Genomic DNA, 137622 nt, shown 5'->3' on the forward strand with positions numbered 1-137622 from the left:
CACATCCCGGCCATTCCCCCTCCCTCCTTGCAGCCCACTGGGAGAAAGGCGCCTTGAGGCACAACCATCACCTTATTCCTTCTCCACAGCCTCTGGAGAAGGTTTGTCTGGCCTCCCAAAGCCCCCCCAGCCCCCACAGCAGCACCACCTCACAGTCCCCGACGCCAGCATCCCTCCCCACCACGGGCAGCCCCACCAGGCTGGTCGCTGCCGGAGATTTCTTTCCACCCTCTGCCTCCTGGCGAGCTCGGCGCTGCGAGCTGGAGGCCGGCTTGACATCTCAATCCGGAGATTAGGACAGAGACTGGTCACTTCCCAGTTCTGGCGAACACCCTTCAAATAATTTGATTAATCATCTTAGCCCCACTCGGCGCAGTTGGCATCCTCCAGAATCAAAGCCTCTCCCGAAACGCTGTGTCGAAAAACCGTAAAGCTGCTGTAAAGGTTCAACCAAGCATGGACCGAAGCAGAAGCCGGCGCTCCAGAGGCTGTGCGCCGGGTTGGCTAAATACTCCCTCTAAATATCTCTACAGCTAGCAGTCAGAGACATATGAGATGTGTAACAAATTGCACAGGGACCGCTTTCCTTCTCTCACTGTTAGGAGGAGATGTTCTTTTTTTTTTTTTCCCTCCTGCATTTCTATTTATCACCACGCAAAAAAAAAAAAAAAAAAAAAAAAAAAAAAAAAGAAACCTGCCAGAATGGTTTTATATTTTCACTTGGAACAACAACATTTGGACGGCCCCAAGGATAGCAATTGCCGTAATCATGAAAAAGTAATACTTTGCGCTTCTGTAGTCCCTTTCATCCAAGCATCTCGCAGTACTTTGCAAACGTTGGCCCCGGTCCTGCGGGGGCCCGCGCACATGGATCATCCTGCACAGGAATGGATTCCGCTGGGCTCAGCAAATGAGGAGCGGGGGCTCCGCGGGGCTCCGGAGTCGCTCACCTCCGCGCTCGCCCCGTCAGCTGCTCCAGCAGCGCTCGCGAGAGCATCCCGAGGTATTTGTTGATATTTAAGTCTGAACTCCTGGAGTCAAGGGACTGTTTCCCTTTTCCAGATCTGTCTGGTTTGTCATCCCCATGCAAGCCCTACAACAGGAAAACCTGGAAAGCAAAAGACAGACAAACCCAAAGTACTTTCTTTCCAGCGTGGTGTTTTTTCATGGGCTCGTGTCTCTTCGGAGTCATGCTTCAGGATTTCTGCATTTATTATCACCAGAAGAGAGCAATTCCCGCACTCCAATACCTACAAAAGAATAAACCCAGCTGATCTCAAACTGCTCAGGGAAAACTATGGCAGGGAGAGCCATTTGCCAAAATCTGCAGCAGTGAAAAGAGCAAGCCTCAAATGTCCTTGTTCCCAGTGCCTCCCCCCGCCAGCAAGACAACCATGGTCCAAACAGTTGAGGGTTTGGTTGGAGTTTCTGCTGCCAGTGTTTTCTTCCTTAAAATCAAAAACGTTTTCTTTCCTGCGGTACCCGAATGTCCCAAAGCCCCACCAGGGATGCGAGGCCAAGACCCGCCACGGGCAGCATCCCTCCTCCACCCACTCATGGCAAACAGCACCAATGTTCAAGGTGAATCTCAAGACGCAGACCTCTTACAGGGCTCCTGGGGGTCATCCCCCACCAAATGGAGACCTTTTGTGTCTCCCCTTTGGCCTTGGGCTCGACACCTCCACGGAGGACATGCCATCACTAACAGTGAGGCAACAGAAGACAATCAGCGTCCCCTGCTATCGCTACGAGAGCGGTTTCCTTCAAGCACGAAGAGGAGGCCCCTTCCTCTCTGCACCCCAAGTCTGGTGTTGTGGGGTCACCAGGTTGATCACGAGTGTAGGGACAACGGTGGTTTGCAAAAAAGAGCCACCAAAAAAGAGCCCTGGACAAGCCATTGGCAGCGCATCGCCGGGACAGCTCGGCTGAGAAGGAAGCATGGTCCTGCAGAGGCACCCGGACGTCATCTGGTGCTTCGCTGGACAACTCAAAGGTGTTTATGGCCACCCTGGCAAGCGCGGCCTGAGGTGACCAGCTACCAAGCAGGGCTGATGGCTCTTCAGGGCTGTTTTCAGAGAGTCACAGAATGATTGGGGTTGGAAGGGCCCTCTGGAGATCACCCAGTCCAACCCCCTGCCAGGGCAGGGTCACCCAGAGCAGGTGGCACAGGAACGCGTCCAGGCGGGGTTGGAATGTCTCCAGAGACGGAGACTCCCCCACCTGCTCTTGGGGGGCACTTCCAGCAAACGATAGGGCCTCTCTGTGCCCCAGCTCCTCCCTCTGCGAGGAAGGACGCGTTCGACGCGCTTGGAGGCGTACGGCTGAGCAGCGCCGCAGCCTGCGGTTAAAACGCAGCAGGATTTCAAACCGCCCTTTTAACCTCTCTTACCTCCGCGCTATCTTCCAGCGAGATGAAGCTCTCCTGTCCGCCCAGCCCAGCGTCTTCGTCCCAGCCTTGCCAGCCCCAGCCTTGCCTCCCCTGACCCCCTCTCCCCCCAGCACACCCGTGCAGGCACTCGCGGGCGGCCGGAGCGCCCTTGGCACTGGAGGGGAGCGAGATGCGAAGGAAGAACATTAGGTGGAATGAGAGATAGCAAAAAGCACAGGCATATCAGACGTCTCCAGGCAAGATAACACGATAAATAATCAATCAATCCCTACAAAATCCTTAAGTGCTTGATGTATCCTCCTGCAAATTGAATCACTTCTCCTACCAGGAAGTTCTCTCTTGTAAATAAATGAGAGCAGAAATGGCCCATATTGAAAAATAATGTTGTTAAAACCACTGATTAAGTTTTACACAAGCATATGAGAGCAAACTAAAAGGTTTTAGCTTTTTAATTTAAGAAATGAGGAATATGATATAATTTCAATTTGTGATGAGATAAGATGTTCTCGATATTGTGGCTTCAATTGGATTATATCCTAATGTACTTTTATAAAGTGTCAGGCTAGCTGCAGATTAAGGTATGTGTGTAATATTCTTTATTAACAATTTAATGGACTTGCTTTCACTCTATCCATCTTAATCAGTGTTTCCAGTCCACCTGGGAGATCTAGTTAGTGCAGAACCTGAAACTCCAACCTGATGAAAGAGGGAACTCAGTGATCCGTCAGTGTCAAAAACAAGAGGGAAGCACTGATAAAAGACCGTCGAGGATCATCTTTAACCTCCTGTCATCAGCACCACTCCAAGAGCTCTCAACAACCGCTCCTGGAGTCACTCAATGAGACATATGCCCTCCTCGGATCTGCGTTCTTCCCCTGCCAGAATATCAAAGGGGCTTTTGGCAACAGGCAGGACTTCCTGGATCACAAAACGCGGTTGCCTCGTCTCGAGGGACCCGCTCCTATAATCCTATTTTACAGTCAAACGCCAGCGCGAGAGCAGCCTGGTTGTGTGGACTCTCCAGCGCCCGTCCATAGTCTCCGCTCTGGCGCTTAGACACTTCCATCTCATTTCCCTCTGAAATTTATTCATGACTAGTTTGTATCTGCGTGTTCCGGTATCAACATTGGCCTTTAGCTTCACTAGCTCCTCTCCCTCCCTCCTGTTTATCTGCCTGTGCGATCACATCTCCTCTCAGCCCTCATTTTGTCAGGCTAAACCAGCTGTGCTTGTTCAGTTGCCTCTCACGAAGGCACTTTCCAACACCTTCCCCACTCTAATGACCCGTCTCTCCACCTCTTCCAGCTTCCCAGGCCCTACACAGCCCTCAGAGTCCCACCCTGCTTCTCGTGCAAAGGCTTTTCCGTCTCTCCTGGAAATGCCGTCTCTCCAGGTGGCTCCAAGCACCCTTTGATTTAAGCAGCCGCCCGTCCCGGACGGCTCCTGCCGTCCAAGCACCCGCCTCTCCCATCCTTGGACCCCCCAGGAGGGCTAAGTCCTTCACCCCAACCAAGGCCTTTTGTCCTGCAGGTCTTGGTGAGAAATCGGTGGTTTCACACACATGCCAACCCACCGCGGGGCGAGCGGGATGGCTCCTGACACCCTGCACGACATCTCCCCGCGGAGCCGGTTCCCCGCCTCCCCCTTCCCCTGCACGCACCGCGGCTTGGGGCGCGAAACCAGGAGCAGCAGCCTTGTAAATAATGGCCAATCAGGAAATAAATAAATAAGTAAGTAAAATAATGCATATACATCTCATCTCCTTTAATTCCCTTGCAATGCGATGATTCTGCAAGGGTGGGTCGGTCGTAGCTGCAGGTGCTCCCGGACGGGGGAGGAGCGCAAAAATGAAGTTGTTTGCGGCTTTTGATTCCATCCCTGGAATTATTTACAGCTGCAGGCAATATTAAACTATGTAGAGCAAGTGTCCTCATTTACATGCTAATTCATTTATACCCTCTGGATTGATTTCTCCAATTCATTTTCAGCCCACTAACTCTTCTGATATGAATTATATTATCACCTCCAGAACGGCAGCAGGGAAATGTGACGAAGCCACCCCAGCTCTTCTGATCTCTAATTGCCCTGGCTGTTCAGAGCCGGCGTGGCCAGCTGCAGCTTCGCCTCCCGGCTACCGGCACCCAGCTCCCGGAGAAGAACCGGTGGCGCGGCTCGGGGAGCCCATCGTCCCACCTCCGTCACTGGGTCCCGTTCTGGGGAAGACCCGACACCTTAAGCTTGCTGCCTTTGGAAATCATTCCCTCTTTCTGCCCCGGAGGAGGAACCACCTCATTTCAGAGAGCAAAAGCAACGTCCGTCTGGGTTCTGCAGGGGGAAGTCCTGGAGCCGTAAGGAAATTGAATTAATCCTCAACTTCCCAAGGGCCTTTCTGAGGCTTCTCAGCTTTTCACAGCAGCCTCACACCGTACCTGGGCAGACGGGACACATCCCCAGTTCTCCCTGCCTCGGGAATGAGGTACCCACCGGTGGAAAGACACAGTGCCCGGGGGATGGAGAAGAGCAGGGAAGTCTGTCCGGAGGAAGCAGCAGCTGGAAGCAGTAGGACTTTTCTCCCACTGCTGGATGAAGGAGGTTTAGGTATCCTTTTCCAGGAGGTGTATCCAAACGCATTGTCCCACCTCTCTGGAAGACCTGTCTGAGGTTCTGCCAAGGTAACAGCGGAGAACGGAACCATCTCCTGCCCTGACTCTACCTAAGCAGAAGGGTGAGTCTCCAGGACACCAGCTGGACACAAAGGAGGGGAGCGAAGCGTAACGAGGTGGATTTCATCAGCCAAAAGTCTCATCGACTAACCATGACACCAGTTTTAGTCCTGGACCAAATTTCACTCAGAATTTTAGCCAGATTTTACTCAGAAAGCCCATTAAAGCCCGACCCCTCTGCAGAGCAGGCCTTTCACTATTATCTATTATTCCTCATGATGTTTCAACAGCTGATTTCTCATTTTTTACAAATATCTTTTTTTTTTTTTTTTTTTTTTTTAAACTACCATGGACAAAATAAAGAAACATCAGAGTCTATAACTCTGTGTTCCAGGACTGTTTGCCCCTTGATCTGTGGCATGGGCTGATGTCCCTTTAGCAGAGGACATCTCTTTCCCTCTGACTCGGCATTTTGGCATTGGCTCTGTCGCTGGTTAAGAGTGAATTCAAAGGAAGGGATTGGGATGTTCTCACTCTGCGGAGCATTTGCCCGTCCTCCCTCCCTGCAGCCAGATTCGGGTGCATCAGTCCTGTAGTAGGGGCAAATCCACCTCCTTGAGCTTGAGTGAGTTGCGGTGGACACCTCTGCATCCAGAGACCATATCGGTGCTTCGCAGGCACTGGTTAATCAAGGTGCAAACCCAACTCTGTTACCCGTTTGAGTTGGCTGAGGGGCCCGTCAAGAAGGAAAAGCTCAGACAAACAAAATGTCCAAGTCTGGACCACTGTGGCTCAGGCTGGCCAGAAGCTTCCCCCTCCCTTTGGCCCGAAGAGGCGTTCAGCACAGAAATCCGACTTGTGGGATGGACACCCCACACCGTGGTACATACAGACACGTCCAAATCCGATAAACGCACACGGCATTTGGTATTTTAAAGTCTTCTAGAAGCTTTTCTACAGCCTAACTCCTCCCTTGCTCTCATCCCAGCATCTCGTTTGAACAGCACGCAGCCGGGCAGACGTCCCAGAGGGATCAAAAGGTCCCGGACAGTTGGAAGTTAAACGAGACCTCCAAAATCCTGGGTGAAGTGAAAGCTATAGGGAAATTAAGCCATTTTTTTCTGGCTGGCAGGGAAAGGACGGCTCTTTGCTCCTGATTTACACCGTCTGAAACAATTAACTTGTGAAAGCCGAGATACCGTTCCCCCTGGCATCCAGTGTTTATTATGCTTCAGACCATTTCAAATGAGCACTTGAAAAGGAGAGGGAGCCCCTCTGCCTCCTGATCACTTGAGGGAGGGAGAAAGTTGTCCTAAATGGAACAACAGACTGTCCCTTCTTAATGCCACTTCAAAGCTCCTCGGACAGGAAAATTGATAATTGCGTCAAGTACAGTTTTTCTAAACTTCATCATTTAGCGCTGAAAACTGGGCTATTGAATTCATATAGTTCTTTGATCAAGACCAGTTAATTAAGTTATTCCCTTGATATGACTCTTATCACTTTAGTGCCAGACCTACATCACACTTACGCAATTCCCATACCGGCTTTGATATGCATCGTATAAGCCTCCCAGACCATAATCGCTGCGTTTCTATAGATTCGCGGCTACCTTACCAGTTTCACCCATAAGGACGGGCTATAGGTCAGCTATTAAAAGAGCGATTGTGCAGCCCAGAAGGTTCCTGGACAAATTGTAACCAGGGAAATTACATACGGACTGAAACTAGACCCGTGATTTCTTCCAGAAGTTGGAATTCCAGTTACAAACTCTCCGTGCCTCCCCAGTCTATTTTTTGAAATATATCCAGCAATACCGATAAAAACTATGCAGCTAAGTATTTATTTTAACCCCCATCAGCGAGACAATGAAACCTGATCTGTTCTATCGCAACAACGTCACACTTGCAGTAAGAAAAGACAATAAAACTGAGTGCCAATTCTGAAATACGGCACACCCGTCACTGCACTAAGTCTCAGGCATCTCCGTTTAAGCAGGTTTTCCCTGATTTCTCCCATCCACTCCCCTCCCACACCCCCTAGATCACCTTCTGCCCTGGCCACCCCTCGCTAAGGCTGTCCCATGGCCTCCCCTGGCCACAGCCAGTGGTTTCCCTGCCCCGCGCAGCTTTCGGTGACTCCTGTCATTCCTTCCCACCTTCTGACCCTTCATCTTCTCAGCCCTCCTCCAGCCGCCCCTCTGTTTCTGACCAACCATCCAGGGGCTCGTTCAGCAAATCCTCCTCCTCCACACTTCTGCTTTCCACAGGAGAGTGACAAGCTCCAATTTAGGTCTCCACAGTTTTCCTCGGGCTTATCCCCTTAAACCGGATTAGCTAACGTCTTAATGCCAGTGACACCAGTCACAGCTCACCATCTGATCCTGCCTTTCAGGATTTGCTGCATCTATGCACTTTCCATTGCTAAACTAGATCCTGTGATCTTCCCTTCCAAGGCCTCCAGCTCCCTGTCTCCATCATCCCGGATGGCTAGTTTCGCTCTTCACATCTAGGAGATGCCCAGATCTCCTCCTCCGCTCCTCACCTGACTCCTCCAGGGTCTGAACCCTTCCAGCTCCCTGGCAGCCTTTGCGCTTTCCCTGGTTTGATACCTACAAGTTTCTCTTCCAGACCGTCTCCTTCACTTTGAGGCACAGCCCCCCTGGAAAACTCACGACACCCCTTCCTTGGGCCTCCTTTTTCTTCAGTGTCAGGTACAAAATCTTGAGGCAAACAATTCAAGGCCTCGTTTCCACTCATCTGACCCGACCCGTTCCCATATTGACCCTGCTTGTGGTTCTCCACCCCACCAGTTTGGCAAGGCCCAGCCTCAACACCCCCGTCCTCTGGGTTTGTCTACTCTTCCCATCTCACAGCTTCCTTCCCCACCTCCTCTTACACACAAAGCAGCCCACGTGGTGACTCCTCTTGCTTCTTTTAAAGCCCCTTTACAGACCTGCGTCCTTCCCGAGCTTATCCCAAGCCTTCCCAAGACATCGCGAGGTGGAGACGCCGCTGCTGTAGCACTCTCCATTAGGCACCGCCCAAGCAGTTGCATCAGGAAGTCATTTTCCTCCCACCTCCATCCCTTTGCCCCAAACCAGCTCATAAACACCTTGGGGTCAAAACAGCACTTCATCAAACTGTCTGTCCCCATCGCCTCTGCGTTCCTGACTTTTAGCCGGTCTCCTGCTCTCCAGGTGGAGGTGAGGGACTCTCCATAGCCCAGGAAAATGAGTATTACAGGGCAAGGACCAGCACGCAGCTCCTGAGGAGGTTCTGTACCTGGCACCCACTCGCGACCAAGGGGAAGAGATGGTGTGAGCTGCAACTTTCCACCATGGTCCTTCCTTGCTGGGATGCAATGGGAGCAGCGTGGAGGAAAGGCAGGCAATGGTGGCTCTTGGCCCGCTCACTCCCATCCCACCTCTGGGCGCTCCCCAGCATCCCCACCACGGCTCGGTCTGGTCCCCATCTCTTCGCTAAAAAAAAAAAAAAAAAAAAGTCCCATTCTCTTCATCGATGAGGCTCTCCCTCCCCGCACACCTTCCCGTTGTGCCCTCCTAAAATAAAACCCCAACCAAGAAGAGTCACCAGCTGGAGTTTAATTTCAGACTCCAAGGCGTATCTGGAGCCAATTTGCAATGCGCTTACTCCGAAAATCGCCCTCCCCTGTGACGCTTGACAGCTCCAGACCACAGTCCTGCTCTCAGCTCCGAAGGAAAAATGTTTTAATTTGTCACAAACCAATTATAGCGTCTCATCTATCCCTGAATTACTCATCTTGGCTACAGTCTAGGACAAAGGGCCCCTCTGAGAGGAGATTAGACATGGATATTAACAAGAGAAAAAGTGTCCACTGTCTCACCTTGCTGGGGACGCGGCTTCCAACGAGACAGGAAAAGGAAACCCCTCCTGACTGACAGCCGGAGGGAGGGCTCCCGTCCCACAGCAAATCCCTCGTTTCACGCGGAAGAATGGTCACGACAAACTCCGTATTCAAATAATATTCATGCATGGCAGATAACAGAGTCACGGCTGGCAGAGCTGCAACGTGAATATAAATAACCTTCGCTCCCTTGGTTGCTACCGCAGCCACTGCGCCGGAGCTGGGCGAAGGGGCGGCGAGGGGTGTGGGTGCTCCACAGGGGGCAACTGCCTCGTCCGAGCTCCACATGCCACCCCTCTAACGAAGCCCTTTTCCCTTTCCCTGCATGAGGCTGGAAGGGCCTCCCATGGGCTCCCAGCTAAGAGGTCCTCTCCGGCCACCTCCTCCCACCCCAGCTGCCAGGCAGGTTTGCTGCTCTCACAGGGCGCACCAGCATCCCTCTGAGTCCTTGCTTTGGACCAAACCCAGCTCCCCAGGCCCCAAGTCCCTCCATCCTTCCCTTCCCACCCCTGCGCTGGCCTCGGGCATCACCCTTCAGCCTGACAGCCAAGGGCTGTGGTGTCACCTTCCATGCTGAGACACAGCCTTGAGGATGCTTTTGATCCGTCCCGTCTCCTGCGCGGCTCAGGTATCGATTCATCCAGCTGGGAATGGGAGGTGACGCTCAGAAGCAGCACCCAAAGCTCTCAGAGGCAAGAGGCTCTTTGCACTTACAGTCCCAACCGCGACGAGCCCCGGACACTTATCTCAGCAGTAAGGACAGAAAGCTGGAGGCAGCACCGGCCTCTCAGTCAGCTGGAGGAACTGGATGGGTTCCTGCTTCATCTCAAGTTGACTCAAGGCATCCGAGGGCAGCCACGGCGCTCCCTTCCTCCCCGTGCCTGCTGCAGATCAGCTTCTTCCTTGGATGAAGAGGGAGACGATGAAAGCCAATTTCCCTTTGTGCTCATGGCGAATAATTTGGAGAATTCCCCTTGTTTACTCAGAACTGTTAATGATGCGTCAGAAATTACCTCCGAGATTGTAATTAAAGAAAACAGCAGAAGAGAGAGAGAGACAGACACACGCACACTGCCTGATCACAGCTTCATCTGCAAGTCTCGACGTGCTGGAGCCGACACCAGCCTCCCCGTCACCCCGAGCCTGCAGAAGGACCCCCGAGAGCATCCCAAAGGGCAGAGACTCAGGGATGCAGCTCCCATAAAGTCCCTCGCACTTGTTTTCAGCTACAAAGAAAGCAGCAGCAGCACTCCAGGTATCCAGGAGTTGGTGAGGCCACGAACCCGACCAGAGGCTGTCAGGAAATGAGCGGGAAGCTCAGCCCCCTTAAAACCTTTTTGGAGGTGGAGCGGCTGACCTGGGAGAGCAATTAAGCTCTCAGTCATCACCGAAACGCAGACACCCACATGCACACAGCAACGTATCGGTCAACTCCCTGCGAGCCTGATCTTGGGGCTCGGCCTCTGATGGGGCTGGAGCACAGACAGTCCTCTCCCGCAGAGAACGGAGAGGAGTTTGATTCCTGCTGGGTTACAGGAGGGTGCCTGTAATTGCCTAATTACCCCGGGGTGACCGCTGTGGAGAGGCAGCCGGGAGCTGGTTTCCCAACGCCTCCCTCCCCGCTCGGTCCCAAGGCCAAATCCTCCTGCTTTGCCTCCTGGAGCACTTCCACGGGGCGAGCAAAGCTGGTGCACCGGGAGAGCAAACGGGGGGTCAGGCGGGGGAATCGGCTCAGCCGAAAGCAGCCAGCTGGAAAAAAGCCCTTCCCTTCCTCCACCTTAGCCAGCGGCTTACTTCGTCTAGGGTTTGTTTCAAGCTGTGGATTAGGAGAGTGGTGGAAATGCAAATCCTTTGAGTCCCAAATTCAAGACGGAGGATGGAGGAACAAGCTGGGTTGTCCTCACCTTCACAACCGGCGGCTGACTGGGTGCGCGGGAGCTGCGGGGCTGGGCAGGCTTGGTACAGACCCTGGCCATGACCGGAGAGCCCTCCATCAGGACAGAAAAGAGTTTGTGTCTCTGGGCAGGGTGCCTTTGGATCAACTACTCCATTATTTATCTGCTCCTCTTTGGTGTAGAAATAATTGAGGTCAGTCTTGAAGGCAGCCTCACACCAGCCCATGACCTGCTCCCGGTGGCACAGCGAGGAAGGCTGGGCCCTCCCTCCACTCCCATTCTCAAGATTTCTCTGCCTAGAGATCATTTAAATCTTTTAAACCCACATAGCACTTCCAGGTGAGCCTCATATCTCCTAGACCATGGTCACCATCTCCAACAGACTCCAGATGGGAGAAGCAGCTGAGTTTTCCCTTCAAAGCCTCTTCTTTGGAGGCAGGTAAGCACGTAGCTAGCCGGTGTAATGACTGCCTGCTTTCTGGCAGCAGCTGGCCCTCTCATGAAAGCAAACCCTACAGAGGCCAAACCCTACGCTCATCACCAATGCAGGGCCCCAGGGGGTGTAGTTTAAGCACCTTGTGATCACTTTCCTGCCTAGACCCATCTCCTGCCTGCCCTTCAGGTTGGGCAAAGGTTAAACTGCCCCGTGTCTCCCGGAGAGGGAAGGACTGGATGAGTTCGGACGATGCTGCCACCCCCAAATCCATACAAATTAAACCTCGAGAATGGAGAATCTGAGCCTGAAAAGATGAAAGCCCAGCAATAACGACAGCCTGGGATAGCGATAGGAGAGGGACCCTCTCATTAGGACCGACTCATTTCTCCCCTTCATCAGAGGAGGTTTCAGCTCCGTCCCTCTTGGCTGGCAGCCCACGCTGGCAGGTTTCATTATGGGGATTTGCTGCTGATGCCCAGATCTGGGAGAGGGGCTGTCCTCCCTCCCCTCATCCCTACACACCACCCCAGGAAAGAAAGAGCTTCCCGACAAGCAGACCGGGATGGCAAGGCACAGCCCACCAGCCCCTGTGCTCAGCGTGTCCCCCCAACCCAGGTCATCTTCCCCTCTGGGCGAACTCAGGTGAGCATGGAGCAAAGAGCGCGGTGACAGCACTTCCATCAGTGTTTTAACCCAAGGAAACCACAGTTCAGTCATTTGGGTCATCAATGCCATGGAACATGCTCTGCCTCTCGTCTTCTCCCCCAGACTGCTGGCTAGGCTGGGGTCCCACAAGGCTTGGGGACGCGTGCGATGCTAAAGCAGCAAGGGGGAAAATGGACTTAGCCGAGAGGTTTGACATGTCAATGAAATCACTGAGAAATCCCTTGGTGCTGCTGCACTCCCGGGACCTGCAGTTGGTCTGCAAGCTCTGGGCAGGGGAGCCTCTCCACCACAGCTACGCCAAGCTCCTGCTACCGCTCCCAGCTCCAGAGGAGGATCCTCAGTGCTCAGTGACCAGGGCAGCCCACACCTCAGTAACCCACACCCAAACTCGCGCTGGGACTCTCGAGATTTGCTCCAGCAACTCTTTATTGGACAAAAGCATATGCAGGTACAGGGTGACCCACCACATGTCTACACATGGCACACACTGTGGGCACCAGGAACCCCCTCGGGCACTTGGTACCTCACCCAGCACACCCCTGCGGTGCCCGGGGCGGGCTGCCTGGGACAGAGAGTCCCACTGCCACCTCGTGGGTAAGGGATGCATCGCCTCCACTTTGCCACCGGGCACAGCGGGCAGCGAACCTCCTCCCTGCAAAATTCCAGGTCCTGCTGGAGAGCAGGACCCAAGAAACCCCAACGTACCTGGCTTGGAGGAGGAAGAAGGGAAGGGCAGGGAACCCCACACATACCAGAGTTAGAGACATGAATTATTCCGATCTTTCCCTGCCCATCTTCATCCTTGCTCCCCAAGTTGAGTGGGAAGAGAGGATGCTGCCACACAGTGCAGGGGTCTGGCTCCAGTCACTGTGGACTGAGGGAAGAGTGGAAAGACCCACTGCCAACAGCCCAGGACCTGCTCAAACTCTCCTGGTCCCACCAAGGTGAACCACAGCACCCCTTGAGGGCGCTGGCTGTCCAGGGACAAAGCCTCAGGAGATGAAATGCTGGTTCCACACGGAAGACTAGTGGGTGAGGCAAACCCATTAATTCCCTTCTGCTCCCAGTTAGCACCAGGTTGTTAAAAAGAAGACTTCTGTTTGTCTTCGGCAGGATGGGCAATGAAAACCCTGCTTCACTGTGCAGTCAGAGAGAGAAGGAAGCTACAAATCTCCCCCACAGAGGGAATGAAGCAGTAAGCAACCTCTCATGGCTTTGAGAAACCAGCCTACAGCACCTCCCAAAAGGAGGTCTGGAAACAGAGCACTATTGCTGAAACCTCTCTGGGTCTAGGACATCCCACCCCATAGATACAGAGGTGGTTCTGCTCCCTGCCTCCCCTCGGCTGGGGCCTGCAGCTCCAGTTTGCACTGGCATAATAAGGGGGAGACCCTCAATTGCTCTTGCCCCATAGCACCTCCCTCTCTGTGTCTGATCCTGGCCAAAGAGCCACAGCGCACGCAGAGGGGGAGGAAGGGAGGGAGAAAGGCTCTTTCGCAGACCAGCACAGCGTCCTTGGTGCAGCCCTGGCTGACATGAGTGGGGCACTGTGGGGTGACACGCAGTGCCATGCTCCTGCATTCAGGATGGTAATCACCCGAGCAGTGGATGGGCAAATTGAGCTCTGTCCTCCTGAGCTGCCGAAGAGGCTGAAGCCAGCTCTGAGCTAGGTCCAAAGAAGAAAAACAATCTCAAAAGTCCATCTTCTGGGAAAGGCATCCTTGGGCCCCACACCAGGGCCAGAGGGGATTCAAACCGTCCATCTGGTCCGCAAACCTGCAGGCTGCATGTCAGGGAGCAGAGAAGCCTCATCACAGTCCTGCATGACTCCAGAAAAGCAGCAGTGAGGAATGAACATCCCTTTGATGACCCTCTCTGGGCCGCTGGGCAAAGGAACATCACTCCGGAGCTTTACTCTTATTTTTCTGCTTCCATATTTTGGACAAGCGGAACTTGTTCTTCTTCTTGTCTGTCTCCTGGCTCTCGAGAGATCCATCTGCAGGAGAGGGAGCAGACACAGAGCAGGTTGAGACCCACAGCCCCAGTGCCACCCAGTGCTGCTCCGTAAGAGTAGAAAGGGCCCTTACCCAACCTCTGGATCATGTCTGCCAACATCTGGTCCTCCTCTTGCTCTCTGTAATGGAACAGCATGGCATTAGAAAACTGCCACGTTTCATGACAAGGTGGTAGACATGAAAAACCCTGCAAAGACTACTGTTGTTCCCATTGTCAAAATGACCAACCTCCACAGCACACCCTAAGAAGAGTGCAGGAAAAAACCCAACCAGTTAGAGGAGTCCCAGACATGAGCAAATTGCATCTGGTTTCTTTGAAATCAAGGCTCTGTGCAGGGATTTCCAGACCGTGGCAGTCCAGCACTGCGGCAGGGAGGCCGCTGCCCCAGCTGGCCTATGAATCATCTGAACTCACTGAGTGGTGAAACACCACCGCACCCGAGGAGATGAATAAAGGTTAAGACATCAGCAGCCTGGGGTGCTGCAGAGGTGCTCACTGCAGTCAGGGACAAACGCACTGCTGTCTCCTTGGGCCTGGGCAAGGCCAGAGCCAAAAGCCTGAGCATTACTAGAATCCTCAAGCTGGAGTCTGTACCCTGAGGTCAAGAAACGGAGGCTGCTCTCAGCAACAGGAGGCACAAATCCAGCTACTTGACACAGCAGTCTTCCTTTGAACTTGGGGCAGGATCCACCTCTCGGCTACAGTTGTTCTTTCAGCTGCTGCAGCAGACAAACATTCCTGGCTTCATGTTCCCAGAGTCCTCCTGCAGCTCCCATGCTGCCTCCATCCTCCCCAGCTCCAGCCTCTCCCTCTCTTTCCCAGCCTTATACATTTTCACAGCCCTTGTCCTCACAGCAGCATTAGCTTGAGAGAGCACTGAACATGGCTGCGGTCCTGATCTCAGTTTCTAACAGCTGCCAAGGAAGCAATGGCAGCAGCATTTAGGACAAGATGGTTGGTGACAGGTCACCACCCACCTCTCATGGAGCAGAAGTCTGGATTACAGCCATTCATCCACCCCTACAGCCTGGGCAGCAGAGGAAATCATCCCCAGTGTTGGCTCATCTCCCACCATCTGAAGGCCCTCACCTGAGTCTGTCCTCATCCAGGCACTCCACGATGCTATTCCGATCATTGACCGTGTTTAGGTACGAGTCCAGCAGCTCCTTCTCTCGCTCCTTCTCCCTGTGTGTCTTCAGTTCCTCTGCACAAGACAAGAGAAGCCCATCTCACAGCTATAGGTAAGTACCTCCCCGCTGTGGCTGCTGCCTCCACCCTGCTGCAGCAAGTCCCTCTCACAGACCCAAATTTTATCATCCTCATGCTCAGGGGCACATCTTACATCCCCTCAGAAAGCACAGGTGGGTTGGATGCTTCAGGGTGTCTGCACCTGACAGCTCGACAGCACAGTCGGGAGACACCCTGCAGTGAAACTGCAATCCCTGGCAGTGTCATTCAGCTCTGAAGGACATCCCAGGGCTGGCACGCAGAGCGGAGGGCTCCACACAGCCAGGGGCCAGTAGGACTCTCAGCGCAGCTGGTCCTTACCTGGCTTGCTCATGAGATGTCGCAGCTCCATCTCAATGTTCCACTGCTGCTCCTCCAGTTTCTGCTGCTTCATCCTGGAAGGAACCACAGAAGTGATGAGTTACTGCCTCTCCCTGCCCCAGGGATGGACACTTCTCATGTTGTGCTAAAGCCTCTTCTCTACACTGCTGACCACATGGGTGCTGGCGAGTCAAGGGCAATCTTCCTCCATCACATTTGTAAGGTTTCCCTCCCCACAAACTCATCACAGACCCCGGGTGCCCATCAGTGCTCAAAGGCCCATCAGCTAATACCTCAGGATACTGGCAGTTCTCCCAGAGACGTCCTCAAGCCCTCCCTCATCCTACCAATTGGCATGTTATTTTTTGGGCTGCCACATTCCCTGTCCTTCCCTGCTTACCGCTCACAGGTGAAGCGCATAAGCAGAAGGGTGAATTTCTGGTTGTACTTACTTATACATCAGCTCCGATTCCTGTCTGAGCAGCAGCTGTTTCTCATAGATCAGTTTGAACCAATCCACCATGAGGGCATCCTCAGACTCGTCTGCAAAGGAGACAAAGGGCAAGACCCCTTCAGAAGCTGCATCGGTTCAGTCTCCCTGGCTTAAACACACAACCACTTGAGGGAGAGCCTAGGTTAACTTATATGAGCCACAGGCAACCTCACATGAAAACAGCTCATCTTTGGTACCCCTGGGTACAAGGGAAAGGGTGCAGATCACTCCCTGCAGGTCGAAGGAAGATGCTCACAGATACCCTACCACAGGGTACCCAACTCATCTTCTGTGTGGCCGGCCCAACTCTGCCATTCTGAATGAACTCACTGAGCCCTGCCAAATTGGAGCCAGCCACGACGGCCAGTCTGGCTTTGGATCCAAAAGCCAGATCAATAGCAGCTTTCCACTCCCCAAACTCCCTGATCTTCAGCCAAATAAACACAAGACCTTGCTCAAACAATATGTTAGGAAATAGCCAGAGAGGGTTCAAAATTCCCAGGGCTTTATCTTGCTATACCAGGTACCTTTGGCAACCTGGTGTCTCACATGTAGCATGAGCTCCTAGAAACGGAGCCAATAATGCCCAGGGGTAGGACATGAGCCTGACACCTTCCCACCATAACATAGCTGGCCCATGGTCTTCTTTACCTCCCTCGCAACCACGCAGCTGCTTCTCCAGATCCACTCCTTTCAATTCCAGCTCAAACAGCTGCTTCTCGATGTCACGCACCTTCTCCTGGATTTCCTCCTCGGAGAGGTAGTCTGGGTGCAGCTAGGAAAACACAATTAGGAACAAATACAGCTTTAGTGCCCTCAGACTGCCTGCTGAGGTCACAGCCCTAATGGAGATGGGAAATGACATGAGGAGCCCAACTGCAGAACCATGTTCTGGAAGGGCCAAGGCAGCAGAGATGCAGAGCTGGCTGCTCCCAACAGAGCAGCGGCCACTGCAGTGTTACAGCGCTGATACATCGGCTGAGTGATAACATCTACCCACACTCATTAATCCACAGACATTCCTCCTCCTTTGTTGGGGAAGGCTACATCTACCAGAATTTTCTTTGTCACTGCCTTAATCCAGCCTCTATCATCCCCCTGCATGGAGATAACCGCAGTCTCTCCACCTTCTCTCTGCCCCACAGCCTTTCACCCTTTTCCCAGGGAGTCAAATAAACCCTCCCAATAAGACAAACTGAGATATTTCTGGGTAAGCACTCCAGTAGCACACCCAGCAACCCCAGCCTGCTCCTTTACACCAGGTTTCCAGCCATACCTTGGTTGGGGACACTGCTTCGGGGCTCTGGATGCTTTCCGGAACAGAGGGTTTAACTAGAAGGGAGAAAAAAAAAAACAAAATCAACACAATAAACTTTAAATATTTTTGTGGTGTGGGACAGTGCCTACACCACCAGAGAGCACAACAGGTCCCTGCCACCCAACAGAGAGCAATGACGACAGGCGTGTATCGGCATGCCTGACTGAGGGGAGAGATGTGTCTGCAGGGCACAGGCAGTCACCTAACTCAGGTGTGACGTGGGAGCTTGCACATGAGAATATTGACTTCCATGTTCATTTATTAGCTTGTTAAAACTCAAAGACACCTATTGTGGCAAAAGCCACCCCTTATTAAGCTTCCAAAGGATAGAACAGAAATACTGGGCTACTGTCACAGGAAACACCAAGATATACTTCAAAATGCCCCTCCAAGTGCTCTTGTACAAAGAAGCATCAGTAAATACTGATGAACAAAAGATGGTCTAGGGGACCTCAGCATAAGCCTCAGGAAACCAAGGTTCAATTCCTTCCACAAAACACTTCCTAGGTGAGAAGTCCCTTAAGCCCCACTACACAGTGTTATTTAAGCCCTGGACACCTATTAAAAATCAATCCTTAAGCAACGTGTGTTTGTTCCACTGTGCCTCAGCTTCCTCTGCCCAACTGTGCTGCAAGGATAACTACAGAAGAGTGTGAGGTATTCGGATACCCGAGGGGCCGGGCTGGATAATTACCACAGAGAGAGAACAGAGGCGTACGTGGATGATGTGATAGGAAGGAAAACTCTAGTATCAAAAGAGCAGGGCTGTAAAGGAGGCAGCAGCGGTGCAGGCTCAGCACACACAAGGAGAAAGACGGGACAGACTAGGGGAGCTCCCTGAGAGTCTCTGGCAATTGGTGCTGACTGGAGGCAGAGCTCAAGGACAGCTCTCCAGTCACCCAGTCCCTGCTCTATTGCGTTTCCCAGGAAGAGTGCAAAAGGAGAAGATGCTGGATGTGGCAAGCGGCTGTGTTGTCCCTGCACCGCTGGCCTCCATCAGGTTACCATTCCCTCTGGATGCTGCTCTGTTGGCCTGTACGCCACCTGCGACTCGCACGTCTCTCAAAGGTTCCTCCAAGAAGGACCTGGCCTGCCATGGGCAGCCTGCTGCCGCCGTCCGAGCAACACCTCCCTCTCCCACCTCAGCCCTGCACCTCCAGGACCCTTCTGGCTGATCTCTGCAGCTTCTCCAACCAAGGCAGAAAGCTGCACCACTGATCGTGAGGAGGCCAAGGTCACTGGAGGGGAACAGCTAGTAAAACGATGCTCTCCTGACCAGCTCAGGGTGCGATATCCCCTGATAGCCTCAAGTTCTGTCTTGCCAGACACAAGATGGGTTGGGCTGCTTGCCTGCAAACTGGAAGTAGTACAGTCAGAGCCTCCTTTCTCAACAGAAAACACTACTTATACCAAAGAAAACTAACGACCTACAGAAATGCTCACCATCCATATTGCCCCACGCAACACATGGAGCACTAAGGGCAGGAACAGTAGCTGACTCTTCACAGTAGCTCTCTGAGTGCTGAAGTAAAGACCTATACAGAGGAGCAACAAGTCTCTCCTTAACCCACAGGCTGCCAAGCGACAGCGCCGAGAGAACAGCCTTTCAGATGGCAGACTTGCACAGACGTGGAAAACGGGGACAGACTGCTGGGAAAGTTTCCCGCAGCGGGCACTCCCCAACGGCAATCATTAAACTTTAGAAAGACGGATATAAAACCAGCCTCCCTTATCTTAACAGCACACTTCCTGGGAAAGATGTAATGCTGAACCTTGTGGCTGAGTCTGAGGAAAAGGGAGATGGAAAGTTTTGGGAAAATTATGTCAGTCTTTAAAATAGACAATGCAATTGGAGGTTGGATGCTTCGTAGCTGTCAGAGGCGCAGGCTGAGGACAATGCTGAAACCAGCTAACAACTACTACAGCATGAGGCCACCGAGCCATTGAGACCCATCCTGCTTGCTCCGAGACAAATATCAGGGTCAGGGCTGAGCCCTGCCGTGAGGACATTCTAGTCCAGACACGTAAGACAGTGCCAGGTGGGGTAAGGAAAGGGGAGAACAAACAAGTCACGCAAAGAGGACAGCAGCAAATATCAGGTTAGTTCCAGAAAATTTCTAGCCCAATAAGAACTTAATCTGGCTACTGCCATAAAAGACAATGAAAAATATTTCTATAAATACATTAGCAACAAAAGGAGGACTAAGGAAAATCTCCATCCTTTATCAGAGGGCAGGGGGAAACACAGTGACAAAGGATGAGGAAAAGGCTGAGGTACCTAATGCCTTCTTTGTTTCAGTTTTTAACAGTAAGACCGATTGTTCTCTGGGTACCCAGCCCCCTCACTTGGATGACAGGGATGGGGAGCAGAACAAAGCCCCCATAACCCAAGGGGAAATGGTTAGTGACCTACTACACCACTGAGACACACACGTCCATGGGGCCGGATGGATCCATCCAAAGGTACTGAGCTGGCGGAGGTGCTCACCACGCCAGTTTCCATCATTTCTCAGCAGTCCTGGCTAAGCGGGGAGGTCCCGGTTGACTGGAAGATAGTAAATGTGATGCCCATCTACAACAAGGGCCGGAAGGAGGATCTGAGGAATTACAGGCCTGTCAGTCTGGCCTCGGTGCCTGGGAAGGTCATGGAGCACATCATCTTGAGTGCCATCATGCAGCACCTACAGGACAACCAGGCGATCAGGCCCGATCAGCATGGGTTTATGAAAAGCAGGTCCTGCTGGACTTATCTGATCTCCTTCTGTGATAAGATGACCCGCTTAGTGGACAAGAGAAAGGCTGTGGATGTTGTCTACCTAGACTTTAGTAAAGCCTTTGACACCGTTTCCCACAGCATTCTCCTGGAGAAACTGGTTGCTCATGGCTTGGATGGGCGTACACTTCGCTGGCTAAAAAAACCTGGCTGTAAGGCCAGGCCCAGAGAGTTGTGGTGAATGGAGTTAAATCCAGTTGGTGGCCGGTCACAAGTGGGGTTCCCCAGGGCTTAATATCAGGGCCAGTTCTGTTTAATATCTTTGTCAACAAACTGGATGAGGGGATCAAGTGCATCCTCAGTATGTTTGCAGATGACACCACGCTGGGCGGGAGTGTTGATCTGCTTGAGGGTAGGAAGGCTCTGCAGAGGGATGTGGACAGGCTGGATCGATGGGCCGAGGCAAATGGTTTGAGGTTCAACAAGGCCAAGTGTCGGGTCCTGCATTTGGGTCATAACAGTGCTACAGGCTTGGGGCAGAGTGGCTGGAAAGCTGCCCTGTGGAAAAGGACCCGGGGGTTGTTGGTCGACAGGTGGCTGAATATGAGCCAGCACAGCGTGCCCAGGTGGCCAAGGCGGCCAACAGCATCCTGCCCTGTATCAGAAACAGTGTGGCCAGCAGGACTAGGGAAGTGATGATCCCCTTGTACTCGGCACTGGTGAGGCTGCACCTCGAATACTATGTTGAGTTTTGGGCCCCTCATGACAAGAAAGACAATGAGGTGCTGGAGTGAGTCCAGAGAAGGGCAATGAAGGTTGTGAGGGGTCTGGAGCACAAGTCTTGTGAGGAGCAGCTGAGAGAACTGGGGTGGTCTAGCCTGGAGAAAAGAAGGATGAGGGGAGACCTTATCACTCTCTACAGCTCCCTGAAAAGAGGGTGTAGCGAGGTGGGTGTTGGTCTTTTCTCCCAAGGAAAAAGCAACAGGACAAGACGAAACAGCCTCAAGTCGCACCAGGAGAGGCTTGTATTGGATATTAGGAAAAATTTCTTCACCAAAAGGGTTATCGAGCATTGGAACAAGCTGCCCAGGGAAGTGTTTGAGTCACCATCCCTAGAGGTATTTAAAATTGTGTAGACATGGTGCTGAGGGACATGGGTTAGTGGTGGACTTGGCAGTGCCAGGTTTATGGTTGGACTCAATGACCTTAAAGGTCTTTTCCAACCGACATGATTCTATCAGTCTATGATTTGCATTGTGGTGGGATATGTAGGAGAAAGGACAACTGGGTGTAGGAGGAGAGGTACACAGTAAAGCTGTGGTTGAACATACAGGAACAAACTGGATTAAGGGTAGGGACAAACTGGTCAGAACATCTTTTGAAAGTACAAGAAGCAGCAGCCTTGGCTGCTGCTACTGTGTGTCCTGCCAGCTGGAGTCTCTGGCTGACAGTTCTCTGCATTCCTTTCATTTCCCAAAGCCACTCAACTAGAGAGGAAGAGAGACATCAACTAGATCCCAATTCCCTTCGAATTAGGAGATGGTCCTCTTCATAGCTTTGAGTCTAAAGAATGACAGGGCAGCGACCCTGAAAAATCCCTATTTTAATTTATTCCCTTCCCAGCAAATTCTCTGGTCCAGCTGGTTCCTGCTTAGGCCAAGCTGGCTAATTAAAATTAATGACACAGATTTTTCCCCAATGACAACAGCCACAGGCTTAGCCACAGAAAACTCAGGGACACATCTCCCATATTGACCACTCAGTCTGTCCCCTGACAGTGCAGAGGAGAGAGTGCCTTTTAGCAGGCAGAAGACACCTTACATGTGGTAGTGCTTTTCTTCAACTGGTCGCCCTCTTCCTCCTTCTTCGCAGAGCTCCCAGAGTCTTCCCAGCCTTGCTTTGAATTCTGACAGCTCCTGATAAGATCTGAGCTGGGGATCAACCTCTTCTTCATGAATCCACCAGATGAAGCTGGATTAAGAAGCACAGACAGGTTTTGGGTAAGAAATTTCAACCTTCATCTCATAAAAATCCCTTTATTGCCCAGCATCTCTGGCACTCACCCCTAGCCTCTTTCATTTCTAGTCCTAGTTCTCCTCTCTTGATGATAGCAAGGGGCACAAGCCCAAAGGAAACAGGGGAAAAACCACCGATTACAAAGCCAGAGTACAAGAGAAGGGCAGAGGAGAAGAATAAAAGGTTGGGAACCATCACCAAGATTTCTCACAATTTCACATTTATGCAAGAGAGGGTAAGCAAAATCTTGCTAGCTGTCTTGCAGAAGAAGGGCACCCTGTGAAGACCGAGTCCCTCTCCTGGGGGAAGGATGGCTCTCCAAATAAAGGCACCACAGGGCCAAAGCAGGTGCAGAAAGCAAGAATCCCTGAAAGCAAGACACAATCTCCACCAACGTGTTCCTCACGTGTGCCTTGCAGCACTAATGCCTGTCCCTTGCCTGACTAGCAGAATGGAGGCAAAGCTTATATCCTTCATACCGGAGTCCTGCTTTGCTGATGGGACAACTAACGGACTTGGCTTTGTCTCCTTGTGTGCTGGGCTCCCTGTTCCCACCTGGGAGTTATCAGTAGGTTTCTTAGAGCCACCTTGGTCTCTGCAAAGAAGAAAGACAAAGGTAGGAAACCATTCTTCTTGCAGAATGGTCCACAGGAAGAGTTCTGGACATCCGGGGCTGGATCTGGGATAGTCACACTTTTCTAATCAAGAGTCCCACAATTTGAAATATGTTTTCCCTCCCCAGAGATGAAAGCCTTTGCCTTTTCCATCAAATTGTCAAACACAGAAGCATTAAAACACAGGAGCTCTTCCCTCCTACGTGTACACAGACCTGCAGCAACAAATGCAGCTGCAGACACGAACATCCCCATTCACTTGTCACAGAGACCCACCAGCTCCAAGACACTCACTTGTTGGCCACAGGCTTCAACAGAGATCTCCACTCTGCTGGGCTCTCAGACTTGTCTTCACCAACGTTCTTGCTTCCTAAAGGAAGGGACATACCAAGATAACATCAGATCCAATAAAAAGAAACAAGCGAGATCTGTGTCTCAGGAGGATCTTAGGAGATAAGCCATGCACTGGGGTAGATACTGTGACGTTATTGCAGCAAACCAGCACCAGTTCAACAAGTTTAACACAGACAAATTCACATACAATAGATAGCAAATAACCTTGGTGGCATTTTAACCCTTTTGGATCAAACGCTTTAAACCTTATGCAGCTACAGAAACATAGCCACTGTGTGTAAATGAACGGGCATGTTCAACAGCAACGTAACACAACCAGCTCAGACCTCAGAGACCAAAGGATGGGGCAGGAAGTGTGGGAGAGAAAAAACCCACAAGCTCACAGCAAACTGCAGACAGATACTAATTCCGGCCCCCAAAAAAGACAGGCCATCTGGAAGTGGTTGAGATACTGGGTACCCCCAGAACATCATCCCTCAGCCCACTGGTCAGTCATTGTGGTGGTAGCTCGGTTCAAAACAGGCAAGGAGGCTGGGTGAGCCCCAGCTGCAATCACAAAAATCATCCTGAAGTTCTGGCAAGGTCTGGAAAAGTCTGCCTAAGCCTCTGAAATCTACCATGATCCCAACGTTTGATGACAGCTAGTACAACTTCAAATACCCGGATATCCTCAGAGAAGAAAAACTCGCCATGCTTGAAGAGAGCAGTTACACAGGGACAAATGGAGGTGTGTTGAGCCCCAGAATGCAGAAAACCCTTAAGTGGTGGTACAGACAGAAAGTGTTTGAGTCACTGACACATGCAGTGCACTGGTCCAAGAGAAAAGCATAAAGTTGGCATGCTGTGTCCAGGCAGAGCTTCATGTGAATCCGTCATGCTCACCTTTGATGCCTTTCGACTCTGGCTTGTTCACAGAGTCAACAGGTTTGCTGGCAGCCTGGCTCTTGGGCAGAGGGTCTGTGATCTTCTCCTGTTTCAGTGCTGTGTACCCTGGTTTGCTGGACTGTGCTTTCGGAGCTGGACTCTGCCACTGAGGACTGCTGGGAGAAAACTTGCCACTGCAAAAAAGAACAACCTAGTGAGTCTTTTTGAAAGGACAGACGTTTTTATTGGCCTCTGTTCCAAAGACTTGGATGAGTCCCTCTACATGTCTTTAAATCTCATCCACAAAAGCAGTCAGGAAAAAGGGAAGAAAGATGCAGGGCGTTCTCCAAGTTATCCCAAGGATTATCTTGGGAGTAAAGAGGGAAAGAAATAGCAGTTACCTGCTGGATGCTGAGGAGCCAGTGGAAGTGGGTCCTCCTGGCCTGTTTGGAGAGGTGTTTGATCCAGCCAGAGCCTGTATAATGTGGTTACGTGCCTGATCCTTCTCAGCATTCACTGGACTGACCTCAGTAGTGCTTCTGGCAGAGGGAGTTTTACCAGGGCCATGAGAAGAAGGGACTTGTTTTTTAGTGTCAGAGGTTTTATTGGTGGAAGACTCCACCGACCGAAAAAAATTTTCTCGGGCTTGCTGTGTTTTTGTTGTGGAGGTTGTCCAAAGAGGCCCTGAGGGGGTACCTTCATGGTGATCTGTTTTATTTCCCAACGGGGTACCTTTGCAGTCATTTGGTTTATTTACGGGTGAAGAGGACCACGGAGTATTTACACTTTTGAAGCCAGAACTTCCAGAAGATGAAACAGATGGCTTGGTTGAATTAGCAAGGCCTTCCTGGCTGGGTTTCTTCAACACCTGCTCCGGTTTCTTGGGTTCTGCTGTTTTCTGGAATGCCCTGGCAGCGGTAGGGGCTGGGGTGCGCTCCGGTTTGCTCCCCGAACTGCGGAGACCAGAGATCTGGACATTGTCTGGCTGCTGGTGGCTGGTACAGATGAACGTACCGGGCTCAGGCCCAGCTTTGTAGCTTCCAGGAAGAAGCACGTTCCAACACTGCCTGCACCTGTGGATAAGAAGGTCTCAGAAAACATCCTCCAGAGCACTGGGAGGCCATTGACACGCAGCTGAGAGTGCAGGCACAGTTCCACTGTCAGCACAGGGAGGGTGAAGGTACCACACTGGCAGTGAGCAGACCCTGTGTGCACATTCCTCAGGCACCAAAACGGGAGCTGCTGATAGCATGGCCTGAAGTAGGAAAGGCGTGGGTGAAAACAGACCTGCGCAAAGAGTTTCCCCTATGCACAGGTCAAGAGCAGGCCCAGGTTGCCTCCACTCGGACAAAAACGTCCTCCATCACCTTGAGTGCCTCACATCACCCTCCCTCCAGTCCCAAGGGAACCAGGCTGCCCCTCTGCAACTCACAGGCCTGCGCCCCCGTTTTGAAGAGCTGTACCTGAAGCAGTTCCTGTGATAGAGCTTCCCATCCACCAAGTAGCGCTGCACCAGGTGCACGTGGTTCCCGCAGATCCCACAGCTGCTGCTTGGAATGTTCCCGCTCTCCGCCAGGACCCCTTTCTGTGGGGAAACACAGTGGGTGAGCAGGCAGCACTGTGGCCCCGCGTACAGCTGTGAGTCTCCCAGGCAGGCGAGAGTTTGACACGCACAGCCAGTTGGCTGGGACAGAGAAGTGATATCCAGAAAATCCCTGCTCCCAATAACCCCGTGTTCATGAGAAGTGGAACAGCCCTCGGGAGGATAGAGTAAGGGGGACCACAAAGCCAGAGGACCAGGGGGTTTTGTCCATCTGTGGGAAACTAAAGTGCAAAGGTCTCCGATTTGAATTAGCTGGGAAAGGTCCTCACCCTTTTGAGAGAGGAGCTTCCTTTCTTCCACCCCGTTTTTGTCTCTACTCTGCTTTGAAACTGTTTCCAAGAATTTAATCAATGTTTTCTAGCAAAAATAATACCTTCTGTTAAAAATCTCCATCCCCAAGATCTAGGAACAGCACAGCCATGTCCCGTTCACCACTAGATAAATCCCATCTGACTGATGGCTTTCCAGTGACTCCCACCTGAACCTGTGCAGTAACCAGACCTTGGGATTAAGTCCTCCATAGTGAGCAGAAAATTTAGAGACTATGTCCTTACCACTAGGAGCCTTGAACTGGCAAAATACCCTCTAGCTCACTGAACAGATTTAAGGTTGAAAGAACACCCCAAAACACATTTCTTACCGTGGTGACTGGGGAGGCTTCTTTTGGCTTAGCTCTGGCAGGTGGGTGGGCAGGAGGCAGTTTTGGTGGCACTGGCTTAGGAGGCTCTGAAACAGCTTTCTTCCCAAGAGGCTGCTCCTGAGGTTCAGAGGAAGGACGCTTGATTCCAGCCATGCCTCCAACTGGAAGAAAGGAAGAAGGGAAGATTTTAAGGTCACATAAGGAAAGCCCATGAGCTTAGGAGTCATTTACAATATAAGAAGATCCAGAGGTGCCTGGCAGATAACATGCAAAGCATCCAAGGGGACACAGGCTTCCTTCACAAGCTGTTCTGTAGTGACGTGAGAGGCAAGAGGTGCCAAGTGAATTTTACCAACATACGCTGGAATCATCTGGTAGCTGAAACTGCTGATTTTCTTTTCATCTCAGGGACTTCCATGGAGGGGAATGAAAAAAATGGAAAAATACAAAACTTCGTCAGTCAGTGAACAAGACCTGAGGTTTGTACCTGGCCCACAGTTTGGCTAGAACTGATCACTGCTGAAACAGGCACTGCTGTCAGGTGTTACAGCTAAGGAACTAAAGCACGAAGGGTTTGCTTCATTCAAGTTGCCGTGCTCCAGACTTCCTACACACCCTGGACCTTCACTGCTGTGGGTGTCCACCCCACATCCCAGCTGGGGACTCTCATGGAGCAAACAGGCTTGTCAGATGCAGAAATGACCACTAAAAATGCGTAATTCTACAACAGAGACTTGGAGGTGCCATGGTGGTGATGATGCAGAAACCAACAGCCTCAAGAAGCCTGCAAATGCCCAATCCTTTTCTTTCCAGATGAAAGAGAAACCCTCTAAATTCACAACAAGCGGAGAAAAGAGAATCCTAAACACACTCCAATCAAGCAAGGAATGAGAAGTGCAGGAGGCTTCCCTGGGAAATAAGGCTTCCTGCACAGTTTTTACAGACAAGACCCCCCATCTGTCTCACGGGCACATTATTTTTGCGCAACTTCCTATTCTGAATGTCTCTGTGTTCCTTGTGGGATATTTGAGCCACATCTTCACTTTACGAGCAACAAATTAAATGACCACCCATCTGAAAAGAGATTATACCCTTCTTGGTAAATACAGAGGGAGCCTGGGCAGGGTGTAGGGAGCAGACAGGAAGCCCAGTTCCCAGCAGTTTTCTCTCAATAAAGCTAAGTATCCAAATAAACACCCTCTTAAACACACTCTTTTACCGCAGCGACCGGTGGACTGGTTACAGCTGACGCAGCAAACGGTTTAGGCTCGGGTTGCCCCCTTGCTTCCCACTTGCGCCATTTATCGAGTTCTCAAAGCCCAGCACAAAGATGGGTGGCTTCGGCTCTGCTCTTCCGTAAACGCCTGACCTCAATAAAATCTTGGCCGCTCGCCCTCTCTGGCCTTCTGCGTCCTGCTTATTTCATGGTCCTGCTGGAGCCCGTTCGAAGGGCACGACTATGGTATTGGGAGTCCGCTTGGTGTCAGAGGGCACATTCTTGGCTGGGCTCATTTTCAGACATGCACATTCACCCCAGCAACAGGAATGCAACCAGAGCATTTTGTGGGACACTAGAGAGTATAAAAATGTGCTGTGCTTGATGACAGGGTAGGCAAGATGCTGGGGGGAGGGGGGTAAAGACCCCAAACTGACCCAGATTCCCACCACTTGGCACAAACACGATGGAATTTGTTTGACTCCAATCAGCAGGGTTTTAAAACAAGAAACAAAAAATGAAGAGGGGGGAGGGAAGAGGCTGTGGAGGGAGAGAAAAAAGCATGCTTAAATGTGTAAAGAGGTGGAGAAGGGGGAAGAGTTTAGACATTAAAGGCAGCTCTCAGAGTGAACTGTGCTTTCTTTTCAAGATGTAGGACATTTTCAATTCATATCTGTCTTCTCCATCTAGATTCACCTTAACTAGTTAAGTCATTCATGTCCCACTTTCTAAAGTTTCCTCTGGAGGAACCTGTGAAATTGGTTTATCGTATTATTTCATTTTGTACGAGCTTAAAGCCAAATATAAACCAAGTCTACAAGAATGCTCCTGTGAGCCCAGATAAACTCTCCAGTACGTGAATATAATGCCTTGGCAGCTCTGTGGCCTCTTTTATGTTTGAAAGAATTGCTATCGCAATTATGTCAGTTAAGGGGGTCATATTCTCCTACTTCCTTCTATCAGTACTGCTGTGCTGTGCAAGCCCTACCACGGATGCTCTTACACTGGCACAGCCTCACAGACAAGCTCAGCCTTGTTAGACTCCGTGTTCTCACCAGCCCTCTGGCGTGGCAAGGACTGGAGCAGGGACAGAGGTGCTCGAGAAAGGAAAACTGTGGTGAGGACCACAAAGCACAGAGAGTGCTCCTGTCTGGCTGAACCATAGGAAATTTTAGATTGTGTACTAAATTTTAAGGCACTGGTTTTCAAGACAAGGCATGGCCCTGTGCCTTTACAAAAACACTGGTGATACTGTAGGCCAGTGTGTAAACAGTTCAGATGCTCCATTAAAATAGATCTGGTACCAAAAGGCCTCTGTGCAGTCTATTTTGCTTTTCTAAGCTTGTTAGGGGGCAAGGGAAAGCACAAAATTGAGTCCCGATCGTTCCCACCCCTGCAGGGAATATGGTACTTACTAGGAGACCGTCCATGGAAGTAGTTATAGTACTGGGAAACATAGGTGAGGATGCTCAGCCTGTCTGGTACCCTCAGCGCAACCATATCCTCTGCATCCAGCAAGGCTGGGATCCCCAGCTCCTCCTCCGCCACTCGAAATGCCTAGAGAAGGAAGGAAAAAAAATAAATAAACAGGGGTCTTGTCCAGCCCAGGCTGCAGAGCTGCTTCTCATCAGAAGTAAGAAACTTTACTGCAAACAGCCCCACTCAAATAATAACTCTACTGGGGAACAGCTGCACCAGTTTAACTCCTACATCATACGGCCGTTACAGGAACCAACGGAGTCATGGCTTCCAGCCACGGCGTTGAGAAATTCAGGCAGGGAGCCAAAAATCTGGCCTGGCAAGCTGGCCGTAGCTCACTGCACGGGAACTCACCTGGGCTTCCCCATCTCTTCCTCCAGCCTGACTCTATCTGGATATGCACAGCTGCGGAGAGCAAGGCCTGGCAGAAGGGGATGCATCAGTCCAGGCTGGCAAACTCGTTTCCAGGCTTCCAGCCCAACCTGGAGCGCGCCCCAATTAACGGTGCGCCGGTAGGTGTTTGCAGGCAGCTTTCTACCTCCAAGTGCTGTGCAAATGTTAACGCTTCCTGCATACTGCCTGCTCTTCCCCATCTGAAAAGGGGGAAATCTCAGGCTGCAGGAGGGAGCTCTCTCTCCCAGACTAGAGAGGGGGAAGAGAGGAATAATGCAGAATTCCTGATACCTACCTCCCTTCCAGCTTAACCATTTCCATGCTCCCTAACGTGTATTTGGGGCAAATATTCTTCTTTGTGGTCCTCTCTGCTTTCAAACTGCAGGATCGAAGTCAGTTAAAGGAAGGAAAAGCTGTTTTGTTTTGCCTCTGAACAAGAGCCTTTACTAGAGGACAAAAAAATATGCAGTATCCATAGAGCAACTTTGCCCTTGCTCAACTCAGGGCTTTTACTAGGGACTTTCTCCAGCCTTCTTCCTTCCTGGCTTACAGGAAAAAATCCTTTCCCTCGCCCTTTGGAGCATCCCCTTTGAAATGCCAACACAGCAAAGGAAAAGAGCACTTGCAGGAATGGAGACACAAGGAAGGCTACTGCTGAACCCCACAATGAAAGGGTTAAAGAAAGACTTGAACGTGTTAAAACCCTCCGCATCTGACCTCTGGCACAGACACACAGCAGTGTTGGTGTACAAGCCAACTATTCCCTCTTAAAAGAAACAAACAGCCATTATTTTTTAGCAAGATAATTACCATTTTTTTCCATTGGATATCCCAGTAAAAACGCAACTGAGCTGACATTAAGCACACTTTCAGCCAGTTACCTCCGGCTGCGTCATCCCGGCTGCCAGCCCAGCCTGGCGCTCGCCTGTCTTGTAACTTGGTACTTAATATATTCTGTGGAGCGTTCCCCATCGCACTGGCTGCACAACTGGTCTGACCAGTGGAGTTTTCTTGCCGGACATTCCCGGTGTGCAGTCTAGCGGGGGACGCAGGCCATGCCACCTCCTGCCAGATGGTGCCACAGGCGAGACCAGTGCAACAGGCACAGAACAAGCGCGAGGGGTTGCCTGGACCACAAAGAGGAGGGTGCTCTATGCACACAACTGGGTTGGTGAGCAATGCAGAGAGCAGCATTAGGATGTAGTGTTCCCTGTGCCTACAGCATCCTCGTGTTCCTGGGAATTGCTCTTGCCTGGAGGTCCAATGAGATCACCACCTAACATGGCCCAGTTGCCCTTCTCCTCTATCCCTTCTCCTCCTTAAAGGCCTGCCTGGGCTGGCCTTTTAAGAAGCAATACGTTATTTCTGCATAACATTTTTCATCAGTGCAGCTCCAAGTGCTTTAAGAGGGAGATAAGTGTCACTGCTCCCATTCTGCATAGAGGAGGCAAAGTGATACGCTCGAGACCATCTGAGCTGGCCAGGAACAGCTTTCTTCTGACGCAGGCCACCGCTGTATCTGCTACACCATGCCACCGTCCATTAGCACTGAAAGAACTGGATCCAAGGCCTCTAGAAACCATTCTCTTTATATATTTTTGAAATCTTTATCAAAAAAATGCCACCAACTGAAATTTTCCTAGGGTTTGGGGTTGAGGTTTTTTGGCACTTGAGAAGTGGCACATTCTTCCTCAGCAGAAGACCTTATATAGCAAATTGCAGCCCGGACAAGATTTTTTTAGTTGAATACTACAGCTCCTGAAAAGAAGCTATTGAATCGTAAGGCATCGAGGAGGGTCTGAACGATAGCTGAGGAACAGCACTGGGAGAAATCAGGCCTACTCATATCCCGAAGGCAGCTAGAGGAAGACCGTGTAGGAGCTAGGATGGAGAGCAGCCCGAGGGGGGAGGCCAGCACAGGAGCCCACAGGGAGATGGAGAGGTCAACCCCACCCACGGCAGAGCCAAGGCAGCAGGATACCAGCAGTGAAAGGGCAACACAGACAAGTCACCCTACAGCAGGTGGAATAAGGAAGGGAAAGCAAAACAGAGGACATAAAAGAACTAAGAAATGGAGGGAGGAAAGGGGGGGGAACACAGGCTGTGACAAAGGAGGGGAGCAACTCTATTTATGAGAGGCACAAAGAAGCTTTTCATTAATAAAAGCAGTGGAGGCGGCTGGTACAGCTCATTTCCCAGGGACAAGCAAAGCCGCCCTGGGAGAGCAGACACCATCAGCCCGGCTGGGGAAGCAGCAACACTCAGGGCTTCACAGCACTCTGGCTGGGATGACCGTCCACAGCGAAGAGTCCCTGATGCCTGCCAAACACCAAACCTCAAGTGCAAAACCGCTTGGTCTGAATCTCACCTAGAGAAGAGGAACACACAGGGCTGAACCCCAGAGAGTGTGAATAACTGCTCACATACTGCAGCCGCAGCCTGGGGAGCGGGGGGTCCGTCACAGGCACTCTGAACATGGCCGGGGCCAAAGGGGAGCAGAAGCTAAGGAGCATGGGGGGCTAAGTTTAGCTCTCCCGGAGGCAAGGACCACCGCAGATGGCTCACTGCGTCAGAGGATGTCATTCCTCCAGTCCAGACAAGAGTAAGCTGCCGTGGTTCGTTCACATCCCGAGCTCCTGCCAAGCAGCCACAAAGCTGTGTGGAGCGATGCCAAGGGAAAAAGAAGCACTTTAATCTGCTGCCTCCCTCTTTGCGAGGGAGAGAGGGAGAAAAAAATCCTTCCTTGGAGCACTAAGCCCATACTTGAATCCAGTGCAGGAAGGGATTGGCCTGCCCAACTTCTACTTTCTTCATAGAGAGAACAAGAGAAACTCAAATCCCACCCTGGCGCGAAGTGTCCAGGCAGGATGAGGTTTTACATTGTCTCCACCTTCCAGCAGTCTTCATTCCCTGCACTGGAAACGAGCAGAAATGGGGAGAGACTCCCCATGCTTCCCCTCTCGCATCATCTACCTCCCAGCTCCTGCACCATCCCTCAGGAGCATCATGTACTCAATATCTCCATGTCCCTGTCTTGACCTCCAGCATCTCTGCCCAAGCTCCTGCTGCCACAGGACACACCGGACACAGGCATCGCCGTGCAGCCAGTGAAATGTGAGCAGTCTGAGGGTGTTTTCAAGCAGCCAGCAAGCCTGGACATTGCCATTCAAATCAGAAGGCTGGACACACGCAGAATAAGGCAAAGGACACTCAGCACACTCAGCACACTGCAGGGTTTCTGTTGCTAAACCCCATAAGCAAAGCGCCAGGTCATAGACTAGACCAAAAATAAAACATTAGAAGTCACTTACCAACTTGTTGTTCTCATACACATTTTCTTTACTGAGGGAGTTGAAGTTTCTGAAATACAGAAAGAAGAGAAAAATCTCAAGTTGGTGATGTAGTGCAAGCTGCTTCACTTCCAGCTTCTTGAACCTCCCTGAGCCTCACTGCTTCGGGGGACAAAGCACCTCCTCCCACCCTGCCTTCTCAGAGATGCTCCGGAGGGAGCAGTGTGGCAGATCCCATCCAAGACAGTCCCAGACCTGCTGTACCTCCCAGGACAGAGGCGTGCAGGAGACCCAGCAGGCACAGCCATCTGCCCACAGGCAGCACAACACATTTTTGGCACATCTCCCCTTGCAGGGCTGACTCCTGCAGCCTCCCATGGACAGGATGTGCTGGTGCCAAAACATCCCATGCAGATTCAGGGGCTTTGCTGAGAGAGACAGGAGCAACCTCTAACTCATGGGGTGTTTTGTTTTCTGCCCCGCCCCCCAAAAAGCCTTGCTCCTCTCCCAGCTCAAAAAGATACACCGATGCCTGCCAGCCAGATTTGCAACACTCTTCTCCCTGGAATTACTTTCCAAACAGTCACATCCATGCTCTTCTCCTGTCATGCAAGTTGTCTCCGCACAGAGAGACCTCAGCTCCAAGGAGGTGTGGATCCCTCAGATGCTGCATATATTGCATGCTTCTCCGACGCACCCATATCCTCTGATCTCAGAAGCTGCTGGTTCCACCAGCACACAAGTTCTGGTTTCAAATCCTCCTTTCTCCTCTGGCAGGGCTCCACAAAACCAGCACCAGGAATCTGCCCGGGAAATACCTCTGCTCACAACACAATACTGCGGCTGATAACACCAAAAAAATCTTATTCTCCTTTCCCTAGGGCTGTCACCTTTGATTTGTAATCATAACCAATAACTAGAAAAGGAAGAGGCAATTACTGTTTGCAGATACAAGCCAAAGTCAACAATCCTTCTTCCCTTCTGCTGTCCCTGGACATCACCTCCCTCTTCCCCTCTCCCCAGATTTGCTCTCCCCTGTCTGGTCCAACCCAGGTGCCACCTCTCTCCACACTGTGCTGGGAACTCAGAAACTGGGACCTGGCAGAACAGGTAAGAAAGCACAGGGAAAATGAGTTTTTGGAAGTATAGCCACAACACAGCGTACTTTCTCACCCACAGCAGAGCATGTCCCTCGCTTAGGAAACAGCCACCGTCAGCTTTGTTTTAAACTGACTGTCACTTGCTAAATTGGGAATACAAAACCCACTGTTGGCTGGCAGCCCTGCTCTCCGACGCCGCTTCTTTCTGCCCAGGCACGCAGGCAGGGTCAATTCCTTTCTGATAACCCAGTTCTTTACAATCCTTGTACCTGCTGGCACAGAGCTAAGCGAACGGCTGATACCAGAGAGGAAATTCTCGCTGATAAACAGAAAAGGCTACAGCACCAACTTTGCGTTTTCGTAGGTAGCACCTTCATAACCGATGCGGACCTACCCTTGTTAGCCAGTCCCTCACCTCTGAGAGGAGCCAGGATAACCGTGCGAAAGCCAGGGCAAAGCCGGCTCGCAGCGACCTATTCATGAGACAAACACATGATCTGCATCGCGGCAGGGGAACTTTTTCCATGACTTGTAACAGCAAGGAGCAAGCCAGGTCCTTTATCTGCTTGGTACAGCAAGCGGAGCATTACGTTATAAATAAGAGAGGCGCCTGCAAACAGGTTTGTCCATCGCGCCCCGGCCTATGCCTCCTCCCTGCTTCCCACATCTGGCATTGCTACGTGGGATAAGGAGAGAATGAACGACAGATAAGACCCGGAGGTCAAACTCCCCAGAGAAGCACATAAAGGCAAGGCACATCCCACCTCTAAATCATATACTCTTTCCTGCACAAAATCAAAGGGACTTGCAGAGGTTTTTCTTCAAGCCGTGCTCCTGCCCAGAGATTTCCCTTCCTCGAGACAATGGATTAAAAAGAGCAACAAAAATAATCACAAGTCAAAAAAGTTTCAGTGAAACAATAGCTACAATCATCCTGTTTTGTGTCAGGCAAGAAAATCAGCTGGTTTTTTTTTTTTTAAGAGCCAGCTGAAGGAGGTGATTTCAGCTCTCTGCCTGACTCCTGGTTCTGCTCCCAAATAAAGCCTCTGTAGCAGGGACATCCTGAACCCAGGAAAACACCTGCAAGAGCAAAGAGGAGCTCCGGCTTCCTCGGTCGTGCTAACACCGAAGACATAACATACTGGAGTTACCTATTTATTGTTGGTCAGAGCCTTTCGCTTTAACGCTGAATGCTGTTTGCTATGGTAGTGTGTGTGCAGCTTCACACCGCGTGGCATGTAACAGAGACCTAAAAATCTGAATCTCTGATGGTGAATGTCTGAAACCCTCTCCTGTTCCCCGAAGGAGAGTGCAAACAACCAGGTTACTTGGTCATTTCAAGAGCTTCCTTCCCTCTCAGCATCACCCCTTCCCTGGCTAGTCAGGTGAACGGCTTACATATAGTATTTCTTTTGCAGATTGATCTTGCTGGTGCATCTCCTATCTCGGAACATCAAAGCTCCCTGGACCAATGTAATCCTAAGAAAGCAAAGCTAATACAAATGCAGAAGTAGGAGTTCTCCACAGAGAAAACACAGGCAACTGAATTAATTGGAAGAGGTGAGAAACATAAATCTGACGCAAGAGAGGGCCTCCGGCGTTGGAAAAAAATCAGAGCGGAGGAACAGAAGTGAAGTTTTTAGCTCCCCCCAAAAATCCTCCTCTTAGCAAAAGTGGCTGAGCATTTCTCGTGCCCACAAATCTCTGTGGCCACCCACGGCTCCAGCTGCACAGACCCAGCTCTCGCAGAGCACGCCACAGTCCTTCGCAAGCACAGGGGCTTCCCAAGGAGGAATCTCTCCTCCCACAAGCACTAACTCCGTTGGAAACTTCACCTTGGAGTAGACCGAGAAAAAAAAAAATCCCAGAGCCATGATGGTCCCCCAAAGGCTTCTGCCTCTCGGTACTGTTGCACTGTTTTCTCTAGAGACAATAAAATATGCACAGTCAAAAGGATGACTGAAAAAGAGTGAGGCACCCTTTGCCTGCTCACAGTCCTTGAACAGAGGGTTCAAATCCCGCACGCTCTGCTGGGAACAGGACCTTTCAGCTGTGCTCTTTCTAGAGGGAGAGGAGGACAGGGCTGGGAATCCCAGGTGGAAGATGTCCCCATGTGCTCATCCTCTTAGCATGGCCAGGGCACCCCCCTCCCCCCCCACCATCCGTACGGGTGACTGTCGGCCTCATCCTGCCCCGCGGAGCTGATAGCGGCCCGGGAAATGCTGCTGGAGGAATGGGTGCCGGCTGCTGCTCAGCTGCCAAGGGGATTTCACAACCAGCCAATTCCCAGAACGCCGTCCTAAACACCAGTTCACAGTCTGGGAAAGAGCAAGATCCCGGACGAAGGGAAGGCGCTTAATCAAAACCTTTCCTCGACATCTGGCATTAATAGCTGAGCGAGTGTGCACGGCTCCCCTGCTTCTTCTAACTCACTTATCAAGCCAAGGCCACTAAAACCGTGGCCGAAGCTTGCACAGTCATGGCCATCACACGCGGCAGCCGCAGACCTCAGCCTCCCACCACAGCCCTCCGATGAGAGGAGCCTCGGGGCTCCACAACCATCCCAGAAAATGGGCTGGGACCTGCCTAACACCACTTGCCTGCCTGGCCGGGGCTGGCTATGAAGCACTCTGCAGCTGGGACAAAAGAGAAATGCATTTCCATGGTAATTCAGCATGCGCCTCCGCTCCCCCAGAGCATCCTTGGGTGAGTGGGAAGTGAGTGGGAAATGCATTTCTAATTTTACACAGCCTGCCCTGTTCACCAATAACATACGCACCAACATCAGCCAAGTCTGAGAGAAGTTATCATATTTTCCATATGTTTTCCAGCAAGAAAACAGGAAGGGGGGAGACACGCACACCAGCCTGCCCTCCGACCCACGTACCCCACAAGAGAAGCCCGTGATTATGACCATGTTTTGTAATTGCTTGAAGTTTTCCCAGGAATTTCTCAGGCTCCAGCAAGGAGAAATCCCCTGCACTCCTCAGCCCAAGAATGTCATTTGTGTAAACCAAGACGGAAAACACACTATTGCAAAACTCCGATGCCGTGACTGAATCATGTTCTGCAAGCCATTTATACAGCAGAGCTGCCGCAAACACACTGAGCGCTCCAAACACCAATTATCCTTTTCTAGGTTTATTTTTCAGTATGATGCTTTTAATCTTCAACTAGGATCTTTGCTGGAAGCAAGGGGAGGAGCTCAGGATAAACCACTTCAAGCCCCTGGGACTCAGGAGTCACAGCCACACGTGCGCCCAGCCACACTTCTCTGCCGGTGGCTCCTGCGCCGCCAGCACTCAGAGAAGCTTTTACGGATTCACAGAGAATTTGCACAAGTATTCGGCCCCAGGGTCCGGCACATGACACCCGGCAGCGCTGGCCACCAGCCACTTGAAAGTGTAACTTCCTTTCAGTGGGACTTTGCCCAGCCAAGGATACACCTGGTGCTTTCCTGCATTACACCACTGACACTGATGAGGGAGGTTACCAATAAAAGCTTCTCTTCCTTTAACCTTCAGGCAGTCTTTGCTGAGCGGGTCAAAGTCAGAAGGAGCTTCTGTAAGGTCCTGAATAAAGTGAGGCAGAGTTTCCATCGTAAAAGAAAATGAATGGGAACAGAGAGACGCCACAAGGAACATACTCCCTCTTCAGTGCAGGAGTGCTTATTTAAGACATGTCTATCCACAACCCTCGATGCACAATTCAAGGATTATAAACAACCCACTCAACTGGTCAACAGGATTATTCCAGCTCTCAAGTCAGAGCCCCTGTTTACAGCCATGCTCCAGATGGGCCAGGCGCAGAGTCAGCCAGGAAGCAGTCACGGTCCCTCTGCGAGCACCTCCTGGTCACATCAACCTTTCTGCCCTGGTATTTTGTATCTTTGGGACTGTGAATCAAAGGAAGGAAAGGAAATATCTGGAGCCACGTGGACATGACAGCATGTCAGGAAGGCATACGCAGCAACACCATGGTGACTGCCCAAGCACTGGGGACGACAGAGGAAGCGTGCCTGAAGCTCCTGCACCAACCTCCCGCTGCCCAAGCCTGCTCCTGCCTCTTCCAAGCTTCACAACAACAGAGGAGAGAGTGCAAGAGGAGATCTTCTCCTTGGGCTTCCACCAGAAGGAAGACACCTGTAAGAGAGACCTCTGCACACAAAGCCAAGCCACAGGCTGCCCTGAGAGCATGAGGAAAAAGGCAGAATTCAAGGACCAGGAGGAAAACTGCAGTATAGAGCACCCAACCTGGTCCTCCACCAGCTGCACGCATCTGGCTGGGAAAGACCTAACGCGTAAATCAACACTCCCAGGCGCTGCTCCCTTGCCTTGACCTCCCCCCTCAACGCCCCTACCGCAAAGTCCAACAAGCCCAGAAGTGACAACGAAACGAACTAGGAAGCAGAATCTACATCTCCCTTTGGACAGTCACCTTCCCAGACATTAGCATTTGGGCAGGGAGAGGTCAACACCCACAGGGCACCAGCACTGGGCACCAGCAAGGGCTGAAAAACACTTTGCATCCCACAGACAGAGCTCTGGATGGGAAAAACGAGTGATGTGCAGGAATCCAGCGGCTGCTGGGCCCTGCCTTTCCATTGTACGGTGTTTAAATAGCCCTCGCCTCCTGACTCGTAAGCGGCTGAGCGAGGAAAGCCCAGCCTAAGCAAACACAAACAGCGAAGAAGGAAACGCTTCCCCAGAAATTGGTGCCTGAACTTGTCTTGCAATGGAAAGGACGCGTTTAAAATATTTATACTTCAGCCACAGAAAGGGGGGAAAAAGGGAAAATATGGGCAGGGGGGAAGACAACATGTAGGCAGCAAGAAGGGAGCTCTTTGCATGGAGGTTCTCGGCGTGGGTGCTAGAAGAGCTCCTGGCGCTGGCTGCCCGCCTGCAGCATCTCCAAGAAGGAGCTGGGACTTCTGCTGGGGCTTTGTCTGTGGGGATGGCGAGGGCCCGCGGTGGACAGATGGCCCGTGGTGGACAGATGGCCCGTGGCCCGCAGCTCAATGGCGGGCCTGAGCATAGCCCGGCGGTCAAGGGTCCCGCAAGCCCGGAGGGAGGGTCCCGTCCTCGACGCCCGGCGAGGATACTCACATGAGGTCGGGCCGGTGGCGGTGGAGGATGGCGCAGAAGGCGAGGCCGTCGCGGAAGGAGGTGGTCATGTTGGTGATGCTGACATCGCGGTAGCCCTCGCACTGCTGCTTGCACCACAGCTGCAGGTTCTGGATGGCGGCCATGGCCTCGGCGGGCCGGGGGAGGCGGCGAGGCAGGAGGGAGCCCCTCGCCCTTCCCAGCCCGGCCGGAGGCTGCCGGCGTGTGGCGGCCGCCGCGGCGCGGAGGAGGCGGGGAAAGGGGCGGGCGAGGGGCGGGCGGCGGCGGCCCCTCAGGGCCTCCCCCCGCCTCGCCCCGGGGCCGCGCCGGGCGGAGGAGGGGAGAAAGAGCAGAAAACGGCCGAGTTTGGGACGGGAGCGGCGGCCCCGCGGGGCCTCGTGTGGGGCCGGGGCGGGCGGTGGCTGCTTCTCCACAGGGACCAGGGGCTGCCGCGGCCCCGGCCCTCCCGGTGTGGGCGTGTCGCGACATGGCAGCCCACGCCTTGGGCCCGTGGGGACAAAGGAAGTTTCCTTCGCCCCCTGCGTGAAGGGGCAGCCACACAGGGGAGGCGTGAGGAGGAGGAAGGAGGGAGGAAGAAGCACGGCCACCCAGAGGCCTCATCCTGGCTAGGGCAGGAAGGAGGTTGGCCATGGGCACAGGGGCTGGCGTCCGCCATCACCCGCAGCCGTCCACCACCACACGGTGGCCGTCCGCCATCACCCGCAGCCGTCCACCACCACACGGTGGCCGTCCACCACCACCCACAGCCATCCGTCATCATCCACAGCCATCCACCATCACCTGGTGGCCATCCACCACCACCCACAGCCATCCACCACCACTCAGTGGCTGTCCACCCACAGCCATCCACCATCACCTAGTGGCCATCGACCACCACCCACAGCCATCCACCATCACCTGGTGGCCATCCACCACCACCTACAGCCATCCACCACCACTCAGTGGCTGTCCACCCACAGCCATCCACCATCCCCGGTGGCCAACCACCATGATTGTCAGCCCTGTCCCCACAGAGGAGGAAGAGGATGGCTGGCTGAGGGAGGCAGAAAGGCGGCCACCCGCTGCAGTCCTGCCCCGGTGGGGCTGTCCAGGGCCAGCAGCGCCACTGCCAATCCCCAGGGCCACCCCGCCACACGTTAAAATAACTCACTAGGTCTCATGCGGTTGACACAACTGCCGAAGAGACAAGGTAACACTTTAAGAGCCGCCTATAAATTAGGTAAAAATAATTAATAATACATATAATATAATATATTAATGGCATTTCTATGGCATGATATGGATAATATACATTAATATATAAATACCTCACAAATAATTCAGCGTGTTTCCATTTCATCAACAATCACTGGCCAATGTATTTACTTTATGGTAAGGATTATACATTTCATTATAAATGGCTTGCTGGGCATGTCAGCAACTTTTACATCTCCATTCACTTTATTATTAATGGTTTCCTGAACAGTAACGGCATAATAATGCACACAATGCAGCATGAATATTTGATGTGGCATCTATAGTCTCCCATTTATCATTTATAACAGGCTACAAAAACATTATAAAACATTTATTACAAATTTATAGATCACTTTATACTAAAACAAAGTTGTGTTATAAATACATTATTAATCCTTTATGCCATTTATAGGAATCCCTTGTAATAAGGCCTTAGCATATGTTGCTGCACAACCGTAACACGAACGGTGTGGCAAGGAGGAAATACGGCAGGGTGAGCCTGCTCCCAAGCACTGGGTGTGTTCTGCGAGGGAAAGTCTAAACATCTGCACTCAAAATTAATCAGACTACCAAGGGGCCAATCGAAAGAAACGCTGGATTAACTCAAAGTTGTTGTTTTTTCTCCCCTCCCCTAGAAGAAGATGCTTGCTTTCTCGCAAGTCGGAAACTTGTGGCGCTGGAGCCCTGAAAGCGGAGCTGTCCCGCTTCGTTTCCATACCACCTTTTCACTAGATTGATAAAATTTGCATAATTTACGAAAAGCCATCTGGCTAACGATGGGCAGCCTTTCCCATCCTCTGTCATCAGGTAACTTAGGGGCTGGTGAGAAATAAAGAGGATGTGATGGATTTAGAAAATGCGTTTGTGGGGTCTCTTTTTGTAAGTCGCAAAGACTGTTTTGTTTAGCATTGTGCATCCCCCTGCCGTGCTTGCCATCTACATAGTGCAGCGCTGGGAAACGAGGAGAAGAAAACGATGTTTGAAAATGGAGTTATTGCCAATTGCTAGTAGTACAAATAGCGAAAATCAGCTTCTGAGCCCCGCTTTGACACAGCTGTAGTTACCCCTTTCAGATTTAATGGCCCAGATGGGGCACGGCCCAGGGAACGATATTTAGTTTTTTAAAAATATATTTGTTTAACATGACAATCTGTCTTCTAACAAACCCGGCTTAATGAATCAATGCGGTTAGTCCCTTCTCATTACCTCCTGCCTTGGGAAGGGGCAGCTGGGGCTGGGTGGCAAGCGACACAGACCCACGGAGCGGAAAGCCAGGCTGGGCTCGGAGAGCAGCTGCGATTCTCTGTATATCACAGGCCACTCCATTTCACCTCCTTCCTCCCTGCGCTGAGCCCGGTCATCTGTGTTTGACCGCGATGGCAGTATCAGAAAGGCATCCAGGCTTGCAGACACCAGAAGAAGAAACCATTAGTCGCTGGCTCCAAGCCGCGCACCCCGAGAGAGGGCTATGTTGGAGGGACAGCCCTTGGTACACCAGGAGAACCAGGTCCACATTATACACTAAGGTGATTAAAACGACATCGCTGAAGGAGTTCGCTAATGCAGTAATAGTATTACTACCGGCCCAATAATGGCTTTTAAAATACAGGCATCAGCGACTTTTGTAGTGTTCTTAGTTGGTGATTAAGGAGAGCTCTGCGGGAGTTTATAGCTATGATGAGTCTTTAATGCCCCAACAGGTAAACGAACAAGCACTAGAGGGAGGAACGGGGCAGGAAGGGAGTGGAGCTGCCTGTGCAGCTGCCTACCCATCACCCACAACCACTCTTCTCCCAGGACAGTCCTTGTAGGACAACGCTTACAAATCCTTACTCTGGATTGTATTTTTCCCTTCTACATCTTTTTCCTTGGAGGAAACTTACACGTCCTCATCCTGTTTTGTGGACCTTGCCCGCACTCCCTGCGTTCTTCCCAGTGCTGCTGGGTGAAGTTTCCCACCTGTGATGCTCTGCCGGCGCATGGAGAGGGTGCGTCCTGCGAGCGCAGTGCCTGTTCCCCTAGATCCCTTCCCGAGGTGTGTTCGGAAGCTCTTTGGAGAGCAGCAGTCCGCAGACATGGGCTGATTTATTCTTCTCTACTTGCAGGCACGTCTTCTTTTCATTCTCTTCCACAGTCCTTTTCAGTTTTCTTCCTAGATACCGAACTGCAAGGGAGAAATGCTGAGTGCTTCCTGACGGTTGCTATGACTATGACTAGTGAGGATCACCCTCTGCCATTACCTCTTAAATTTATGCTGGTTCCCATATGCAGCAGCCTGGACTTTACCGTTAGCAGAGAAAAAGCTTAAATATATGACTAGCACTACCTTAAAGCCCAAAGAAAAACAACCAACATTTGTTAGCTTGAGGACGGGAGAAAGGGTCGATTCCTTATATCAGACAATGTGGGGCCTCATGAAGCTGAGAATCAAGTAATGCATTCTTTTTCATAAAAGAGTGCAACATCATAGATGGAAATCACATCTTTTAGCTATTGTGGGAAATCAGCTGATCAAATTGAGCTACTTCATAATTTCGCTGCAGGCTGTATGCAGGGCTGTTCACCCCCAACAATAGGAAGCGTGTGTCGTAGCCAAGAGCTCTCATACATTCCTGTGCCAATGGCTTGTATTAAACGGAGGGATTCAAAACGAGAAGGGAAAAAGTACGTGTCTCATCAGTAACATGCCTCATCAGCTCTCTCTTCCCAGAAGGCAGCCAGGCTGACTCCACGGAGACGGAAAGGCCCAGGCCAGGGAAAAGAAAGTCCCAACAATTTCACAGCTACTCACCCAGAAATGCTTCCGCGTGATACCCGCCTCTCCTCCGAGTCTGGCCGGTCTGACCTGCAAAGTAGCAGAAAAAAAGGTTATTACAAAATTCAAGTCTGAACACGAATTTCTACTGAAAGAAGATGAAAGTGAAATGTGAAGTTACGGCAAGAGGCGCTTTGGTAAATTCCTCCACGACACATGCCTCTGAGAAGCTCATGAATGGTAAATCCATTATCCTAAAACCTCAAAGGACCAGAAATAGTGAGCATCAGAGAAAAGTGCGTCCCGTCACCTAGGTATAACACAACGTGACATCAAATAAGAAACCAGTCTGTCTCCCTCGTTGTCCCTCCTGCCCGCCGGCAAGATGACTGGCCAGCTTTCTTGTCCCCAACACCAGTGAGGTATGGGACAGGCTGGAGGTTGATGTCAGAAAGATATTTCCAGGCAACAAGGATGGGAGACTGCTCACATGCTGCATCCCACTCACCAGGTGAGAAGGAAAAAAAATGAAGAGGCCGTAAACAGCTGCTTGGTGGGTCCCAGAGAGTCTCAGGGAGCTAAATGCAAAGGAATGGTGTTTGTTTCAGAAGGTGACCTCCCCTCCTCCAAGGAAGCTGAAACAGGCAGTGGTCATCTCCAATGTGCCATGGCAGAATCCTCCCTCTGATTCTCTGGGAGCTGCAAACTTCACCGCTCTTATCAGAAAGTGAAAGCAAAGGTGCATTTTGCTGATCCAAACCTGTTTGGATCACGAGATTGGGTGAGGTGACCTGTATCTACCACAGCATCACCATGGGAGCAGGACCCACCCCGGAGCAGGAGGTGGCCTGGCTGCTTTGAAATGCTGTGCCTTATCAGCGGAGCAGAGTTTAAAGCCTGGAAAAACGATAATATTTGTTAGTGATTAACAATGTTAACGTGCTGAAGCAAAGAAGCACTTTGCCTCTTCCAAGCTCGTTGTGGACATGAATAAATGAAGTCTCCTTTTCCTGGCGGTGGGGGTAAATGAGGTCTTGTTCTCGTTTCACAGGAACACAAAGGCGCTCGCTGGGCATTCGGCTGTGGCTGACCTCCAAAATCCAGCTGGAACCTCAGCCGGATGAGGCCGGCTCTTACCTCAGGTTACTAACTCAATAGTAATAAAATCCTTGAGACAATATAACTTTTAAAGGCCAGAATTTTTCACTTTTGTGCTGAATCAATGTGAAAAACTACAAATTGCCTTGTTTTCACAGAGACCGAACCTGAAGCACCACGTGCTTTATTTGGGGGAGAACAGGGGCTCCCATAGGAAGCCTGTGATAGTACAAAATTCAAACTCTCTCTCTCCAGTCCTGGCCTGAGAACGTGACCACTACGTCATCCTCCAAAGCCATTGGCACCTGTGTGTCCCCATGTCGCTGCCCAGGTGGCTGCGGTGGGTGCAGAACGGGGGACAGCCTGGTGCGGGGGTACTACAAGCCCTGCAAGAGAACTCGTGGTAGATGTGGTTCAAGATGTCCTACTCACCCTCTGCAGAGTGCCCTCACAGGTCTCACTCCTCTCCAAAGATGTTCCCAATAAACCCTGGTGAGCCAAACCATAAGCATCACTTTGGATTTTAAATCTCGTTATTGGTTTAAAAAAGGGAAGAGAGAGAGAGAGAGAGAAAGAGAGAGAGAGAGAGAGAAAGAGAGAAAGAGAGAAAGAGAGAGAGAGAGAGAGAGAGAAAGGGAGGTAATTTTATTACTCTTATGGTATATTTTCCATTATTTGCATAATTGTTTAATGCTAATAAGACAATTAGCAATTCTTACAGCTTAATAATTACCCAGCAATGACTGGCCTATTGTAGCTTAATGAATTTTTTAATTGTTGCTGGGGGTCTTGACGTTTTTTGCCCACTATCTTGTGTTAGAGATGCGGTTCATGCAAACAGGGTTACGCCAAAGGCAAGACACCACCAGCTCAGCTACATGGGACAGGCAGATATTTTATTATAAAAGTCTCTTGAATTTAAAAGAAGGGGAAAATGCAAGCTGCTTTAGGGCCAAATTATCTAAATACACGTAGAGGAAATGCAGATTTAAAAAATCGGTCCACCTTAAGCAAACGCTGCCCTTGTAGAAGCCGTGCTACTTAATTGGTGTGGGGCTGGCTTTGCCATTCTGAAAGCTAACAAAAGGCTTAACATTTTTATCTTTTAGCGAACAACTCCTCGAGTTAAGCATGAATCATACCATCCTGAACTAGGGTATGGCCAGAAGGAAGTTAATTGAGGGCAGGCAGGGCCGGGATTGTGTTTGTCACTGACCGAGGTCACAGATGAGGTTGGCTGGAGGAAGAGGACGGCGGGGCCCTGGGGAGCAGTCCCGGGAATAGACTCCACAGCCCGCATTTACACACAGACGATAAGTAATGGAGATGGAGCTTTCCTCTCCCTTTTTACTGCGAGGCTCCTGCATGCTGCTCCTTGCAAAGGGAGGCTTCTCTTTCTCTACCCTTCCTCTTTTCTAATGGCTGGCAAAACGTCAGTGCCTTTAGCCATGAAATCCCATTTTTTTGGCTGTTACCTGTACGCTTCTCCCCGCGTTTCCGCCGTTGACGTAGTGGGTCCGGCAGATTTGCCTCTGAGCTCAGTGCTGGGACTCTTCCAGCTCCCCAGCGTCAGGCATGCCCCAGAGGCGGCTGCCACTGAGTCAGGGGCACGCAGGCACCTCCCCGGTTAGTCATGCCCTGCTCGCGGCCAAACTCACATGGTGCTCCAGGACACCCCTCATGGTTCCTGGGGTGCACAACCCTGCCCGGAGCTGGGTCAAACAGCCACCCCCTGCTCCGGGGCATCGGCACATGCAGGGCCACGCTCCCAGCCTGGCAGGAAGGGATGTGGCCAGGTTAGAGATGCTCACTTGTGCCCAGCCAAGGCAGTGAAGGTCCATCACATGCATGCTGGACAACTGTCCATCTCCCTCCCGAGGCTGCCACAGCTGGGTCTTAAAAACATGATGTTTTGATCACAAGTAATAAAAAAAAAATTAATATTTGCAGCAGAGAGAAATAATTTGCAGTGGGAAACCATCACAAAAGGGGGCTGGTGTTTGCAGGGGATTTGTGATCCCTGGTGCTTGCAGGGTATGGAGGTGGGACCTGGTCACCTCTGTGGGGAAGCAGCTGGGTTTTGAGAGGACCAGATGTGAACGCCATCCCAACATGGGTCAGGAGGTGTTATGTCCCCCTCCTCCCAAGCCTCGGCTCTCCTACTGCAGCCTGCCTGCACCATGCCACTACCTCCACCCCGGCACGCCAGGGCCTGTCCCCAGCCTGGATTCAGTTATTCCTGCATTCCCACCCCATCCTTGCCAGCTGGTGCTTAACGGTAGGGCCCTGCAGCCCCTCGGCTGCCCCAGGACTCCCCAGCTCCTCCTGGCCCCCGCCTCGCTCCCCAGCCCTCTCCCACCTCTGCCTGGCACCAGCCATGCAGGCACCACAGCGGGGCCAGCTGATGCACAGGGGCTTGTGCCAGCCCCGCTCTGAGCTGGGCGCAGCCACAGGATGCCCAACAAGCCTGCAGCCAGTTTTCCCGTCCCCATTGTGCCTCCCCTGGAGCTGGGATGGGATTCCCAGTGTATCAGAGACCAAAAGTCTCCCCACGAGCCAGTGTTGAGCGTGTTCCCCAGCCCCACATGGACTCCTTCAGACACCAGCCCTGGCAGCCCATGGCTCTCTAGCGAAGCTCTCAACTAGTGCAGATTGTGGTGGAAAAGTGCCTAAGCAGTGATTTTGCACCCCTTTGGGACCTGTTATCTGGAATGCAGATGGGAGCAGTGATTTCCACTGGCTGAATGATGGCGGCCCCACAGGCTTGGCCAGGAACAGCCCCACAAACCTCCTCACGGCTCCTCTTCTGAGCAAGTCACCAGCTCTCCTTGCAGACAGAGGAGATGGCCCCAGCCCCCGGGAGGAGCTCTGCAGACCGGTGAAGGATAACACTGTCAGCTCTGCAGGGATGGGAGGAGAGAAGGTGCTCAGCCAGGCGGAGATGAAAGTTACAGAGCACTGATTAAAAGGCGGGTGAGTGTCAGGGCATCAGTAACGCTGTCGCTAACTGTTTTAGAGCTGTCACCGCTGCCTTCGCAGGCGGGAGGGACGGGCTCCTGCCCTGAGCTGTCTCTGCACAGGCAGGCGCCCCTTGACAGCCCCCTTCTCAGCCCTGAGCCGGTTTCAGTGACGTGCTCCAAGCCAGAGGAACCTGCTTAGCTCCACCAGGTCCAAGCAGAGAGTGGCAGCAGAACGAACGCATCGTGGGAACCTTCAATACAGCAAAAAGGAGAGAGATCAACAAATCATAGATGATGCTTTTTGTATGGGGAGACCTATGGGAAGGCCCAGCTCTACAGAGTAACTTCCACCCACTCTCCCTCCCTTTGAATTTGCTTCCTGATCTCCCAAAAGATGATTCCTTCTGCTGCTGATAAAGAGATGCTCCTTCCACCTTCAGACACCTCTTTTCATGCGGCTCTGCAAAGCCTGACTGTCCTGGTCTGAGGGGTCATTAAGTAGTTCTGCCAACATCTAAGCATCTCCTGCTCCTCTGAACCAGGCCTCCTGGAGCTGGTCTGCTCCCAGCAGGCATCGCCAAACAGACAAGAGTAGAATTTGGGGCCAACCACGCAATTTGGTTTTGCCCAGAAGTGTTTCCAGTTGCAGCCCTGAAGTGGGCTTTTTGGGAAGCCCCACCTGCAGGGAGGATCCTCACCAAAGCACCACTACTTTGACTCGCTGTCTTTGCGTGCTAACAGTCTTGAGACATTTTCCTTGCTCCTCGATTCAAAGTCCTGTGAAAAGACCTTTCCCAGCCAGTCCCACAAGTTCCCAGCTGCTCTAAGCCCACAGCAGCACCGAAAGAACTCCCTCCCTGCTCTGACAAACTGAGCACTACCTTAATGATGTCTGATAAGGGACTAAGGTAAGAGGAGCCAGTAATCTCACTGGGAACCCTTTAGACAGGCATTAATCCTGCTGTCACCAAGCCCCTCAGGAAAACCATTTCACTGACTTGATCTTCTTCAGCTGTTCCTCCACAGAATTTATATGTGGCTAATTGCCACAGTACTGGCTCCGGATGCGAAGCAGATGCTCCTGAGGAAAAGAGCATGTTGCTTCCTTAAGTGATGGCTCTAATCTCTTTATTTAAAGGCAAGGCTACTTACAGTCGATGAGGAGTTCAAGGCTCTTCCTTTTCTCCTCCATCTCTCTGCAAAGCCAGACATTCATTCATATTTTGACACATTAGCAAAAGTGCTCAGCTGTGGCACTCCTCATTTGCAAGAATGGACAATATTTCTCTATCCGGCCACCCATGAGGTCACAACTGTCCCTGCCACCAGCAAAGAGATACAGACTTATTTACAGCTATCTATAAAATTCCTCCAGGATCTTTGTCTTTAGAATACTACAAAGATTCTCTACTAACAAGTGGAGTGCCAGAGGAATAGAGACAAACGACGTGAGAGCAAACCGGTGACTAGAATTCAGTGAGACTGGAGAATGAGTATATGCAGCAGTTCCTTCTCTGGAGCAGAGGGAAGGAAGACACCTCCTTTTCTGTCCTCAAACGACAGCTGGCAAATAAGCCACCGCCCCTGACAGCGGGCAAGGACCAGAGAGCAGTGGTCAGAAGAGTCACAGGGAAGAACTAGTGGATCCCAAAGAGGAAACCCAGCTGCTTCTTTGAGGACTCCACAGTGACAGTGGCCAGCTGCTGAGATGTTTGTAGATGTACCAAGAAGTTTGCTTTATTTGTTTTTAAAGAACAGCGTTCTAAGAAACCTCTTAAAAGTTGTCCAGTCAGCAGTTGATGCTGACCAAACTCATCTATTATACCCCCACTGACCCTCCTAAACCTCTTCCATTTCCTGCATATCCTGTAAAAGGACAAGATAGCTCTGGGAGCATTTGGCCATGCAGACAGGACTTCCAGAGACGCCTGGTCTAGAATAACAAAATGCTGAAGAACAGGGAGAGGGGCTTGTCAAGCTATACCCAAGGCAGCACAGAGCATGGAAAGGCACAATGGAAACAAAGAGAATTTTAATTAAAAAAGAAAAGAAAAAAACACCCCCAGAAAACAAAGCAGTCTCTCCCCCTGCACAGATCTGCACGTTCTCTCCAACACAGAGACTGCAGAGACTTCAACTGCACGGGCTAGCGATCCCTTCTGCTCTCCCAGCAGCTCTGCTCTTCTTGGAGAGACAAAAAATAAACCAACAGCCACTGGCTTAAGACCCTGGGAAGGAAGTTGTCCCTGACTGGCACAACGTCCAGGAGATCTTTCTCACACAATAATGGCACCTTAGCCGGAGAGATCAATCCTTGCCCTTTCGTGATCTTCTGTCAGCACACTCTCCTCTTCCAGCAGAGTCTGGCCTGCTACACCACCTCTTGGATCCTCCAGCACATGGATTGAAATACACTGTCTCCTTACAGGGCTTCAATGCAGCCAATGAGTCCAGTTAAGTTAATTCCTCTGGGAGTGGAGCTCCCAGAACCACATGTTCATATCATGGCCTCCATGTGCAGAACCTTCAAGGCCTCTGAAATCTGAGAGCTGGTGTCGATCTGGCCGTACATGCCCACCAGGAAGGCCCTGTGCAGTAACACTGCTGCGTGCTCTGTGGAAGGGAAAGACAGCATGAGGACCGCCCCAAGAGCCCCAACATGCATGCAAAAACAATCCGCCAGCAAACGCTGCGATGGACATTTGTAGCTGGGCAAGAAATTCTCTCTGTCTGTCAAAGCATGGCACAATCCACCCTCTAATAGCTCTGTGGGTGTGTGATCATGTCGGAGATCATAACTCGGAGAAAAATCCTAAGGGAGCAAATCTACTTCAAGGAAGCCTTCCTTGGCAAATCTGCCCTGCGATGCTCAGACCAAAGCTGCTATAGATACAGATCACCTGCATGTCCAATGGCCTGGTCTAACTAATGGTGACCCTTGGCAACTTCCCAGGGAGGCTGTTCCCAGCACAGGAGCCCAGCTTTAACCCTTGCGAGGCCAAGCACGCACCAAAGGTGGCAGATAATAACCTACCTTGGCAAAGGAGGGTGTATTCAGGCAGGTTCCTCAGCGCTGTTTGTACCACCTCAAAGTCTCGGCTGCCGAGGCAGTACATGAAGGTGGGAAGAAAGTCTGCAGCAATGCTGGGAGTAAAACATGACAGTGTCATTACAGTCCAGATCACCGTCAACAGGAGTGCAAGATGGGCAGCCAGTGCCCATCGGTGACTCGGGATAGCCTACATTCCAGTGGTCCTCACCTCGGGTTGTTCTGAATGGAGCGCAAAGCCAGACTAAAGGCCAGATTTCGGCAGGACTCCTCTGATGAGCTCATCAGCTTCTGTAGGTTTGTCTGAAAGAAGACACACAAATTAGGATCACAGGGTCATCCAGGAAGCACAAACTCCTCAGACTTGCATTACTACCCCTCCAGCACCAATCCAGCCCAGCACACATCCAGCACGTACTGGCTGAGCCCGGAAATCCCTCTCTGTAAGAAGGATTATCCTGTTTTTGAATACTTTAAAGCACCCTCCTGTAATCTTACTCCATGTGGGACAGCCGTGTTTTCCCTAGGCTCCAGTGTTTTCAACAGAGCTGTTCTGCTCTCTCCTTGCCCCAGTACTGGGAAGAGGACAGAAGGTTAATTCTTCCTCTGACATAAAGAGAAGTGGATGATGGTAGACCCAGTATGCAATGGAGAGAAGAGGTAGGGAAGTAAATACTGCCTGCTGTCAGAAGGCCTAACTGAAGATAAATTTCTCCTAAGATGCTGCAACAACCACCCAAAAAGCAGAGGAAGGTTAGTACTTAAGCTGGCAGTGCAACGGACTGTGGCGAAAAGAATCTCTTCCTTCCAGTGGCAGTTTGAGACACTAATACTCACAGCAAAAAAGGAGAGAATTTCTGGCCTCCGTCTGGACATCTCATCAATGTCTGTCAGCACCTCCAGGATGTCTGGTGGAAGACACAAGTTGAGAGAGGTGACTAAAATTCACTGATCCAGCAAAGGATCTTTTTCTTTCTCCCTACAAATCCAATCTCCCAATCAGTCAAGTTTTCCCACCTGCACACAGAGCTAGAGTAATAAAGGCATTCTTCAAAAAGGATGAGAACAGTTAGGTCACGTGCTAGAGCAGCACAACCCCGTCTGCCCAGGCAGAGGTCACCACCACTGTCATGCCATAGGCAGGGAGGGAGTGGAGTGAGGTGTGAGGTTTCAATTCCAGAGCACCTTCTTCTGTAACTGAAAGATCTTCACTGTTTTAGAAACGGTGTCCAGGCAGGATTTCTTCCTCCTATTTCTAGTGTGGAAAGAAAACTGTCACCCCAATACCACAACTTAGGTCTGAACACTGGACACCTGTGATTTCAGAAGACCTTTGGAGAACAAACACATTGTTCCCACCTGCCAGGTTAACACAATTTTTTTTCCATAAAGGCCATTTGGGGATTTCTAACAAAATCCTGCTTCTCATCAGTGTGGTATTTTTATATCATAAAAAAAATGGCATTCCTATCAGCACTCCAGACCTGGCTCGACATGGACTGCAGCGCTCCTTGAATTACTCATACTATCTCCCAGAGCATTTACAAGATCCTTGACAAGCCCCAAAGCAGGGGCCGTTGCAGCACTGCTGAGCTAAATGATAACAGCATCATAGGAAGCCTCTGTCACAGAATCACAGAAGGCTATGGACAAGTTCATCCAAAACAAAACCACATCTTAACTGCTGGAGACTTCCAGGCACAAGACTGAAACAGGAAACTAGCCTGTAGCTGACAGATAAGTAACAGCGTTGGCATCTGTCTGCATTTGCCCTGTGCCGCTGTACAGCTCTGCAGGCCCTCACTTACCCTCAACCGTTTGGCCTCTAGAGAGCCTCTTCATGTACGGGGCCATTTCAGCTGGCGTGAGAGGAGTGAAGAGAGACACGCTGACGAGGGGGAGAGAGCCAGCTGCTGTTTCATCTGGAGGAGAGAAAGAGAGGGGGAAGAGAGAGAACAGGTCACTCCTGACAGTCTACGTAGTTTTAACAGGGAGACAGATCCAGTGTTCCCCACCAGTATAGTGCTGTATCGTGAGCCGCCCAGCAATACTATAATACAATTCCTGGCTCTCATATTGTCTCTAGCCTCACTGCAACTTCTGGTACCCCTCAGCTGATGCAAAGAGAAGGAACCTTCCTAAGCTGTTTTAATAGTGAATAATTTTCCCATGTAAGTTTTAAAAAAAAAAAAAAAGTGGAGAAGTGGATGTACCCTTAGTGTCTCTTGACAGGTCAATTCTGAAGTGTGGCTGAGGAAAGCAAAATCCACAACAATGAAACCTGCCCTTGTTAAGAGCTGCTGTTCTGCTCCAGTTGTGATACCACTGACAGGAAAACAAGTTAACCCATCCCAGATACTGGTTCCAAACTGCTGAGTATCCAAGTGCTGTTCTCCACTCTAAATACCCTTTCACTGGGCTGTTACGAGAACAGGCACGGCATACAGCCCATAAAGTATCTGTGCTCCAAAACATCCTGCAGGTTCACCAGCTGGAATAACTCTTCCCCCCAGTCAGACTCACCATCCTTCTCTTCATCAGAGCCTCTGTCCAAGATGCCACTTTTACTAGGCAGACTCAGCCCAGCCAGGAGGGACTTCAACATTGCCAGGTCACTGTTGTCTGATGACAGGTCACTGGGGGAAGAGATGGCACGTTTAGCTTTCAATAGTGGTAAGGGCACAAGGACAAGTAAGAGCACATATATGTACTCTACAACGAATAGTTTCCCAAAAGCAGAAACCAGGTTTTTTTCATTGTAACTGGAACTCAAATGCATTTTTCCCCTATCTGCAGGTGGGGCCCTGCAGCCACCAGTCAGGAAAAAGACCCTGCTGGGGTCTCTGGAAATGACTCCAGGGCCCCACAATGCCTCAACAGGACATTTAGACCATTATGCGAGTTGAAATCATCATCTCACTTCCTTGGGCTCAGTTTTCAGCTTTGAAAAAGGGACACGCTGCTCATCTCAATAGACACTTAAGGGAGCTAGGAGTGAAAGTGCCGCCTATTAATAAATATTTTGTCACATCCTCTTGCTGTCTTCTGTCTCATTAGCTCATGTCGGCCCGACTGTGCAAGCTCTCCGTGAGCTAACCATGGGCTAACGGGAGTAAGGAATCTTACTGGAGTGGATCCGAGTGCTTCTGCAAGAAGGAGACAGCTGCCTGGGCATTGCATGTGATGTACTTGTGGATAAACTGGACAAATTTGCTGATGAAGGCAGCCAGGTGCCGAGAGGATTTTCTGTAGTTCTGAAAACGGATCGAGAAGATGAGAGTTAACAAAAAAAGCAGTGATGCACTGCCCCATCCCGCACCTCTGTGGACCAGGGAGTAGCTTTTTGATCTCCTGCCTCCTCTTTAAGTTCTCCAAGGTACTTGATAACACTTTTTTGGTTTTAGGCATATGAAGGTTTTCCCTTCAAACGGGAGAAAGCTGGGCTGGCTCTGTGTTACATGAACTTCTCCATCTAGCGGCTGGCAGGCCACGCACGGAGGGGGAACAGGGACTTTCCTACCAGCAGCAGACGGATGAAGGACAGGAGACAGTCCCATAGTGCCGCCTGGTGCTCGTTCTGGAAGACTTGCGGCTGGAGCAGCTCCAGGATGCCCAGGACGTGGATGAAGAAGGTCAAGTGGTTCTGCTGCCTGAACTCCTGGAAATTGAGGTGAACACGGCCGTGGAGCAGTGCTGCAATCATTGGCAAGTGCCTGAAATGCCAAACAGAAGAAAATCCAGATCAAGCCTCTTCCTAGAAATAATTACACATTGTTACACCTCAGTTCCTGGAAGGAAGCATCCCTTATCCTCTCCCAGGGTTCTGGATTTGATCCCTGCATCCAGAGATTCAGCAAGCTCCATTTCCCACCCATACTCTGTTCTCTTGTCTCTAAGATGGCTATTTCCAGACAGACACGAAGCCAAAAGAGGTGCTGCCTCATTATAAGAGATGTGACTTTGCTGCCCTTTCTCTTGTCTTTCGTACATGAATGTGGATTTTGTCACAATAACCATGACTGCTGCCAGTTTGTTCCCCTTCTAGGGCAACGGTGGATGCTTTTTAATGAATGCCAGCCACACAGAGGGTGAAAGTGGAGAGCGCTACCTAAGAAGTAGGATGGGATGAGCCACAGCGAGCTTCCTGCAGGCCATATTGGCATCCCACACGCGGCTTTCGGATGACTTGGAGTCACTGGTGTCTGCGAGAAGGTTAATGAATCTGTGAACCAGGGCATCGAGCTAGAAGAAAAGTAATGAGTAAACAGTTAAGAAGTTGCAAGCACAATCAAGCCCCTGGCTCTTCAGCAGTGTTTCCCAATTCCTTTCAGAGGGGGTTAACAGAAATTATTTTCAGGTGGAATCTGCAAGCAGATGCAACGCTCCAGCTGGCACAGGATCTGAAGTCCACAGTCCCTACAGACATCAAAACAGGATCAGACGCTTGCACGCTTGTGCTTTACAGAAGCTTTTGGCACACAGAAGCTTGTGGAGCTTATCCTATTTTATAGAAGGACACTGCAAAACAAACCACACATGAACTCTCTGCTCCTGAGAGTGCAGGCAGGGAAGGGGCAACAGAAGAGCAAGGTAAAGAAACCAAAGTGACCCAGGAAGCTTTTGCCAGTCCTTTTTTAGACTGGGCTTCAAGGTAGTATCCACTCTGGGTACACAACTGGAAAGAGGTTTTCCTATGCCTTTAAACTTTACCTTGCAAGTGCTGCTGTCTCTGGCTCCTTCACTGGTGAGGAGCATCTCAGGCATAGGCACAAGGAGCTCGGGTAGTTGCAGGTATATCTGAAGAAGAAGGTCCTGGCAGCATTTTCCCACAGAGCTGAAGGAAAAAGGGAGAGGTCAGCCTCTGGTTACTACGTTTGTTCAACCAGCAAACATCCCAGATCCATCAGATTAGTAAAAGATTTTCTGCAAATAGCAAACAGACCATGTAAAAGAGCAGCCGCTGCTAATCTGAATCAGTGCTTTTTCAGTCTTCCAGACTATTGAAACTATCTTTCTTTTTTCAGACTATTCAAATCATTCACAGTCTACAGAGGTCCATGCGCAGTCTATGGAGATCCATCATTAGGCCATTTGGAGTTAGAAAACTGCAGTTACGAAGTGGCACAGGACAAGAAATCTCTGCTTATGTCTCTGGGGAAGAGGTTTTGCACATGGTACTCACGGGCACCCCTATCCCAATTGGAAGAGTAGTCGGAAGCACATCTATTCAGACTAGCCAGCCTTAGGAAACAATCTAGTCTCCATTCAGCTTTGAGAGCAATCATAACAGTCTGAAGCAGGATGCAGTATGAGCAGTGATTCAAGGGATGAGTAGGCAAGAAATCCCATGTTAGAAACTAATTAAAAATAACCACTGACGTAAAAAAACCCAACCACAAACCAACAAGAAACATGGCAAGCATTTTGTCCTGAAGTCCTAAAAGCAAAAGGGCCTTGAATTGTAACTTTAAAAATCACCTTCCTGGTCCAAGTACCACTTAAAATGACAAGTAACTACAATTAGAGTAGGCAGCGCTCCCCATCTGCAACCCCACCTGCTTCCCCACTGCTGGATGCAGCTGGTCAGATACTCCGTTACTTTTTTGATGCTCTCAAGGTCCCCATGAGAACAACTGAGCAACAAAGGCAGTCGAGACTGGATGAGCGTGCAGGAAGCCTCTTCTGTGTTCTGGTATCTGGTTTCTGCTTCAGCCAGGATGAGCTCCACCATGCTGATCAATTCTGATGCCTTTAGGTGGAGCACAAACTCCTCACGGCGCTTCTGTAATGCAAGAGATCACCCAAAATGAATCTTAACTGAATCCCTAGATACTTAGTTCCTTCTAGTCACACCTTCCCCAACTGGAATGAAACCACCTCTTAGAACTCTTAAGAGCTGCCACGTATGTAGAGCTCTGAAAGCATGCACCACAGCCCCAAATGAAACCTCCTCACCCCTCATCTACTTCTGAACTCATTAACTTCCATCTCAGCATGCGTGATGGGTCAGAAACCTTATATACTTCAGTCGCCAAACCAAAGAAATTCCTCTGTGGACAAGAGATGCAACCCTCTTTTCTTGGTAAAATGGGAATTAACCCACATGGGGTTTTAGCTTGCTCACCACTGGAGCCTTGTGCGTAGATCTTTAACGGATATTGTGGCAACTGCTGCAGGAGCTGCAGAGGAAATGCCAAGTGGGCAAACTTATGTGTGTTCATATCAGCTTTTTGGACTCAAAATTGCCACTGTAATATGTAACACAGCAGAGCAGCTCAGTAATCAGCTGAGGTACAGGCAGCAAGCTTGGCATGCTGCACCTGCATCACTCCAGCCACCTCTTGGGCTGTGGAAAAAAAAATCAGGCATTGTGAAAGCCTCTTGCTCCATCCAGAGAGGAATCTTGGAAGAACTGAACCGCTACCTGAGGTGTTCTTTGGTCCCTTCCCTGCCAGATCCGAGGAATGTGAATACAGGCCCATAAGAAATCCAAGGATGCCGTTGGGTCAAACCTGCAAGAAGACAAAAGAAGACAGATCTGCAATTAGAGTCAACACAGCCCCCAGGCAGCACACGAACACATGGTAGCGTCTCTAAACGTCGTGAGTACTGTGAAGAAAGAAACATCTGCAAATGTAAAAATAGGATCCATTAAGTCCCAAGAAGGGGCTTGGTTCTGTTCCCAGATTATGACTAAATATTTGTTGCAATAAGCACAGCACAGGGTACGGAGCTGAACAAATGGCATTCAGCAAGAACATGGTGGCTCCATGGAGTCCTGCACCACAAGGCCAGAAGTCGGTCATCAACACAAACAATCGGTACAATCAGACCAGTGACCTTACTGTCCCAGAGTCCAGAACATCCTATCTTGGCTGTTATCTTGGATTGCAGAAATTAATGAAGTTGCTAGTGAGCAGGAGATAAATAATAAAATAATAAGCAAACTGAAATACTGCTAGCTTTAGAAATATTGCTAGTTTAGTAATGTCCTGAATTACTACTGTTAGGTGTTAGCATTGCCTGGTCCACGAGCGTGACAAGTTTAAGCAAGACACTACTACAGCAGCACTTCAGTATTTGAGAGCAAGGTACAGAAGCTGAGAGCTAGGGCTGCTCCAGAGACCAGGACTGGGAGCCTGATGCCAGGAAGGGGGTTAGAAGACGACTGATAATGCAGTTTAGTACAACCAAAAGATCCAGCAGAGCCAGCCCAGGTACAGAGCCTGCCGTCGTCAGTTTGCTATCCAAGCCATCTTTCAAACCCCATGTTCATAAAGACTATCAACAAGGGCAATGCTAGATGGATTACCCAGCGATTCGCACTTCCTGTTTAGAACACAGCCAAATCTTTATGTGCTGCTTCCATCAAACAGCAGGTAATATTTATATCAAGGTACACAAATCAGCATGACTGAAATCAGCATCCCTCTCACAGAGCCTGTTTTTGGCTGAGTTACATCTCCTGGCAGACGCACTGTGGAACGTGGCAGCTCTTGTTCTCAGCTTCTGTTTGTTCTCTCTCAGACACAACGAGTCGCCCAACTCAAAACTCCTTGCTAGGCCCAAAAAACAAGACTCACCTTTGCTCCCGGTTTCTGCAAAGCAGAAGCCTGATGCACTGGTGCAGCGTGGTCCAGCTGGACTGGTGGGTGAGAAGAGCCAAGAGATACGGGCGGAAGGAGGGCACCTGGGACCCTGCCTGAAAGGACCAAACAAGGAAGAGATGTAATAAACAGATCCTTGCTGCGAGGTGGATGTAGGAAAAACTGTGTATTACAGAAGGATGACGATCCAGGCAGACAGACAGCACAGAAGACAACATGCGGATTTAGGATTTGAATTGCAGTACTTTCTAACAGAACATGGCATCAGCCGTGAAATTCAGTTTTAGTCTTAGCTTTGGCATAGCACTTCTGGGCAAGCTGTTTATCTGCCTGCAAAAACACCAATGAAAACACAGCTGGCTGGGCTGCTACGGGACTGTGTTGTGTCTGTAATGCACTTTGAAGTTCTGAAAAGAAGCAGCTGAGGAAATATAAGGATAACATGAAACATAAGCCTTGCCCTGAGAAGGATGCACCGGAATCCCCCCCGCACCCAGTCAGCCTGTACTGCTTTGGAACTGGTATTAGCAACACGTGTCAAAACATAAAACTACCCCTTGCCCTGTTTCCAGGTGCAGGTCAGTACCCCAGAAAGGTAGTTTCAGCACAGTAGTCCTTCTACCCCACAAGTCTTACTTTGCTCCAGGAGAAGAGTAGCTTCTGCTGCAGATCAGGGCAGCTGCTGATCACCTCTGGGTCCAGCATCTCCAGCCAGTCGTTAAGAAGGCCAGAGGAGGGCCCTAGCCAAGGAGCTTCCGTACTGAGGAGAAAAGAAAGCCAGTATCAGTGGTGCTGTCACGAACCCAGACCTACCAGTGAAATCCCATCATTGCCTAGGCTCACCTGCAACTGTCCAGCTCCTTCTTCACTGGTGTTTCTTCTTTGTCCTGGAGCAACAAAGAGCTCACCACAGCAATTGGTTTCATGGCAGGAAACCTGCCAGCCGCCTCAACAGTAGCCGAGAAGAGGACAGTCAGGAGTTCCTCCAAGTATGGAGAGTGAGTTTCAATCAGACCTTGAAGGACTAAGCAGAGGGAGAACGATGTCACTGGTTAACTTCAGGATGTGGTGAAAGCTATGGAACCTTATAACAGTATCATGAAGGCAATCAGTCCAGCATTCCCAAGAGCCATTTTTATGTGGGATAGTAGGCTTCTGTTTCTTGTTTGGTTAGTGGAAACCATCAGTTTGCCGACAGACTTAATGCCAGCCCCAGATCCCAGTTTATAAACCCACATACCAGTGCAGGGGAAGGAGGTGATACAAGATAGCAACAAGTTTAGATCAGTTCACATTTTCTGATCCAGGCAGAAGGCAGCGTCCCACAGCCTGCACAGTAGGCTCTCCCTTGCTGGGCTGGAAGTTCAACCTGCTGCTGCAACAGGAAGGAGAGCAGAAGGACAACCATACCTTTGCTGATGAGCTCTGGCTCCACATTACACTTCTCTCCTGATTTCAGGGTTGCAATGATGGCACGTACCGTGGAGCTGATCAAGTCAGGGTCACGACGGAAAGTCAGAGCTTCAGTGAGGTGCAAGAAGCCACCTCGAACTGCAAAGAAATCACAGCATTGGCATCCCGGGGCCAAGCCAGCCCCCTTTTATAGATGCCGCATGTGGCTCCAGCACACAAATACTCATACGTACAAACACACTACACTCTACTGCCATTTTACTAACACTAAAACCCTTGACAGCTCCTCTGCATGTTACAGGAACATGTGGCTAAGAGAAAACTCTATAACCACAAACCCATTCCCATGCCTAAGCTCCTCCTGGTTATAGATGCCTCCTCCCAACAGATGGCAGATGATAAACAACTCTACAAGTCATGATGTGACCTTGTTCTAGAGGCGTTCTTGGATGCTCATCTGTCAGGACTACAGCTAGCACAGAATTCCTGGCCTAAACCAGGATTTTTTCCCTGAAAGATCTGCCGTGCTTGGTGAGATGCTTTCAGGTGTCTATTGCAAACCCTCAGAGCTAAATCACTTGTCTGCATCCTCATGGAGTTTATATAGCACAGTACAAAACTTCTCTTTGCTACTCCTAAGCATACCTCCAAAAGGCAGCCCACCCTACTTTCTGCTCTGGGTGCGGTTTTGTTTTCATGCCTTTCTTGTCCCACAAGCTGCAAAATGCCAGTACCGTCACTGATCCTGTGCCTCGAGGAGTACTGCACAGCAAAGGCCTTCAGCTGAGCACGCAGAGGACCATCTTCCACTGCAGGGTTCTCCAACCACTGCAGCATCTGCATGAGGACTTTGAAGAAGAGCGAGGAGAAAGCAGTGTCTTGTGGCATGCAGCGCTGTGGAGTGAAGCAGAAGACACTTGCTTATACAGACTGCAACACAACAAAGATCGCAGGAGAGATACAGATAGGGCACAGACACCGCCAAGAATACACAGAGCACACCTACTCTGTTGGACCATAGCTCACTCAAATCAAGGCAGCAGCTTCTAGTGTACAAAAACAAGGCAGAAGACTCACACACAATACCTCTCCCAGCATAACTATGGGCAACTTTGCACCTCCTTTCGTTGTGCTGAAAGGAACGAGATGTTTCATTGAATAATGCACAGCCTGCTCTAAAGATTTCTTTAAGGAATTACAGACTTCAGCTCTCAAGCTGTCTGCAAATGCCCTGGCTTGCAAGACATGTCCATGCTATAAAACACCACAGACTAGAGATCCCAAAACCAACAGAGACCCAGAGCCACAAATCCACAGTGCTGCACAGTCCCCAGACTAGGCAGGATACACTCAACCCTGCAGGTAAGGCCCAGTTCCCAGCAGTGCTAGGCTAATGTAGCCAGCCTGCATCCAGATGCCTACGGCCAGGCAACTTGAGTCCCTCTGCATCATGCTCCCCAAGCTGTATTTCCAGAATTACCCAGACAGAAGGTCTACACACAACACTGCAGATTTTCTGTTTCCTCCCCACCCCTCTTTGTTAAATGCTACAAAAATTCTCGTCCTACACTGCTCACCTGATACTGGTACAACTGGCGCATCAGCGGGCAGGAGATGAAGTGGTTGCGATGCATTGCCATCACCAACGCACCGCTGTGCGGCGAGTTCATCAGTGCAGCTACTGCCTGAAGAAGTCGTGCCGTGATCCCAGTCACCTGTGTGTTCCCTTGGCGGATGCGAGCCAGTTCCTGCCCCAGGGCCTGCTGTAACGCCAGGGCGAGCGGGCGCAGGTTTGAATTCTGCCACCGCGGGTCTGGATTTAGTGGGAAAAGCTGGTAGGATACAGAAGGGAATAAGTTTATGAGAGCAAATGAAAGGACTTGCTATACTGTAAATATCCTGAGGCAGAGGACTGATTTAACTTGTACAATTATACTGACTGTGGGCTAACTGGAACCCTCTGATACAGCTCTCTCAATATTTTAGTGCCTGGTACGGGAACAGCCGCAGCATCTATGCAACCCCAACATGACTATCAACACTGACACTGTGGGAGAATCACCATACTACACAAATACAGGCAACCAGCTTGGCCAATTAATTCCCTGTAGGCTCCTTCTGGAGTCAACGGAGAGAAGGAAGCTCTACAAGCAGACAAGCCAGAGTACAAATGCTGTTTGCACACAGCTTTGCTGCCAAGGCCCTGTGAGCATTTCACAAATCCTCCATCCACTGCTGAGAGGAAAGGCACTATACACAGAACAAACAAGGTGCAGAGACAGTAACATCCTAGTAGGCACTGACAGTATTAGGCGTGATCAAAAGCCACATCGTGTTCAAACTACAAGAAAAAAAAATCCTTCTAGTATCAATTCTACCAGGCTGTAATTGCCCAGCCTCATTGCATGCAGGGCTGTCATACTTACTGCCAACAAACCCTGCAGGAGGAAGGGGTCAGAAGATACAGGTATATGGGAAATGGATTTTTAAAAGCTGCTGCAAGGAAGTAGCTGATCAGCTAGAGGTTATACCAGTACCTGCAAAAAGATGCCTGCTAGATCATCATCTGGGCCCAGTACCCGGACCTGGCTTAAGGCACGGATCCGGCTCTGGCCTTGTGAGTTCTCAGGACTAGATTTTGACCTTGCAGTTTCAGCGCTGTCTGCAAGAGGAATAAAAGAAAAGAAAGAAAAATGTTGTTATGGTAGCTAGCATCTGGAGCCCTAACACTGGATCACCTTCAACATTACAGTCTCTAACTGCCAAGGAATTCATTCGCTTTTCTCTGGAGGCCAAGCAAGAGCTACTTTTCTGTATCGCTCAGAACAACTCATTGTAGTCAACTCCAAAAATATTGGAATTTCTCCTTTTGCCAGAAGCAAAAAAAACTCTAGCAAGGATGGGCGTCTAACTGTAGCTTGCTGATATATTGCAACGCAATCCCTTTTGAAGACAGCTTCTCACATCCCTCTCAACAGCAACAGAGGAAGGAAGTTTGGAAGATGACTTCGATATTCGGAAGTCTAGGCTATCGCGGGCAGTACCTCGGCGGGCTGGTAAGGAGGCAGTGAGCAGGGAGTGGAAAGTCTGGCCTCCTGTTGCTCCTCTCTCATGTTGAACTTCCACAAGATGAGCCATGTAGTCTGAAAAAGGACAAGATATGAACAAATTATCACCTCATCCTCCTTAGTAAAGCAGGACAGAATTGGTTGCTGTTTGTACAGCTCCCACAGTGAAAGGAATTTGCTGTTCCCATGGACTTCGTAAACACGATGCTTTTAAGCCTTGGTTTTTTACAAGTTAGCCTCCAAATTACTTTTTAGACTCTGTACAATCCAATCCAGAAAACCCTTTTCTACTTTAGGAAATACAGCCAAGGGCCATCCAGACAAGCTCTAGGGAAGTATCTACAGTGATAACAGGCTGCCAAAGCAGAGTGCACACAGAGTTTTTTGATTTGACTCGTGAAAACTGTTCAAGAACAAGTAAAATGCCTAGTCAGCCTCATATGAAGCTCTTACTCTTGTCCATGATGTTCTGCTCCAGCGTCTGCGGGTCATGAGATACTGCCTGATCCAGGTACTGCAGAAGTTTGCTCATGCTGGAGACTGGGATTCCAAAGGACTGAACAAAGAGAAGCAGCTGCTGCGGCTCCAGGTCCTGCAGGGCTGGAATACATAACACTGAGTCCTCAGACCTCTGCTCGCAGAGGGTCATCTTTATTACCTGATCTTTGTGCTGTTGGCTGGACCAACAGCGACACTTTAATGCAGAGAGCCTAAAGCCAACAGTCTGACAGCTGCCTACTATGTTTTCTTTGCTGTGCAAATCATTGCCTTCTTATTGCATCTTCCAGTTAATTCACTCACTGGTTAATTTGATCTTCTGTTTAATTTGATCAAAACCTCAGGAACCCAATCATTCGTATTAAAAAATAACTTCCACCCTATCTGTTGATGGCTGCAGGCAGGAATTATTGAATAATTCAATCACTGGCTATAGAGAGCTGTCATTTAATTAGTAAGGAAGGAATGAAAGCTCTGAATACCAAGAAGAAAGAGAGCACCGATGAGCTGCGCAAGGACAAAAATAACTATACGTATAGCCTACATCCTTCAGGCACGGCTCTCCACATTGCAAGCCCACCATGCCCTATGGATCCAGTGCTGTGCCTGCTGTCTGGTGACTGCACAGCTTAGTTCAGTCTGAATTGTAACAAAGATGGGACTCCAATTCAGAATTCCCCATTTCCTTTAAAATCCACAGAAAGCACAATATCCATACAGACTTGTTCCCCTACTTCAAAAGTAATAGTGACTGCATATAAAAGCCAGCAAGATTCAGCACTTGGATCAGAGTGGGAGGAAGTGCCTTCCAAATGTTCTACCAAAGGCACTGACCACCTCTTCAGTCTCAGCTTTCACCGAGTTCTGCTCTTGAAGCTGTGGGGATTAACCTGTGGGGCCAGATGTTTGGAGAGGTTGTATCCGTTCTCAAACCCTTGTTACATGAACTACACATCACGGCTGAGCAGGGAATCACCCTGGGACATCCCATAACATTCCCTGCCCGGAACTAGCTCATATTCTGTACGTCTGTTTGACAGCCCTTATCTATTGTATGTTTAGATTGCGACTGTCACAAAAATCCAGAGACACAATGCTTTCTAAATCCAAGCTCCCTGCCCAGCTGTGGGGTCTGCAGTGACCAATAGCCCCACCCAAAGGCAGACAAGCAGGATGGCTGGGAACACAGAGGATTTGAGCGGGGAAAGCCGCTCCCTTTCCCTTCAAGAGGGTCTGAAACACCAACAAACATCCCACAGGCTCACCTGCATCCACAAGACGCGGGACCTCAGAGCGGATCATACGCAGCTTTAGCCAGTCAGGGAGCAGCAGAGCCTCCTCTGAGGTGTCAACCAGAAAAGCAGTAGGAAGGGGCTTTTTCTCCGGGAACCATATATCCAGTAAGGTGTAAAAATCACCATCCCCTGCTTAAGAGTGAATACAAAATTATCTCCTATGTTCATAAGCACCTAGAACACCTTACCCTTCTCTACACAAACCAATACACCAAAACACTTTATTGTTTAAAAGGTTAGAGACAACTTGGGAATAAACACTACCAAGTGGAAGCGTGAACTACATATCTGAGTACCCAGTTCTCACACTACAAAGTCTCTGAATCCTTCTTGTTTAGCAGGGAGGGACACACCATCATTCTAATATTTCCTGCTGTCTGCAGAAAGAAAAAATAAGCCTGCAAATCCTTCACTCTGTGCAGCAATATTCTGACAGATCTTACAGCTACAAACAAATATTGCAAGGGACAAGCCTGTGAGTAGAAAGATTAACACCAGCCTGACCTGTCAGGAGATGGCATATATAGGAAAGGCTCTCTGTATTGCCCATGACCCCTTGAATAAATCTGAGCACACTTCACCAACCTTGAGGTGGCCCCAGTGTCAGGAGAATAACCATGGCATGAACCACAAGGATGTGCATAGTGGCTGTTTCCCCACTAGTCCAGCGAAGGAACACCTGATCCTGGGACTCTGACTGGAAAAAGGCAGAAAAACCCAAGGATGAACAATGTCGGGAAGAGAAAGGAGAATGAGATCTGTGAGATGCAGATGAAAGAAGAACACAAGAATGGACAAATTTGGTCAGACCAAAGTTCAACCTAGCCCAGTATCTCCAACAGTGGCCACAAAAGATACTCAAGGAAAAGTTAAAAAATTCTTGAACCAGACGTGGTTTCTACATACTCAGTAACCCACAATGGGCTTCTCTTTTGTTAACTTGTCCTGTTTCTTCTACTTGCTTAAGAAAGGCAGGCAGGCACTCACCCAGCTGTACACCTCCTCGCCCTCCTTACTCTGGCGCATGCGTTTGATGTAGCGAGAAAAGATGGAGAGAAGAGCAACAAGCACTGCATCCGACTCAGCACAGTACGAGAGCTTGGAGAAGAGGTGAGACATGATGGTAGAGCGTTCCACAATGAGTCGGGCTACATCCTGCAAGGGGAAAAAAGTCTTTATTGAACAACATAGCCAGGTCCTCCTGCTTCATTGCATCACATTCTCCAGTTTCCATCATCCCCACTCCGGAGATGAACATGTAGAGTCAAGAGTAAAACCATGAGTTTTCATGACAGGGAATACGCCAGTGCTTTGCACGCAACGTGTGCTACCTTACTGTGTCCACACTTGTAGCACATCTGCGTTCTGATGCATCCCATTACAAAGTGAGCGCTTACCTAGTAAAAATCTGCACCTCTTTGAGTAAACAGATCTACTGACTCTTATCATTTCACGTTCTCCACGTATCTAAGCAGATCTATGCAGGCAGAAAAAACACAGGAGCCTCTAGATCCCTGCATCAATCTCTAAAAGACTGTTATGAAGGATGCAGTTCAATGGACTTAAAAGCAATGAGAAAAAAAGCACCCAGAGATAGAACAATGAAAAAAACACCATTGTATAAAAGCCAAACATAAAATAAAAAAAAAATAAAAATCAGCAAGCCTTTAAAAAAACGTAGCAATCCAATTTTGGTTATAGGAGAGTGCATATCCGACCAGTAAGGTTCCTGACTTCCCATTCTCTTCCCAGATACATGTGACCACACATTTAGCACCAGCTTACTTGCAAAACACTACCAGGTGGTGGGATTTCCTTCAAATCACTATCTAATTTTCCATTGCCCATACCATCTGAGATGGGCTGTTGGACTGGAGGTTATTGCTCTGGTATCATTTCATGATACGAAACCAAAGACACAGGATGCCGTGCAACACGTCCGCAGAAACACAAACGGGCAGTTATCAGATTCATGTGCTCACAAGAACCTCATCATGCTAGTACAGCAAATCACATTCCTGCCACTGTCCTGAGACGTGCCAGGTCTTCCCCGCGCAATCCCTCTGCCCCAGCAACCTGGCCTCTCACCAGAGCAAGGTCATTGTGCTGTCCCTGCTCCTCCACTGGGGCGTGCTGGGAGAGGTACACCAGGTAAGCACTGATGGTCTGGGGATCTGTCTCCATGTGGATGGCCTAGAACAAGAATTCCTCTCATTAGAAATCAGGATTTAATGAAGACAAGCACCAGCATAAGAAAAATTCTTCTGCAAGCATATAGACGTGTTGATAATTGCACCCACACGCAGTTTGCTCAGATTTGAGTAGGTCACTTATCCCTTCCAGCTACTAACACCAACCTGTTGCAAGGCAAGAGCTGTTGTTGCTCTAACGCTGTCAAAGAGTGGCAGCCTTGGGAGGTCTCTCAGCAGCCACTGATATCCCTGCAGCAGTTCAGAATCGCCAGAGTCCTCTTCCATGGGGTGATCTTTCTCCTCTCCATCACGCAGTCCCCCTTCTGACAACACCAAGGACAGGCCCTGCAGAAGTCACACAGACACAGCTGTCACATTTGAAGCCTCAGCTGGACCACTAGTTTCATAGTAGTGAATATCATAAAAACAAGCTTCAAACATCACGGAACGATCCAAATGCAGCACACAACAGGTTTCATATCTCATAGAATGCATTTTCTTGACAGCTACCCTACGTGAAGTTTCAGTCTTCTGTAAGCATAATCTTTTTGAGGTCTCTGCAATTCCACTTGCCTTGACTGTGCTCTAGAGCACCAGGCACTCACTCATTTACATTCCCCACAGACAACGGCCGCTGCCAATTACTCCATGTAGCACATGATCTGCTGAGTCTACACCTGAACTTCACAGGAAACAGCAAAATCCAGTTCTGTCTTAAGAAAAGTACTACTTGGCTGTTGAACAAAGAAGGCTTCTGAGCAGCAGGGAGCAGAAGTGCATTTGATGGGGTTTGGAGATTGAGACAAGTTACTGAAGAAGGATGACACGAAATAATTTCACTGCGCTGGCTCTGAACTCGGGAGAATCCAGAGCTCTGCCCCCAGGTTCTGACAAACCCTAAACAAGAAGATTTTCATTTTGCTCACCTTCATTGCCAAGACCCGTGAGGCCACCTGGGAGGAACTCAGGCGTCGTAGGAAATAGTCAAGCACCTCACAAGTTGTCTGTTCATCTGCTTTGGGACCCAACAGCAAGTCTTGCAACCGTCCAAGCAACTGCCTTTGTTTCTGTTGTCTCTGTGGAGCAAGAACTTGGCCTTTTCAATGACATCAAATCTGGGATGCACAGAAAGTAGGTAACAGAACCAATCCCCAGGACACTACTCACCTGGCGTTTCTTGGCACGCTGCTCCTTACTCTCACCCTCCTCCTCTTCTTCACCTGAGGTCGACTCATCAGCAGCATCATGAAGCAGGAACTCACAAAGGCACTGCACAGGTAGGACGTCCAAGGAGCCCTCGCTAGACTGAACCAGATCTGCCAGCCATGGCATTGACTGCGATGAGGCCTAGAAAGCAGGAGAATGACAACGCAAGATGAGCAGAACATAGATGCAGCACACTGATCGTTTAATTCCTGAGCAGTAAACCCCCTTCCCCTACATCTCACTTAGCTTCCTTTTGCCCCTCACTCTGCTCAAGTTTCAGAGATGAGGGATCAGATCCTGACACAGCCAAGCCATCGAGGGAGCCCACCTGTCTTTGAATGATGTTGAGAAGAAAGTCAGGATGACGACTGCGACACAGGAGGTGGCCCAAGCGAAGCGACTGGTTCAGGCTTTTCACCTGCTCCAGGACATGTGGCGGAGGTCTGCGCGGGGGGCCCCTGCCAGAGAAACAAGAAGTTATCCACAGGCAGACACACTTTCGCTCTGGTGTTGATGAGGATCCATCAGTTCAGTAGTGCATGAGGGCCACAGGGAGGTGGCAACCAAATGACAAGGACCAAATGTGACACGTATCCCACGGGCTACCCAGTCTCAGGGCTCTTCTTGCCCACTTCAACCACCCTATGAGCAGTAGGGTGTCCTGACTAGCATTAACTGGGATTTCATTATGGCAGCAGACCGCAGGCGGCTACTTACTGAGGGTCCAGACTTGTCAGCTGGGACAGCAAGAGGCTGCTGCTCTCTGTAATGGTTTGTTTTGTGGATGCGGCAGCCAGATGACCCTCAAATGCAAGAATCTCCTGTTTTTCTCTTTGGGAGATCTGAAGTTCACGATTGATCATCTCTGTGCGTGTCTCCTCATCCGTCAAGGTACATTGAGGATAGGAATAATTACTGTTAAAATAAGTTAAAAAAGAAAATGGTTATGTCGGCCTATTCAAAACTCATGAACTACAGACAGAAAGTCCCCAGGACCTGAGCTCCACTAGGCAACATAAAAAAAACAAAGCAGCTTCTCATCAGAGCCAAGGAGACTGAGACCTTTTCAGCAAGGCATGTCAGTGTCATCCCTCCCTTTTCCTCAGCTTTATTCCCTTACTTGTAATATTTCTGTTGGGGGAAGGCACCTTTCCCACCCAAACCGCAGTGCTGCTGCCAGCCAGCTTACTTTACACCAGTCCCACTGGAAAGGAAGGAACCAGTTGGCACAAACTTCACTCAGAAATGTGTGGTTTTGGTGGCCTATTTGATTTATGTAGGGATTTAAGCATACTAACTTGGTCATGACCATTTCCATGAGCATCTTTAGAGAAGGGTACTCCTCCCATGCAGTCAGACCTGCAGCAGAGAAGGACAATCAGGGATACAGGAAAAAAAGTGAGGGTCTTTACATACGTTCTAACACACTCTAGATTGGGGAGACACACAACAAACTCATTTGGAACAGCTCACGACACTTAGAACACAAACAACGTGATTCCAGCCACATGCTGGTCCAGACACCCCCATGGTGTATTTTTGCACACATGGGAAATATACAGTTAATAACTGCAGTTATCTCATCAACCCTGCACATGCCTTGAACACAGAAAACCAGGCTTCAGCAGACAGCACCCTGACCAACTCTCACAGCAGAATTAATATCCCAAGATATGTCCACACTCACCAATGTTTTCGGGATTGAACGCAGCAACTACAAGCAGGAGAGGCCAGGCTTTCCAGTAGAGGGTAGAAATAGCTAGATTTGGAGGCTGGTACCTACAAAAGCCATCACCAGATGTAAGTGGTTGGTTTTGTTTACTTAAGGCCATCTCAAGGCTGCTTTTCTCCTTAATCATGCACTGTTTAGATTCAGCCACACCAGTTCAGCAGGGTTCAGCTGAAAATTTCTAGAGCAGAAAGGTCAGAGTGCTTGCAGGGCGAAGTCCATTCCATGACCAAAGCCTTAACTGCCCTAGATAAATTCCCACCCGAATGTGACATTGAAAAGGTTTCCTCATGATTTTGTTATTACAAATTGTAATAAGGAAAAGCATCTTAAAATCTGTGAGCTAGCACTGTTCGTCACAAGGTGAAAATGAACTAGATCACAAGATTGTCTATGTGATAAGCCTTACCCTGGGGGTAGCTGGATATTCTCTGGATGGTGATAAGTGCACAGATTCAAGACCGCATCGATCAGCTGGATTCTTTCTACCCTCAGGACCTCGACATCTGGAGAAGGAGAAGAAAAGACTAAGCAAGTTATTGACCTGTCTACCTGGCCAAAAGTCCTTCAAGAAAAGCATCACGGCATAACAAAAATTTTACTTCAAGCAACTATGTTATTGTGGGTTTGTTCTCATGATATTACAAGAACAAAAAACAACACCACTTAAAAAGTAGCAACACTTAAAAAAGCTACAAGTCAATATATAAGGATATCGAGCTTTTCAGCTGCAATTTGGTTTAAATTCTTAAGGGCATTTTTTGTTCCCCAAATGCATCCAATATGATACCTGTATCTTTTTCAGAACTCCGATACAATCCTTCAGGTAAGCAGTGAATTTGCTCAGAACTTCTGGGGCTCAGAGGAACTAAAAATGCATTTTAACTTTGTTGCAAGTTTTCAGACTTGCTCTAACTTAACTCTGAGTCTTCCAGTATTTGAAATGGCGCAGCATTTAAAATGCCATACTGAGAGGCTGGACACATTTTCACAAGATATTCAACAGCGAAGTCTAGCTCACTCCACTTGCACTAATCAGACCTGGACTAGACTTCGCTATTAACAAGTCAGCACTAAGAGCAGGTAAGATGCTTTAGAATCAAACTCCGACAACCCCCTCAACTCTGACACAAACACAGATAGCTCAACTGAATGGACACGCTCTCCAAGGATGCAGGAATTCGGACAAATGCTGAGTGAATTCATAAAAGGGCTAAGAGTTAAGTCTGCTTTTGTAACTGCTATTCTGTAACAGTGCTTGAATAATGAAATTGGGAGGAGCACACAATACATAGGTTAATTACTTTAACTTCCAACCCTTTCATTTTTGCATGGCCTAAAAATTTCTATTCATCTTACAGTATGTATAAAGGACTAAATTGAATTTAAAAATGCTAACTCAAAACTTTGCATGGTTATCCGCAGTCCTTCGTCCTCAACACAACCAGTAATTTCCCAAACACTCCCTGATACAAAATTAGTAACAGGGAGAAAGAGCAGGAGAAAATAAGAAGCTTCCCTAGTGAGAAAGCAACACAATATGTATCTGGCTTTGAGCCAAATGCTTAGCCATCACAACTAAAACGTGCTTTAACTGATGCAAAGGCTTTTTGGTACGTGGTAGGAGGCACCTCAGCCCTGGGTGGCAACAGGAGGACACGCAGACAGAAGTAACCACTTGCTGGCTGGAGCTTTGTGCAGTCTTACCATCCGCTTGCACAGCTGCGGCCCGCTTCACCAAGTGGTCAGCAAGCTCCATGGCATCCGCAGGGCCAAGAGGAAGGTCCCGCGACAAACCGATCACAAGGATCCGCATCAGTGTGTCTTCAAGGATGGGCACCTCGGAGCAGAGGCGAAGGAAGAAGCTGCATGAGACATGAGACATAAATCACACTTCTTTCGACAGCAGCGTAAGGGCTCCTGAAACTCTCCACAGACCCTAGAGCTCATCTGAGCAGAAGATAAATCACAGCTCGGTTTACAACTCCTTCCCTGGTCTCCATCTCCAAATGCAACTATCTGACATAAATTGTTTCATGGAATATTGCTCACGTTGCCTTGTACCTCTACACTTCAGCCTGCTGGAGTCTGAGCTCCCTAAGGTTACCCCAGTATAAACCATACAGTGCAGGGCTGCCCTTCTTACAATTAGAGAATCAAGACACAGAACACCTTGGCACAGGGAACGAGAATGAAGGAGGAAGAGGAACAGATGGAGAATGGAGCAACATCCCTCAATTTTAAGGCAACGTAACAGATGAAGAAAATCCAAGCACAGTTCAAAGCCTTTCCAACACAGAGCTGTATGAGGAACACCAGAAAACACCAGTTCCTTTGCCACCAGCTACAGCAGCTCTCGCCTGTACCCAGCTCTGCGTGGGGCACACACTCACTTGCGGTCACTCTCAGGGGGCCAGTTGTCCCATTTGTAGTAGGTTTCTGGCTGTTCTGTGAAGAGCACCTTGTGGAGGCTGTAGAAACGAAAAGGACAGTAAACACCATCTGCGTGAGGCTCAAGAACATGTTCAACAGTTCAGTCTCCCCAAACTCCTGCCAATGCTTCCCATCCTACACATGAAGGAGCCCCCCTAGATAAGCTACTCTAGAGAAAGTAACAACTCAAATCACAACAGGGAGGACTATACAGTATGGGCATTGGGTGTTTACACTTCCAGTGAATGCTGTTACAGTGAATCGATTAATTCTGGCTTGACCTGCTTCAGTAATGCCTTGAGCCAGATCCCACGATAAAACCGTAAGCAGACAGTACTATCTATGCAGCCCCCAACTGTACAGCCTGAAAAACTATGTCAGACAAAAGAACAACAGGGGTCCACAGGGATCGTGCTTGGTCAGGTAACTGGAAATTCCCTACTGGGTGGACCCAAATAATACAAATCAGAAATATTTTCCATTATCATGTATTTCTGGTAAGAGGATGCCTCTCCAGGAATTCCTGAGAGGGAGACAGTCCCAGCCTGAACCCTACTAAAACACTGTTTCTCTTCCCTGTCTGATAAGTCGAGAGAAAAAGCCCTGGCATATGCAGGGTTTTCATAGTATGTCATACGCTGTTGGGAAAGTGACTGGTTACACACAGCAGATTATCAAGCTGACTCTCTTACCAGTGCACATAATCCTTCGGAGCCAGCTTGCTGATAGATGGAACGACCGTGTGAAGCCACCAGACAGCATCTCGTTGGATAGCAGCAATTTGGTTCTGGAAAGAGCGTAGCACTTCCAGGTCTGTAAAACAGTAAGGTTACAAACTGCGCACATATCAGAGCCCCATCAGGAGCCAAGCAGGAGATGGTAGATGTTTCAAGAGCAGATAGTAACCAAGGCTCCAAAGCATCAACAGTAAACTGTCGAGAGGTATACTGGACAACCTTAAGCATCCCAGCACTGACAGCACAAATGCCACATCTGCCAACTCTGTCAGCCTCAGGACGATAGCAAGTACCCCCATGCCTCTGTTCAGAATGGAGGCTTACACCCCTTCCTAACTCTTGCTGCAACCCCACCACTGCCAGAAGATATCTACCAAGCCACTCATCTTCAGAGGGAACCTAGGTTGTTCTGCTTACTCTTTTTCTCTCCTTTGTCCCAAGCAATTCCAGCCTCCTTCACCTGGGCTGTGATACCAAGCATCATGGAGACAGCGAGCAGATCAGTTATGTGGATGACAAACCGCTCCTTAAAAAAAAAAATATAATCCAGGTGACTTCAATCAGTAAAACCCAAAGCTGCCTTCTAGAAAAGTGTTTCATCATCAAAAATGACAATCATGGATGTTTGGAAACGGGATGTGGGAGTATTGCTATAAAATGCTATACACAAATACTGACTCACTCAGATAACAAAGAGCAAAAGAAAGAACGGCCAGAAAAATAGATATAGAAAAGCCCGGTACACCATCCAGCAGCACAAGGGTCAAAGAAAGTGGTACCTTGAATTCCATTTCTGCATACTGGGCCTCCTTCCGTTCCTGCATAAGACCCAGACAGAAGGCCTGGAAGTTGATCTCATGTTTTGTCTGTTTTATGATCTCTCGCAGCAGAGCCCGTGAAGCCCGCAGGTAATCATCCTTAGTAGTCAAAAGATCCTGGAACACCATTGCTAGGTACTGAGAGAGAAAACATACAGAAAGAGAAAACTTTCAGTGCATTGTAATGTATCTGCACCCACAAAACGAAAACACACAAGGAAACAATGCTGGTGCTATGCATGCCCCTCAGACCCCCGGGGAGCTATAATAACATTTCTCTCATGAAACTTCATTACCACAACGTTGATCACTCAGAATGTGGGAGTTAGAAAATAACCGTGCACATTTATTCCCAACAAGTGCAATACTATAATTTCAAAACAGTATCATACAGATAACACAGTTGCCTGTGGAAACATTTCATCTGAGCCTCAAGTCAAATAAATCTCTCAGGCAGAGGTCTGGGATCACCGTCAGTCACACAAGACACTACACCTACCTTCGGAGCTTGCTCTGAGCTATGCTGAAGCACAGTATACAGGATCTGCATGTTGTTGGGATTTCTTGCATTTGATAGCTCATTGAAAATCACAAACTTAATCGTGGTGCCCAGGTTATCCCTGTGTGCATTCAGCAGCTCTCTGCAAGGAAAGACGAGAGGTTTCATTGCAGCTAGAGCTACTGTTTTGATTTCTCTTTGAAGTATTTAACACACAGAGTGAAGACGATGGAGCAGCACTTACGTCCGTCAATATCAATGCATTCATTGCCAGGCCAATCAAATTCATTTAATGTTACACAGAACACCCCACAGTATTTAAAACCACTGTGCAGAGACACCAAGGCCCTGGGCACATCTTCCAGGGAGCTTTCTCTTCCCATCACAGACTCGGTCACTCACCTGACACACAGCATGTAGTGGTTGAGAAGGACTTTTGGCTTGAGACGAATTTTGATCAGGTTGGAGATAACTTCCATGTCCTCTGAGCTGTGGGTGTTGCAGTTCATACAGACTGACATCAGCAAGTCCTGAGCTGGCTTGGTCAACTGCGGAGGAAGAACAGAAAGGCTACAGCCACCTGCCACCACAGATCAGAAACATAACTGGCAAACAGTATGCAGCCCTCCTGGCTGGATTCCAGACCAGGTCCAGAAAAGTTGTGCTTCAACAGCTTCTATCCTTACCTTTGGATTCTGCAGCCACATCTCCAGCCTCTGCACAGCCATCTGCCGCACCTCTTTGTAGCCACACGTTGCCGTCAGCAGTCGAAGGAGGTTTCTGGACACATTGTCCATTGGCTGGCGCCGGTTGAGTTGGTCCCGCAGCATGTCTAGGACATATTCCTCTACACTCTCTACAAGGTCGTCATACCTGGGCCACACAAACTGCATTTTACTCACTTGAACACAAGCCAGCTTGGTCACACTTTGCTGTGTTCAGAGATCAGCATCCTTTCTTGTTCATGGTATGCATTACAAACAAACAAAATCTACTCTTTTCTTCTGGAACCACTTGTATCTGGTGCTCAACATCCTCTAGCAAGTGCCCCAGGATTGCTAGTACAGAGAGGGAGCTCCCTGCTGCAGCACTGCAAGAGTGGGTGAGCACAGACAGATCTGCCACACGGCTGTGTCAGGAGAAGAGGAACTGTACCTGGGCATGAGCTGGCCCTCCTGCTCTGGGCTCATTTTCTCCTCTGCAATCAGGAGCTCACTCTGGCTGTCTTCCTCCTCTGTCATAGAAGGGTGTGGGCTGCTCCCTAAGAGAGACCAGCACACAACATGCTTCGTGAGACAACTCTTCTTTCTAGAGATCACTCACTCACGCTCTTATGTGCTCAGCTTCCTTCAAGACCCCCTTCAGCAGCACTGAAGGATGCCAGAACTAGTTGCTTCCTCACACTGTATCAGATACAGGCACATTTTCCAAGCCTTTTTGACTGCCTGCCCTCAAACATCCCCTAGAAACGAAAGAGCCCCAAAGGGAGAAAAAGCAATGCCTGGAGCTCAAAATATGGCCTATGTGACTCCATCCAGCAACAAACTATTCTCACCAGTCTTATTGACTGGAGCTCTTATTACTGGAGCTCACCAGGCTCCATCCTTTCCCCTACCCCTTTGTTCCCACTTCCCAAACACCGTCTTACCAGCGCTAAGGTCCCCTCCGCTACGTCCAACTTCCCCATGCAAGAGCATGCTCTTAGGAGGCATCTTTGTGTTAAAAGCTGTTTGGATGTTATCCACAAATGTCTTGCAGTGAGGGCTGTCCACCCAGATGCGCTCCCCAAGGGAGTCCTCGATGTAAACCTGCACAAGGGAACATAAAACATGCTAAAGCTTTTTTTTGTAACAGTTGATCAGAGGACCGTTTGCGAGCTTCCCAAGTTTGTATTTGTTTTCAACATACAGCTGTGAAGTAGGAAAGTAGCATAACAGCTGCATGGGTGAAAAACAGACCAGACGACTGCAGGCAGGTCACATAAGAGCAAAAAACCAAACTATTACCTCCCAAGCTCTACTGAGCACCGACCCTCTCAATCAGCAAAGCTGATTAAGATTTACCAAAGGTTTTACAACTTCCACCACCAAAATATAGAAGCTTGTCTTTTAAAAACTTAGCCTTTTTAAATCAACGGGTTGTGTTAACCCCTATAGACAAACTCTGGGACACTTATATCAGCACAGATTGTCAAAGGCATCTTAGAAAAGATCAGAGATAAGGCAAATGAAACCACAACATTTCAACAACCAGTGAAGATTATCCTTTAAAAAAACCCCAAGAACTCTGGTTTTGTCCCTTGTCAATACAGCACAGGCCCAGTCTCCAACTTCTGCCTCCTCCAGCCACATTCCCCACGCTGGGCAACAGGCCACCAGATACCCCCTTCCCTTCCAGCAGGAATACATCCTCTGCTTCTATCCCACCCCCAGCACATGCAGCCTTCCCAACCCTGGCTGGTTTTCTCCAGTCTCCCCACATTCTGGCAGAAGCCCTCTTGGTTCAGCAACCTTGACAAAGATCTCTGGCCAGTTCTCATCCTCTTCGTAAGCTGCCATGAGAAGGTTGCAGGCCAAGACAGACACGAGGCTATTCCCTTTGGCTTTGAAATTGATGGAGGCATCTCTTCGGAGCAGGCTGCACAGTGCCTGCAATATCATCCACAAAAAATATATTAAAAAAAATAATAAACAAGCCATCTTGCAAGAAAGCATACAGAAAAGCTTTAGAAAAAGACGTACAAACTGCAGCAGCTTGCCACAAAGCTATAGTATTTACAAAGACATGCAGATTACGCTCTGGCTTGAGAGGAACTGCAATTAGGCTCACAAGCTGGCAGCAACGCTACATCAGTAAGCCCAAGAGTCCCGATGTGGCACAGCCCTCACCTCGATAACACCTTCAGTGGCAAATATGTTTGGTTTGATTTTTGCCAGGTACATGAGGCTCAGGTAGAGCGTGGTATCAGGTTTGGCTCTGTTCATCTTCAGCTGCTTCGCGGCTCCACACAGCACCCCCTCGATACGGTCGTCGTTGCCTTCTGCCTCTGCTGCCTCAATCTCATCCAGCAGCACCGTGGGGACCACTGCAACCATCAGCACACGGGCATCAGGATTTACCCTCACACAAAATAACCTGCCCCGGGACACTGGCAGGGCCAGTCACCAGGAAAGCAAAGCGTGGACCAGCTCACCTTTACCCTCTACAATGGTTTTTCCCTCCCCAATTGCTATTAAAACTTCTGTTTCACACCGGACAACACCCCTTGATTATTTTTCAGTTGGCCCGCGCTAGAATACTCCTCTGCAAATGTATCAAACACCAGAAAACAGAATGATACCTCAAAAAACAAGCAACGTCCGGATACAGAGTCTACTAAAGAAATAGGTGAGTAAAATACCACAATTGGGACTCAAAGATTTCCTCAGGGAGTCTTTCAGCTGCTGCCATTAAGCAGCTATCAGACAGGATAAACACAACCGAATGCCAACAGGAGAGGAGAGACACAACCGTGACTTCAGCCCTACATCCAGCAAGGAAACCCGTAAAGACTGCACATAAACCTTGGGTTGTGGGCTTAGAGAAAGGCCCCCGGGGCTGAGGCTCTTGGGAAGGTAAACTGAAATTTGCACCCTCGCTCGAATGGAAGCACCGCGAGGCCTCACCTTCGATGGGGATGACAGACGGCTCCTTGATGGAGGGTGAAATGGCTCGCTTCTCCGCCACGGCCGCCTCCGCCAGCCGTCCCAGGGCGCTGAGGGGAGGCGTGGAGGAGAGCTTGGGGCGCTTGGCCAGGCCGGGCAGCCCCGCCGGGCCCGCCAAGGCGGCGGCCGCCTCCCGCTTGCGTTCGGAGGGCAGCCCGGGGGGCGCCGGCTTCAGCAGGGTGACGGCGGCTTTGCCCTCGCCGCTCTGCCCCTTGGAGCCCAGCGCGATGAAGTCTCCCGGCGGCGGGTGCGCTGCGAGGGGACAAGGGGACAGCCGTGACAGCACCGACCCGCGGCCACCGGAGACCCCCCGGACCCCACCCCGGCCCGGCCGAAGCCCGCCAGGACTCACCGGAGGGTTTGGGCACGGCGCTGGGCCGCCGCACGGCCGCCGCCTTCGGACGGTTCATGGTGCCAGCGACCGCGGGCCTCCGCGACCGCCGCCGATCTGCCGCCGCCACCCGGAAGCGGAAGTGCTCCGCCGCGACCCCCCCTCCCCGCCGCTCCCACCGCGCCGCGATGGAGCGGCACTTCCCGCCCCGCGCCGCCGGACAGCGCCCCCTGGTGGCTGGAGGGCGCGACGCCGAGGGGAGCTGTGACGCCCCCCAGCGGGGGGGAGGGAGAACTGCATCCCGGGGGAGGACGACGGGGGAGATCGGGGGGGATTTTGGGGGAGGCTGTGGCCAGAGTGGGACTGGGAGTGGGGATTTTGGGTCTCGAGGGGCTGAGACTGGGGGGGCTGTTCGGTGGCGCTGGGATTGGGGGGGATCTGGGGTCAGAGAGGGGGGTCAAGGGGCTGGGATGGGGGGGACGGAATGTGGGGGGATTAAGGGCAGAAACTGAGGGTGGGATCGGGGGGATTGGGATGGGAGGGATGGAATCAGGGGCTGGAATGGCGGGGGCGGCTTGGACAGGGGCCGAGATTGAGCAGCTGAGATCGCGAGGATGGAGATCAGGGACTGAAATTGGGCGGCCCCTCGGCAACCGTCCACCCCCCACCCCATGCCACCGCCCCTGTTCCCACGTCACGCTCCCAGGACGGGTTCTCCATGTGCCTTTATTGAGCAGGGACAGCGGGCGCCCACACCTCAACTCACATATCCACCCACACCTCCATCCACATCTCCTCCACCCACACCTCCATCCACACCTCCATCCACACCTCCATCCACATCTCCTCCACCCACACCTCCACCCACACCTCCACCCACACCTCCATCCACACCTCCATCCACACCTCCGTCCACACTGCCCACCCGGGACCATGTGGGGGACACCCAGCAGCCAAGTTTCCCCGGTCCCCAGCCATGTGGAGGGGGCACATGGCAGCAGGTGACAGTCCCCACCGCCTCCTCCGTGGTGGCACCCCAGCCTATAGGGCCGGAGCACCCAGCATCTTCTGGCCAGGTGGCCTGGGCAAGGTGGGGGCAACCTGTGTCTCCCCCTCACAGCCACCGCAGGGTGAAGCCCTGGCTGAGACTGAGGCCGAGGTCGCTCACGGTGAGAACCTGTGGGAGGAGAAGAGACATTCTGGGGTACAGCCTCAGCGAGGCTTGGCTCAGCTCCGCTCCCCCTGAACCCCAACATGGTGGGACAGCCACCTTGGAGTCCTCATCCACCTCCTCGGACACCAACCCTGTGACAAGGGCTGGGGGAGGAGGGATGGAGACCCCCAGGATGAGGACCTCCAGGATAGGGCACCCTGAGATGGGGCCATACCTGGTTGCCCAGGTAGGAGAAGGGCTTCTCCTGGCCGTTCAGGAGGACTTTGCTGGGTGGCTCCTGCACCCCAAAGATGCTCAGGGTGCCAATGGTGACTTCGGTGGCCTCGGCACTGGCGTGAAGGACAGTGGAGGTGAAGATGTTCTGTAGGGAGGAATGGCATGAGCTCGAGGTGGCCAAGTGCCACGGGCCCCCCGACCCCTGCACTCCCCACTGCATCCCACCTGTGTGACGTTGAACACCAGGTAGGAGTAGCTGCCCCGCTCAAAGGTGCCCAGGCTCTCGCCATCGTCCCAGAAGAGGTCCCCCCAGGCAGTGCCACTCTGGGACAAGGCCACGATGAGGCGCAGGGGATTCCTTCGGGTCGCCTCGCTGGTGGTCTCTGGTTTCTGGGGTTCAAAGACATGGGTGCTGTAGGGCTGTGAGCACCCGGGATGGGGGTCCAGGAGCTAAGGAGCTGGTGGGGACACGCTCTGTGGACAGTCTCTGGGGAAGGGACGGGTGGGTGCTCACCTGGGTGGGCAGGATCGCGCCCTCCCGGACATGCAGGTTGAGGTGCTCCAGGGGAGCTGACATCTTCAGCATCTCCCCGCTGCTGTTCACTGAGGAGCCCTGGGCAGGCAGTGAGAGACACGGGTGTGAGGGGTTCAGGGGCACGGTGGGGGGCTCAGGCATGGGTCTGGGGAGCAGCCATCCCCACCTCTTCCTTCATCAGGGCTTGCTGGGCTCAGCTGTGACTTCCCACCCGCAGCCCCAAGATGGTTGAGCAAGGACCATCTGGCCCCTGGCTGAGCGCTGGGGTGCTCCTCACCGTGTAGAAGTCGTACCACACGCCTCGGGGGACGTAGCCCATGACCGAGTCCACTCCGGGCTCCAGCACCGGTGTCACCAGCAGGCTCCGGCCCCACAGGAACTGCCTGTCCAGCCCCAAGGTGGCCACATCCCGTGGGAACCTGCGGCGGGATGGAGACGCCGCTCGGATCGGCCGCTTCTCCGTGATCCAGCCTAAGCATCTCCCCGGCTCCCGGTGGGGATGCTCTTACTCAAAGAACAAGGGCCGAGCAACGGTGTCCCCTTGCAGGTGGGCACGGTGGAAGAGGGTGTAGAGGAAGGGCAGGAGGGAGTAGCGAGTCAGCAGCACGTCCTTCATGGCCGTCCTCGCCGCTGGGCTGAATACTGTCGGGTCCTGGGCCTGGGGGAGATGTGGGGAGTCAGCAGCCGCCCCATCCCCAACCTACCAGGCATCCCCACTGCCCCTGCCCTCCTGCATCCCGCATCCCACATCTGAGGTCCCGCATCCCCCATCCTGCATCCCCCATCCCACATCCCGCATCCCCCATCCAGCATCCCTCATCTCACATCCTGCAGCCCCCATTCTGCAGGCCCCATCCTGCATCCCCCATCCCACATCCCATATCCCCCATCCCACATCCCTCATCTCACATCCTGTATCCCCGATCCCGCACCCCCCATCCCATATCCCCCATCCCGTATCCCCCATCCTGCATCCCCCATCCTGCATCCCCCATCCCACATCCCACATCCCCATCCCACATCCTGTATCCCCCATCCCCATCCCCCATCCCATATCCCCCATCCCGTATCCCCCACCCAGCATCCCCCATCTCACATCCCCATCCCGCATCCCGCATCCCACATCCCCCATCCTGCATCCCCCACCCAGCATCCCCCACCTCACATCCCGCATCCCTCATCCTACATCCCGCAGCCCCCATCCAGCATCCCTCATCTCACATCCTGCAGCCCCCATTCTGCAGGCCCCATCCTGCATCCCCCATCCCACATCCCATATCCCCCATCCCACATCCCTCATCTCACATCCTGTATCCCCGATCCCGCACCCCCCATCCCATATCTCCCATCCCGTATCCCCCATCCCGCATCCCCCATCCTGTATCCCCATCCCACATCCCACATCCCCATCCCACATCCTGTATCCCCCATCCCGCATCCCCATCCCACATCCCACATCCCCATCCCGCATCCCCCATCCCGCATCCCCCATCCCGTATCCCCCACCCAGCATCCCCCCACCTCACATCCCGCATCCCTCATCCTACATCCCACATCCCCATCCTGCATCCCGCATCCCACCCCTGGGATGCCTCCCACCGGGCACGCTGCCCTCGACCTTCTCGTTCTGGGTGTTGTGGTTGCGGGCGAAGGGGTAGAAGGCACCCAGCTGCATCCAGCGGGTGCACAGCTCCTCCGAGGTGCTGCCGGAGAAGCCGCAGATGTCCGCCCCAACCAGCGGGATGCCGAAGAGGCTGAAGCTCAGCAGCCCTGCAGGCAGGGATGGTCAGCAGGGTGCAGGGAGTTTCGGAGATGTCTCCAAACAAGCAGAAAGCTTGACAGAACTGGGGGTGCGCGTAGACGGGGGGTCTGCGTGCAGCCCGTGGCACCCACCTGGGATGGAGTAATACATGTCCTTCCACTGGCTCCGGTTGTCGCCCAGCCAGTGCCCTGAGTACTGGCCCTGGCTGGGGAAAGTGGAGCGGGAGATGACAAGGGGGCGCTTCCCCCGGATCTGGATCAAGGCACTGGAAAACAACGGGGAGAGCTGGGAGCAGGAGGTGAGAGCAGCTCCCTGGGAGTTCACCTTATCCCACAAGAGCGGGGGGAGAGGTCCAGCCCCACGGCTGCCCCACGGTGCTGGAGGGTCAGCCTGAGTGGTACAGGGAAGGCTCCGCGCCAGGACCGGCCGCATCCACCCATCCCTCCCGGAGCGGTGTCGGCTCCTCTCCTCTGCTGGGTCATTCCCATCCCGGAGGCTGTGAGCAGCCAGAGCATCTCCCCTTTGGGGCAGGTACTCAAGTCATAGGACAAGGGGTAATGGCGTCAAACTAAGAGAGGGAAGATTTAGACTAGATATAAGGAAGAAATTTTTTACGCTGAGGGTGGTGAGACCCTGGCCCAGGTTGCCCAGGGAAGTGGTGGATGCCTCATCCCTGGAAACATTGCAGGTCAGGTTGGATGGCAACCTGGCTGAAGATGTCCTTGCCCTTTAACGGTCCCTTCCAACCCAAACTATTCTATGGTTCTGTGAAATCCTTGTCCTTTTCCTACACAACCCTGAGCATCAGGATTTTGTCCCGTCCCATCCCCAGGCCGGCGGGCAGCGGGATGCTCGGGTACCTCGCCGTGGCTTTGGCTTCCATCAGCCCGTAGAGGTTGTGGAGGTTGTAGTGCACCGAGGCTTTCTGCTTCGCCGAGGCACACACCGTCTTCGCAGAGAGGGAATCGCCCAGCACGGCTGCCAGGAGGGAGAGCCCCCGTTGGCATGGGGTGGTGGGGGGATGCAGGGGAGGTGAAGCCCCCCCACGCTTGCTGGCTCTGGGCCAGCCCTCCCGCATACAGGAGGCCAGCCATCGCTGCCGACCCAGCACCGAAAGCTCTGGCAGATGGTCCCATCCTGCACCCTGACATGGCTCTGACAAGCGTGCAAGGTTCGGGGGCACGGATACCGGCATGCACAAGGAGGGATGGAGACGTTCAGGGTGTAAAATGGAGACATGATGTCTCTTAAAAATGGTTTTCTCCCATAGCACCCGGCTGCCAGCAATCCCAAAGCGCGTGGTACCTACCAGCGGGGGTATTTCATGTCCCTCCTTACCCGGTGTGTACGGTGGGCTGTCGAGCTCTCCCGGGGGGCAGCCGTCTTCAGACCCATCCATGAAGTTGGATGGCTCATTCATGTCCTAAGCAAAGAAAATCAGGGAGCATTTTCAAGGGGGAGGTTTTGGGTATTAGTGGATAAACCTGGAAAAGCTGCATTGGAGGGACAGAGGGTCCGGCCAGGACACACAGCGGGTGCGAGCCAAGCTGCCAGCAGGGAGTGACCCAGAGGCAAGGAGGGACTTACAATCCAGAGGCCATCGAAGGGCACGTGGGCATGGAAGCGCTGCAGGTTCTCCAGCCACCACTGTTGCGTGTCCGGGTTGGAGAAGTCTGCGAAGGCAGTGAAACCGGGCCAGACCTGTGGGGACACCGCAGACCCACAGGTTCAGCAGGCAGGCAGCTTGGGCTCACCCTGCCGCAGGGAACAGGGTGCCACAGGGCTGTGAGCGCGCAGAAGGACACAGGGCAATAAAACAGAAGATAAAGCCAGGCCGACTGCTTCGAGTCCTGGATGCCACGCGCGCAGCATCCCTCCCGCCTCCGTGGTACCCTGGAGCCTGAGGGCGCTGGGGACCCCTCCGCAGCCGGGCGGGCAGCAGCAGATGGAGCGGCCGCTCTGCCTCTGCTTCCACAAGCCCTGACACCAACCAGGCCAGGGCACGACTTCTCTGCACTTTGCCTCACTTCAGGAATTTTAGCCAATTAATTTTTCCCCACGTTTTCAGGCTGCATTAAAAGCCCCCTCCTTGTAGATGGCCGGTGGGAGCAACTAGCAGGGATAAACTGGGAGGGAACCACTGTGGAGTAGATCCGGAGGCGCATGTCCATCGTGGACAACGTCCCCTCACCCCAGAAACGGGAAGGGATAGAAATCAGATGACCGGCCTTGGGCAGCACCGCCGGCTCCATTAAGCTCATATGACTTCCACGGGCTCCTCCGCCGGGGCAGGGGAGACACCGGGAGGTGACCCGCGAGGCCGAGGGCTGAGCCAGGCTCTGGCAATCATCCCAGAGAGGTTCCTCGGCCACTTGGCTTTCCCTCCAGCTCGAGGGATGAAATCCCTGCTATTGCACAACCCTGCGGGGCTGGGATTTCCCCCCGGAGCTCCTCACCTGCCCGATGAGCGGCTGCCCTTGGGTGGTGTTGAGGAACAAGCCCCGTCTCAAGCCTTCATCGAAAGGCCAGTAGGAGCCGTGAGGGTTAGTGCTGCTGATGCCGGGATCCTGGGTACGGAGCAGAGGGTTAGTGCCTTTCCCGTCAGACCGCGGCCCCTTCCCCCTGCCAGGCCGGTGTGATTCAGAGAAGACGACGACCCAGCCGGGGTCAGCCGGAGCCCACACACAGCGGCTGTTTCCCCCCAAGGGGAACAGAAACTTGCTTCAACACTTCCAGGCATGTTTTCTAAAATGCCACTTCTGCAAGTCCCCAGGACCCGTTAGGGCGTTTTGGGGCAGGGGGGGACAAATACAAGAAATCTTGCGCTTATGCAAGAAACATCGGGTCACGGACAGGCTTGGGCTACAACAGGAGTTCAACCGGGAGGGAACACGACCTCTCCCTCCCCAGGAACCCCCGGTCCCCACCGCCCCCAGCATGCAGAACCCGCACCCACTTTCCCTGAGGAGGGAAGATGGGAGATCACAGCCGGGTCATGAGATCCCAGCACTCGTGGGGATGCGGGGGCACCCAAGCCGAGCACCCACGAGTTAAACAGCCTGACCCGCAGTTCCTCCACCCTTTCGCCCACGGGGGACAGGGGCATCCTTGTCCTCCCGCAGCAGACAGGAACACAGCACGAGAACCTGGCCCGTGCCTCCGTGGTCCCTGCATGAGGGGGATTTCCAGTGGCAGTTTACAGCTGCCCGCCCAGCGCTGGGGACCGACCTCGGATAAAAATCCCCGGGGGCCAGGGATGATCAGCTGGGACCACAAGTATCCCTTACACCTCTGCCTTGCATCTCACAGACAGCACAGGAGGGCAGAAAGGGGGGTACCAAGATCATAACGTAGCGCTGCCCGTGTTTGTGGAGGTCTTCCACCAGCGAGGGGAGGGAGGCAAACTTCTGGGGATCGATGGTGAAGTCCCGGTACCCGTCCATGTAATCGATGTCATTCCACTGTGCATCCTGCGGGACAGAGGCTCAGGGATGGGTGACAGAGCCCGGGCCCCCCCTCCATGGGTCTGGGGGGTTACCTGGGGGATCTGGTAGTTCCTCATGGCTCTTGCAGTCTGCCAGGTCTCGTTGCTGGATCCGTAGCCCCAGCGGCAGAGGTGGAAGCCGAGTGCCCAGAGGGGCGGCATGGCCGGGAATCCTGAAGCGGGAGAGTGGGAGGCAGATGAAGTGCACCAAGACAAGAGCAGCATCTCAAAAGGATGGGAGGGGAAGGGCACAAGGGGGAAAGGAGGTGACCGCTGACCCCTGATGTGCTGGGAGGGCTGGGGATGGGATGGCTGGGGACCGCGGACCACTCCCCAGCTGGGAAAACCGGGGACGGTGGTGAAGCTGGGGTGAGACAGGGATGGGGGTGCGGGGAAGGTGCCTGCAGATGGCCACGTCGGGATGCGGGCACTTACCTATCACCTGCTGGTACTGCTGGATGACCATGTTGGGGTCAGGCCCCAGGAAGATGTAAAAATCCAACACCCCCCCGATGGTCCTCCAGGTCAGGGCTGGAGCTGGCTGCAGGGCCACCTCTTTGCAGGGGTGGGGAAGAGAAAAAGATGGTGAGAATTGGGAAGCAGCTCCCAGACCCCGACCACCACGGCAGGGACCAGGCAGTGCCGCAGGCAACGCTCAACCTCTGGCAGGGGAACGGAGAAATCCCTGCCTTGCACTCAGTGGATGCTAAACGGGCGCCTGGGGGCTTAAATCATCACAGCTTGGGGAGATCACTGATTTACATGGGGAGAAAGCTCCCTATCTTTAAAAATTGCTCTTTAAGCCCAAAGCTGCGTGGCTCTCCCAGCTTCCACTTGAAGAACAAGCACACAAGGCTTTCCTTCACGTCCTCCCCCCACATCCCTCCTAGAGTGAATTGAGAGCTACTTGGACAAGCACGTGGGAGCAAGGGCTTTCCTGGGAAGGGTTTTTCACATGAACAAGCCCTTGAACCTCAGCTCAGGTGGCTGCATCTCCCCTGAGCTCCTCTTTGGGAGCATCGCTGCAATAAAGCCAAGCGCAGCTGGAGCTACGAGAGCCCCGGCATGTGTGGCATCGGCCCAGCTGCCTGCAAGCGGCGGCTGCTGGGAGGGAAGGGTGGTGGCTGGTGCCGTCCCCGACATGGCAGGAGCCCGCGGGAGCTGCTGCGTTATCAGCTGGCACACACGGGCGGCTCCCACAGCCGCAGCCGGCGGAGCACAGCTGGGAAGAGCGCGGGCGGCATTCGGCATCTCCGGCTGCGCCCCAGCCGTGTCACGCCACCGGGCCTGGGGGCAAGGCCGTTTCAGGCGGAGGGGGCACTAGCACGGACCCGCATGCGAGGGACTTGCTTTTCCGATGGCAACTCAGCAGCTGGGCATGTGGTTAAACTGCTCGGCAGTTGCTAAAGAGCCTCGTCGTAGCCAGGAAACAGATGGCTACGCTCAATAACGGAGCCATCAAACCACATCTTTCCCTTTTACGGCTTCCTCTCGCCCCAAGTTCCCAAACCGGGAGCTCCAGCAGCTCCCATCTATCCCCACCTGCCGAGTCCTCCTCCAGGGACAAGCCAGCCGGGGTGCCCCAGGACACCTACCCATCGCGTTGCTGTTGAGGAGGAAAACCCCGTGAGCATCTCCGCCCTCCTCCATCAGCAGGTAGAAGGGATGAGCGCCGTAGAGGTTGAATGATTCCTGCAAAGAGGAGGTGCCGGGTGAGAGAGCAGCTCCCAGGCAGGGCAGGAAAGCCCCACGTCACCGGGGGTGAATAAATGGCCCCGGGTTGCATCTGCTGCCACCACCTAACCAGGCATCTGTCACCCCCCAGGGAGGACAAGGCGAGGGATGAGGATGGGTTGGGAGCTGGCGCTGAAGGCCATGGGAGGCTGCTTCTTCCTTGCAGCTCGGGGGCTGCTTCTGAGCTGAACCGGGCAAGGGGGAAACCTCCCACCTCGCTGCAACCTGTTGCACGAGTGGCAGGGTGGAGCGGAAAACACCCGGGGCCCTTCGAGTGCCAAGAGCGTTTTGCAATTGCTCTGAAACCCTCCCTGGCACATATCTGCCCATTGGCCTCAACCACCCCCTGCCTCTCCCGTTGCTGCTGCCCAGCCTCTTGCCATGTTTTCCCAGGGCTTGTCCAGCGCCCTGGAGAGTGGTATCCCGCTCTCACGAGCGTCCTCGCCCCCCGTGCCCCGGCGGGGAGGGGGGGGATGGTACCGTGGGAGAGACGTCGCGTGCCCACAGCGTGAGGGTGCTCCAGTCCAGGCTGTGTAGGAGGGGGCCACGGTGCTCCCCCAGCCCGTAGAGGAACCTGGACGGGAGCAACGTGGCGATCTGGAGAAACTGGTCAGCGAAGATCAAGGGGGCCACGGTGGTGTTGAGCCTGCCAGGGTGACACGGAAGGAGAGAGAGAGTCAAGAGGGGATGCTGGGATCCAGCTGGATCCATTTGCCCACCAACAATTGAGCCTTTCCCTCTCGAAGCATCCCAAGGGCCGGCATGGCGGTGCATGTCCCACCCTGCAGCCAGCCCCAACACCTCGGCCTGGGCGGCAAATTCAGCCCCAGCCTGAACCAGCCCGACCCAGCACAGCGCAGCCTTGCCTTAGACACCAGAAGTTTCCACCCAGGTTATTATTAACCACAGAGGAGATATGGCGGTGGGGTTTTTCAGCCTGTCGTCACCGATAAGCAGCTCCCAAGTAAAGTACGGACCACAGGCACCAGCAAACGGGGAGGAGGAGGAAAGGATGGGATCTCAAAATACCCTGGTCATATATTGACCATCACCAACAGCTTAGTGTGGGCAAAGCCATGGAGGTGACTGACAGCAGCACAGCAAAGCCACCCGCTGTCCTTTTCCACAAAAAGCCTGGAGCTGTGGGTGTCCCTATAGCTTGGACAGCCAGGGAGACCCAAAAGCAGGGTGAAACAGGCAAAGCCACAACCTTTTGGTGGCCCTTTCCTCGAGTCACCAGGTCTCTTATTGGTGATGTGCTGGGGACCAGCACAATGTTTGGCTGCTGTAGGATGTGGCAAGGAATTAGGGCACTGGGAGATTTTTGGAGAGGTGCTGATCCCACCCAGCCCTGCCATGGCCACAGCCGGCACGTGGCCAGCTCATGGGGCCAGGAAGCCATGTGCTGCCACATCCCCACATCAGCACTTCTGGAAAGATGAAGAGTAATTATTGAATGGAGATCCTACTGTGTGGTTTTCCCAATGGAAAAACCTCCGGGAAGCGTGCTGGAGCCTGACTAGGGTGGGATGAGCTTTCCCCTACTCGTTGTGGGATGCAGAGGAGGTGGGTTCTTACAGCACCGTCCCCGTCGCCCTGCGCCGCAGCAGCAGCCCAAAGGGGTCCCGGGAGAAGTCCAGGCTGTAGATGGGGTTTTCCGCTCTCTTCATGGCCCGGGGAACCTCGAGGGGAACCTCGTACCGCGGGTTGGCCGCATCCGTTATCTGCAAAAGGGAGAAAACACTCTTTAAAGACCAGCAAAGCAAGAGAGCAAAGGGTTGGAGATGCTCGCTGAGGCCACATACAGGCTTGCCTGGAGCACGGTAGCTGCTGTTCCTGGTCTGAGCAGGGGATGGTCCCCTACAGAGGTGGGACAGAGGGTGCAGGGGTGCAGGAGCACGGTCATGAGCTCTGGAGGGCAACCATGGGGAGCTCACCTTGATGTGCAGCCGCGTGTCTGTCTCAAACTCCACGTCCAGCCTCAACCTCTCGATGTCCCGGGGGTAATAGGCCTTCTCCCTCCGCACCAGCAGCCCCACCATGCCCAGCGCCGTCTGGTTGAGGCTCTCCAGGGTGTAGCTGGGGAAGTCGGGGGGGTAGAAGCACCAGGGCACCCCCCGCTTGGCCCCCGCTGGCGGAGGGGTCTCGATGAAGCAGCACCCCCGGCTTTCGCAGAGCTCCTGGGTGACCACCACCTGTCGCTCCGGGTAGCAGTCAAAGCGGTGGCTTTCGGGTACCAGCAGACATTTGGGGGGCAGCGCAGGTCCGGGCCAGCCCCCCGATACTTGCCGCAGCACCCAGACAGTGATGGCGCTCAGCAGCACGGCGGCCACCAGCAGCCCGCTGCCCACCCACCACGGGGCCAGCTTCCCACAGCCGGCGGGCATCGGGCCGGCTCCTTCCTCCTCCACCCGGCATGCCGCTGGCTGCGGCCCCGCCGTCCTCAGCTTCTGGTACGACTTCATCGTCCTGGCGCTGGAGCGAGGGGGAGATGGAGGCAGGTTTGAAGGAGTCGGAGAGGCGGAAAGCTCGCCTGAGCGTCAAGGATGGCTGCCCCGCTCCCGATGCCCGCGGTTCAGGCAGAGCCTGCCCGCCTCTCCCCGCCTCGGCACCCTGCACCCTGATGTCTACGCCCTTGGCTTAGATTCACACAGCAAACTCGGCAAAGGGTGGCTTTGCCAGGATCGATGCCTCACAACTCTCCTGCAGCCCCAAGGGACAAAGTGACACCCGTCTGAACCCCACCTGCTTGCGGGGGGTGGCAGAGCAGCCCCTCAAGGAGTTTTTCCCAGGTCTGAATTTACGGGCTGCAGCGTTTCTGGAAGCTGCAAGCAAAACCGAGCTCCCTCTGCCCATCGGAGTGGAGCCGCGGTGCTGGGAACCGCGGCTCCAAGGTGCAGAGCACCCTCTGCTCTGAGCATCCCTTGCTCCGAGCATCCCCTTCTCCGAGCATCCCCTGCTCTGAGCATCCGCTTCTCTGAGCATCCCCTGCTCCGAGCATCCCCTTCTCCGAGCATCCCCCGCCAGCACCCAAAGCCCTGAGTCAGAGGTTTCAGCCCCCGGGAGGGCTGGGCAAGGGATGGCAGGGAATATGCTGTCAGGTTTTGCCTCCCACTGACAAAATCTGATTTTAACAACCTCTCAGGCAAACGTCTCCCGGACCGTAAGCGAAAGAGCCCCCCATGCTTAGGAGATCCCAGCACCTTAAATAAGAGACACAACTTTCTTCTTGCCATCCCCTGCCCAAGCCAGAGGCACTCGGACCCTGCTCACTGCCGCCCTGTGATCGGCAAAAGCTCAGCGAAACGGCTCTCCCCAAAAAGCAGATTTTATTCCCTGGCAGCCCTCCCCGCAGCTCCGGCACCAAAATGGCTCAACCCACTGGGGCCTGGCTCTGAAGCCACCCCTGAGCACCTGCCCCTGACCCACGCAGCGCCTCAGCCTTATGCAACCCCCGGTGGCTTCCCCACGCGTGGGTGTCCCCGGGGGTGGCAGCACCCACCCCCCGTGGCCGGCCAGCACCCTCGCCCCCAGCATGCGAACCCCAGGGACCTTGACATGCCACCAGCCCATGCACCCATGCTCACGCCAGGCCGCCCCGCGATGCCACCTCGCAGCAGTGGCACTTGGAGGGGGGGACACACAACCAGTGCCTACAGCTGGGGGGTCCCCAGCCCAGTTGTGGGAGGCATCGCGCCACGGGACCCCCCTGCCCGGCCTGCCTGGGCCCCGCTCCGGCCATGGCAGGCGCTTACATACACGTGTCTCCTCTTGACATTGTGGCTGCGGGCGGGCGGCAGGCAGCGGGCAGGCAGCAGGCAGCGGGCAGGCAGCAGGCAGGGCTCCCAGCCGCTGCAGCTCCGCCGTAAAAACCCTACAAGACGCTCCGGCTCCTACCGCTCCTCTCTAGTAGCGGCGCCTCCAGCACACGCCTCTCTGGCTGCTTCTCCGCCGCTCGCTCCTCTGGTTTGTGTGCTTTGTTTTTTCTTTGTTCGTTTGTTTGTTTTTAAGTATATGTATCTACACTCAATGCTCTTCAAAAGCCCCGAGGTGGAAAATATGGGAGATTAGTGATTTTTTAGTTTCCCCCAGCCTGGATGCACACAGGGTCTCAAAACCCGGTGTATTGATGCCTCTACCCCTCTTTTAAGGTGAAAGCGCGTTACCCAAAGCATCGTGAAAGAGGTGTCTGCGCTGAATCCCACACCGTGGCTTCAGGGAATCATGACGCTGGACATGTTTTGAGCACACAGCAGGTGGGCTGGACCCCCAAAATCCCACACTTCCCAAAACAAAGCCCTTTTCCCACCCAGGTTTTCACCAGAGGCCCTTTCTCCCATGCACTCCTGTTCATCTGATTAACGAGTGTATATAATTGCAGGTTCCCTGCCCAGGCTTTCCCACTCTCAGGGGACTGAAGAGCTGCTCGTTGTTTACTATCGAAGGCTGCTGCAGTCTAAAGGTCAGCAGCAAAGGACAACAGACCTTTGGAGCAGAGTTGCTTTCCCCACGGAATGAAAACAAAAAGTAAGAGCTGTTGTGAACAGGCCGATTCACCCAGAAACAGAATTTCAGGCGACCTGACCCTCCCATGCCATATGCGATCAGTCAGGTCCATGTTATTGCAAAGACAGGAGAAAATACCTCAATTCTAGCGAGACCCACACGTGTGACTGTCACCACGGAGGGTGAGACCCCCACCGAGGGTGCAGCCAGCCCATCCCTCCTGCATTCGGGGACCACCATCTCGTGGATGTCCGCCCTGGATGATGCCGGACCCCTCCAGCCACTCGTGGTTACTACCACCCAGGGAGGTCACAGGGGCAGGTGGCCCCAAGGGTCCCACCACCAGCACCCTTCTCCTTGCTTCTCTTGGCTCTCTGAGCCACCAGAACCCACCCCCGCTCAGGACGTAAAGGAGATCTGGAGACAAACCTCAAAGGCATCAATGAGGACCCAGCACCCGGGGCAGGTTTTCAACTGGAGTCTGCAAATCTGGGAGAGGTGAAGGCCGACGTTGCAGTCACACTGGGCAGCAGCTTCGTGCCATCGCCTGGGAGATTGAACCAACCTCATTAGCTCAGTTCCAATAAATAACAGGGGTTTCTTAACAGCAGGGTGGTGCATCTGCCCAAACCCAGCTTCAGCCAGGGCTCGCTCCGGCCGCATGGCCCTGCGGGGCTGTGGCAGACGTGGGGCTTGCCATGTTTTGCAGCTCACATTGTGCAAAGGGAGCCATGAAAGCCTTAGACCTGCTCCAACCAGGATATTTGGCCCTGAGGCTGGAAAGCACAAATTGCACAGGCCCAACAAAGACTTTCTAATATAGTTATGAACAAAAAAAATATCAAAGGGAGCCCGGTTTCGATGAAGGCAGTTTGGTTTGGTCAACCACCCCTGTTATTACAATTTTCGATGCATTTTCGTTATTGTTGGATGCTGACGGGTTCCAAAACGCCACTCGCACCATTGGGGTCAGGGAGTTGTGTTAGCAGCTCTGGCAATTGCACAAGGAAAGCACAAGGGCTGGGTGCTAGATCTGGCCCTGGCACAGGATTTGGCCCTGCAGCTGCGCTTGGGACAGGGGAGAAGCTCTGGGACCTGGCGGTGTTGGGGGCAAAGGCTGGTCCTGTGCCTGGCAGAGAGGGACAAGCCCTGCCATGGAGCACTGGAGACCAAAATAGCCCTCTCAGCATCCCTTAGAGCCTCACAGTGTCCGGGACACATTCCCCACCCGTGTGTATGGGGGTGTAAAACCCCACGGCCACACCACATCCCCCTGCCATGGACTGCTGGGGAGCAGAACAGCCCCCTGAACACCCCCAAGAGCCTCATGGTGTCCGGGACACATTCCCCCACTGCAAACTCACCCACCCACATGTAGGGAGGGGTTTAAAGCCCCATGGCCATGCCACGACCCCCTGCCACGGAGACCTGGGGACCAAAATACCTCCCTGAGCACCCCCAAGAGCCTCACAGTGTCTGGAACACATTCCCCACCCACTTGTGTGTGGGGTGTGTGCGTGTAAAACCCCACAGCGATGCCGCCCCCACCGCCACGAAGCACCGGGGACCAGAACAGCCCCTTGAAAACCCCCGAGAGCCTCACGGTGTCCGGGACACAGTTCCCACCCGTGTGTGTGGGCTGTGTGTAAAACCCCACTGCCATACCGCGCCCCCCAAGTCATGGAGCACCAAGGACCAAAATAACACCCTAAGCACAACCGAGAACCTGACGGTGTCCGGGACACGTTCCCCACTCGTGGCGGGTGGGTGGGTGTGGGTAAAACCCCATGACCACGCCTGTGTCCGTGTGTGTAAAACCCCACGGCAACACCGCCCCCACCGCCACGAAGCACCGGGGACCAGAACAGCCCCTTGAGCACCCCCAAGAGCCTCACAGTGTCCGGGACACGCTCCGGTGTGCGTGTGGGGTGTGTGTGAGTGGGGTGTGTGTAAAACCCCACGGCCACGCCGCTCCCCCTCCACCCTCCCAGCGCTCCGGCCCGCGGGGCGGGGCCTCGGCGTAGCCCCGCCCCCTCCTCCCCGCGCCATGAATGAACGACGCGGGGCGGGGCGGGGCCGGGAAGGGAGCGGAGGCGGAGGCGGGGTTGGTTGCGCCGCGTTGGGGTGAATGGGGCGGTGCCGTGAATGGGGAGGTGCCGCCGTGAATGGGGCGGTGCCGCGTTGGGGTGAATGGGGCGGCGCCGCGGCGTGGTGACGCGCGGCGTTGACGCGGCCATGCCGGAAGCGGCGGGGGCGCTGGTTGGTCGGCGGCGCGGCGCGGCGAAAGGAGGAGGAGGAGAACGGGGGGGGGGGGAAAAGGGGGGGGGCGCGCCCCGCGCTTGTTGTTGTCCGCGAGACTCGCTGGCAAAGGAAAGGGACAGAAGGAACCGCGCACCGACCCCCCCCCTCCCCTTTCCCCGGTGACACCAACACCCCCCCAACGACCCCCCCCCTCCCCCCCTTCCCCGTCCCCTTTTTCCCACCGCCCCCCCGCGGGCGGTGAGGTGCCGCAGGTGAGGACCCGCCCGGGCGCGAATGGGGGGGGGGGTGGCGTTGTGGAAGTGTGGGGGGGGTCGGTGGCGGTTTTTTGAGGGGGGGTTCGGTCCGGTTGGGCGCGGTCGTGCGGAGAGAAAAGTGCTGAGTCACCACGGCGGCGGGCACGTGGTTGCCGCCCCCCCGCCCAAGAACACGGTTTTGGGGGGCGGGGGGGGGGGGAACCTTGTCCGCGCCTGCTGAGCGGCCCCTCGGTACCGGCAGGGGTGTCCCCCCCCCCGCCCCTGGGTCTGTTGGAGAAAGACCTTCCTCCCCCTCTTCCTCCCTCGCGGGATTTATTTCACGGGTTCCGCCGAAAATCAGGCCACGAGGGCTCCAATTTGGAACTCCCCCCTCCGCTCCCCCCCCCCCCCCCCCCCAACACACCCCCCACACTTTCCTCCTTTGGGCCAAGTTGTTACAGAAAATGGGGAGGGGGGTGGAAAAAGCCTTAATTTCATGCCCCCAGCCTGGTCCTGGGACGGCGGAACTGGTGAAAGTGGTTCCCCCCAGCGAGCCACATGCCTTTTTTCATATTTTTTTTTTTTCTTTTCATTTTTCCTTGCACTTTCACTCTTTATAAGCCCTGTGTTGGTCGAGAAGCGCAGCCCGACACTGTGGGGCTGAGAAGGTTTGGGGTTTTTTTGGGAGGGGGAGGGGGAATTTACCTTGTGATTTCTATTATTATTATTTTTTTCCTCCCTGATGAAAACGGGGCGCGCGCGCGTTCCTCCGCTTTTCCCTCTCTCCCCTTCCGTGTGTACGCCGTGGAGAAGCCTTCCTCGTGCAAGTCACTTCCTAGAGCTGATGGACGCCGCCGTTGCCCAATGGCGAGACGAAGGGCTGCGCAGCACCCGGAGTTCGCTCTCCTCTGACCCGCCGGAGGTGCCGGACCATCGTCCGGCAGCAACGGGGCCATTGCCGCAAGGTTGGGGCCATGCGGTGACTCCACGCCATCGGGGACACCCTGCCCGCTCTCTGCGAGCTCCGAGGGTGGCAGGGCTTTGCACCTTGAGCCGGGTTGAACATCCCTGGCCGCATTACGCCAGGCTCCCACCCTGTTGGCGGGTGTTTCTGAACCAGAAACGCTGTTTTTTTCGCTTGCCTCTCAAGGATAGTGTGCTTTGTCATGTTTTATCTCATTTCTGTGCCATCGCCCGTCTCGGCAATCTGTTGCGGTGAAGGAGTTCGGTACTGCCGTGCGCCTCCTGAACGGGGAAAAAAATACAGATCAGCTTGATACGCTCTTATTTCCCTCAGTGTTGGGAGATGATTAATGGCATGGAATGTGCTGTAGAACTTGGTACTGAAAATCTCTAGCTGTGTGAGATGTTTGGGAAGCGAGGAAAGGCCAGCTGGGAGCGCCGGCCCCCGTGGCAGTCGGGGTTTGTGGGATAAACTCGCTCGCTGATCGTTTTTGTAAACATCCAGCTGTGAAATACTTGAGTGGCGCTAGCACTTTCAATTATCGGGAAGTTTCAGGCTCAGCACCCCGTAGAGATGAGCAGGCAGTTTCCACTTTCTGCCTGAGCCATTGTTTCAGGCTACCTTCAAACTCGGGCAGGGGCTCCCAAGCATGAAACAAGCACAGAGCGATGCAGCGCTCTGTGACGATGTCGATGGTTGGGTTGGGTTGGGTTGACAAGAACTCGGGGCGGGTGGGCAGGCAGTAACGAGAGCGATGACCCTGCCGCTGAGCTCCCCAGCAGAGGGACAGGTTGTGTGGCGAATCCCTCTGTTTTGCACTATTGCAGGACCCTGAGTAGCACTACCGTTATGTTCCATTATTAGCAGTCGGTGGAGGTGTCTGACTTGCTGGCTGGCACGTGGGGTCCGGAGCAGTCAGGTTAGGAATCCCGTCTCTGCCCCAGGACCCGTCTGCGTGGCCGAGCAAGTTATTTGCTGTCACTCGGTGTCTCAGCTTGGCTGGCTGGGGGAGACGCGTCCCTGGGCTGGTGATGCTGAGGTGTAATTCTGGTGTAGCTCTGTCATTGCCTTTTATAAGCACGTGATGGAAAAAGTGCTGTACGCTTGTCGGTACCGGGGCTGGCTGCCGCATACCTTTCCCCTTCAGCCACCTCCTCGGTGGAGTTCCTGAGGTGACGCACCAGCGTACCCCCCCGGTGCTCCGTATCCTCTGCTCCCTGACCACAGGCGCTCTGCAGCATCTGACTGCGTTGTTTACCAAACCGCTGAAGACTGTCTGATCCGTGTCCAGGCTTCCCCAGAGAGCGCCTCAGAGAGCCGTGTCCTGGCAGCTCTCGAACGCGCTCTGAAGGTTCCCGAGTCTCCCCTTTGCTGCTGGATGCTGGTTCCGATCCATAAGGGAAATGGAAAGCTGGCCAGCTGGGCGAGGGCTGCGTGGAGCTCCTCTAGAACAGTAAACAGTGACTCACCCCCTCCTTGTGTCTTCTCTCTCTCCATGTCAAATATATTGCCTCGCATATGCTTCTACTCTCTGATTCACACCGTCAGCCCGTCCCTCCCCGCTCCCATTACGAATGAGTGACAAGCGTCACTCTGCCTTACGGGATGTGTGAAGACCGTCAGGGCAGGCGGATGGCTTTTTGAATGATGGGGAGAGGGATGGTGCTCTGCCTGCCATGCTGCGATGTGCCGGGAATCCGCGTCGCGCCTCCGAGCGGCAGAGGCACAGCGACGAGGATTGAAGCGTCTGTAGTTCCCTTCACCTGTCAGCTCTGCTGTTATCCTTGGTAGGCGCATCCGTTTGGCCAGCGCTCGGGAGCTGGGAATAACTTGCTGATAAAGGAGAAATTTGGGTGACTTTACTAAGTAAACGGCTTCCTGGGAATTAAATCGCCGCGTTTGGGAAGGAGCAGAGTATTCCTTGTGTAACTGTCGGTGCTGAGTTGAGAGTCGATGGCGGAGATCCCCATCGCTGCTTGAACCTTCCGCTGTTTTTCTGCCCTCTGGAAGTTGTCGCTGGCCTGGCTGAAGGTGAGGGTTGCATGTTTTCAGTTTGCTGTACGTGTCTGAGGATGGAAGCTAAACACCAGCGGGGCCGTCTGCCAGGCACTCATGTTCTGGCCGGGATTGTCTTTCAGTGTAGAAAGAGTTTTAAAATTCGAGTTCATCCGCAGTTGTCGGGTGTCGGCAGGGACTTTATAGTAATTCCTTAATGCGTAATGCGCTTTGAAAGCCCTGTAGCGTGGAAAGTCTGAAATCTCATTCTGGCATGTTTTCTTTCTTAATTGCAAGCCTTGTGTGGAAGGCTCTGTCCTACCTCTGCTCGAGACAGGCTTTCTGCCGCCTTCCCCTCTCAGAGCAGAGGAACCGGGGGATCTCGGGATGGTCCGAGCCGAGAGCATCAGGCTTGGGATGGCAGCTGGAGACCCCCAGGTTTTTGGGAGGATGTTGCAAGAGGCGTCAGAGTTGCTTGAGAGAGGGAGAGGGCGTTGGCAAGGCTGTCAATGGGTAACTTTATTGCAGAATTACAAGGGCTCTTTATGTAACCCGCAGTCAAAACACTCGCTTTAAATCCGAGCTGCTCTGGTTGGTGTATTGGTGGTGTATTACTACTCGCCGCTTTATTTATGTAGCGTTCAAAGTGTGTTGTACGGCTTACAGAATAGAGATGTAATGCGGTCCTTGCTCCAAAAAGTTGAGCTCCTAATTTTAGAAGTGATGCAGCAAACGCAATTAAGAAAAGAAGGGCAGGAATAGGGTAAAGACTAAAAAGGGTGCTAGTAATCAAAATCGCAGGCAGGGTCCCAGAAAACCCCTGTGCGGCATGGTTATGGGACGCTGCTGGATATGGCACATTTGCAGGAGGGTTTATGACTCTTGTCGTGGGGTTTTGCCTTTCTGAGTGTGGGAGATGCCGTGCCAATTGTAGTTGCTTGCTGTTGGTGGCTGAATAGTCCCAAACAGTCCTGATGGGGAGGATTTTGCAGGTGGGGAGACGGAGTCGGAGCCCGAGTCCCCGCAGGACTGTTGGTGAGGGTTGCGAGTGCTGCCATATGGGTTTCGAGTGGAGCCCGTACCACACCTGTGGGTTCACCTGGTGCAGAGACAGGACTCGTACTGGTGTCTGAGTGCCAGAATTGGGCTCGTTTGAGTGCTCCTACTCGCCCTACCCAATCCTGCGCTTGGGGTTGGGGCAGACCCCCATCTCCCACCCTTGGTTGAAGAGGGCTCTGGCATCGCAGCCATTCCAGACGGTGCCCTGAACCTCCTTGCTCCTCTCTGTACCAGCGGTGGCTCTGGCACATTGTCCCTGGTGCCACAGGAGGGATCCCATTCCATCTCGGAGGGATCCCAGCCTTCCTGGAAGCGATGCCGGCATCTCCGGGGTGCTTTGAGGTGCAGGGGGAGCCAGGCGTGCGGCACAAGACCCCGAACCGAGCGCCGGGGCATCTGTGCCATCCGCTGAGGGGTGCGCAGGGAAAGGAGATGCCGCTTTGGTAACACGGAGCAGCAGGTGACCAGGAGGGTGTTTGTCCCGTGGAGCCGGAGCGTTGCTGGGGTGGCAGGCGAGCCCCAGCGCCGACCCCCGCTGGCGGCAACTTCACCCCTCGCCTCTTGTTTTCCGCGATGTTTTACATTTCTTTCCGTCTCCGCGCGGCCAAGCGGCCCTGTTCAGTTTTTCCATCGGCTGGCGTCGAAAGCGCTTTGAAGACGCGCTGGGTGAGGATCAAAAGGCTTTTTGTGTAAGGGGTGGGTGTGACGGGGCCGGTCGCCGGCCTCCCCCTCCGTTTTGGCTTTCCTTTTCCGGTGGTGGCGGGACGGCAGCAGCGTGCCCCTTCCCTTGTAGGGCCGGGGGGGGGGATGCCGAGGGAAGGAAGAGTTTCTGATGCTGTGGGAATGTGAGCTCGCAAACTCTGTAAACAGCTGGTGACTCACTGCATAACTATGGCACCAACTGCCTGCGGCCCGCTCTCTGCAGGGAGGGGGCTGCCGGCCCTTTCCTTTATGCACTGGCAGCGTCTCTGCTCTCCTCAGCTCGCCGGGACGAGGAGCTTTTTCCTTCCTCTTCCTCCTCCATGGTAGCGCCTACTCGGCGCCTCCGGCCTGGAGGTAGGGGTGGACCGGGGGGGGGGGTCTGACGCGTCTCCTGTGCTCCTGCCTGCGGTCAGCCCTGCCGCAAAACACGCGGCGTGGGCAGCAGCCGGAGGTCAGGCATGTCCCCGTCCCTCCGAGGGGGCAGCCCGGGACCAGGACTTACCCCCCTGCCCAACCCGCTCTGGTGAGGAGACAGCCCGGGGTGGGGAGGAGTGAAGGACGCGGTGATGCTCTAGAAAACGCAGCGCACACCAGTTGCTGTAAGTGGTCCATTCATCACGGAGCATCTTGGCTTGTGCGGCTGTCCTTGTCCCTCCTCCAGACATGGAGAGCCGTGCTGTCTCGGGCTTAAAAATAGAGGAGGCACCTAAATACACTCCCTGATATCTAGGATACTATCTCACAGCTTTGCACTTTACGGGATTTTTTTTTTTTTTTTTTTTTTTCTTCCCCCCCATGCTCTTCGTCTTGATTTTTACGTAAGTCGTGTGACGGTAAGGCGTCTCCACTGATAAAATTCAAGTGACAGCAGCGCGGGCTGAGCTGGCACCTTCACCCACACGGCTCCCGCTGGTCCCCACACCCCACCTTTGCGCCCCCCCACCCCGGATCCCGCCGCCCCCCGTTCGCAGATATGAATGAGTTTGTTTACTCTCCGACGACCTCGTGATGTCTTTGCACAGACATGACCTGAAGTCATTATTGCTTTTGGGCTTCTCTGTTTCCATGGCGACTGTCTCCGGGTTGGCTACTTTCCCAAGGTCACCATGGCAACTATCAGAAGGGAATCATGCTTGGGATGCTTTGGCTGGATTTTTCATGAATGATTAGGATGTGTGACACGATGCAGACGTGGAAATGGGGAGGGTTTGGGCTGGGCTGGAGGGTGGGGAGGGGGGGAGAGAAGGGAGAGAGCGAGGACTCCCTCCATCCAGGCTGGGCGCTCTGCGGTGCAGCCCTGGAAGCCGCCCTGCCTCGGGGCCGGGGGGGGACGGACCGGCACCTCGCACCCTCCCCGTTTGGGGAGCGACAGGCAGAGGCTGTGATGGTGGCACGGCTGCGGCCGCCTCTCCCGCGGTAGGTACCTGACGGATGTGCTGCCATCACCGCGGGGTGATGAAGGATTTTGGGTGGCGGCACGGGCAGGTGGATTTTCTGCTGGGCACCGACCAGAGGGGCGTAGTCGCCGGCTGAGGTGAGAGTGAAGGGCAGCGTCTCGGCAGGGGATGGTCTCTGTCGGTCAGACATGCCTCCACGTCACGAGAAATATCGGGCAGGTCAGCTCTGGCAGCCTGGGACCGAGAGGATGGGGAAGCAACAGTCTTGGTGCGTTGGGAGAGGCGAACTCCTGCCCTGCTTTGTTATCGGAAGGGGGGGGGCTTTTGTTTCTGTTGTTTTCCGGGTTTTCTGGTAGCGTCTCCTTTGGGTGGGGACGGCTCTTGAAAGCAGGTTACGAACCAGGCAGCTTCTTTCTGGGTTGCTGATTCAATTTCGAGCCGGGTTAATAATAACCAAAATAAGAATGAAGGGAGTTGTTGTCTTGTGGCTTTCCAGTGCCTTTTATGAGCGGAGGTAACTCTTAATTCCATCCCTAATAGGCTGTTCTGAGCGTCTGGGATTCCTCCGGAGGGAGGTGAGGGAGTGACTGGGCCTGGGAGGCCGCGCTCCGTGTGAGAAGGGACGGCATATTGCGGGGCGGTGGATGGTGGTGAGCCGAAATGCTAATTACAGACGTGAGCTGGTGGCCTTTCCCCCCTCCCGACTTAATCTCAGCGCTGGCTCATAGAAAAATACGAGGTCTTCAGCGTTAAAACGCAATGCACTTGTCAACGCAAATTTCCCTTTCTTGTATCTGGATGGGGTGAACTGGTCCATCCAAATCCATCCCAGTGTCTTAAAACAACTGTGTGTTATTTCTTTTAATGGTGGTTGAGTTGGGGGTTTGGACCGTGTGTTGGGTATCGTCTTCCTCCCTTCATCTCTGACATTACTGTAACCTGAAAATCTTGTTTTCTTTTTCCAGTTACAATTTCTGAGCAGTTTTGTCCGGAAGACTGTGCTCAGGTTATGACGACTAATCCCAAACCGAACAAGGCATTAAAGGTAGGGGAGAAGGGCGAGCGGGCGATGCTGGGTGGCAGGGGAGGCTGTCGCGGAACCCTACGACATCGGTCGTACGCAACTGCTCTTTTTCATTCCGAGAGACTTACAAATGGGTGCCGATACAATTTCCCACTGTCTACAGGAAAGGTTAGAGTAGAAGAATACTGGTGATACCAGGAAGAAGTCTAAAGTCTCTGGGATGGCGTGGAGGCTAGCGTGTCTGTCCAAGTCGGTTGCTATCCAAGAGACTTTTGACTATTAGCAGCATCCTGAAACCGCTGCTCCCAGGCCTGTCAATGAAGTACTTCTGCTTTCAGGACTGGGAGGCCCTGGGGAAAGGAGGTGTTCAGCTGCTGTATCTCAGATCCATGAGCCAGTGAACGCCTGGGACACACCGGCGTGGTGGTGGTGTGCCCATGGCTTGTGCAGGCATTGTCACAGTTTCTTTCCAGTGTCTCAGCTCTTCGCTCCAGATGTTCTTTCATCTGTGAAGAGACGAAAGGATGATGTCTTAAAGGTTCTGGACTCGATGATCTTGAAGGTCTTTTCCAACCTAAATGGTTCTATGGTTCTGAAAATAATTGTGGTAGCAAACCTGCTTGAGGAAAAGGCGCAAGGCCTTGGTGTCTTTCTCGTGTAACTTCAGAGCCTGGCCTGGGCACCAGGGAAACCGAATCGGGCTGTGCTCCTTGAGGCCAAGCAGGGTTGGGTTTCTTCATGACTTAGATGAGCAGTCTTCAACGAAAAGCCACAAAATGCTGGATTAAACCCTCCATACATGTGGCTGTTCTGCTTTTGAGGTGCTGCACTGGCATCTCAGCGTAATGCTGGGAAAAGGTGTCATCTTTAGCATTCAGTAGGAATGCCAGGTCCTGCCAAAGGAATGCAAAAGGTTTCATTTTGCTTTACGTTTATCTCCTTAAAAATCTTACTGTTCGGTTCCCACTGGGTGAGGAAGGCTCACTGCTTTCTCTGACTTCAGGGTGTTACCCAAACCCAGACGACAGCGGTGCTTGGATCTCTGTCGTGTTTTTCCCAGGTGTTTTAGTGGAGCGTGTGCTCTCCGCACCGCTTCGGGGGTGTTTTCCAGGTAGGGGTGTCACGGTGCTGAGGGGTGGCCCGTCTCTCTTCCCTGCCCGGAGCATCCCTTCGCGAAGGGTCGTCGCTACCCCTGTGCTGTTGGTATTTGCAGGTAAAGGAGGAGTCAGGAGAGAATGCCCCAGTGCTGAGTGATGATGAACTCGTGTCAATGTCCGTACGGGAGCTGAACCAGCACCTGAGGGGTCTCACCAAAGAGGAGGTCATCCGTCTGAAGCAGCGGAGGCGCACGCTGAAGAACCGGGGCTACGCCGCCAGCTGCCGCATCAAGCGGGTGACTCAGAAAGAGGAGCTGGAGAGGCAGCGGGTCGAGCTGCAGCAAGAGGTGGAGAAGCTGGCCAGAGAGAACAGCAGCATGAAGCTAGAGCTGGACGCCTTGCGCTCCAAGTACGAAGCACTCCAGACCTTTGCTCGTACCGTGGCGCGAGGGCCCATCACCCCGACCAAAGTTGCCACCACCAGTGTCATCACCATTGTGAAATCAGCCGAAATCTCGTCCAGTTCTGTGCCGTTCTCAGCAGCGTCCTAGTGCCCCCGGTGGGGGGAACTAGCAGCCTTTCAGAGGGGAGGGGATAAGGCTCTTATGCATTGTTCCGGAGTCCTTGGTCACATCAAGAATTGGCAGTTTTAACGATTCTCTTCCAAAAGTGCAAAAAATAGAAAAAAAGAAAAGGAAAACAAAAACCAACCAAACTCCAAACCTACAAAGGGAACTTAACTGGCTGCTTCTGTCTGGACTCGGTGGCTCCATCGACCTCTCGTGTCCGGGATTTGAGCTCTGTATGCAGTACCGATTGCAAGATCTGCTTCCTCCTTCCCCCTGCCTCCCTGAACCCCTCTCAGCCGTGGGCAGCTTTCCCACTGGGAGAAGATAACCTGAGGAGCCTCCGGAGTCTTCATGAATGATGCTCAAGAGCCAGGAAACAGATGGACCGTAGAAGTCATCATGTGAGATGAATGTATGGGGGGGGAAGAAAAAAAAGTTTCCTTTTGTGGCATCCTACTCCCTGTAAGAAGGGTCTCCCCTGCTTTCCCCACTTCCATCTGATATTCCGAGGGCAGGGATATTAGGCTTTCTGGATTAGATTTCATCCTGCTATGAGTGGATGGGAGCGGGAGGACGATGGAGATTAATGCTTGGGTCTGACCACACCCATTAGGAATAACCTTTTGTTTTCAATCCATGCTGTTAAAATATGGAAAAATATATATTTTACATATTTTAATACGCCCCATTACCTGTGTGGCCTATAAAAAAACTACATTGCAGCCTCCTTTATTCCAAGCCCGAGTTTCCCGATAGCTCCTTCCCTAAGGTGTGCCTGTGAATTGGGTATATTTATGCAGTTTTATTTCTTCCAAATGATCCGCGGTCTTGAAGTAGCGGCTTTTTTTTTTTTTTTTCATTTTTTTAATATTTTTTTTTTTTTTGGTGGATTCCCTGAAGCTTAAGGGAAGGAGGCACAGTAAATGCTGTGAAGAGCTGTGTGATGGAGCCGGGGGGAGAGGGGGAGACGAGGAAGACAAATGCTGCGAGTGTTACCGGGTGGCGGCAGAACTGGCTGCGAGAAGGTGGGATCGGCACTAGGAGAAGGGGCTTGTGCAGAGTATTTCGGAAAGATGGTTTTTAAAGCACTGAAGTGTAACGAGAGGGCAGGAGCGTTCAGACGGGAGGAGAGAAGTTATAGAGCCTCCTCCTTGCCAAAAGCATTGGTAGGTTAGCGGTGAACGTCCCAGCTGGAGAGCTGGGCTCACCAGTCTTTGATGACCGGAGAAGGGCTATGGGGAGGTCGGATGGGAGCTGGAAGAGACTTTTCCTCTCCATGGCACGTCAGGCGCTGAAGTTGGGATCCAAAGAGTAGAGTGAACAACCCTCAGTGTTCAGACAACCTGTGTGAATGTGACCCTGAAACTTGACGCTTTGTCTCGGGAATGGGTGAGTTATCCCCAGAGGCGCACGGAGGGCAGGATGGAAAACCGGGGTGTGTATGTGTGTAGGGGATGGAAGTGAAGAAAAAAAAAAAAAAAAAAAATTGGGATTGAGAAGTCGTTCGTATGGCTCTGAGCAAGGGTTTGGGAGAGGGATTTCTGGCTCGGCGATGGGCAGGAGGTGGGAAGCCAGAAGGAGAGAGATTCAGCTGTCGCGCAGCAGCGCTGAAAAGGCAAATGTTTCCAGGTCACTGTAAAAAAAAAAAAAAAAAAAAAAAAAAAAAAAAAAAAAAATTAGCTATGTTGGTGTTTGTGTGTTTTGTTGTTGGTTTGTTTTTGGTTTTTTTTTTTTTTCTTTTTGAAGTAGGATAGAAAAGGGACTGTGAGTTTTGCAGGGCAGGTCAGAGACTTGTGGAACGGACGATGCCTGTTGTCACGCAGGTGAGAAGAGAATGAGATTGCTGAAGTTTAAGATGAGGAGAAGAGCTTAGAGGCTTTGGGCTCCAGAATAGAAAACAAAGATCACGGAGAATTGAGGAGTGTTTTGGACTGAAAGAGAATAATCAAGTGCCACTGGTGTTGCAAAGGGGACAGTGAACTGGCATCTGACACCCAGTATAATTTGTCGTTTGAGGCTTTGTCTCGCCTTGAGTGGCAGTGGGTTTGTAGACATTTAGTGTAGCCCTACTTGTCTTTGGAAGAAGTTGTTAGCTAGCCTTTTTTTTTTTTTTTCTCTTTTCTTTTTTTTTCACCTTGTCATCGGAGTCTCTGGATTTCCCAGGAGGGTCCTTTGTGAAATAGGTTAATGAAAAGAGAAACCTCAGACTTTGGTTCTCGTTCAGTCCTCAACATCGACATCCGTGACCTTACTGAGCCAGAAAGGGTGTAAGTGAAACGCTTCCCGAAGGCTCGTTACCCCCGCCAGACCCACGTCTTACGGAGGGGAGCAGGGAGTTTCCTTCAAAAAGTGATTTTTCCAACCCGTAGAGTTGGGATGACACTTAGCGTTACCTCATTTCTCCTCCACTCCCTCCGTATCTCCGAACGGGCAGATCGATGTCCTGTGTATCAGTACCAGTTATTGACTCCCACAGCAGAAGCTGAGGAAGAGAAAGATGTTACTGTCATTCCCTGGTCCTCTCATGTTCTCCAGCTCGCAAACATTGGAAACTTTCCCAGACCTTACAGGTGCCTCCGAAAAAAGACAAAATGGAGACTCCTGGCACTGTTGGGGCTTTAAATGAAAACTTTTTTTGACGAAAAAGGCCAGTTGACTTGAAAATGCCCAAATGCTTCCAGTCTTTAAAACAGCTCCAGAGCTCCATAACATTCCTGGTTAGACAGGGACACCCTCTGGCTGCCCTTGACCCCCCACCCGCCGGGGAAATCGGTCGCGCCGAGGGGGACGGAGGCTGAACTTTGTTCCCCGGGGTGGTCGTCTTGCTGTTGGAATGAGTTGAGAAACATATCTTTACGTGGCACTTCCCTCGCGGCCAAGTATTTCTTTTTTTTTTTTTCTTTTTTTTTTTTTCCTTTTTTTTTCCAGTTCTTGGAAGGGTGCCAAAGGCTTGTCCAAGTGATTGCTAGTTTAGTGCTGGTAGGCACTTAAATTTCTGGTCACTCGATAAAGAACAAGAGGCCTGGGTGTTGTTAAAGCTGTTGATACCATAGCCATGGTAGGTAATCCATATTGGATATCCATAAGGACCACGTGGAAATATTTAAAGAGAGAGAAATATATATATAAATATATAATTATATACATTTTATCGTACAGATTTTTCGTAAAAAAAAAAAAAATAATAATTTTTTTTCCAAGTTTGATACTGTAAATCTTTATTAAAAGAAATTGCCAGTCCAGGGCTCCCTGGGTGGTGACCTGGAGGGGAATGAAATGTCCTGGCTAAACTTCCACAGAGGGATCAGAATTGCACGGTAACGTGGAGGGAGGAATGACCCGAAAGCTGTTGAACCGCGTTGGAGACCCAGCTCCTCCACCCTCCGCCCTGGAGGGCCCTCCAGCTTGGGGTTGTCGCATTGCATTCCTCTGGGGTTCGGTTCCTTTCTGTCGTTGTTTTTTTGTTTTGTTTTGTTTTTCTTTTTTTTTTTTTTAATTAATTTCCCCCCCGCTCTCCGTCCTGCCCTTGCGAGCCTGCCCCGGGGCGAGCGCCGCGTGGGGACCTGGCTGCGCCCGCGGCATCCCCGCCGCCGCACCTCTCGCTTGCCGCTGCTGCAGTAGTTTGGATGCCGGGGCTCCCTTCTTTGCCCCTTTTAATTTGTGTATGTGTGTGCGTGTGTGTCGTCCCCCCGACCCCCCACCACCCCGGCCCCGCTGAGGAGCGGGGGGGGTCTGGATTTGAGCGCTGGGATCCTCTCGCCGGGGTCTGGCCTTTCTTTGGTCGCTCCCCATCTGCAGCGGGAGGTGGGGACCCGCGGGCTGGGCGGGAGGCAGGAGAAGAGGAGAAGCATCGGGCAGGGACTGGGGAGGGCCATCTCTCTTCTTGTAGACCCCGTTTGCTGTGCTCTCTGTTGGGAGTGGGGAACCTTTCCCTCCAGGGCAGCTCCAGACCCCTTTGAAGCAAGCCAGCGTCTCTGCTCTTGCCCAACTCCACGGCTGCCGGAGGAGACCCGCAAAAGCGCGAGCTTAGAGAGAGAGACCTGGGTGACACGGCGGCTGCGGGGAGGGGACAAGCTGTGGCAGGGCCGGGCGTGATGCCACGGGAGTTACGGAGCGGTCAGGCCACCGGACGGCTCAGACCCGGGGAGGACGAGAAGGTGGCATTTTTCTTATTCTTTATTTCTTTTTTTTTTTTTTTTCCCTCTCTCTCGAATCATTTAAACTTCATTGTCATGATTGTTTTTATTTAAAAAAAAAAAAAAAAAAAGAAAAAAGAAACAAAACAAAACCGAAAAACTTTTGTAACGTGGATTTGTTTTCCTTCGTCTGTATTTCAGTCTGCTGGGGTGTTTCCGTAGATGGTGGATACTTGCTTTCATTTTTTTAATGATAGAAGTCTTCTGTTTTAAGTTGTTTTTTTATCACCAGCTCATTCTATCCTCTGTGGTTACTCAGTAATTTCATTTCAATATTTATTTTTGTGCTGCTTTTTTATTATAAAATAAATTATTGATATACCAAGCGATGTGGATTCCTGTTTGTAAGGCGAATAGCCCTGTGTATGTGTCCATTACTTTCTCTTGACAGCCACAACGTAATTTATTGCTGTAAATTTAGCTGCAGTGACTGGTTTTTTTGTACCTTTCCAATAAAGCATTTTCTGGTTTCAGACTTGCCCTGGTCTATGGTCAGCGTTTTGGAGCTTGAATTGATCTTCAGCGGAGTGTATTTTCCACGGGTTTTGGTGCCCATCGGTGCCCTGCCGGCTGCGGCGCTGCCAGGGAGCGATGGGTTTTTTGGGGAGTCAAGGCTGGGCAAGGGTGAGTGTGGCGCCTGCGAGGCCTTTGGCAAGCGTCTCTCCCAGCCCGCTTGCCCCTCTCCCAGCCCTGCTGCACTGCTTCCTCGCCGAATTTGGAACACGCTCCAGGGATAGATAGCACTGGTCCGAGCTGCTTGTTGGGTACGTCCCACGCTCGGACTGTGTCTGTCTCTTCTCCCAACCCAGGACGTGCCTTTGTGTGTTGTGGGGGGGTGTTTTGGTAGCACTGGGGGGAGCAATAGCTGCAGGCGTCTCCCCGCAGTCCTGGTGCTGCTCTGGGCTTGGAGCCCATGTGCTGTGGGACAGGTCATGGTGATGGAGAGACCCCCTCCCCTCTCCTTTGAGTTGGGAAATGCTCTTTCACCGCTTTCCCTCCGCGACTGCTTGTGAATAAACTGCTTTAGTATTACCTCCCTATTTCATCTTTCTGGTTTTTCCCCTGTTTGGGCTTTGACGAGGTGCGACCTTGTGCCCCTGAGCTCCTAGGGGCCACATTGGCTTTAATCCCTTGTTCCAGCTGCTCCATTTTCTTTAGGGGAAGGAGGAAAGCGCTTGGCCTGGGCTGGGCTGAGGCAATAGGGTGGAGGTGGATGAGTGCGTTGGCCCACGTTGGAATTAGGGGTAGGATTATGTATGGTCCGAGTGGAGAGCAGCAGGGCTGAAAAGGCTTTGTGTGTCAGCAGGTAATGGATGGTCATTAGGTGCCAGAGGTGGGGCCAGGCAGGCTTGGCTGAGCAGGGACGTGGGTGAAGCCTGGGGGGCGATTGCAGTTGCCGTGCTGAGCAAGAAAATCACCGTCCTCTGCTTCAGCTCCTGCCTGGGGAGATGGCAGCGAGGAGCTGGTGACGATAGAGAGGGAGGTGGGACAGCTGTGTCCGTCGGAGGCATGGTGGAGCATTAGTTCAGGAGGAAAAGAGCATCAGGAATGGTCCAGTGGTGAAAGGAAACCACCTTCACCATGCTGAGGGGAGGAGAAAGTCCTGGAGCTGGGGGGAGAAGGGTCCCAGCGAAGAGGCAGCAGAAGGAGGGGTTCTGCGCTGTCGTGCAGGTCTGGCATCTGCTGCCTGGCAGCAGCTGGGCCCAGGGACGCGCTAGTGGGTGCTGACACCCTGAAAACAAGTCTCTGCCCCCGACCGGGTGCTGCGAGGGAGCAGCCGTGCGTGACAGCACCGGCTCCACTGTGGTGCTCGTGGCCACCTTCCCTTCTGCTCACGGGGACCGCGGTCGTCCCTGGCTCTCGTGGGCACAATGTGCCCCGCGAGGATGTGTCCCCGGCACCAGCGGGTGGTAAAACTGCCCCATCCAAGCCCAAAAAAGCAGCGGGTGACTCGACAGCCCAGCCTTGTCCTTGGGGAAAGCCCGAGGATGAGTGACAACTGGAAAACGGATCTGCCGACCACCGGAGCCCGCTGCCGGCGGGGAGAAAAGCCTGTTCCTCTCCCTCTGGCGTGGCTCCAGGCACAGCCGGGCTCCCGCGGAGGTCACCCCTGCGCTCGCCGCCGGCTCTCCCGGCGTCCTTGTGGAAGAGGTGGAGGAGACGCGTTAGCCGAGGAGCACCACACCATGTCTGCCGGGGGGACGCGTTCAGCCTCCAGCACTGCTGGTATTTCTCTTCTGCCTGGATGCGTTTTGACAGCCCAAGGGTTTGAGGACCGTGACAGCGCCCAGCCTGAGCTGCGAGCGCGGCTCCTGCCTCTTTTCCCCCTTCTCCAAGAAAAAGGAGGACCAGGAGCCTGCGCCGGCCAGGAGGGGAGCAGCAGCCAGCTGGTGGCCACCCAGCGGCTCCTTTGGGCCGGCATCGTGCTGCTGACTTGGATGAGTCACAGCTGATTTATTATTTATTTTTTTTTTCTCCCCCCCTCTCCCTCGTTTTGCTTGCAAGAAAGACCTGTTTTACATATAATACAGTAACCAGGGCTTGACATAAATAGGCAAATGTTATTGTCTGCAGTGGGAATTGCACCTGCTGGCAAGAGCAACGAATGCAGCCCATTATGCAGCGGAGTCGATCGTTTGTGCAATGAAGTACAACTATGTTTCTTGCTGTGTTCTTGTGCAAGTCTTTAGCTCAGCCGCCACAACAGATGTGCCACCGTCACCTTTGCGGTCTGTCCTCGCCCCGGGAGCCCGAGCAGCCTCTGTTCCCGCAGCGGGGGCCTGCTCTCTCCCAGAGGGGTAGAGAAGACCGAGATGTTCAGCCGAGAGCCTTGTCTGCTTCGGTGCTGGCCGCGTTACGAAGCCAACCGTCCTCCCCCCTGAGCCCCGAGGCTGCGCTTTGCGGGCGGGAGGGTCCTGATGGCAGGATGCGCCGGAGCCTGGATGGGTGCCTGGATGTGCAGAGCGTGTGGCTCTTGTTTGTGGATCTCATTGCAGGAAAGGCGGCAACTAAGCAGGTATGAGCAACGGTGCTTTGGGGCGGAGGGACTTGTCCCTGCCCATGGCAGGGCAGTTGGAACTAGATGATCTTTAAGGTCCTTTCCATCTCTAACCATTCCATGACTTGCAAGACGGGCTCAGCTATAGGCATCTCGTGTGGAGTCCGGGCTTCCAGCGCGATAAGGTTTCTCCAATAATAATAAATAGAAGTTGCCTTGTTGCCGCTGGAGTCTCCATCCCGGCCAAAACCAGCACAGCTTGGCTTGGCTAACGGGGATCCAGCAGCTCTGAACTGCTGCATCCACAGCTTAGGCGAGGGCTGGAAGAGGTGCAGTGCAAGGAGAGGGAACGGGAGACACACACACACACATTCTTTGTGGAGTGAAAAAGATGAGCGCGAATCCCGTGGGAATGCCAAAATGTGCAGGATGCTGCGTGTGCAGGTATTTCTGCTGGGCCAGCATCAAGGGGCAGGGAGGACGCCGAGCTGAAGCGCATCAGCATTAGAGCAGGAACAGGCGGATCGGGGGCTTTGCTTGCTGAGCTAAGTGAAAACACTTCCTCACTCCCTGGTAGAAATTTCCGTTTATTAGAAAAAAAAAAATTCATAAATAAAATAATTTCATGTCGTGATTTACATTTTGCAGCTTAAGAGCAGGGGGGAAAAAAACAAAAAACAAACCACCTGGCTAGGAGTGGCATGTGAAATGGCTCTAAGCCTTTCCCGTCGGTTTGTTTGCCACCCGACTGCGAATCCGAGGCTGTAGACTTGCCCTCGTCCTTTCACTACCCAGCTCCCACCCCCAAACAACAGCCCGGCCGGCGCCTAAGTAAGTTCCCAAGGATCATCTCATTAATGGGAATAGAAATTGGACTAAGAATTGGGGGGGGAAAAAAAAAAAAAAAAAAAAAAAAAAATAGGGGAAGTTTAACAGAAGGATGCATGCTTTCCATCACTGATATGGGGAAAATCCCTCCGTGCGGTATCTTCCCCCGCAGCGGTCCTGCCCTGAGCCCCCAGCGCCACTTCATCCCCACCAACGTCACCTGGGGGGGGCTCAGTCCCACCCGCCTTCCCACAGGTTGGGCAAAGCCCAGGGCCGGTAAAGAGCGAGGGGTTAGGAGGAACAGACAGTTCCCAATAAGCGCATTCCTACCACCACCAGTCACGGTCTGGTTCCCTAATGAGGACCCTGATAAGGAAGCTGGAATCCCTTTTAACTTCTGATCCCTTCGGAGATAAGTCGGTTTAGACATAAACAAGCGCTTCTGTCACCGGCAGCTCTCCGAGATGCAGCTGCGAGCCCCCGCGTTGGCCCCGAGTGGGACCTCACTGCTGCTCCCAGGGGACTTCCTCGGGCAGCTGCATCCCCATCTGGAGGGAGAAGAGGATGACTTACTCTTCCTCCCTAGCAAAGGTCTTCTGCACAACTCCGTAGGCTTCTCTGAGAGAAGGAGCGGGGAGAAGATGTAAAAATAAGGAATGACATCTTTCAACCGTTACCGGGTTTTGAGGTGAAGTGAAGTCACCTTCCTGGGCTGGTTTTCTCCACGGGGCCCTTTGAGATCATTTTTTACTCAAATTGGGAGAAAGTAGAGCAGAACTGTGCTGAGAAAAGCATTTCTCTCAGGCCTCAGCGCTGCTTGGAGGAAAGAGGAGGGCGAGGGCGGCTGGTCCATCCTGCGGCCGGGCTCCCCTCCCTGCCTGGCACCCCCAGAAAGGGGACGGGCACCGGGCTGGCGTGGAGACCCCATGAGTGGGGCAGCGAAGCCCAGACAGCAACACAGGAGGAAAGTCAGCCCAGTCCCTAACACCAGTAGAGATGGGACAGCAGAAGCTGGCACTATTTGCTTTAACCTTTCCCTGGGTTATTGCATCTTCCCTTTGAGAAACTGGCTTTTTGGGTAGAGTTTCTGGCTTCTCGGTACTCCGATGAGACCAGGTTGCCTCAGCATTGAGACAGTTCCCATTTGCATGGGTTTAAACCTCTCCAGTGTCACCGTCCCCTCCAATGTCTCCTACAGCTCCTCATCCGACAGGATCAGCACTCTCTTCTCAATGTTTTTGCTCTTTCTGCCACTCGGTCCCTCCACCTTGGAGGCCACATGCCCGTTCTCCCCCGGCGCTTTGCGCTCTGCCTCCTGCATCGACTGCTGGGTGTACTGCTGGTACGCGGGTGAGAAGTTGTGGATCGCATCCTGCACGATGTCCTGGGGGCTTATGGTCTCCTTCAGCCCGCTGGAGATGCTCTGCATCGGGGCCAGGTTTGCTGAAAAACAGGGAGGGTGATGGGACATCAGACAGTCAATGAGCCCAAGTGCTCCAAGAGTGGAGTGACACTTTTCCATAGAAATTCAAGATCAGGGCCTCATCGTGGGCCACGTCAGCTCGCGGTGGCAAGCGCCAAGGAGAAGAAAGGCAACCCCAGCTCCATGTTTCAAAGAGGTTGGAACCTCTCCAGCAGCATGTGCTGTAACACCATAATCCCCTAATTCTCCCCATCCACACCAAGGTCTCTTTTCCTATCCACTCCCTGTGGCTCGTGGGCATCATGAGGAAAGAGGGAGAAGGAGCTCATGGAGCACAGGAGAAGGAAACTCCTCTGGTGGCTTTTAGCATCCCATTGGTAATGCTTTAAGAGGGATGTCTCCTCTTTCCTTATTCACCGATGAAGGAAGAAGAGAGAAAGAGTTACCTGCTGAGTTTTCTTTCTTTTCCCTGTACACCTGGCAGGTGAACGCATAGCGTAGGGCAATGGAAGCAAAGAACATCTCAATGCAGATGATGAAGTTCTGGTAGCCAGCAGCCACCGTCCCAGCTCCCACCTCCTTCCCATCGATGATCTGAACTTCAGGGATCACCCCACATTTCTCCAGGATGGCAAGCAGCGTCCCTGCAGGGGAAGGGAGAGGGATCAGCTCACGTCCTGCATCCCCGGGGCAGGTGGGGCTATGGAAGGGGAAGTGCTGAGCGCCCTTGGTGGGTGGGACCCACCTTGCCAGAAGGAGAGGAAAATGACTGCCTTGATGGTGATGAACTTGAGGACTGGCTCAAACGGGCGCAGCAGGTCCATGGTGGCGAAGTAGAATAGGAAAAGGGCATAAAGTGCCAGGCTGACGGAGAAGTTGTAGATGATGGTGATGTAGAGGTACCCGCTGTGGATGCTGCAGGGGGAAAGAGAGAGAGAGCTGCTGCCCTGGACTGCGGGAAGCGAAGTGAGGGCAACCACAGGCAAGGGAGGAAGAAATGGGGGGGAGAAGTGTCTGGCTTTGCCATGGGGGAGCGCACAGCCCAGGAGGGAAGGGAGAGGCAGGGAAAAAGAGGGGAGCGGGGGGGCCACACTCAGCTTTTCCTCTGTTGGTGGGACTTCTTTTTATTACGGCTCACAGGACTTCCGTTCCTTTTTTATTTGGGAGCAGTAAGTCTCCGTTCCCGGGCGCTTTGGGCTCCCTGTGCTCTCACTACCCGTGGAGCAGCTCCCCAGGGGGGCTGGCAGGACACCCTGTCCCTTGTGATGGAGCAGGGACCGATCCTGTCCCCTTCACCCTCCCTGGCCCCACCCAGCATCCTCACTTGAAGTCCCCGTCGTGGTACTTCCCGAACGCCTGCAGGATGATGGTGATGATCGCCATGAGGGGTTTCACGATGCAGAACTGCAGCGTGGCCTGCACAGGGGAGAGACATGGTGCACGCCGGGCAGCAGGGACGTCCCACCGCCCTCCCTGTGGCTCCTGCCGCCCCCCAGCCCCTCCACGAGAGCCAGCCCCTCTGCTCCAGGGCCAGAGACACAGAGAGAGCAGTTCTCCATCACAGGAGGGACCAACGCTGCGGGGTGAAACATGAACCAGCTCAAGGTCTGCAGACGGGAGGCAGCAGGGCTCCTAAAAGCCAGCTCCTGAAAGGCAGCCTAGCCACTCCGAGGGGGGGGACAGGGTGGCTTGGGGACAGACCGGTGCCAGGATTCAGCCCGCAGCGCAGCCCTGGAGAGTGAGAGAGGCGTCCAGGCCAACCTGGGACTGGTCGGAGATGGCAATCTCAGCTCCGCAGTGGGAGGAGACCCTGACTCAGCAGTGAGTCAGAGGCAAGGACAGCGAGCTCGGCGCCCTGCTGCTGGCCAGGTGCCGGCGAGCTGGGGGGGCTGCCTCCCTCAGAGCGAAAATAAACCAAAAAGAGCATCTTGGGAGAGCGGGGAAGCAGAGGCCTCTCGGCAGGGCAGCGGGGAAGGGACCTGCTGCCCTGAGACCCCTCATCAGAGGAGGATGGAGCTGATGCTCCCCGTCAGGTACCCACCTGCTTGCAGAAGCGCAGGAACCCAATGGAGTAGGACATTCCCTGGAGGCAGCAGGTGCCGTAAAAGCAGCTGGACCTGGAAGCAGAAGCCGAGGAGATGCCGTTGGGGCTGCCGGATGGGGAAAGCAGGTGGAGGGTCGAGGAACTCATGGCATGCTGGGACTTACGCGATGGGCTTCCCTCGGATCTCTGCCATGATGGTGCTCTCCCCTCCCAGGTACTCGAAGCACAGGCTCAGGAAGCTGTAAATCACGAAAGCTGGCAAAGCAAGGGCAGACACGATCAGCAGGGCTGATGGAGGTCCGGGGACGGTTGTTACATTTCACATTCCTTCCTGCTCAGGTGTTTTATCCACCCTGTCACCGCATCGGGATTTGGGACACAGGTGGGTGGGATCCCAGCGGGAGGAGCAGCAGGTCAAATCCATCTGACTTCCAAGCGGAGTCAGATGCACCACGCCACGCGCGCAGGGCTCGTTGCAGACGTGGCAGCTCCTCTGGGCACACACAGCCCCTGCGTGCCCGTGGCAGCAGTCGGATGGCCCAGCAGTGCCCGTGGAGACAAGCCCAGGCAGGAGTGCAGTGGCCAGGGACCATCTGAATGGAAGGACCTCAAAATTGCTAAGGGGCAGCATAAGTGGTGGGTGGCCAGCGAGGAGCAGATCCCGAATGGTTTTCTTGGACGTCCCCATCACTTATTTTCCGCATAATCCAAACCCAAAGTAATACATATGCTTGCACCCCTCTGTTCCCCAGGGGGAGAGCAACAAGATGGAAGAGCAACCTCAAACTCAATCCTGATGAGCTTCCCCTACACTTCAAAACATCCCAACTCCTCAATTTCTTAGGTATGTCTACCTTCCGCTTTAGAGAAGATGCATTGCTACCCCAAAGGCAGCCAGAAAACCTCTTTCCCCAGGAGCATGAGGCTGGGGTCCCCCTGGGCTCCTGGTTTCCAGCACTCTGCAGGTGGTGGAAAGGCACCAGCTCGTGTCTGCCCGTGGGGCATCCCCTCCCTGCTGCCGACGGAGAGGGAAAGGGAAAACCTCTGCACGGAGGAAGAGGGAGTGGGAAGTAAAAGAGATGGAGATCTGCCACTTTGTGCAATCCAAGACACTCCAGAGACACAGGTCAGCGAGATGAGAGCCCTGCTTTGCCATCAGCCTCCCTGCCAAGGAGAGGCCATGCTCACCTTCATAGCAGTCGCGCACCGAGTCGAAGTAGACGTAGTACTGGTGGCTGCCGAGGAGGAGGAGGCTGAGCCAGGAGTCGAAGGCATAGACGGGCACGATGAAGAGAATGCGGATGATGTAGCGCTGCTCCTTGGGGATGGTGTAATTCCTCAGGTGCGTGTAGATCTGCAAAGTGCCCAGTGTGCAGAGCTGTGGCTACCACCAGTCAGGAGGGCAACCAGAGGTGCCCCCCCCAGCCTGGGGGGCTGCAGGAGGCTCATCCCATTTTGACCCTCCTCGCCGGGGCGAGAGCACTGCTGGCTTTCCTGGCTTTCCACCACAGACCCATCGCAGTGAACAGACATGCAAGACAGGCTCATCCCATTCCCCAGGGCAATCCCTTCCACAAAAACCCATGGAAATCAGGTCCCTTCCCCGGCGCTGTGCAAGCAGCATGCCCTCCTCCATGCCAGCCCCGTCCCAGCTTGCCCCGGGGCTACCTTCAGCAGCATGGATCCACACAGCACCCAAACCCATGCCCACTGGCAGTACATATCGAGGCAGCCTCAGTGCACCCCCCCAGGGCACAGACCCAGACGAGAAGCCCCGCGGGGTGTTGCCTCTGGGCAGTGCCAATGCCCTGCAGCCTCTCCTGGCTCCGGCAGCCACCCGGGGATCATGTGGGCAAAGTCCACCCTCCCCAGCTGCCAGCACCAGGCTCCCGACGGTGGAGATGTCCCCTCCAGGCAGCAACAGGAGGAAATATTTATCCGGAGATGAGTGATTTGCAATGAACTCGGGGGCAATCAATAGGTTTGCCCTTGCATCAATCCCAGCACCGAGCCCCGTCTCTGCTCCATCCTGTACCTGGTGGAAGGTGACGATGAGTGCCGACCACACAAAGATGCCGGAGATGACCTGCGCCGCTGTCGTGGTCAGGAAAAGCTGCTGGCCATCCTCAGAGTCGTTGTGGGTGGCCGTGAGCAGGACGAGGGCCGGGGATGGTGGGGCGGAGGCCAACCTGGCCACCGTGCTGGGCCCTGGGGTGCCAGGTGCCATGGGAGAGGGCAAGGCACGTGTGGCATTACTCATCTGCAGGGAGGGAGAGGCAAGGGGAGTGGTGCGGGAAGGCATGACCCAGGTGAGCTGGCGAAGGGGAAGGTCCCAGAAGATTTCCCAGCCCACACAGTGTGGACAAACCTCCTGTGAGGTTTATCTCCTCCCCAGGGTTTTTTCAGGGTGTCCCTTACCCAAACCAGCCCATTCACCATGGTCAGGTCTGCTTCTCCCAGTCGGAAAATGCTAATGTCCTTCCAAAGCAGACTCTTTTTCCTCCAAGGAAGTGCATGTGTCCTTATGTCCCCCAAAATACACACCCTTCCTTCCCAGCCTTGCTCCTTGTTTCCTCAGGGGTCACTATCCCGCTTGGAAGGGAAAGACCTGCCTGCGTTTGTGCCCCTGTGAGCTCACCCTTGTGGCTCAGGACCCTTTTCCATCAGGAACCAGAGACTTTAGGGTTAAACTCATCCCTCACTGATGATAATAACGAGCCTCTTACCAACAGCCATCAGGACATCCATGTCCTCCTTGTGAGCCCAGATAACACTGGGATCCCTGCAGTTCCCCCCCCCCCCAAATTTGCCTCCTTTCCTTGTGCATGGTCTGCTGGGGGCAAACCCTGGGGGTCCCCAAGAAGGTTTGGCATCACCTAGGGCGTGTGGCCAGCCTCGGCCATTTCAGCATCATGAGGGTCTCCATGTGCCAACAATGCCAATCCCGAGACCCAAAGGGTAACCAGCAGTTCCCCGAATTAAACCCAAGGGAGCAATCCTGCTATGGTGCAGGCAGAGCCCTCTGGGGACACTGAAGCTCTCTGCCATCTCCCCACAGGTCCATCTCCCTCCAAGCTGGTCACCCCAAGGCACCGAGCGTGGCCGGGGAGTACAGGCACCGTGTACCCTGCGTCTCCAGACAGCAAGGACCAACCTAATAATACGCTTTTATTTATAGAGCAGCTTCATATCTCAAGGCCAACAGACGCATAAACTGCCATGTTCGGCCTCTCTTTCTGCTAATCTATGGAAAGCTGCTTTTCCCCCCCAAGTATAACAATAGCACTTAAAAAAAACCCCAACAACCCAACAACCACCTGTGAGCAGAGCTCTAACAATATAGATGCTTCTCCACGCATTGTAAACAAACAAAGATTTTAGCTGCTGGGTAAGTACCGCCTGGGGGTAGAACTGTAAGCGTGAACTGGTGAGAAGCAAGAAAATATCTGCCATAGGTAGGAGTGGTAGGGAGCGACCTCGGTCCAATTAAACACAGAAAACAAAGCAGAAGCTCGCCCTGCGGCTTCCTCTCCTGCCCTCTCCCCGAACCCCAACCTCGCAGGAGAGGAAACTCAGCCGGTGTCAGATCAACAGCCCTAAAAATACCTTTTTTCCCCCTGCTCCGCCTGGCAGGAGCTGCCTGTAAGCGGAGATGCTGGCGAGGTCCCAGGAGCTCACCCCAGCGTACCTGCGCCCGGCGCGGGGAAGCGGCGCCGGAGATGGCTGGCGGGGCCGATAGTGTTACGGAGGCAGCAGGGAGCCCGGTTTTTCCTCCCTGCCACCCTCCGCCCACCCTGCCCCGGCCAGCAGGAAACAGGATCCCGGGGAGAGCCGGGAAGGGATCTGGTCTTTGGACAGACAGTGAGGACGCCGGACCTGCCTTGTAAACATTAACAGGAGGCCAGAGATAGCCCAGGGCGCTGGGAGGGAGGCGAGAGCCCGGCTGTGCCCCATTCCCCGCAGCTCCTCGCTCTTTCCGGGGGCAATCCTGCTGTGGGTTGGGGTCGTACAGCCAGATTGAGCCACGCTTTCCTTCTGCCACAGCATCATGATGGGGAAGGAGGTGATCCAGCTCGCTTCCTATGACATGGTGGAGAGCTGTGCTCATCGCCAAACCCATTTATTCAGTTTTCGACCCGGCGCCGTGCCACGGATGCTTGGCCCAAGACATCCCAACTCCTATTAGCTTTCCCAGCCTGGCTGCAGCCATCGTGGTACCAGCGCGGTGGCACCAGCGGCGGGTCTTGGCAGGCTCCCCTACATTGTCACACTCGGAACGCGGCGGAGCAAGTCATTAAAAACAAAAGCCTCGGTGCTGCTCGGTGACAGGGCTCCCAGCTCCAGAGGTAATTAGATCCCGGCTGTGCAAGGTAGCTGGGCAATTCAATGCAGCTAGAGAGCCATTTGCTTCCAAAACAAAGGCGGTGAGAAGACAGAGAGAATAATACCGGCTGTAAAAGAGTTCCTGGACGGGACTGTGCTGGTGCCACATCCAGTCTGGCTGTTTTCAGGCACCTTGCAGCTACCTGCCACACACAGGTGTGTGCCTGTTACACTCACTCCCCGGGATATTAGAGGTGGTAAGCGAGCAACGAGCAGAAAATAAACTGAGCGGTGACACCTGTGTTCAGGCCACCGGCAAATGGGGCTTTTCACCTCGCCAGGGATTCCCCTCCCAGGCTGCCACAGCCCGGACTCCCAGCTCACATCCCTCCCTGTGTCCCCAAGCTCCCGGGATAAATCCCCACCTTGGTGGCAGCCCCCGTGGGGCTGGAGTGGTGGGAAGGGAAAGGCGAGCCCCCACAGCCCCCCACCACTGCCTCTTCGGTAAACGGGGAGGAATCCCTGTCCCCCACCCCAGGGATGGAGCGTCCAGGCTCAGACCAGCAGCGCAGGAGACGTGCCTTTCCTCCTGATTGCTGTGGGATAAAGCCGGGCCACGGGGGTTATTTACCTGATCACCCTCTCTGTGCCACCCCCGCAGCACCCAGGAGGAAGGACCTATAGCATGCGGCTATAAATTAAGGCAGGGCAGCACCAAACCCTCCCTAAAGCTTGTCCGAGTGGGCGACACACGCACAGGGCTCCTGCAGCAGGCTCTGCCCTCCCAGTGGCTCATAGGTGCTCATGGCCGACGGCTGGGGCAACCTTGGCTCCGTGGATGGGTGCCCCCAGCCGCTGCACCCCCCTCCAAGGCCCCACTCACCCTGCAGGGCTCCTCCGGGAGTGGGTCTGGCTGCTCGGCATCCCCTGTGCCCTCCTCCACCTGCACCCATGGGAGACTCCTCCTCCGGGCAGCCTGCCCGCCCGCTGCCAGCCTGGCTGCACCCCCGGCGCTGGAGCAGCAGGTCGGGCTTTGCCTCCTGTGGAAAAGCTGCCCGACTTACCTTTCCAGTCCGCCGCGCTCCGCACCCACGCCCGCAAAGCAAACACGGATGGAAAGCCACCGTGCAGCCCCACACCACTGTCCCCAGCCCGGCACACAACCTGTGTGGCAAATTCGGCTTTTCTTGCAATTGGGAATTAATCCTGAGCCGGAGGACAGCAATGAGTAAAAGCTGATGTTGCCGGTGAATGTTTTTTGGGGCAGGGTTTTCCCCTGGTTTATGGCAGAGCAGAGAGGAGCAAAGTCGAAGGACTAATTGCTCGTGGTTTAATTTATCGCCTGTGGAAAGGCAACAAGAGAAGTCTGTCCGGGATCCGAGCATCAAACAGGAGAGATCGCCACATCCTTTCTCTACCCGCCGCCCTGCGCAGAGCTGGTGGCACACAGAGCCTGGAAATTAAGGTGCTTAAGTTGTGGTTGGCTTTTTGGTAGTAACACTCAGGTCTTCAGGCCATAGCAGTGGTGTGGCACCGTACCACCATGGTGGAAGATGTGATTTACATTTGATCTGCTAATTAATGCCTGGTTTCCACAAGTTGTTGGCACTACAGACACCATAAGAGCACCGAGATTTGGGAAATACATTGAATTTTGTCTGGAAAGAATCCCTACTAGCAAACCAGGATCGGCGTTAACAAATTCCACATGCCTCCTAGACAGAAAAAAACCCATAAAAGTGTAGAGGAGGGAAAATTTGGAGTTCTGACAGATGCAAATCTTTGATTCTTGGAAGCACAGTTTGGAAATTATTTTTAGATGAAATTTCTTGTCAAGGGCAGCTGCAAGCCTGCAGCGTTTGAATGTACTTTAAAAAAAAAAAAGTTTCATTTCTCATAATCCCTTAAATACTGTAAATAACCCTTACTTCACAGAAAAGAGTCCTTTCGAAATGCATTTTCTGCTTTTCTAGTTTTAGGGGATTTTTTTAGCAACAGAAATGACCTAGCAACTGGATCTACGTGGGGCAGGCACTGGCTCTGTGGTGATTCTGCTGCTACCAACAGGTCTGGACGCAGCACAGGTCTTCCCTGCCCAGAATCGAAACGCAAGAGCTGGCCTCTGTCTGCTCGCCCAAGTTCATAAGTGACAAAACTGTGTAACAGCTCACTTAAAAATTTACTACTTGGTGTTATTTGTTACACAAAGAGGTAAAAAACAAACGCACATTCCAAGCAAACGGCAAAAGTTTGGCTATTAAGCATTGCATTGACTCGTGCGACTTCATCTAATGCTTTTTTTCGATGGATTCGGGAGAAACACCCCTGTGTAACCCTCCCAGACCCTTCTGTCCCCGCGTCTCCTGTGACAGGTGCCCGAGGAGAGGGACAGCTCTGTAGGTGGCCCAAGCTATGTATGTGCTGTCTCTTTTATGTGCTCGTACCATGTAATCCATAAGCAGCTGTTATTGTGTCTTTTTCTCACCGCTAATTTGGGTTCCTGTCTTCCACCCTGACGTCAGCTTTCATGAAACTTGCAGAGCATAATTATCTGCCTGCCTTTAAAATCGGAGTGAAAGCGGAAAATGGATCCAGACTACATCAGGAAAGGGACTGACATAAGGACAAAAGCAGTCATATAGGACTCATTTCCTTAAAAACAGGCAAGAAAATCTTTCCTATTATGCAATTGCTGTTGATTTGTCACTGAGGCTTGTATTTCAATTGAAGTGATTTTCACAGAGCAAAAAAGAAAACAGGTAAAATTAGATTTGTCAATGTTTCTTTTATTCACCCTGCACTGGGTGTTCCCCCTTTGCGGTACAGAGTAGCTACAGAGCTTGGCATCTGTTGCTCCCGAGGACACACGCGCAGAGCCGTGCCGTTTCCCAAACACACATCCCACCCAATGTGATAAAAATAATACTTCTCTTGTACGTTGAGACAATTGTTCTCGTCTCCTCACTGACTGTATGGACTGCAAACCTGTCACAGTAACAAAACCCAAAAGCATTCTACACAGTAGAGAAAAATTCATGAAATTCCTCGGTACGTCCAAAACCAGCACAAAGACATTCCATCATTTTCATTTCTTGTCCTTTTAAATAAGTGGTGATGAGTCATGGACTCAAGATCATTTCCTTGAATCCAGATGGCACAACTTCACCACACTTGGCAACTTCGGATCACTTCCCGTAGAGCTTGTATTCCTTCCACGGTCTTGTCCTTTAAAGCCATGGCGAGAAGAACAGGCTTGTTCCCAGCTTCCTGAGACACAAACGCCACCAGGTTTTTGGCACAAACGTGGACGAGAGGCTGAAAAGCAAAGGTATACAGATGTAGGCTCTCACAGCTGGCAGAGCTCTCCCACGCGAGTTAGGAGAAGAAGAGCCCTGCGACAACATGGAGCGCATCGAGAACCTCTCAATACTGGACTCGGACCGAGCGTGCAGCTTGCGGAGCAGTTCTAACACGACTGGGAAGAGACACACAGTCAGCAAAGCCAAGCCATGGCACGGGGAACTTTAGAAAGCATTTTCTCAACCAGCTGAAAAGGGAAGAGTTTAGACCTGTGAGCGACAGCCACCCAAACCACCCTGAAACGACTTAACTGGAGCTGCACTTGGATCGAGTTTTGCACCAGTTTGAAAAACTTGGAAAGTTACTATGGAGAATCTTTCCTTCTGTTAATCCTCCCACCCAAACTACGTCACCAATTATCTAACTATATGAAAAGCCATGGATCAAAATGCCTCTATTTCCATCTTCTTTCTGAAGAAGTCTTCAAGTACACTTGTCTTTTAAAAACCTGTTGTTGAAGTGGGTACGTCCTGCTGACAAGCTCTGGAAAAAAACCTGCTATTGTTGCAATTCCTAGAGACCCCAAGACGGTGTTTGATACACAGTCTTTGCAGGCTGTGTGTAAAAGACATGTTGGTTTTAACAGAATAATGAAAACCAGAAATAAGCAGCGATGATGAAGGAAGGAAAAGGATATAATCTTCTTAATGAGGTTTCTTTAACACGAACACCCAGGTTGCCTAGGTTTTATTTACACCGACAATTATGTATTTATCAGAAGGACAAATTTGCTTGATTTTAGCTACCAGTGTGGTCTGGAAGTGTGCACCAAAAGGGGATATTAATGGCGACAAGCGGGAGGGCAGCAAACTAGTGAAAGCCTTTTCTTAAAGTTTAGATTGATTACGTTGATAAAATTATTTTAAAATACTATGTAACAAAGCAAACAAACGCACTTCCCATTTCCAATTAAAACACAAAACCAGTGTGGGGGTGGAGGTGGTCAGAATTAGCAGACATGCCAGGGAAAGCAAAGCATCTCGCATCCAGAGAAGGAAGGCTATTGCTGGAGAACGGGAACTCCGTAAGGGGAAGCCGCAGACAGAATCGGGAACTTGTGTTGCTAGAGTTTTTCTAGTTAAGGTTAGCAAATAATTTTTGATAGCTCCAACCCTGATGGAAAGCCCTGTAATCTTGTAGCTCTGTAACTTTCTGTTTTAATGCTTGACTAGTTGACGCTTTGCGAAACACTTTTTATTCTGCTTTCTCTCCAGCTTTGTGAAATGGTCGATAAAAACTCATTTTGTTGAAGCAAAACAAATTAAACTTTATCAAGGGTAGGTGCTGGCAGGCACACTTGGGAGAGGGTAACTAAAGTCCATTATGGGGCTGGCAGAGATTGGGATGGGGTGGGGGTGAGAAAAGGGACTTCAAAAGGAAAACAAACTCGCTGAAACAGAAACCCAAAAAAGGTTATCAAAGGCTGCACATTTGATCTCTCAAATCTTAAATCAACAGGAGCTTCATCAAACCTTCCATAAAGACGGCAAAGCAATCCATATCCTGTAGGACACACAATAACAGATCCCCAAACCATTGACAATTAGTTAAACTTTTCTTATGTCAAAGAGCAGATGAGCATGCATACTTTTCCGATGAACCCCTCTTCCCTCAGAAGAGATTTTTAAATTAATCTTACCGCTGTGCAAACACCACTTAGCTGCTGTGATTCATCAACTCCCTGGCAACTTGCACAGCCCCACCTACTACATTTTCCCCTTATCATAGAATCATAGAATCACAGAATTATCTAGGTTGGAAGGGACCTTTCAGATCATTGAGCCCAACCATCAACCTAACACTGACAAAAACCATCACTAAAACCACATCGCTAAGCACCATGTCTTTTAAATACCTCCAGACAATTCTACCACTTCCCTGGGCAGCCTGTACCAATGCTTAACAACCCTTTTGGTGTAGAAATTTTTCCTAATATCCGTTTATCCTATTTATCCTTGCTGCCTGTGCACTGTGCATCCGCTCTCACCTCATCCTTGCCCAGTAGGACTTTTGTGGTGAGCGAGGGCCGGCCCACATTGTCCCCGATGGTGTTGGGGTCCACGTAGACGATGGTCCCCATCTTGCCGTACTGCGTGACTACCACGAGGACGGAGTTGGAGAACGCCGTGCAGACCACCTCCGTCGGGACCCCGTGTACCACCTCCTCCCGCTGCCTGGACGTCACGATGGGACTCGCTTCCATCGCTGCGGAAAAAGAACAATAAAACAACAGTAACAATAAAATAACATTAGATTAAAAACACAGCCCACGGGCTATATAAATCCCGAATCCTTCCCTTCATTTGAAAGACCCAGGTTAAGTTGATTTCAGAGCACAAAAGCATGCGGAGGTGTGTGCCTGTGACACGAACAAGTGGTCAACATCCCACATCCCTGACTGCGAGGGGACATTTAACCGCTGGAAGGGACATTTAACCGCCGGGCAGCCACGGCCCACGCTCCCCCCGCAAGGACGAGCTGTCATGTGTGTCGGGTTCCGGGCTAATCACAGTTCCACAGCGATGGCATCCACGGAGCAGGCCGCCCCGGGGCCCGACCCGCCGTGCCGTGCCCTCACGGTGGCTGGCAACCGAGGAGGGGACCCGAGCCCCGCTGTCACCCCCGCAGACCGCGGCCCCTTCCCGCGGGAGGCGCCCACCCCCAGGCCGGGCCGAGGCTGAGGAGAGGCCCCGGCCGCCCCTACCCGTGCCGGGCCCCGCCGCTCTCCGCCCGGGCCCGCCCCGCCGCGGCGGAAGCGGCTCCTTTCCCCTCCCTCCGCCGGCCGGAGGCGCGGGGAGATGGCGCAGGCCGGGCCGCCACCCTGCCCTCCCCTCAGCGCCGCGCCGCCATTACCCGCCATAGCCCGCCCGTCGCCATCTCCAGCCCCCCCCCGCCGCCGCTCTCCGCCATCTCCAGCCCCCACTCGCGCTCTCCTCAGGGACATCGCCGGCCCCGGCGGTGGGCCCTTCCCCCGGCCCAGCCTCCGCGATCGCTTTCTGCCCATTTTACACCGGTTCCCCTCGTGTGTGTGTGTGGAATGTCACACGGCAGGAGCCCGCCCGTGGCCGTGAGGGAGCGGCCTGTGCCACTCCTCAGGCCCGTGAGGGGACGCGGGGAACCTGCGGGCTGGAGGGAGCTGGCGAATTTTGATATTTTTTTTTTCTCTTTTTCACTCCGTTTCGACATGGGATGCGGCTGCTCCCACCTGCTGGGTGATGTTGTGCCACACTTGTGCTGTCCCATCAAAAAAAGGCTGGTTCGGGGCCGTAGGAGCAGGCCCTGTCTCAGGGGCCTGTCTGCCATGTTGTGGGCCAACACGCTCCAGCCCTGATCCAGTGAGCAGTATGTGCAAACATTACTCGCCATTGAGTGCATACCGTTAATTCAGTGCTAATTCTTTGTCTTCTTTGAAATACTGGTACTCCTGAATAATAACTCTCTATAATAAAGTTATGCAAAGCTCTGAAAATTGGGATTTCTCAGAAGTTTGCAACTCTCCAGAGTTCTGCAATTGCTGCATCTAAAATACGCTCCAAACCTCGGTTTCTAGCTGTTAGCTGTCCTTTACCATCATTTCCAACGCATGCAAAACGTTGCGGCTGTGGCTGCAGCAATAGCAACTTGAGTTCTGGGTTATCTGTTCGCGTAACCTCTCTTAAGAACCTCATGATGTTTTATTTTTTTTTTCTAATTAAAAATCTTAACAAAACTTGACTACAGGAAGAGCACGTAAACCTTGTGCTGAGAATCCTTCAAGGCACCATTAGAGAGCAGCAGAGGTCCATGGAAAAGCTTTAAATTCGGCAGGTTATTCTTGTGGTTAACTGAAACAGAGAGGCCTGGTACCTTTTCGGCACTCCTTGCAATCTGGTAAATAGTCTGTTTTCCAGCACTGCGAAAAACCAATATTCCTCTTTCTTGCTTACCACAATCACTCATGGTTTTGCCTGTTTGACGGAGATAATAGTAGCTCTTGTCAGTAAAGCCTCCTGACTCACAAAGAAGTTTATTCCTGCTCTGCCTTCTCCAGAGAATAATTTTACTTCAGGAAACACGAAGGACCGGATTCTTCCTGCCATCCTTGTTAGCCTCCATTTTATTTTTTACATGACAGGGGGACAAAGAGAATCCACACTAGTTCAGATTTAGATGGAGACGCTGTACTTCGCTGTTTTGTGTTAGTTCGGGACTGAAAAGTTACCTTTTAACAGTTTCAATCAGTTGGATATCTCACTTTGGCATGGAGCTGAGGTGGGACAGAGCAAACTCGAGAAGCAGATGGCAGGAGGTAACTGAGCACTGAATCTTTTATTACTGGATGTAAATACATTTAAAAAAGTGAACTAAGGAGAAGGCTTCTATTGTCTGTGTGTCTGAGGCAGGGGACAGAGATTTGAGAATGCACACGGTGGCAGATAACGGGACTTTTCCCGAGGGGTCTGTCCGCCTGCCACCTGCTTCCCAACATTTTCTGGCTGAGAAGGACAGGTATCCGTACTTACACTCCTGTTATCTACAGCACTTTTCCTCCGAAGATCCCTAATCACATTGCAGACATTATTCCATTTAGCTTCATAAACTCTCTTTTGACATAAGAGGTTATTAATATACCCCATTTTACGGTCCGAGGGAAATAAAGAATCGAGACAGACAGCAGTTCAGAGCCATCGAATCCTCGGCTGGAGATGCTGCAGGATTTCAGGATCCCTTCTTCCACTCCCATGCACTTGCTGCTGAAGAAGCATAAGTCATGCATGTCACTGTCTCAATTACCAGAGAAAATCAATGACTGTGCAGCCCCATGCTTTGACAAGAAAAACTACCCATAATATTGCAGCTTTATACCTTTATTGTTATTTATGTGAGCAGTTTCTTACTACTCTTCTTTTTAAACTGCTTAAGTGCCTCTCTGTGTGTAGACTGGAAGGAGGCTGCTTTTTATAATAATCTTTGCATTTATCTGAACTAGTTTTATAGAGTGAATGCGTAAGATCCACAGAGCATCAGAAATGTTTCCCACTTCTCTCGAAAACTAGGCACACGGTGTTTCAGGACATCCATTAATAATCCCTGCTCTTGGGAGCACCTAGCTATCAAAGTGCTGGGTTGGTTTATTAGTTTACAGGTTATTACTTCCCTAGTTTAGATTTCTCTCTTGTATCTTTTATGATGCAGAATATAGACTGTGAGCTGGAACCTCAGGTGCAGCTGGGCTCTGGGTTGCGCAGCCAAGGAGAGAGGAAAGGAATTAGTTTGTTCCCTGATGCGGGAGCTGCTTGGGAATTATTCTGACCCTTGTTATAAATCAGGTACGTGAAGCAGAGATGCCTTTTAAGTATGTTCCTCTGACCAGACAATATCAGAGCACTCCTCTTCCCCTTATTACTGTCACAGCAAGGTCAGGAGGATGTGGGTGGTGTGGGGTTGTGTGAGCACTCTCTCCATGGGGCTGTTGTGGGTAGGAGGGATGGCAGAAATCCACCTCCTGATGCTTTCGAGTGGTTCCCACTGCATTTAAATGGGGTCTGGCAGAGGCGGTGTTCAGAAAAATATTACTGAGCTGAGGCCCTTGGGGAAGCGGGTAGAGGAGCACATCTGGGGCTGTTCTCAAAGGGTAGCTTTAGCCCCAAAAGTCTGGTCTCCCTGGCTGGCGCTCTCTGCAGTCAGTGGAGAGGGGTTTTGTCGCTGCTCGGTGTAAAGTAGAAACACGGCTTTGACCCTGGCTCTCTGCAGTCGGGAATGAAGCCTGCTGCGGCTGACGTTGGCTCTTCTATCCATCTCCTGCTTTCTAGATCTCAGCCTGACAAAAGGTATGGGCCTGCCAAACATGACCAAACCCCAACTGCTTCTGCACATGGACAGAAACAAGACATCAGGTTTGCAGGGAAGCCTGAGGTTGGAGCATGAGCAGCTGAGGAGTTCAGACGTGTCCAGGATTAGGTGGTAGCTGAACAGCATTCTCAGAGTTAATTCTCATTCTCTGAGGCTCTCACTTTATGTGCTCATATTTTGAAGGAGGGTGAGGGGATTCTGGCTCTTCGGTGCATTGATCCCTTTTCTGTGCTCCCTAGGATAACGGGTCGGATCATATCTTATTCTGAGAGACAAGTCTAAGAGGTTTGCTTTGTTCTTAAGTTGTCCACGTGGCTCTTATTGTATGGGACATCTCTTATTTCATTCGTTGCACGAGTAAGAGGAATGCTAAGCCAATCAATCGGGCATTGCAGAAACCACTCTAAGCTATTTAGTTGTTGATTAAACCTTTTTTTTCCCCCAGTGTAGAATTCAGCCATAAAAAACATAGTCTTTTCAAGAAAAAATAAACATAAAGCTCAAACCCAGATTGTTCTCTTTCTGTGTGAGCTGCACTCAGCTGCACATCTGAAATGGAAATACTGGATGTCTTTGCATGCCTGAGACTGTCAGGTCATGCTATTGTTTTGTTTTCTTGCATTTGCAATTTAGTCAGGAAATAATATGGGAACATTCATTAATGTTTGTGTAAATAGTAACAGCCCACGTATGACCACTAGCATATTTTCCTGTGAAAGCTCAGCGTGCAGGGTAGGATTTAAAAACATGGCAGTAAGCCAGCACACTCTGGCTGAGCCTGGAAGCATCTAGGTAGCAATTTGACTGGAGCTCTTTGGAAGCTTTTTTTTAGTCAGATTTAGCAACCTATAAATAGAGGAGTACTCCAGCCCTTGCAGGACTTTGTTATGCTGTGTCATTTGTGTTTTCTGAGCTGCTGTGCGGGCTGGAAAAGGAGGATTTCGGATCCGTGGGGCTGGGATGAGAAAGGAGCTCCCTTAGTGCTGGGGGTGAGTTTCAGAAGGGGGCTGCTGCTGAGATTGCAGGGCCTCGCGAAAGTTCGGCAAGTCACAGCTACAGAAGGATGTTGCTGAAAACAGTTTCTTGGGTGCTTGATCTCAAACAGCAGTATTTTTCATACATTCAATACCTTTAAAACCAGCAGACCCTACATTTCTTTGTAAAAAACATCCAGAAATTATTTGGACAACCACTGAAATGAAAGTGACATTCTTGAAACATGTGAAATACATCTCCAGAATAGCTCCAGACTACCTAAAAGGGTCAGGATTACATCATGCAGTCAACCTGGTGCTGTCTAATGATAATTTTATCCTCCATATTTTTCATGAGATAACAGCTGGCTGTACTGGACACTGTAGCCGGGGGGTATGGAGCAGACAGAGTCATCATGAGGCAAGATTGAGTTTGAGTACTGTTTACATAATTTTCATTTGTCAAATAACAGCCCTACATAGATCATGACAATGACAGTGCCTGTGGATGGTATCATCCATCAACAGATCCACCCTGTGAACAGCAGAAGCTTTGCATTACCAGAATGGCTGAAGAAATTATTTCCATGGATCAGTAAAGACAGCAGTAATTGCCATAAAGCTCACTATAGTTTATGCAGGAGTTTTTCAGCTGCTCGTGGTGGTCTGTCAGATGAGAGACAGCATGCAAATGGAGTGGATCGTAAAAATAATTGTCGCATAGCTTCTAAGAACAAAACTCGTACCACTGTGTTCCTAAGAAGTGCGAAAGCGCAGAAAATAACAACGTGGCTCTTGCAGAAGCTACAAGAGAATGTCAGAGTATTAGTATGATACTAATAGTATAGTCAGTTGTATGAATCACTTAATTGTGACAGCAGATTAAATAGTGTTGTTGTCTAGAATTCACCCATAGTTAAAATGATATATGTTGATGAGACAAATGCCTTGTGTGCCGCCAGTAATAAATTAGCTCCTCTTTCAAGTGAGAAAACAATTAAAAACTTGGTTGAAAAGGGCATAGTTTCTCTGTGGTCACTGATCCCTCAAACTCTGGAAATAATAAAGTGTTTCTAATAGTTGTTCATTATTACACAGTTGAAAGAGGAAAAATCCATTGTCTCATTATGTTCAAGACAGTTATGAAATTGCATTGGGAATATTTGAAAATGTAAGAGGCCTATAACCAAATGGTTTCAAGTTTGACAATGTATCATCATTTGCAGTTCATAATGCTGCTGTTAACTTTGGGAGATATCAGTCAGTGCACACAGTAGAAAATGAGAATAAATATGAACTTTTTGCGTATACGCTGCATAAATAACAGCAAAGTACACAGAAGATAGGTCATGATTCAATTTTGACAGGTGTGTAACAAAACTTTCGGAATTACAGGAGGTATTCATTTTGCAAAACTTAAATATGTGGAAACATTAAGGCGTTTCCCAACAAAGTGGGCAACTCTGTGCCTTGCCAGTGAAACAATAATAAAATCATTTCTGGCTATGATGAATTCATCTTGAACATTAGGTGAAGATTGGCCCCATCTGATTTTTAAGTTCTTTATAGATGTTGAAGGTGGATATGGTGGAAACGCCTGGTGTCTGAATGCTTCCTCTCTCGTAGTACATTACATTTTTTTGTCATCTAGTCAAAATTAAAATGTTCTCTGGTGCTGAAGTTTAGCGCATAAAGCATTAGTTATGCTGGAGGTCACAATAAAGCCCTACATAAAGACAATAAAGACATACCGTCACAAGGCAAAAGAGTGTCGGCAGATGCCCTTCAGTGGGATGTGGAGGCTCTCAGATCTCAGTCTTCACCTACCAACACTAACCCGATTCACTGGCTGTCTCTGAAAAAGCCTGAGATTGGAGGAAATTGGAAACCATATTGAAGGACTTATCTGTGACAGAAGACTGGAAGTGCGTTTATGAGGAATATTGTGATTTGAAAGATTTTGTGAGGCACGTGCATATGCTGCAGGAATTGGTATTTAGAAGTGCTTTGAATCCTAGTTATCTCCATTTCAGAAAACTTGTGGAGTTTACTACATCCGTTCCTGTCTCTAGAGAGTGGTAGAATAAATATTTTCTCTAGGAAGCAGATTTGACATTTCAGAAACCTGCAAAATGTTGAGTCTGTTAAAGCTGAAGTTTGAAGTTAATTTTAACTGACCACATAAAGAATTTTATGAATCAACATAAAAAGAAATAAGTATCGAAATTGTTTGTTAGTGCCATTCGAAGTAATGAACTGAACTTTGTGGTAATTGAATTGTGCATTCGATGGAGGGTACAAATGTACTCTTAGGAGAAAAATACAATTATATACTAAGGAAAATTCCATTAAAATAAAATATTGTCTTTTATTTCACAGGTGCTTATCTCCTGTTTCTGTCCAAGAGACATGATAATCAAGAAAAGCAGATGTGCTATCAACTTTTTAAGTTTCATCCTGGAAATGAGGTTGGAATATTCCACAAGGAAATCAATGTCATTTTCCTACTCTCTTCTGTCTCTGTAAGAAATGCTCTGCCTAAGTCTTTCTCTGCTCTGTACTTACCATTCTTCTTCTAGGTGACTCTAGGCTGAGCTCGTGTTTTTGCTCTTAACTTCATGTGAGCCTCCTTTCTTATCTCTTCCAAGAGTGTTTTGGAACCAGTTTGCCCTGAAACCCTGAGATCGGAGAACACTGGGGGGATTAGTTTTAAACTTGTTAAACTGAATTAACACTCCTGCCACATGATTCTGGCCTGTGCCAGTCCTTCTAATCTTGTTCGGAGTTTAGGATAATTTGTTTAGTAGTGCTGATCAGCTGGAGGTTAATTCAATTGGACTTTGGTTATTTATTCATGCCCGGATTTGCTAAGTGTCACAGCAGATACATGAGGTCTCTGTTACAGTTATGAGACGGCTTCATTAGTGTGACGGAGAGTCCATCTGGATGACTTCCTTTCCTCACTGCAATAACTGGCTGTCAGGGCTCTCTCTGGTGGGAAAAAAACCCTTATATAACATCTCCCTTTCATTTGTGTCATAAGTGTATTGATTACAACTTAAAATGCACTTCTCTGTTCCGATTGCTGGGATTGCCAATAATCCTTCTCAGGGATCTCAGTAGTATTCCAGCTCCACATTTTAAATTAATACCAGAATTTAAAAGAAAAATACAAATGTGTTTTTTTTCACGCCACTTATTATTAATAATGTGTTTTCACGCAGTATTTTGGTCCCGCTCACTTCAAGGTCCGCTTTCCCCATCAGTGAAATGCGGCCAGCACTGGGGTGGAACGTGGTCAGTCTTTTACGCTGTCCAGAATTAACTACCCAGAAATGGAAGACAAAAAGGAAGAAGAAAATTGCATCCTGCTGAAACCGCTGGAGGAATTTAGGTTGGCAGAACGTCGTTACTTGAACTGGAATGTGGCCAGGACACCAGGATTAATGTTAGCGCACAAAATGCCACTTGATTGCAAGTGTTCGGATAACCTTGGATGAAAGTCTTATCTGAAAAGAGGCTCTTCTAACAGAAAAGGGCTCCCTGATATTGGCCGGGACTTTGGTTCAGGGTTGACTCAGAGAATTTTTGCTATTTGCTTCAGCAGTTTTTGAATGGGGCAGCTCTTGAATGGTAACAGATCTCCCCTTCACAGCCTGCAGCACAGCAGATAATTTTCTGCGGAGGATTCCATGCCATGGACTGATGTCTCTTTTTAGAGATGTTTCCTGATATATCATGCAAACATTACAAATAGGAGCCTGAAGGGATGCTTGTTGGGGAAAGGTCCTAAAGATTAGAAGGCAGGAAAAATGTTCAGTATTGAGAAGGCACTGGGCTGAGCCGAGCTTCTGCAGCCACATAAATGTGGAATAGCTACTTACATCACGGAGTTACTCCTGAGCAAACAAGATCAGCATTTGCCTCATTTTTTTATTCTCCTCTCTGAACATTTCTTCTGTCAATCCTCTAATACATGTTATGGGGTTGTGCTGGTGGAACCAGCTGGTGCCCAGTGAAGGCTTTGGTGATTAAGAGCAGCATTAATCAAAATTTCTTCTCTTGCTCTCAATTTTTCAATTAAATTGTAAATCTGTGCTGAGGAACACCATTAACTTCCAGGGAGTGAGAAATGTTCCCACATGTTTGGTCTTCTTCAGAAAACCCTGTCACAGTTACATACCGTGAAATATGGTTTCCAACAGAACAATGTTCCCAAAACCAGCTGGGACCCACATTACAACTCAGCGTTCTTTGCAGAAGTTTATTTGCTGTTGACTTGGAAGCCAACTGAGAACTTTTGAGAGGAGTTTCTACTTATCTACACAACAATGCAACATGGATCCCGCAGCATCGGCTCCCACAGAGAAGCTGGAGAAAGCAGGACAAAGAGAAAAATGTGTCGGTACCTGTCTTTGTCACCTGTCACAGGGTTTGATGTTTCTTGCCCTGGTCCTGGGTCTCGCATGCCTGTTTGGGTGGAAGGAAAGCATCCAGGGAAAGCTTCCATGTTGAGGCAGCCTGGCACAAATTATGAAGGGGGCAGGATCTGGGAGAGCCAGTGTGTATTCTCAAGAGACGGGCTCCCTGTCTGGAGGAGAAAGAGCAGTGTGGAACTCCATCTCTGTGGGCGCTGCCCTAACACTGAAGGCCCTTCTTTACAATCGGGCAGGAGGTGCATGCAAAGGAAACAATCCTTTCAGGGCTGCGTCTCAGCTGCATGCGTGGTTAAGCTGTATGTGAGTGTGGGACTAGCTTTGCTATTTGTTTTTGAGGGCAAAACCCATCACTGCTGTTGTGTGGGGTGAATCTGACCTAGACTGTTTTGCAAGTGGAGCTATTTTCCATCCTACCTGAGCCCCACTGAAGTTTTCCCTTGTTTTCCATGGGAGGATACTGACTGTGCCCTCTCCCCCAGCCCAGCCTTCCCATTCCTCTCCTGCAGCAGCTCAGACTTGTATATGAGCCAAGATATTCACTTCATTTAATATTCCTCGTCCCTGTCTTCATTATTTTTCATTTATAGGTTAACCGGCACCTGAGATGCTCAGTGCTTTCCCTAACTTTACTTTGACTATCTAAACTTTTAAATTAAACATTTTCATTCCCCCCTTCCTTCTGTTGGAGGCTTACTGTAGAATTCTGTATTTTAAAAAAAACAGCAAACGGAGAAGTACTCACAGATGCATTTTGCTGAGAAGAGATAGATGGCCTGACATAAAGGATTGAACATACTATTCCACAGATATCCTTGCATCTGACAAAATAGGCCAAACTTGTTCTTTCCGTAGCTCCACCAGGGATGAACAAGACCCAGGGGCTGTGAGGAAGACCACGTGCTGACATTTTGTTTCATTGAGTCCCTGGAACATTGAATATGCTCTTGATATGCAAGAGTAGGCTGAAATCTGCAATCAGCTCCACGAGTGTAATTGAATCTGAGTCAGGAGAAGTGACACCTGCATGATGAAGAAGGGCATTCATTATGCTCTGTTCAGGTCTGTACCATCCTGCTTGTGTGGACGGAGTTCAGCATGTACTATCTCGAGCTGAGGGATCACACAATCATGCTCCAGCTATCATTTCCTATATATATTTCTACTACGTGCCGGACATCTCAATGCTATGCTGACAAGTGCATAAGCACACACCATCCTATCTAAATATCGGCTCTATACATGTGCATGAGCAACCAGATGCACCTTGGACTTATGAATATGAATGGGGCAAAACGTGTAGTGCGACCTTCACGTCAGGCACGCTTTCCTTCATGTGCCTGCACTTCTGATAAATCACTGCCGTCTTGGGGACATCTGTGTCAGTTCAGACCATTCCCCTGCTATTGCAGGCAAATATGATACAGCTGTGAAGTCTGCAAGGGTCTGGAATGTTGTGTATCTTCACACGCATGCTCCCCATGGCCAACAAGAACAAGACCTGTGTACAAAAGACTAAATGTCTCAAAGACAGTGCAGGAAGGGAGAAGGAGAGGCCAATGCACGTTGCCACTGCCTTAAAGGAAGCATAAGAGGAGAAAATTCCTGGATGATCTCTTCATGCTATTACCAGGAGTGGTCCTTTTGGGAATGGTGCACTGAAGGGCTTTTGAGAAAAATGTTGTCAAAGCAATTTTTGTTGGAAATGTTATTTTGACACATCAGGCCATATTGTTTTGATCACTCCCTTTTCAAAAGGAACTTTTAGGTTACAGTGTTCTGCTTTGATGATTTTTCAAACGAAGTTGCAGTCATTGCACTTCATGTCGATTTTTCATCCACATTTTATCTTACATGTGGAAAGAGAACAAAAAGAAAACATTTGATTGACCCAAACTACCCGTTGGACATGCTGTTTTTGTGAAAACTTTCAAAATATTGCTTCCTTTTTCCCTGTACGGGAGGAAATCCTAGGACCTCTCACCCTTCGGAGAAAGGGGAACGCACTCTGATGGGGGCATCTGGTACAGAGGCCAAAATCGAGGTGCTAAACCAGTGTGGGTACTGAATCACCCCGTTGTACACCTGGACGCAGACGGGTCTCTTGTTTAGCTATGTAGTGGTCCCACGTTTTGGCCGTGCCACCGTGTGAGCTCTGTCCCTGTGGGAAGCCGGGCTCAGTGCTTGGCAGGAACGCCTTTGAGATGACATGCTGAAGGCTTCACACCCTCTGAAACACAACACGCGGCTCCGTGGCAGGGATTGCTGGCAGGAGGAGCACATCTGGGTGTTTAGCCTTCAGGGAACCTGGCACTTGTCACAATTAGCCCTCAGGGAGGGCACTCGGGTGCCCTTGACAGGTGGCTTCAACGGAGAAAGCAGTGCTTCTTGGCGGGGAGCCAGAGGAAAAAGCAGCTTTGGCAGGTAGCCTTTGTGCAAGGCGAGCGCTTTGCAGTTTTCCTTTAGAGGAGGGAAGCACGATGCTGTAACAGGTAGAGGGGTCAGACCCTCCCCAGCCCCTTTGGCCTTGCACTCAAAATTGGAGTTCCATGTTCTCTCCCTACGTCAAGTAGGAAACACCTACCATTTGTCCATACTTTGAGGAATTCTTACCAAAACCCCCTCTATAAAACACTTACCTATATAGGTATATACATACCTGTATAAAAGCAGTTACTGAAAGCAAAAGGATAAAAATATTGTGAAAGTCATCTGGATCCTCCAGAGAGAGGGATGCAAAATATGTATCCAATAAAGCTTTTCTGATGATACCCATAAATACAGAGCTGAAGTGCTGGCCCTGCTGTCCTCTCCAGTACCATTCCACCAGAAATGTGTAGCTCACATCCTGAGTCATCCCCAAGGAGGGCAATAGATGTTATACACTTGAAATAGTTTAATTTCTAACTGGCCCAAGCACAGTTCATCCCTCTTTCATCAGGCAAGAGGAAGATGGAGAATTTTAATATCTTCTGGCGAGATCATGGGACCTCTGAGTCCCTAGCCTTATTCAACGCAGCCAGTGCATTTTGCCAGTTCCATGCAAGAAACTGCAGGTGTGAGAGAAGCTGGGCTCCCAGATTGCACTGCAAGGACAGGAGAGTGACGATGCTTGTGTAGAAAGTTGGACATTTCTAGTTGCTCTGACTGAGCTGCAGGACCTTGAGATCTCCATTTTCAGCCTTAGGAGACCCTCTTTAGGCTCGTAAGTTTATAGCAAGGAATTATAATGGCTTTATTTCCAGAGACAGAGGTGAAGAATTCCCACGTGAAGAAACAGCTCTGTAGGCAGATGCATTCGGCGAGGATCTAACACTTTATTTAGCCTGGAAGACCTTAGCTTGCTATGTCCTTGCTTAGGGCCAGCCTATGCGTTTTGTGTGTAAACTGAGGTAGGGGGCTCACGGGCTTCACTGTCCCGCCCAAAAGAGTTGTCCCAGCATACAGAGGGGGGTTGGCTCCCAGGAACCTGCCCTCACCACATGCCGATGCTTCGGGCACAAGTTTCCCTGGGAATGAGATAAGTGACTGATGGCCGCTATTACAGGAGGAGTTCTTCGGAACAGATCTGGCCTCTTCTATGATGGCGTTGAAGGGCAAGAAAAATCTTTCAGGCAGCCTGCTGCTGCGTGGTGGCTTTGCTTTGAACACAAACAAGAAATACATTTTCAGAGGGTGTGAAATCCACAAGCAAAAAGGAAAAAAAATGAGGAAATCAGATGGCTGAATTACTAACTCATCAGAGGCCAGTAGGGACTGCGGTAATACAAGCTATATTATAATGTCAATTTGCATTGTACATTTGGAACAACAGCAATCACATTGTTTTGAAATTAAGAATAACCTGGAGGGGGCAAATAAACTAACAGTGTACCACATAGTTGAGAGAGAGAGAATTTGTACTTGGCAATAATCAATACTCGCGTATGTCTTCTAATTGAGTCAGCCCAGCCTTCCTCCGGGATGTGACAGTGACAACTGAACTCCTCTTCCCGTTTGATGGATTTGATTGTGCTGCAGCTGTAAATAGGGAATGCATCAAAAATGGCTTAAATGGCTTTGGTTTGTCTTCAGGGCCTGAGCACCAGCCCTGCTCAGTGCAGTGCATTGGTCAGCCAGGCGGGACGTGGGCACCGACGCTGTCTTGCCTGGGACTGTTGGAGGGCTCAGCCAAGGGTGGGTGCTGAGGACCATTCCTAGAGGAGCACCTAATCTCCTCAGCGTTCAGTTCCCTTGTGAACAAGTAGAACAAACGTCTTCTAAGGAATCGAATGACCAATTTGGGTGACTTTCTCAACAATTTGGTCCTTGTCCTGTCTCCTAAAATAGCCTTTTAAAAATACCTTGCTGCCAGAGGCACTGAGTGGGTTGGTTGATGAGCGTGACCCGGTGCTTGGGCACCTGCCGCTGGTGTGTGTATTGTTCCCCACAAGTTTGCAACAGTCATTGCATTCAGGACTGGGAAAGAATTGATTGTGGGGACCTGGGGCTTTCGTCTGGCCTGTGTCCAAGGCAGACCACAGGCACCCTTGGGTCGTGTTTCCACATCGTGGCATTTCCTAACTTGTATTTCTTCCTCTGTCCCTCTGCTATGTCTGGAGGCACATCCAGATTGAAATGAAAGGCTTTCCTTTTCCCTCTTCAAATTGCTACTTGTGTTGCCGACTCAAGCTCTTCACTTGGTTTGTGTTGGGGGATGAGTCAAAACCCTGGCCTATTCATATTTCACATCATGCGCACGTTAATTGGTACTTTACATCCCAGGGACTTCCTAAGGAAGCACCAATTTGGTCTCTTAACAATTTTACTACAAACACATTTTTCCTCCCTTTCCTTTTCCCTTTTTGTCATAGATAAGATTCATTTTTTTCTGGACATGAATCCATTGCGTGAGGTTTCTCAAATCTCTGCTCTGGGACACTGAAATCTTATCTCTGAGGCAGAGCGGGAAAGGAGAAGTAGTACACGAGGGGAACTGTGACTCATGCAGAAATTGAAATGATGAAGCAGACGCTGCTATTACGAAGATCCAGAGGTGTTTAAAGACCTACTGGTGGAAAGGCAAAAGCCTGGGCTTTTCAGCCTTGAAAGGCTTCTGCATATTGAAGCTTTGAGCTGAGGGCTGCAGCCCGGCGAGCTCTCCGCTTGCT

General features: G+C 51.7%; 6 protein-coding genes across 20 annotated transcripts; 1 reads left to right on the forward strand and 5 right to left on the reverse strand.

The window, feature by feature from the left end:
• Positions 1–12348: 12348 nt before the first annotated feature.
• MICALL2 (MICAL like 2) lies at positions 12349–44370 on the reverse strand. 3 transcript variants are annotated; one of them, XM_074596821.1, is made up of 19 exons: positions 44239–44370; positions 42745–42798; positions 41837–42117; positions 32516–32564; positions 28748–28889; positions 26117–26277; positions 25337–25458; positions 24275–24946; positions 23892–24067; positions 22950–23025; positions 22521–22636; positions 21847–21996; positions 17271–17326; positions 16646–16769; positions 15954–16044; positions 15502–15575; positions 15043–15157; positions 14025–14071; positions 12349–13933 (listed from the first exon to the last, which is right to left on the reverse strand). In XM_074596821.1, exons 3-19 carry the CDS (start codon positions 42028–42030, stop codon positions 13836–13838), a joined length of 2463 nt encoding a protein of 820 aa, XP_074452922.1. In that variant the 5' UTR covers positions 42031–42117; positions 42745–42798; positions 44239–44370; the 3' UTR covers positions 12349–13835. The 3 variants fall into 3 exon arrangements, with proteins under 3 accessions (XP_074452922.1, XP_074452923.1, XP_074452924.1); XM_074596822.1 differs by lacking the exon at positions 44239–44370 and adding an exon at positions 43217–43341; XM_074596823.1 differs by lacking the exons at positions 41837–42117; positions 42745–42798; positions 44239–44370 and adding an exon at positions 38700–38935.
• Positions 44371–48781: 4411 nt separating this feature from the next.
• Positions 48782–77493, reverse strand: INTS1 (integrator complex subunit 1). Of its 2 annotated transcripts, none has more exons than XM_074596819.1 (47): positions 77367–77493; positions 76976–77266; positions 76199–76395; positions 75821–75958; positions 74959–75118; positions 74466–74571; positions 73997–74183; positions 73713–73858; positions 73311–73452; positions 72773–72949; positions 72411–72519; positions 71949–72069; positions 71217–71294; positions 70531–70688; positions 69233–69329; positions 68782–68873; positions 68393–68453; positions 67812–68009; positions 67423–67552; positions 67056–67235; positions 66815–66964; positions 66054–66233; positions 65785–65889; positions 64684–64851; positions 64282–64393; positions 63667–63825; positions 62357–62503; positions 61880–61978; positions 61373–61497; positions 60413–60667; positions 59570–59729; positions 58833–58973; positions 58266–58446; positions 58059–58182; positions 57399–57517; positions 56240–56327; positions 55371–55597; positions 54526–54649; positions 53924–54057; positions 53336–53528; positions 52942–53069; positions 52339–52451; positions 51624–51737; positions 50653–50723; positions 50027–50118; positions 49801–49910; positions 48782–49379 (listed from the first exon to the last, which is right to left on the reverse strand). In XM_074596819.1, the coding sequence occupies exons 1-47, from the start codon at positions 77422–77424 to the stop codon at positions 49264–49266; spliced, it is 6561 nt and encodes a 2186-aa protein (XP_074452920.1). In that variant the 5' UTR covers positions 77425–77493; the 3' UTR covers positions 48782–49263. The 2 variants fall into 2 exon arrangements, with proteins under 2 accessions (XP_074452920.1, XP_074452919.1); XM_074596818.1 differs by having other exon boundaries at positions 63667–63828.
• A 558-nt stretch (positions 77494–78051) lies between these two features.
• On the reverse strand, positions 78052–94081 carry LOC141747044 (lysosomal alpha-glucosidase-like). 4 transcript variants are annotated; one of them, XM_074596575.1, is made up of 21 exons: positions 93957–94081; positions 91186–91303; positions 88188–88725; positions 87829–87974; positions 86731–86896; positions 86112–86208; positions 84952–85071; positions 84571–84689; positions 84371–84502; positions 83489–83599; positions 82620–82733; positions 82371–82455; positions 81893–82010; positions 81164–81297; positions 80889–81040; positions 79780–79928; positions 79548–79689; positions 79250–79348; positions 78961–79125; positions 78734–78880; positions 78052–78522 (listed from the first exon to the last, which is right to left on the reverse strand). In XM_074596575.1, the coding sequence occupies exons 2-21, from the start codon at positions 91194–91196 to the stop codon at positions 78460–78462; spliced, it is 2808 nt and encodes a 935-aa protein (XP_074452676.1). In that variant the 5' UTR covers positions 91197–91303; positions 93957–94081; the 3' UTR covers positions 78052–78459. The 4 variants fall into 4 exon arrangements, with proteins under 4 accessions (XP_074452676.1, XP_074452677.1, XP_074452674.1 ...); XM_074596576.1 differs by lacking the exons at positions 91186–91303; positions 93957–94081 and adding an exon at positions 90010–90215; XM_074596573.1 differs by lacking the exons at positions 91186–91303; positions 93957–94081 and adding an exon at positions 89838–90029.
• Positions 92950–102746, forward strand: MAFK (MAF bZIP transcription factor K). 6 transcript variants are annotated; one of them, XM_074596583.1, is made up of 4 exons: positions 99204–99387; positions 99909–100018; positions 100334–100413; positions 101606–102746. In XM_074596583.1, exons 3-4 carry the CDS (start codon positions 100378–100380, stop codon positions 102038–102040), a joined length of 471 nt encoding a protein of 156 aa, XP_074452684.1. In that variant the 5' UTR covers positions 99204–99387; positions 99909–100018; positions 100334–100377; the 3' UTR covers positions 102041–102746. The 6 variants fall into 6 exon arrangements, with proteins under 6 accessions (XP_074452681.1, XP_074452683.1, XP_074452680.1 ...); XM_074596580.1 differs by lacking the exons at positions 99204–99387; positions 99909–100018 and adding an exon at positions 92950–93269; XM_074596582.1 differs by lacking the exons at positions 99204–99387; positions 99909–100018 and adding an exon at positions 95376–96246.
• Positions 102747–109823: 7077 nt separating this feature from the next.
• Positions 109824–118825, reverse strand: TMEM184A (transmembrane protein 184A). 3 transcript variants are annotated; one of them, XM_074597323.1, is made up of 9 exons: positions 118754–118825; positions 115583–115807; positions 114736–114901; positions 113712–113802; positions 113545–113620; positions 112828–112919; positions 112249–112418; positions 111950–112147; positions 109824–111523 (listed from the first exon to the last, which is right to left on the reverse strand). In XM_074597323.1, the coding sequence occupies exons 2-9, from the start codon at positions 115805–115807 to the stop codon at positions 111273–111275; spliced, it is 1269 nt and encodes a 422-aa protein (XP_074453424.1). In that variant the 5' UTR covers positions 118754–118825; the 3' UTR covers positions 109824–111272. The 3 variants fall into 3 exon arrangements, with proteins under 3 accessions (XP_074453424.1, XP_074453423.1, XP_074453422.1); XM_074597322.1 differs by lacking the exon at positions 118754–118825 and adding an exon at positions 117154–117269; XM_074597321.1 differs by lacking the exon at positions 118754–118825 and having other exon boundaries at positions 115583–116103.
• Positions 118826–120635: 1810 nt separating this feature from the next.
• PSMG3 (proteasome assembly chaperone 3) lies at positions 120636–124252 on the reverse strand. Of its 2 annotated transcripts, none has more exons than XM_074598517.1 (3): positions 124084–124252; positions 123218–123435; positions 120636–121185 (listed from the first exon to the last, which is right to left on the reverse strand). In XM_074598517.1, the coding sequence occupies exons 1-3, from the start codon at positions 124232–124234 to the stop codon at positions 121033–121035; spliced, it is 522 nt and encodes a 173-aa protein (XP_074454618.1). In that variant the 5' UTR covers positions 124235–124252; the 3' UTR covers positions 120636–121032. The 2 variants fall into 2 exon arrangements, with proteins under 2 accessions (XP_074454618.1, XP_074454619.1); XM_074598518.1 differs by lacking the exon at positions 124084–124252 and adding an exon at positions 123935–124002.
• Positions 124253–137622: the final 13370 nt, after the last annotated feature.

Source organism: Larus michahellis, chromosome 8 (assembly GCF_964199755.1).
Source record: "Larus michahellis chromosome 8, bLarMic1.1, whole genome shotgun sequence".
NCBI classification, from domain to species: domain Eukaryota; kingdom Metazoa; phylum Chordata; class Aves; order Charadriiformes; family Laridae; genus Larus; species Larus michahellis.

Excerpts from the sequence above, each read along its gene's own strand:
- MICALL2 (XM_074596821.1), bottom strand. The coding sequence starts at position 42,030 with ATGTCTGCGGACTGCTGCTCTCCAAAGAGCTTCCGAACACACCTCGGG. Across the intron at positions 32,565-41,836 it reads ACAAAACAGGATGAGGACGT|AAACTTCAACTCCCTCAGTA; the intron begins GTAAGTTTCCTC and ends TCTGTATTTCAG. Across the intron at positions 15,576-15,953 it reads GAATCGGAGCTGATGTATAA|GATGAAGCAGCAGAAACTGG; the intron begins GTAAGTACAACC and ends GGTTCCTTCCAG.
- MAFK (XM_074596577.1), top strand. The coding sequence starts at position 99,537 with ATGGTCTCTGTCGGTCAGACATGCCTCCACGTCACGAGAAATATCGGG. Across the intron at positions 99,637-100,333 it reads ATGGGGAAGCAACAGTCTTG|TTACAATTTCTGAGCAGTTT; the intron begins GTGCGTTGGGAG and ends TTCTTTTTCCAG. Across the intron at positions 100,414-101,605 it reads AACCGAACAAGGCATTAAAG|GTAAAGGAGGAGTCAGGAGA; the intron begins GTAGGGGAGAAG and ends TGGTATTTGCAG.
- INTS1 (XM_074596818.1), bottom strand. The coding sequence starts at position 77,424 with ATGAACCGTCCGAAGGCGGCGGCCGTGCGGCGGCCCAGCGCCGTGCCC. Across the intron at positions 68,010-68,392 it reads ATGGAAATGGTCATGACCAA|TAATTATTCCTATCCTCAAT; the intron begins GTTAGTATGCTT and ends TTATTTTAACAG. Across the intron at positions 67,236-67,422 it reads TCAACATCATTCAAAGACAG|GCCTCATCGCAGTCAATGCC; the intron begins GTGGGCTCCCTC and ends CCTGCTTTCTAG.
- LOC141747044 (XM_074596573.1), bottom strand. The coding sequence starts at position 89,992 with ATGGCCGGAGCGGGGCCCAGGCAGGCCGGGCAGGGGGGTCCCGTGGCG. Across the intron at positions 86,897-87,828 it reads AGGGCGACGGGGACGGTGCT|GCTCAACACCACCGTGGCCC; the intron begins GTAAGAACCCAC and ends TCACCCTGGCAG. Across the intron at positions 78,523-78,733 it reads TCTCCTACCTGGGCAACCAG|GTTCTCACCGTGAGCGACCT; the intron begins GTATGGCCCCAT and ends CTCCTCCCACAG.
- PSMG3 (XM_074598517.1), bottom strand. The coding sequence starts at position 124,234 with ATGGGCAGAAAGCGATCGCGGAGGCTGGGCCGGGGGAAGGGCCCACCG. Across the intron at positions 123,436-124,083 it reads CGACGGGCGGGCTATGGCGG|CGATGGAAGCGAGTCCCATC; the intron begins GTAATGGCGGCG and ends CTTTTTCCGCAG. Across the intron at positions 121,186-123,217 it reads TCCTACTGGGCAAGGATGAG|CCTCTCGTCCACGTTTGTGC; the intron begins GTGAGAGCGGAT and ends TTTGCTTTTCAG.
- TMEM184A (XM_074597321.1), bottom strand. The coding sequence starts at position 115,849 with ATGCCTTCCCGCACCACTCCCCTTGCCTCTCCCTCCCTGCAGATGAGT. Across the intron at positions 113,803-114,735 it reads GGTGCGCGACTGCTATGAAG|CTTTCGTGATTTACAGCTTC; the intron begins GTGAGCATGGCC and ends TTGCTTTGCCAG. Across the intron at positions 112,920-113,544 it reads TCCTGCGCTTCTGCAAGCAG|GCCACGCTGCAGTTCTGCAT; the intron begins GTGGGTACCTGA and ends TCCCCTGTGCAG.